At 47.8% G+C, this 143,326-nt stretch overlaps 2 protein-coding genes, 2 long non-coding RNA genes and 1 pseudogene across 11 annotated transcripts; 3 read left to right on the forward strand and 2 right to left on the reverse strand.

Annotated features, from left to right (window-relative positions):
* The first annotated feature begins 12,958 nt into the window (after positions 1-12,958).
* On the forward strand, positions 12,959-39,767 carry WNT4 (Wnt family member 4). Of its 2 annotated transcripts, none has more exons than XM_054455736.2 (5): positions 12,959-13,237; positions 27,329-27,564; positions 35,605-35,736; positions 35,828-35,970; positions 36,666-39,767. In XM_054455736.2, the coding sequence occupies exons 1-5, from the start codon at positions 13,161-13,163 to the stop codon at positions 37,131-37,133; spliced, it is 1,056 nt and encodes a 351-aa protein (XP_054311711.1). In that variant the 5' UTR covers positions 12,959-13,160; the 3' UTR covers positions 37,134-39,767. The 2 variants fall into 2 exon arrangements, with proteins under 2 accessions (XP_054311711.1, XP_063514799.1); XM_063658729.1 differs by having other exon boundaries at positions 36,765-39,767.
* A 23,708-nt stretch (positions 39,768-63,475) lies between these two features.
* On the reverse strand, positions 63,476-103,452 carry CDC42 (cell division cycle 42). 5 transcript variants are annotated; one of them, XM_054501928.2, is made up of 7 exons: positions 103,332-103,401; positions 82,017-82,142; positions 77,656-77,812; positions 74,492-74,564; positions 69,855-69,964; positions 69,537-69,734; positions 63,476-65,004 (listed from the first exon to the last, which is right to left on the reverse strand). In XM_054501928.2, the coding sequence occupies exons 3-7, from the start codon at positions 77,758-77,760 to the stop codon at positions 64,915-64,917; spliced, it is 576 nt and encodes a 191-aa protein (XP_054357903.1). In that variant the 5' UTR covers positions 77,761-77,812; positions 82,017-82,142; positions 103,332-103,401; the 3' UTR covers positions 63,476-64,914. The 5 variants fall into 5 exon arrangements, with proteins under 5 accessions (XP_054357903.1, XP_063514866.1, XP_054357893.1 ...); XM_063658796.1 differs by lacking the exon at positions 103,332-103,401 and adding an exon at positions 84,865-87,711; XM_054501936.2 differs by lacking the exon at positions 63,476-65,004 and adding an exon at positions 65,032-66,493 and having other exon boundaries at positions 103,332-103,377.
* Positions 87,328-87,859, forward strand: LOC129007260 (M-phase phosphoprotein 6-like; annotated as a pseudogene).
* A 21,276-nt stretch (positions 103,453-124,728) lies between the features above and the next one.
* LOC134738870 (uncharacterized) lies at positions 124,729-131,862 on the reverse strand. 3 transcript variants are annotated; one of them, XR_010125047.1, is made up of 2 exons: positions 128,531-131,862; positions 124,729-125,663 (listed from the first exon to the last, which is right to left on the reverse strand). It is a non-coding gene; the product is annotated as an uncharacterized LOC134738870 (long non-coding RNA). The 3 variants fall into 3 exon arrangements; XR_010125046.1 differs by having other exon boundaries at positions 128,457-131,862; XR_010125045.1 differs by having other exon boundaries at positions 128,420-131,862.
* Positions 131,863-131,912: 50 nt separating this feature from the next.
* Positions 131,913-133,960, forward strand: LOC129012365 (uncharacterized). The gene is made up of 3 exons (XR_008493604.1): positions 131,913-131,996; positions 132,988-133,148; positions 133,511-133,960. It is a non-coding gene; the product is annotated as an uncharacterized LOC129012365 (long non-coding RNA).
* Positions 133,961-143,326: the final 9,366 nt, after the last annotated feature.

Below are 143,326 nucleotides of genomic sequence, written 5' to 3' on the forward strand. Positions count from 1 at the left end.
ACAGGATAAAATGCCTGCACTTCTCCTGGCCAAAGTCTCACAGCTGAGCTTGACGGGGTCTTTAGGGGCAGCTGGGGGCCTTGGGGCCTCTCCCACTGCTACAGGGGCCCCTTCTCATCTGCAGGGGAAGGAGCACTGGATCTGAAGTCAGACAGTCCTGCGTTCATGTCGTGTCCTGACTGAGTGTCCTGGCCAAGACACCTCACTGGACCTCAATTTCCTGATCTGTAAAATAGGGACAATGAAACCTGCCCTGCCTAATTCACTGGACTCATGAGAAGCTATGGGAAGATTTCTCCCATTGCGACATATTCTACAAGTGTGTATAAGGCAATGTTTTCATCCCCTTCTGCCCAGCCAGCCTGACCAGCCCTGGGTCCCCAGAGGCTCGCACAAGTTCTGCACAGAGGTGTATTCAGGGACTGTTTTGATGAACTGAATATATTAATATATGTTCTTTTTTTTTTCTTTTTCTTTTTTTTTTTTTTGAGACAGAGTCTCTCTCTGTCACCCAGGCTGGAGTGCAGTGGCGTGATCTCAGCTCACTACAACCTCTGCCTCCCGGGTTCAAGCGATTCCCCTGCCTCAGCCTCCTGAGTAGCTGGGATTACAGGCGCCTACAACCACGCCCGGCTAATTTTTGTATTTTTAGTAGAGACGGGGTTTCACCATGTTGGCCAGGATGGTCTTGATCTCCTGACCTCGTGATCTGCCCACTTCAGCCTCCCAAAGTGCTGGTACGTTCTTAATTCATCTCATCAGGTAGCAGCCAACTTCAAGGCCAGTGCTGTGGATAACAAAGTCCCTCGGTCCTACGAGGAGCCCAAGCAAATCTGTCACAGATACGGGAGCCCGAGAGGTCACAGGCCATGCTAGGCGCTCGGCGCTCGGCGCTCGCTCGTCTCAGTATAATTTGGTTCATGGATTTATAGCCCATCTCCCCCACCAGCCCATGTACTCCATGGATGCAGGAAATGGGTCTGGCTGGTTTTCTGCTAAATCCCCAGCACCTGGCCTGGGGCCTGACAAGTGGTGGATCTTCAGTGAATATTTATTGTCCGAATGAAGGGTCTTGTGGATCTGGCTCTGATCCTTCCAGCAGTCCCACCTCTCTGCGCCTCGGATTCTTTATCTGTAAGAGGTGAGGAGGTGGGAAAATCAGCTGAGATAACGAAGAACTCAGATAACAGTTTACAAAGCCCTTGGGTCACCAAAAGGCTTGCAGTGGGCATGGCTGCTGTTATCACCATTATCATCACTACCATATTGCAGAGATGAGACAAATCCCTTAGGGGCTGCAGAGGGCTGGAGGAGGGCTCCAGCCGGGCCCCAAGTTTATCCTGAGATACCACACACATTGCAAGTCCAGTGCCAGACCCACAGTTCCATTTCAGCCTCCAGACCGTGGTTCTTCTCCCCATATTTTGGAAGGAGAAATGAAGAAATTGAAACTCAGGGCAACGAGAGAACTCGCCCAGGTCACACAGCGCCTAAGCACTTGATCATTTCCTGAGTGTCTCCAGGGTGCCTGTCCCTGTGCCAGCAGCGACACATGCCTTGCCTCATTTCATCATGCCTATCTTACAGGTGAAGAAACTGAGGCCCACGGGGGTCGCAGGGCTTGCCCGAGAACCACAGCCAGTTAATAGCAAAGAAGCATCTCCCGCCCCCGCTCTGGCCTCAGCCTCAGTTCCCGGTGCCCACTCCACCCCAGGAGGCTGGGATCTGAGCAGGGCCCTGGCCACCCTCTGCCACTCCGGAAGTGCCCTGTGTCTGTACCTTGATCTCCACACCCACGGTGCCAGGAAACCCCAGCAGGGGCGGCAAGCTGCGGGATATTTATAGCGAGCGTGCAGAAAGCTGCCACCCCCATCTGTTTACCCAACAACGCACTTCTCGCTGGCCACTTACAGCCCTGCCAGCCACAGACAGACCCTCTCGGTCGCCTCGTCTATTTTTTCCTCCCCACTTAATTTTGCATCATCCCAGCTTCCAAAATAAACTTCCCCAAACCAGCCAGGCTCATTGTGGCCCAGAATCCCTGCCCAAGAGCCCCCTTCAGCCCCTGCCCCCACATCAGCCCATGCAGCAGAACCACCAAACCCAACCCGGCCCCTTGGCTGCCTTTGGCCTTGATTTAGAAGCAGCTGCTCCTGCCCCGACGGGTTTCCGACAAGGCAGTGCCGGGGCGTCTGCCTCTGTGGGGATGCTGGCTGGGCTTCTGTGTTCATAGTTGCTGGTAGGAGGCTGAAGATACTGCCCCCTGTGCCCCATCCACCTCTCCAACACACATGCACACACACATGTATGCACACACACATATACGCAGAGCCCCACAAGCGTCAGCCTCCTCCAAGGCTTCTCTCCCCTCGTTCCCTGGCCCAAGCTGGCCTCTTCCAGCTTTGCATGTGGCCCAGCCACTCCTCACCTGTCCAGCCACCACTCTGACCTTTTCCTTCCTCAGTCCCACCCTGCCATCTCACCTCCAGACCTTTAGACATGCTCTTCCCTTAGCCTAGAACACTAGAACAGTTCCCCGTCACCACCTGCCAAGCTCACCTTACCAATCCCTCAGGCCTAAACTCTAGGTCACCTCTTCCAGGAAATTCCCTGTCCAGCGTAGGGGAGCAGGCGTGTCCTGGGCCATCCTACCTTCCACCAGCCCAAGAGACAGTTTTAAGTAACACCTAGGGTGGAATGGAGCCCCCACTCCAGTTCTCCATGAATTTCTCAGCCCAGTCCTGGCCCTGCACACATAAGCAAACCAGCTCTCTCATCCCCAGGAGAAAGTACTCCTTCACCCCAGGACCAGAGAGGATCATTCAGCCCAACCACCAGTTGCAGAAGCCAGGGATGCCTCAACCATTCCAGAATTACCATTCCAACTTCATGTTCAATCCCTTGAGTTGCAGGTTTTTCAGGCTACTAATTCACAAGCCCATTTATTTCTTCTAAGTTTTTTTTGCAAAGGTTGAGGATAGGAAAGGAATGAATGTTATGTCTATTCCCATTTAAAAGAAAGATACTCGTAGGCCCATTTTTGGATAAAGAAACTATAGCTTAGAGAATTCCGTTTCAATTATTCATTCAGCACTCATGCACTGAGCTCTCACCACATCCCAGGCACATCACAGCACCAGGGGCACAGCAGTGGGCAAAACAGCCACAGTCCCTGCCCTCCTGGAGGCCCCAAGCCGCGGGAAAAGACGCATTCAACAGATGATTGCGCCAATAACTATTGAATAACCATTTGTATTAGGTTGACAGTGTTGCAAAGCTCAGGACTAAGACAGAATATGTAATCAGAAGCCCACGGAAGCCTTCTCAGACCTGTTATGGAAGTTGAGACCTGCAGCAAATTAGTCCACTAAAGAGCAAGTTGAGACCAGGCACAGTGGCTTATACCTATAATCCCCGCACTTTGGGAGGCCGAGGTGGGGGGATCACTTGAGCTCAGGAGTTTGAGACCAGCCTGGCCAACATGGTGAAACTCCATCTCTACTAAAAATACAAAAATTAGCCGGGCGTGGTGGCATGGCCCTATAGTCGCAAGCTACTCAGGAGGCTGAGGCAGGAGAATCGCTTGAACCCAGAAGGCGGAGGTTGCAGTGGGCCAAGATGATGCCACTGTACTCCAGCCTGGGCAACAGAACAAGACCCTGTCTCAAAAAAAAAAAAAGAAAGAAAGTGGAGGGGCATTCCCAGCAGGAGAAACAGCACATGGAAAGGCCTGGAGAGACCTCTTGACCTCCCAAAGTGCTGGGATTACAGGCACACGCCACCACACCCAGGGGTGCACGCCTGTAGTCCCAGGTACTCAGAAGGCTGAGGATTGCTTGAGCCCAAGAATTCAAGGCTACAGCAAGCCATGATTGCATTACTGCACTCCAGTTAGTGACTGGACAGCAAGACCCTGTCTCTAAAAAAAAAAAAAAAAAAAAAAGAGGAAGAAAGAAGGAAGAAAGGAAGGCAGGAAGGCAGAAAGGAGGGAGGGAGGGAGGGAGGGAGGATGGATGGAAGGAAGGAAGGAAGGAAGGAAGGAAGGAAGGAAGGAAGGAAGGAAGGAGACATTCAAGCGCAATTTGGCACCTTGTGCAATAATCCTTAGCTATCAGTTACATTCCCTGTTACCTTAACCTTGACCAAATACCGCTTCTAATTCACCTTGAATTTTTCTTTATCAGTCAGACCTTTTTCTGAGACTTCAGAATTGCTGGTGTCCAGATTGTCTGCCTCCCTCTTAATGGTCACTGCCAGACTAGCTTTTCATTCCTCCAAGTTCCTCTGATTTCTTCCCTTGAAGGTGATGTGAATTACCTTTGAGAAAAGTCAAGTTCACACTGCCCACCCCCAAGCTTCCCCAGGGCAATGGGCTGCATTAGAAGTCTGCCATTGTGGAAGGGATGGGTCTAACAGGGCCTTACCACCCCTGAATAGTGTGTTTCCCAGGTTGGGTCTTGTTAAATGCAGCGTTCTCCTAACAGCAGCTTCAACACATGCTCAGATTCAACCTTCTGTTGAAGGTCCAGCACTAGCAAAGCCTCCACATCCCCCATGTGCCACTCTGCTTCCCAGAGGAATGGCATCCCTTCCAGGTCAAGCCATTTTCAAAATTCAAGCAGGTGCCGGGTGCAGTGGCTCAAGCCTGTAATCCCAACACTTTGAGAGGCTGAGGTGGGCAGACTGCTAGAGCCCAGGAGTTTGAGACCAGCCTGGGCAACAGAGTGAGGCCCTGTCTCTTAAAAAAACACAAAAATTAACCGGACATTGTGGTGCATGCCTAGCGTTCCAGCTACTCAGGAGGCTGAGGTGGGAGGATCTTTCTGGACCAGGAGGTCGAGATTGCAGTTTGAGCTGTGATTGTGCCAGTGCACTCCAGCCTGGGTGATGGAACAAGACCCTGTCTCAAAAAAAAAAAAAAAAAAAAAAAAAGATTCAGGCAGAACGCTCAGCTGCAACAAGTGTTTTCACCACAGTCCCCTGTTGCTAGAATGAAAGAGCAAGCTCCCAGCTGACTCGGTGAGGTGACAAGAGCATAAAGACAGAGAGGAGTCAGCATCCAGGATTCAATCCAGTCGGAAAGACCAAGCGAGGATAGGAGCCCTGTAAGGGAATCAGAATCACGACCTGAGGCTGGGCCAGTGGACAAGACCCCGGACCTGCTGGCCAGGCTGTGCAGGGGGATCCCAGGACCGCAGGTGAAGGTGAATGCCCTCCACCCTGATCAGTGAGAGCCCCATCCTTCAGGTGGGTGGAAAAGGGATACCTGCCTTCTACTGGGCAGGGAGGGGCTGGGGCATAACAAGGTCATACCCACTCCAGGGTGAAATGATGACTGCTGCAAGTATAGCACTTAGAATCCCAGAATCACAGGACATTGGGGATTTTTTCTTCTCAGCATTACAAGAGGCTTGAGAGAGAGGAGGTTAAAATATCCCAGGGCCGGGCACAGTGGCTCACGCCTGTAATCCCAGCACTTTGGGGGGCCAAGGCAGGTGGATCACCTAAGGTCAGGAGTTCAAGACCAGCCTGACCAACAGGGTGAAACCTTTTCTCTACTAAAAATAGAAAAACTAGCCAGGCATGGTGGCAGGTGCCTGTAATCCCAGCTACTCAGGAGGCTGAGGCAGGAGAATCGCTTGAACCCAGGGGACGAGGTTGCAGTGAGCCGAGATCGTGCCACTGCACTCCAGCCCAGGTGAAAGAGCAAGATTCCGTCTCAAAAAAAAAAAAAAAAAAGAAAAGAAAAGAAAAAAGACATCTCAGGGTTCCAGGTGGAGAAAATGGGCTTCATCTAAAGCAGGAAAGACTGCAGTTAGACATGAGGTAGGAATACTGATCATCCAAGTGGCAGCATGTGGAATGAACTCCCGAAGGCAGCTATAGATTCTGCATTCCCAGGACCGAATGCAAAAGGACCTGCCCTGACTGGTGAGGCCCAACAAGAAGGGCCAGCTTTCCTGAGTCGGACGACCCTTCCTTCATGGCAAAAGATTCCATCATGAGGGCACTTTTAGTATGTGTTAATAGCAAAATAACAAAAAGCCAACATAACCCATTCAGACTTTAGAGCACATACAGGAAGTCCAGGGACAGAGGAGCAGGTTAACCAACAGCACAAACAGGCACTGCCGAGTGGGGGACCCTCTACAAATCAACTTCATGTCTGCACCAGCCAAGGACATTTTATTTTATTTATTTATTTATTTATTTATTTATTTATTTTTGGGGATGGAGTTTCGCTCTTGTTCCCCAGGCTGGAGTGCAATGGCACGATCTCAGCTCACCACAACCTCCGCCTCTTGGGTTCAAGCGATTCTCCTGCCTCAGCCTCCCAAGTAGCTGGGATTACAGACATGCGCCACCATGCCCAGCTAATCTTGTATTTTTAGTAGAGACAGGGTTTCACCATGTTTGTCAGACTGGTCTCAAACTCCCAACCTCATGTGATCTTCCCGCCTCGCCCTCCCAAAGTGCTGGGATTACAGGTGTCAGCCACCATGCCCGGCAGCCAAGAGCATTTTAAAAAGCCACAACTGGGAGATAAAGGGGCATGGCTCTAGATTAATAACAATCAGGAGACCTAACAATCACATATCATGGGTGAACCTTGTTTAAGTCCTGATTTGAGAAGCCATCAGTAAACAGACTTTTTTTAAAATATTGGGGACATTTGATTCTGATGTTGGTGTTAATTTCATTAGGTAAGATAACAGCATGGTGGCCATGTAAGAAACTGTCCTTGTGTTCGAGACAGTGGTGTACTGGTAAATGTTTAACAACCAGCTCTCTGGGGTGGGGAGATGGAGGGGAGCCCTGGTTTGTGGTGTGTGCCAATTCCCATGGTGTAAATATTCCCACCGTGGCCGATTTCAAGCTACCAATATGATGTTTCTGAACACGGAATTAGGGAGAGATGCACCAGTCAGGTCTTAGCCACTAAAACCAGCAGCTCTGGCACACCCGTGGTCTTAGAGCTGCACACTGAAGTTTGTATGGGCGAAACAAAAAGGGATCTGGCATCTGTTTTGAAATAATTTAGTAAAGATTTTAAAAAGTAGATGAAACAGACCAGGCATGGTGGCTCACACCTGTAATCCCAGAACTCTGGGAGGCCGAGGCAGTTGGATCACCTGAGATCAGGAGTTCGAGACCAGCCTGGCCAACATGGTGAAATCCTGTCTCTACTAAAATTACAAAAACCAGTCAGGTGTGGTGGCACTCGCCTGTAATCCCAGCTACTCAAGAGGCTGAGGCAGGAGAATCACTTGAACCTGGGAGGCAGAGGTTGCAGTGAGCTGAGATCATATTACTGCGCTCCAGCCTGGGCGACAGAGCAAGACTCCATCTCAAAAAAAAAAAAAAAGTAGATGAGGAAAATGGGATGAAATATTGATAATTGTTGAATCTGGGTAATTCAGATATGGGTGTTTATTAACACTATTATTCTTTATTGTATATAGTTGAACATTTTCACAGTAAAACATTTAAAACTGCGATTATCTTCTATGTAGAAGGAAGGCTTTTAGTCCAAGAATTCTGGGTATTCACATTGATTTCTAGACCTCTACTCTAACTCCACAGCCTCCCAGTGTTCTGAAGGTAAAGAATGAGAATCACACACCTACATCCATCTTCCGATCATCAATGGGTCATAACCAAGGTTACTCTACAGACCCGGCACTAGGTGAAGGGTGGAAAGAAAGCCCTAAAAAGAAAAAGAAACCTATGTCCGGATTGGCAGTCCTGAGTGTACCACCTACTAACAGTGTGATCTTAGGCAACTTAACTGGACTCTCTGAGCCTCTATTTCCTCATTGGCAAAATAAGGGTACTAATAGCTTATGGTAAAGATTAAATGCAATATGTAGGCACAGCTCTTGAGGTGTTCTGTGACAAACAGTAGGATGCTCAGTAAATACTGGCTTCCTTCCTTCCCATAGGGATCTGACAGGGGTTACAGGGGCATGAGTGAGCTGTTAAAAGTACAGTCCCCATCTAAAGTCAAAGATCGCTCTTCACCGGAGAATGTGGGACCCATGTTGCCAAATCTCCCATTTCTCAAGAGAAGCTGGAGATCTAGCTTCTCATGTGAAATCTCCCAATCTTGAAATAGTATCAGTAAATTCATGTACTTGAAAACACACTAGGCAGGCCAAGCAAAACACCTCCACAGACCACAGGTGCGCAACTTCTGGTTTCAACCATAGAACAAGATGAAGCGCTAACAATCACTGAAGCCTTACTCAACATTCACTGAAGCTGGGCCCTGTGCTCAGAAGCCTTTACACACCTTATCTATTGATTCCTCATGACATGGCTATGATCCCCTTGAACAGATGAGGAAACTGAGGCTCAGAGAGGCAAAGAGATCTGTCAGGGCCAGGAACAAATGCGGGTATTCCCCAGAACATGCTGGTCCACTTCACTGCTTCTCTAGATCCCACAAGAGTCTTTAAGGAGCAAATACCAGTCCCAGAGAGGGGCAAGGACTTGCCCAGGGCCGTACATACATGGATGGCTGGCTGGGATTGACCAGGTTTCCCATTCCCTCCCTGGTCAGGGTGAACAGCCTTGGAGGAGACGCCTGTGCAGATCTGCCCAGACAAAGCCCAACACAACGTAGACCATAGTGGCACGGGAAGAAACTACCTTTTATTTCCTTGAAAAATGCACGGATAGGCATTAAGACTTTTCTAGACCATAATTAGCTGGGCGTAGTGGCAGGCACCTATAATCCCAGCTACTCCAGAGGCTGAGGCAGGAGAATCACTTGAGCCCTGGGAGGCAGAGGTTGCAGTGAGCTGAGATCGCACCATTGCACTCCAGCCTGGGTGACAAGAGCAAGACTCCATCTCAAAAAAAAAAAAAAAAGAATTTTCTAGACGCCGAGCCTAGTGCCCCCAGTTTCTTCACCTCACAAATCTGGGAAATTGGACTAGAAATCCCGGTCACCAGCTGACCTGACACTCTGTTACCAGGTGCTTTCAGGACTGAGCTGGAGAAACATCCAACCACGTTGCTTTAGGCCCACTCCCTAAGAGCTGGCGATAACTTAGACATGCTGAATGTGATTCTTTCTGATTAAAAACTTGGCTAGGTTTCCCTTCCTCGGTGAATTTTCATAGTTATTAAGGAAGGAGAACTAACTCCAAAAATGTGCCGCTCAGGAAGTTAAGGAATTGGTCCCTTCAAGAAAGATATATTCCCATTCCATTATGTGTGAGGTACTCATGGTGCTGGGCACAGAGAGGGATACGGTGTGGAGGGCTCTGCCTTGGATTTTGAGGGTTTAAAGTAACCCCCAGGAAGAGTCTACAGAAACCCCATGAGCTTCCCCTTCTGAACGCAGACATTAATTCTGACATGTGGAAGACTTTTGTCCATTGAACAGCTTTGTGCTGGCTCAGTGCCCAGACCACCTGCTTCCAAATCCTGGCTGTGCTGCTAACTGGGTGACTTTAGGCAATCCACTTGAACTCTCTGTGCCTCAGTTTCTCCATATGTAAAATGGGAATAACAATAATCTTAACCTATGTAATAGGGTTGTTACTATGTCTTATAGCAGTTTTAGAGCCACACATGGGCTTCCCCTCCTGTAAATGGAACTAAGAACAGTATCTACTTCCTAGAGCTGTGGCCAAGATTCCATGAGTTAATGCGAATGGGCAAAGCACTTGGAACAGTGGCTGGTATATATAGAAAGCACCAGATGCACTCTTCCTACTGATATTAAAGAGCTGTTGACAATTTGACTTTTTAGTTAATTTGCATTGATATCTTCACAGTTGGGCCATTCTTGAAAGTTAGAAGAGCATTTCCTCCAAGAGACTTTCTCATTAAGAATTTCCGGCCAGGCAAGGTGGCTCGTGCCTGTAATCCCAGCACTTTGGGAGGCCGAGGCGGGTGGATCACGAGGTCAAGAGATCGAGACCATCCTGGCCAACATGGTGAAACCCTGTCTGTACTAAAAAAATACAAAAATTAGCTGGGCGTGGTGGCACGCACCTGTAGTCCCAGCTACTCAGGAGGCTGAGGCAGGAGAATCAGTTGAACCCGGGAGGCGGAGCCTGCAGTGAGCTGAGATCACACCACTGCACTCCAGCCTGGGCGACAGAGCGAGACTCCGTCTCAAAAAAAAAAAAAAAAAAAAAAGAATTTCCACTGACTCAGAGCAAAGGGCTCCTCCTCTCCATTATCACAGCACAGCTCAGGGAGAGACTTTCTGGTGGCTCCAGTTCTCTCCCTCCTGGGCTGAGCTTCGTCCTGCTCATGGGGTTCACACACACCCACTCATATGCATCTCCCAGCACCCCAGGAGAAGGCGAGTCAGGTAACATTGTTCCCACCTGATGGATACAGAAACTGAAGGTCCTGCAGCTTCCCAAAGGTCAAGTGTCATGGGAACACTTGGTTCCCATGTGTTGGTTTGGGCTTAAGCCCAAACACCCAAGTCCCAAGCTCAGGATGGTATGGGAGCCGGGGACGTGGCTCTGGAGTCCCAGGTCCACCACTTTCCTTAAGCAAGTAACCCTGGTGTCTTCATCTGTAAAATGAGGGTGATCAGTACCTACTTCCTAGATTTGTTGCAACGATTGAATGAGTCAAAGCATGTAAAGCACTAAGCACAGTGACTGACATACCAGGGTACAACATTTGAGTGGCACGATGCATCCTAGGTGGCCTGGCACAGTCTTGGTCTATGCCTGGTAGCCTGGCAAATCTTCCAGTTAGAGCCCCCCATCACTCTTGAAAACATACTGGTTTGGAAGAAAATTATATGGCCATCCTAACATAATTGCCTGTTGCCATCTAAATTATTATTGTTGTTATTATTATTTTCCACCATACCACACTGAGTCTCCAGGAAGTGAATATGCTGGTTCAAAATAGGTCAGCACTTCAGTACCACCCTTAAACCCAGGTGAGAGTGGCCCCTGCCCTGGGGACCACCCCCAGTCTGGCCCTCCTCCAGCTAACCTCTCATCACAAGGAGGAAAGACCATGGGACAAGGGGACATGCCCACCTGGAGCTTGTGGCACCTCCACTAGAGCATACTCTGGGTGCCCAGGCCCCTGGGGTTCCCTGCACAGATGGCCCTTAGCCCACTGCCAGGACATACGTGGCTCTCTTCCCCAGATCCAGCCCGAGGACAGAGTACACCACTGGTGTGCCCAGCCCTAAGCCTGAGGGGCTACCAAGGGGCTGAGCTTGCATGTGCAGGCTGAGATGTTCATGAGTGTGCACAAGCCTCTTGAAGGACAGGACAGAGGCAGAGGTAGGAAAAGGTAGCGGGCAGGAGCACAGGCCAGGCACTAGAGGCCCACTCTCCCTGTGCCACCAGCTCCAGGGCAAGGTCTGAGGACTATGAGAATGCCACACTCAAAGCCAGCTTTCCGCCTTGTTAGGAAAGTGTATTTGTCAAGATAGAAGAATAGAACATAATTTATTTTGCATTTTGTTAGCTTGATTTATAGCCTGCAAATATTTGGACATATGGTATGTGAACCTCCACCTATACTCTTGCCCAGCCCCACAAATCCCTGCCACCTTCCACCCAGTCCCAATACCAAATGTTTACTGAGCCCCTCCTCTGTTCTGAGCCCAGGGGACCCCAGGGCACCATCCCAGCATCCAAACATGATGGCCTCTGTGGGAGCAAACTTCATACTCCAAAATCAGTGAAGAACTAAGGTCAGGGGTGAGGGCATAGACCTGGTCCTTGCCTCTGTTCCCAACCCCTAGGGAGGTGGGACAGGTGCCTCCCTTTCCGGGCCTTAGTTTTACTGTTTAGATAAGAGATCCCTCTACCTCTGAGCAGCTGGGGGATGCAGCCTGGAGGATGAGTAGCATACAGAATCAGATCAGTGACCTGAGAGGGTGTGGCCTGGACTTGGGCAGACAATTCTTAGGGGTTACAGTGATGTGGAATTGAGCTCTCTGGACTAGCCAAGCACAGGCTGTTGCAGCCCACTCCATTCCATTCATTTATTCCTTCCACAACCCTGGCAGCTACCGCCCTGTGCCCGAAACCAACAAGAGGCTGAACCTGCCTAGTATGGGAGGATAAATCGAACAAGCACATAGAAAACCAAATGCAAAGTAAGACTTGGTGAGTGGGCCAAGACAGCTTCCCTAAACTCCTCCTGTCCTCCCAATCACAGCGTCTTAAGCCCATTTCTCGGATAAGAAAACGGAGGCTCAGAGTCAAGACCTGGGGCGCGCCCAGATCTTGTGGCTAGCCAGAAGCGAGGTTTCGGATTCTCACAGTCTCGGGCCACTGTCCCAAGCTGCCCAAAGCTGGGGAGGCCCCGTCCAGCTCCCGGAATGCTGTAGGGAGGTGAGCGCCAGGGAGGGGCTGGGCCGCAGGACGCGGGGGCCAGGAGGCAGGGAGGGGCCGGGCAGGGGGCGGTCGGGAGACATCCAGCGCCGCGATGTGCAGCCCCAGGCACCCGGAGCGCCAGCGCCTGGGTGCGCGCGAGTGGTAGCCGCGCTCCGGTGGGTCCGCCGCGGTCGGACCGGGGTCTGGGCTCCAGGCGCCGGCGGGGGGCGGTGGGGGGGTGGGGGGGCAGCGAGGGCCGCGCTGCAGTGCCCGCAGCGGCGGGTTGGGGGAGCTGTGCCCGCCTGTCCCCGAGGCCCGGGCGGCGGCCGGGCAGCTGGGTCGCCGCGCCTCTAGCCGGGACGGGCTAGGCGGCGCGCAGCCAGGCGTGCTTGGAGCGGGCTCGGGCCCCAAGTCCTCCGGAGCGCCCAGCTGGGGAGGCCCCCGGAGCAGCCCAGTCCCGCGGGCTAGGGCGGCAGCCGCCGCCGCTCCGGCCCGCCCCCGGGGGGGGGGGGTGTCCCGGGCCGCTGGGCCCGCCCAGGTAACCCCATCCTCGGCCCGCCCCCGGCCCGCCCCCCCGGCCGCCCGCCCGCCCGCCCGCCTCCGCCGCCGCCGCCGCCGCCGCCGCCGCCGCCGCCGCATCCCGGCTCTGGGGCGGCGCTGACACTCTGGTCCGCGCCGGGCAGCGGGCGCAGCAGCAGGCAGGCTGCCGGCAGGCACAGGGAGGCAGAGCCCCGCCGCGCGCGCCCCGGCCCGCCCGCGGGCGCCCACCTGCAGCCCCGACGGGAGGCCCCCCGCGGCCGCAGCGGCTGCCCCGGGCCGGGCGCCCGCGGCGGCACCATGAGTCCCCGCTCCTGCCTGCGTTCGCTGCGCCTCCTCGTCTTTGCCGTCTTCTCAGCCGCCGCGAGCAACTGGCTGTAAGTCGGGCCGGGGCCGAGCAGGGAGGGGCGGGGCGGGGCAGGCCCCGGGGGCAGCGGCCGGTGCCAGGCGGCGCGGGGCAGCGGGCGCGGGGCAGCCCGGCAGGTGTCTCGGTCGCGGGACCGGAGGCTCGCTCGCTCCGCTGCCGCCGCCACGACCCGAACGTCCCTCTACACACCCGGGGTCCCCTCCTGCCCGGGTCCGGCTCCCTGCCCAGAGGCGTCAGGGGTGGCGGCGGCGGCGTCCGCACCGGTAGGCGGCTCGGGGCGCTCGAGGGCGCCAGGGGTGCGAGCGCGGGGCGGTGGCCCGGGAGGGGCGCCGGCCGCGGGGTGCAGTCCAGCCGGGCTGACAGGTCGCCGAGGAAGCCCATTGCAGGGAAGGGCTCTGGGACATAATAGCAGGTTAATCCCGAGAAGTCCGGAGCGATCACCCCGCGCCGAGCTGCGCCGCGCTGCGGGCTGGACTGGAGGCGTGCAGGGACCTGTTTCTGCTTGGGGGGCGGGAGCCGGAGACAGAAGGAAGGGACCAGGACGCCTGGTCTCTCAGGGCCCGGGCTGGCGCTGGCGCTGGCCGGGCCTTGGTTTTTCCCTGGGGCAGGAAGAAACTCCGTCCAGACCTTAAAGAAGACAACGGCCCCCCACCTCCCCGTGTCTAGCCTAAGGAGGAAGAGGTGGTAACCGCTGGTGACCTGTCTCTTTCTCCTTGACTGGGTCTGCGCTCAGGGCGCTCCCTGGGTAGGGGCGGAAGGTTTGCTGCAGGGAGGGAGACTAAAGGGATGAGCTCCAGTGAGTGGGTGGACAGGGAGCAAGAGGACCTGCACTCCTTTCACCCCCGCTCAGGGACGGTTCCCCATGCCCCGCGCTTAACCCTGGCCACAATTCCTCCTGCCCAGAGCTCTGCCACCATCCGCTGCGGGCAGCCAGTGGGGAGCCAAGCTCCAATATTGATCTGAAAAGCATGGGGTGGGAAGGGGGATCGCCAACAGTGTAGCTGGGGTTTCCATGGAGACAGGGAGAGAGGAAAAAATTCTCTCTGCATCAAGACCAAAGAACAAATATCTCCCATGAAATTGCCCCGAGTGTCCAATGGCTGTTGCTATGAGGTCATTGTGGCCAGCCAGAGCCCTCCAGGCTGGAAGCAGTGTGTTCGTTGGGGTCAGAGCCACCCAGGGCTTGGGGGACGGAGGTGATGTGGAATTCTCCCAGCTGTTCCGAGAGCAAACGACTCCAAGGCAGCCCGAAGTGGCTGCGGAGCTTTTGTTTTTCTTGGAGCCTTAATTTGATTAACACTTCAGGAGCAGTGGCAGAGTGTACAGAAAGCAAGGCACCACCACCTTCTCCCACTGCCCCCCTGCAGGCCACCCCCTGAATGGAGCCTGGGTCGCAGAGCTGGGGAGGGAGCTGATTTGGACTTGGAGGACCCTGGGTGTCCCTGGAGCTGGTTCTTGAATGCATGGGTTCAGAGCGGGGGTCTCCAAAACAGATCTGAGCATCAGGAAGAGCAAGAACTGGGTCTCACCTGCCCAGCACCGCCAAAGCCACAAAAAACAAAAAACAAACAAACAAAAAACAAACAAAAACAAAGAAAAAAAAGTGGCAGTCCAAGCATCTGGCCCAGGCCTGCATGGAAGACAGCAACATCTGCAGTGGGAAGTCCTTCAGGAGCATCTCATCTTTGACTCAGATGAGGAAACTGAGGCCTCGGGAGGGGAAGCTACTTGCCCAAACTCAGAGCTGAGAACTGAACCCAGGTGTTCTGACTCCCAGGCAGTGACCCTATACCCCCTTCCCTGAAGCTGTTCCAAAGTGGAGCCAGCATGGCCCAGTGGCATCAGCACTCACCTTCACCCATGTCCACCCCCAGAATCCCAGCCAGGAAGGCAGCCTCGGCTTTGGACCATGCAAACTGTGGGGAATTCCAACAACTCAGTTCTCCTGCCTGTGCTGTTGGAGGTGGGGTGAGGAGGGGCAGCCTAGGAGAAGAGAGGTTGGCAAACCTGTTCTCTGCAACGGTGATGGTTCAGGTTGCCACGAAGCAGGTCTCTGGATGACCCAGCTCACTCCTGCTCCACCCCCGGCTTCAAGCCAAGGGTCTCTCTGCTCCGCCCAAGGCAAGAGGAACAAGAGGCTTCCCAGGACCCTCCCAAACCAGAAAGGCTGTGAAGTAGAAGACACTGGGCACATACCAAGGTTGGGTCCAATATTTATCAACCTCTGTCGAACAATCAGCTGGCCAGGAACGGCAGCTCTGGGGGAAATGGATGTCACAGCCTGGCCTCCCACAAGCCTGGAGTCTAGGTAGAAAAACATGATAAAACCATGACTGAGTGGAACAGGACACATGCCCTATGGCTGTCAGAGGAAAGAGCTGAGTATGAGCCCGAGCAGGCACAGAGGGGGACTTGGTCTGAAGACTGTAGGATCATGACAATAATAATTATTATAATGACTCCCACAGCATGATCTAAATCCCAACAACGTTTCAATCCCGTTACAGATGAGAAGATTGGGGATCGCAGAGGTAACTGCTCAAGTCACCCAGCTGGTAAATGCCTAAGGTGTCCGACTGAAAAGCTGCCTCTAGAAGGAAAAGCTTCGGGCAGGCAGGTGTCCATGCAGGCATGATGGCTGGCACTGTGTCTTTTCAAGTGTAAGGTATGAGGAGGCCTGGCCCCGACAGGATAGTTGACAGCACCTGCCGAGGAGCAAGGTCTAGGTTCTGCTCGCCTCCCGGTACCCTGGAGTCAGGCTTCAGTCCAGGGTGGGTCTGCTGGCCAGTGGCAAGAGCCAGGGCTATCTGTTGTCTCAGAAGGTCGGGTGGCCTGGTGGGGAGGCCAGGTGTCCCGCCGCGTGCAGCTGTTGGGCAGGATGGAGCCTGGAGCTGGGAGGGCAGCCTGAGGCCTGGGCAGGCCCAGAGAAGCTGGGAGCTGTTGATTAGACCTCGTCTGGCACCCGGAGGAGCCCGCTGACAGCTTGTGACGGCTCCCACCACTAAGGGAGGGCCGGATGGATGAAGAGTCCCTGGGGGAAGGCTGGGACTCTGCCCTTAAGGAGGCTGCCCTGCCATGGATCTGAGCTCAGAAATGTTTCTGAATGTCCCCTCTTCCCTGCACTGAGGCTGTACTGGGAGTCAGGACACCTGGGTTCCATTCCCAGCTCTGGGCCACATATTGGGTGTCCCCTTCCTCCCTCGGGGCCACAGTCCTCAGCAGATCGTTCTGAACCCCAAATGGAAGTGCTGGGGAGGGTTAGGGAATAAATAAGCTAAGGTTTCAGGACTGTGGATTTCTGAGGAAGCTAGTGGGGTAGTGGGGCTCTAGCAGAATCCCACGGGTGAGGGGAGGGAGCCCATGCTGCACTCAGAGGCAGGCCGGCGGCATGGCCAAGAAGTGGGTCTTTGAGATCCAACCGAGCTCTGCCCTTCCCAGCTGAGTGACCTTGGACAGGTTACTTAACCTCTCCGAGCCTCGGGTTTCTCATCTGTAAAATGGAGCCCATTGATGCAAATGGTGCACAGTGGTGGTTGGGAAGAAAGAGTGAGCCCATGCGTGTGGCAAGCTGGCACTGGGCCAGGCACGCTGATGGAAACGGCAGCCATGGCAGCTGCCGGGAGCAAGGGCTGATGTCAGGAACCTGCAGGGCCGCATCCCTATTGATAGGGGTGGTGGAGAAAACGGGCCTTCAGGCTGCTGCTCCCAAGCCCTGTTTATCCCAGGCTGTCCCACCCAGATCCACTGATTTAACACAGGTAGGATCCTATGCTGCAACCCCCTTGCTCAACAAGGGCCCCTGCAGGAGCCTCCCAGAATCAGGAAGACCTAGCCTGGCTCACAAGCCAATCTTGCCAGGCAGAGGAGTTGCTGCTGGGAGCACCTTTCAGTGCCCTGGGGGCAGTGAAGGACGCATCATGCTTTCCATTGGCTTTGAGTCTCCACCAGTGTGCAACTTCGGGCCAAGCTCCCCTGAGCCTGCTTGCCTGGGGGCTGGGGGGCAGTTTATATCTCCCTTGGCCTTGGGTGGAGTGAAGCCCAACACTCTAGGCAGAGCTCCCTGGGGCAGGGATGGGGCACAGCCAGCCCAGATGTGCAGTGCCAGCCACACAGGTAAAGATGTGGCCCACCTCCTCCAGGAAGTGTCCCCCTGATTCCCACCTTTAAAAGATCCCTCTCTTCCCTCTAAATAGTCAAAAACCCATCTCCTTAGAGCTCCTCCGTGGCTCTGGGCAGTGAATTACAATCACAAACACCCCCACAGTACTTCACAGTTTACACCAGGATTTCTCAACCTCCATATCACTGGTATTTGGGACTGGATGCGTCTTCTTGTATGGGTCTTTTCTGTGCATAGTGCGATATTCAGCAGCATCCCTGACCTCTACCGGCTAGATAGCCAGTAACATCCCCCCAGGCGACAACACAAAATGTCTGCAGACTTTGCCAAATGTCTCCTTGGGGGTGCAAAATCATTCCCCCAAGAATCAATGGTTTACAAAGACCTTTCACAACCATTACCCTATTTCAACCACACACCCTCCCCTCCATGCCTCACCACAACCACTGTCAGAGGACAGGAGTGTAGATTACTTTCAGCCCCATTTCAGAGGCCCAGACGTGCAATGACTTCCCCAAGGTCATTCTGCAAATCAGAAGCAGGACTGGAACTGCTCTTCCATGTCCAGATTTTACAGCTTTCATCCCCTGCCTATAGAACCGTTTCGTATTATATATAACTCCAGTCTAATCGTGTGGTTTCTTTACTGCTTCTACAAAGTTATAAACATCTGGAGGCTGTGGCTGTGGCATAAACACCTCTGAATATCTCACAGTGCCTGCCAGGTAGTACTAGGTGCTCAGCCGATCTTTGATGGATGAATGAAAGGCGGGCTTGTTCAGAGGGTTCTCAGCTGTTGTCCAATGGTAGCCCATCTTCAAAGGCCTGCAGTAGGAGGAATGCTCTGCTCCACTGCCCTGAGGCTCAGGTGATACTAAAAGGCACAGAGGTGGGTGGCAGGAAGTGTGACTGTTGCCCCTGAGATCTGCTGCTCTGCCCCTCACTGCTGGGCTGGAACAGACCCTGAGAGCCAGGCTGAGTGTTTCTCCCCCAGCACTGCAGCGCCTCAGGACCAGGCTCTGCCCAAGGGGGTTGCTCAGGCAGCAGTCACGACCCAGCTGTCTGCTATGGTTTGACTTTCTTCCCTCAGCCCTGGATTAGCAATTGAGCAACGCAGCAAGCATCTGACAAGACAGTGCTCCCCAAACCTGTTGAAACTCGCCCAACTCAGGCCCTGTGGGTACACTGGGAAAGCTGAGCATTTGCACCAAGCCTCCTCCTCTTGTTCCTGCCTCTGGGAAGAGAGGCTTGGGCTGAGCCAGTGGGGCGCAGATTGGCCAGGGAGCCATGGGTGGGGTGACAGCTGCCTGCCATGGGCCCTCCAGTCACCCCTCCACTGCATGGAGCAGGCGCAGCTGCAGGCAGAGCTGCGACCCCAGGGTTGCTCTCCAGATTTCCACAGGAGTTGCCAGGTTTTATCTCTGAGTCCTGAACTGCATCTTCTGTGATTCAGCCAAACTCGGGACGGCTCGCTCCCTGCCGTGACCCCACCAGCTCCCCCTCCCCCATGTCCTGGCAAACTGAAACCAAACTGTGTTCTGAAAGTTCCCTGCCAAGTCAGACCCCGCAGAGGAGGGGACCTGGTCTGAGGAGAGAACGGGAGGGAGGTGGGAGGAGGAAGGGATGCGTCCTCCAGGGGAAAGGAGCCTCGGACAGCTCACATGTATCTTTAGGCCCATTAGAACAGCAGGAATGCTGAGGGGCCTGAGGGCCCTTCCCTGCAATGACTATGAATGGTCCCTTCAGACTCTGTTTCTCAATCTGTTCACACACAAGCCCTGAAATCCCAGGATTGGGCCCCAGAGACCCTTCCCAAAGGGCTGGAGACAGCAGAGTAGCCCCTCCTAAGTCGGGTGCCCAGCTGTTCTGGCAACCCAAGCTTCGAGGCATGAGGGTGAGGGCGTTCTTGGGGATTCTCAGCTCAACCCCCTTGGGGAGCCTTCCTGCCAGGGAAGGCCTGGGATGCCCCCATGCAAACACGTCGAGCACTTCCCCACGTCAGGCCCTGTGCTGGGCACTTAGGACCATACAGCATGGCGGTGGTAGAACCAGGACTCCATCCCAGGTCTCCCAGAGCTGTCCCCGCAGCCACTGGCAGCAGCCCTGCAGCCCCGTGCCCCCAGCCAGTTATTCTCTGCTGGGGGTATAAGCCCCACCCTGGTGGGGGCAGAAGTGGGGGTTCAGCCACAGGCTCTCCCAGGACTGGGCCTTTGGAAGGTATCCCCCAAGGCCGAGGAACTCACTAGAAACTGGGAGCCTCACTCCAGGAGGCCAGCACTGGCTCTGGACAGTTCGGCTGGGCTTTCACCTGTCCCTCCTCTTTCCCCAACCCCAGGTTCCCTCAGCCCAGCAGGGAGGACAGTTCAATGGGTCAGTGGATACAAGACATGAAAGGTTATGGGGACACAGGTCGGATGGGTCTAGCAAAGGAAGAGCTCTCTGCTGGCAAATCGGGGGACAAGGTGAGGTCTGGCCAGCCTTAAATTTGATACCCACTCCCCCCAACAACACACCTGCCTCAGGGAGAGAAGGCAAGTTCTCACCTGGCACAGCTCTGGGGCCATCCAGGCTCAGGTCCAAGGGGCTACTTTGTGGCCCTGAGGCAGCCACCAGCTCACTGGGAACACATACAGTGAGATGGGAAATGGGGTGGGGGGTTCCCAAACAGGAAGTGGGGGACACAGAGCCCTCAGGAGTGAAATGTAGGGGGCTGGGGTACCAGGATACTGGAAGTAATGAGAATTGGGAAACCAAGAGTCAGAAAATGAGGGCGCTGAGGCTTCCAAGGATGGGAGATGGGAGCGAGGGGTCCCAGGAGACAGGAAAGAGGGAAAGGGGCCCAAAGGTGCAGAGTGGTGTGCACTGGCGATGGAGTCCTGGGTTCCAGGGGAGGCCGTTCTCTCTCTCCACCTGAGGAAATGCACCTGAGGCCAAGAGGACTTGGCCTGGGCCTTGACAGACCTAGGACCATGCTAAGGCTGAGGGGTGAAGGCAGCACCCACTGCCCTGCAAACCACCATGAGTGTCTCCAAAGCCTGCCCCTCCAGGGGTGTTGGACCAATGGCAGCAACCCTTCCATGGTCCCAACAGCTGCAGAGACCACAGGCTTCCACACTGTCCAGGCAGACATCTGTCCCCAGCACCCCTTACTCCTGAACACAGCCCAGACACCTCGCTGTAATTCAGAAAAGACATGGGGCTCTAGAAAGACCCATCAAGGGAAGAATCAGGCCTCCTCCCTCAGGTCACTGTCTGTTGACTGCCAAACTTCATGCCTCAGTACCCTGGGTCATCTTTGGCTTAGGAGCCAGAATGACCTGTTTTCAAATCCTGACCTTCCACTGCAGGCTGCATGGCCTCAAACACATGCTTCTCTGAGCTTCAGTTCCCTCATCTGCAAAATAGAGGGGAAGACACCTGCCTAGCCAGCCCTGCACTGTTGCACTGAGGACATACTGAAGCACGTGACTATTGATTGCAGAGAGTATAAGTGAAGGTCCCATGCATCCACTCTGTTATGCCCACAAATGGTTTCCAAGTCCCCTTGACACTCCTGAGCTTGTCCTGCACACCACTGTCCCTGCCCTCACCCCAGTGTCCCAGCTCTTGGTGTCCTGGCAGCACCATCACCTCCACCCATCTCACACTCCCCAGCCTCACAGGGTCTGAATGACAGTCGCCAGGAAACACATTCTCAAACTCTGCAGACTTCATCTGGAGACTCTGTCAAAAGCCTGCCATTGGGATGGCTGCTGAGGTCATCCACTGTACCCCGGGGGAGCGTGTCCCACCTCTCAGGCATGATCAGCTGAAAAAAAGACCGGGAACCGAGGCCTAAGAGGGCCAAGAGACCCAAGCAAAAAAAACACACACACAAATGAGCAGAGGTCAGCATGGGTCTGGTCTGGGGTGCAGCAGAGGGGCAGCCAGAGGGACTGGGAGAGGCTGTGGGAGGGGTGGTGATGGCACCGATGACAGTGAGCATCTTGAAGGTGCTGCTAGGACAATGTTGCAGCAGGGATGAGCATCTCCTGCACACACATTTCATTCATTTAGGCCTCCTGCGTGCAGGAATCCCAGTCTCCCCACTTTACAGATGAACACGCTGAGGCTCAGAGGTGTTCACTAACTTGCTTCAAGCAACACAAGGATGACATTTGGACCCAGGAGTCCCTGGTCCATGTCCTTTCTGCACTGCCTGCCATGCCAAAAGACAAGGGTCTCCAAGGCTAGGGCACCATCAGGGGGAGCACAGCAGGATACCAAGACTGTGGTTACAGAAACATTCAAAGATGTAAAAGTGAGTGGGGGGTATGGTTAGGATCTTGGGAAACCAGGTACCATCCCCCTAAGAACACAGTCCTGGATGGGGGCTGTGGTCACTTTCGCCCCCACTGGCCCGCATCCCCCAAGGCAGCTCTGTTCAGCAGCCACTCCGTTTTCTTCCAGCTCCCCCTCCCGTCCACTTGGCCTCCTTCCTCCCTGGTATCGCAGGCACGACCGCTCCTGAGGAGGCTCTAAATGTGGCCCAGGCAGGCAGGGAGGCCAAAGGGAGGGGGCAGAGAGGCCTGCGCTGGCGTCCCAGCCCCCACCTGGACACCCGCAGGGCTGGGACCCACGACACTGATCTGCTTGGCCTCCCAAACGCTCCAGCTATTTCCCGTCCCCTCTCCTCTTGACTCACAGCGTAAGAGCCGGGAGGAGTCGCAGAGGTGCAGATTTTCCTCTAGGAATTTGTATATTTTTTTAAAAAAGCAAGCAAACCTGGAAAAGCTTGGGACAAGCCCAGCTAATTTTAGTTTCTAATGAAAACAGCAGGTGGCTGAGAGGATCTGATCTCCCTGGCAGGGCAAGGGCCCTCCAGCCTTGCAGGCTGTAGGCACGGGCCGGGCTCGGGGAGGGCCTCCTGGGAGGAGCCTGCAGGACCTGCAGCCCCCGTTGGAGAAGATCAGGGCATGAGCTGGCTGGTAGCAGCAGCAGGGGCGGTCTGGGCTGGTGGGGTAACCTGATCAACGGCATGGCCATGGCGAGAGTTCTGGGTGGCCAGGGCAGCAGGTGGCAAATTCTAAGCCTGTACTCCGTGGTGGCAGGAAGGAGCCTAAACTGGGGCAATGCAGCCAGGACAGGAGAAGCCTCAGGGATGGCCAAGGCCCTGCACAGCCTGGCCCGGCCCACCCATCACACCCTGGCTCTCTGTCACCCCTAGAAAGGGCTGGTGCACTCCATTTTTGAGCCTGGTCCAGCTCCAGGGTCAGCGGATGGCACACGTGTCTCTGGGGCTGAGCCACCCTAGGGCACTGGGAATCCTGAGGTGTCCAGTACTAATCAGGCCTCGCCCCGATGGGTCTCCAGGCTCTCAGCAGATCAAAAGACCACAGCAGCCCCCACGTTCCTCCCTCATCCTTATCTTCCCCATCCTGAGCACTCTGCCAGGAGGCAAGCAGAGGGAACCCCATCAGGACAGAGCCCTCCATCCCTGCTGCAGGCATTTATTAAACACCTTCTATGCGCTGTGCCCTGTGTGAGGCACCAAGGGCAGTGTTAGCCCCCTCAGCAGGTAAATGGGGCATATCCACAGCCAGGTACAGAGGAAAGAGAGTGAGAGTTAGGGCTGGGTTTGCACTGCAGCTCACCGCTGTAGCTGTGGGACTTTGAGCAAGTCACTTTATCTCTGTAGCCTCAGTTTGCTCATCTGTAAAATGGAGCCAGATGCTAGCTGGATACTGAAACGGGCAAGCAGAAACATTGTGGATGAGGGCCTGTAATGCCTGGGGTTCTCACTCTCTAGAGCTGGTGCCCGGTTCCATTTCCAGCCCTGGCACCCAGCCCTGCCCGGGCGAGACCCTGGGGTCTGGGGGAACAGGGGTGGGGATGGGGCTGGGCCTCATGTGTACGGAAGGGGACAGCTGTTGTGCCAGATGAAGGCAGGGGCTGGGGGTGGGCACTGGTGCCAACGGAAGAGGTTGCTCAGCTCCTTCCTGGAAGCTTGCCCAGTGACTCACGGCCACGGCAGCCCAGCAGCTCACCCTAAGCCCCTGCGACTGTCATTCAGCCAGTCTCCCCTTGCTGCGTTCTGAGCCTGGGTCAGGGGATGCAGGTGGCTCCCCTGGTCCATCTCACTACTTATTCAATGGCAGAGACACATCTATCAGCCTGGCATGGGGCCAGCAGGCCCCTGAGGCCCGGCCACTCCCCACCCTGCCAGTAGAAGGAGGCCCACCAACTCCGACAGTGGGAAAGGCCATACGGACCCACCGGTTTACTGTACCCATGAGGAGACAGGCTCCAAGTATGGCAGGGACTTGCCCAAGGTCACAGTGGGTCAGAGGCTGCCCCCCCTGCCCAGAGAACCCCTGCCCTTGGGTGCCTCCCTTGACCAGACGCCAGGGCCCAGCACAGCCAGATGCAGCCTTCTTGGCTGCACGCTGCAGGAGCAGAGACTGAGTTGGGGATGGGCCAGCTCTGTGCCCCCACATCATAGAGCAAACAGGGCCCCCACCCTTCTCCAAGAGGCCAAGCCTGGGTCTGAGCAGGAAAGGATCCAACGTCAGGCTCAATTCCTTATCCCCCCACCGAGGGACACCTGTGGCCTCCTGAACGTGGACCTGGCCCACCGCCAGTAGCCGGGCTCTTGGCGCCCCCTGCAGGCCAAGAGCAACAGGTGGGGCTAGCTCCACAGGCGACCCCTTGGCTGGGCACAGGCAGGAGAGCACCCAGGCAGGGCTGAGAAGCCGGGTGGGCCCCTCCCCTTGCAAATGCAGCCTCTGCTGCCTCTCAGCCCCCTTCCTGCCCTTGTGTTCCCTCCAAGGGGCTCCGAGCTCCTGCCTGGGCCTTGTCAGGACACCACCAGTCTGTGCATCCCCTGGGAACCACCTGGTACATAGGAAGGAGGGGCGGGGAGGCCCCTGGGAGACAGGAATGCAGGGGGTGGGGAGGGGAGGTTGGCCTTCTTCGACCTGAGGCCACCTACTTTGCACTTGCCCCACGCTGTGCACTTGCCCCCACAATTACCTGGCACCTAGGATGTGCCCTGCTGACAGCCAGGTGCATCACACAGCAAATCACGGGCATTCCTCTCGGCAGCCCTCTGGGTGAGAACCGTTATCTCCATTTACAGATAAGGAAAGCCAGGCTCAGGCTCCACAGCCATGGGGAAATGGAAACATCCTGGGGATCAATGCCACAGTGAGGAGGACAGTGGCATCCCTGAGTCAGAGAGCTCCCTATGGCTGAGAAGGAAACATCACCCATACTTATGCAGACTGCTCTCCAGGCCAGTGCCCACCTAGCCTCCCAGGTGTACCTAAGGCACATTAAATTAACCTCAGAGGCCCACCAACCCCCACTGGGACTGGGGCCCAGGCACCTCCACTTTCAATAAACCCTGCACACGTTTCGATTCACAGCCAGATTCAAGAACCGTCACTTGGTCCAACCCACATACCTGACAAATAAAATTTAGCTGCCGCCTGCAAACCTCCAGGGATGGGGAGACAGCCCCCCAGCTGCACCCTGGCTGGCAACTTTGGGTTGAACAAACCCAGCTCCCAGCAGCTTCTGGCCACAGTGTCAATTCTAGTCTTTGAGCCACACAGAGAACACTGTCTCTGCCCAAGGCTGTGAAGCCAGGCAAACGCCAGGTTCAAGTCCTGCTCAACCTCACTGGCTGTGTGGCCCTGCACATGAGGTAAATTACTTAAAATGTCTGTGCCTCAGTTTCCTCCTCTTTTAAATGGGAGTTGCTTGGCTTTCTGAGAGGATTAAATGCGATAATATAAAGTACTTAGCCGAGTCCCAAGTTCCATAGAAGTTAGCTCTTCTTATCATCAGAAAGAATTCCCATAAATAGGACTTTCCGTGTGCTTTTCTATTTGGTCACCATTCATTCATTCCCTCATTCAGCAAACAAATGGCAACTTCCTGCCTCATTGCCTCGGGCCAGTGTCAGGCCATCTCTCACACAGACCCTTCTTGCTCCAGGTAGCAGTTCCTCCACTCAGACAGAACCAGTGGTCCCTTCTCTTATTACAGATGAGGAAACTGAGGCCCAGAGAGCAGTGACCTTCCCTTTATCCTTCTTCAAACAAGAAATTTGTGCCGCTTCCTTTATAAGATGCAGCAGCTTCTTCACAGCCAACCCCTAGAAAATCCCCAACCCTTGGGAGACTCAGTGTGCTGAGCAAGCCCCTGGGGGAGGCCTGGCTCACTGCAGAGTCTAGGGCAGCAGGAAACTCTTTTTCCAGAGCCTCCAACCTGTGTGGCTGAGGCTGAAGGTAGAGCCAGGCCCGGAGCCTCCTTCTGGGAGGCATGGGAAGGCCCCCCTTTCCATCTCTGGGCCTTAGTGTACCCACCTGTAAAATGGGGGGTCTGGGCCAGATCCCCTGTTGGGGAACATTGCTTAGGTGTGATTCTATGCACTCTGTTGCTCCTCCAAGAACCTGGAAGGCAGCCCCGCCCTGGGAGGTGATCAGATGCATCTCCCACTCACCAGATGGGAAAGGGGGCCTTCCAGAGTCACCACTCAGCTCTCCTCTCCAGAGGCTGCCTCTTGTGCACCTACTATGTGCACTTGGCCCTGGCCAGAGACACTCGGGGGAATGGTAGGGCAGGCTGAGGGGCAATGGTTAGACCACAAGCCTCTGGGTTGTCCAGACCGAGCTCTAATTCAGGTCGGCTCTTAGAGCTGGGTGACCTTGAGCCAGTCACTCCACCTCTCTGAACATGACCTGACACTTAATAAGTGCTCAGTTAATGCGCGTTCCCCTTCCAAGAGGGGTTCAGCTTCTCCCTCACAGGGCCCCTCCCCAGCTCTGCTCCAATCCCAGTGAGCACTTTTATGTCTTGCTCCAGGTCCCTTTGCCTCCTGGCCCAGATCACAGAGTGTCTGTCCTTAGATGAGTTGGGGCCTCCCAGGCCCCTTGAATGCCACTAAGGAGGACACGCGGGAGAAAGACCTATGGGTGTGAAGGGACTTGAAGCTGAGCTCTGGCACTTACTATCTGTGTCACCTTGGGCCTGTCACCCTCTTAGCCTTCATTTTAGAATCCATAAAATGGGCATAATCATGATCACCTCATAGATTGGGGGCGAGGATGCAACAGGGCGAAGTGCAGCCATGGTGCACGGCACTTAGTAGGTGACCTGTAACTGTGGTGCTCTCTCGTCCTCCACTGAAACGGAAACATTCACAGGCCCCCCTCCCGCATGTGCCTGGTCCCCGAGCACCTTCACAGAACTTGTCTCATCAAGATCATGATCCTCACAATAACCCTCTGAGGAGTAGCCATCGTTGCTCCATCTCCATAGAAACTCAAGGGGCAGAGGGCAGAGCGTGCTGCACTTGGCTTTTGAACCGTCCACACAGCCCACTCTCGCCACCACCACCCATAACCTGACCATCCCTAGACCTCTAGCCCATCACTGCCCTCACTGTCCCACCTCCAAAGGGTGGCAGCAATGACACTGGTCTCCATCTGGTGGTCCTAGGATGCGGCTGGCAGTGAGGATCTTGGTCTTGTGGCCAGAAGGTGAGCCAAGGATCACTGGGGTTCCTGCCTAGGACAGGGAAAGAGACACCCTGGGCAGACAGCGGCTCCAGCCTCCTAGCTAGAAGACATCTCGGCAGGGAACAGTGGGACCCCATAGCCAGGTCTGGGGTGACGTCCTGGCACAGACAGTGGCACGGGGGCCGCCAGGGCAGGGAGGGATCCTGTAGGGGCTCGATCAGCTTCCCTCCCACTGCTGCTGCCTGCTTTGCCGAACTTGAGATAGAGGCCTTTTGCAGAAGACAGCATTTCCACTCCCTTGGTGCCCCTAGAGCCAGGCAAGAGGACCTGTAACTGGATCCAGAGAGAAGTCGGCAGCCAGGCCCAGTCACTGGGACGAGTCAGTTCCCAGAGACCCAGGCTGGAGCTCAGGCCTGGTCCTGGGCCGGGAAAGATGAGGAGGTGGGCTCTGCATCACGTGTCACCCTCTCCCCAGGTACCTGGCCAAGCTGTCGTCGGTGGGGAGCATCTCAGAGGAGGAGACGTGCGAGAAACTCAAGGGCCTGATCCAGAGGCAGGTGCAGATGTGCAAGCGGAACCTGGAAGTCATGGACTCGGTGCGCCGCGGTGCCCAACTGGCCATTGAAGAGTGCCAGTACCAGTTCCGGAACCGGCGCTGGAACTGCTCCACGCTCGACTCCCTGCCCGTCTTTGGCAAGGTGGTGACGCAAGGTGAGGGAAGGGCGTGCGGGGCTGCAGGGGAGCCTGCAGTGCCAGGGCATGGGCCCGGCAGGAAATGAGATGCTCGTGAGCAACGGGACTATTCCAGGTCATTTCTGAAGCAAAACCAGCACAGGGCCCAAGTGAGGGCATAAAGGATGAAGAGCGTTGGGGGCCCCAGGACAGGGGGATGATCCAGGTGGGATGCACGTGTGGGATGGGGGCCATCAGAAGAGGTGGCAGCTCTGTGTTGAGGCAGCACTCAAAAGAGCACCCTGTTTCCACTGCTGGCCTCCTGGAAGTGTAAGCAGGTAATTAAGGAAGAAACTGAGGCTCAGGCAGGGGACACCACTGACTTGCCCAAGGTTCCTCAGAGAGAGAGGAGCAGTCAGGGCTCAGACCCAAGGCTCTGGACCCCTGGCCCTCTGCTCTTCCCACCCCAGCACTTGGCCTCCAGTATCTGGGCCCATCCCATTCCTTGGTACACCTGACCAACCCTATTGTGCACCTCCAGCATAGCCAGCCCTGAGATACAGGGATGTGCAGAAACAGGCACATGGAGGTTAAGTAACTTGCCTAAGGTCACAGAACTAGAAAGTGGCAGAGCTGGCTGGGCGCGGCAGCTCACGCCTGTAATCCCAGCACTTTGGGAGGCGGGTGGATCACGAGGTCAGGAGATCGAGACCATCCTGGCTAACATGGTGAAACCCCGTCTCTACTAAAAATACAAAAAAAAATTAGCCGGGCATGGTGGCGGGCGCCTGTAGTCTCAGCTGCTGGGGAGGCTGAGGCAGGAGAATGGCGTGAACCCAGGAGGCGGAGCTTGCAGTGAGCCGAGATCGCGCCACTGCACTCCAGCCTGGGAGACAGAGCGAGACTCCGTCTCAAAAAAAAAAAGAAAAAAAAATAGAAAGTGGTAGAGCCAGGACTCAACCCCAGGCCGTCCCGCTCCCAGGTCTGTGGTCGTATCCTCGACGAGGAAACGCTGTGATCAATGGGCCAGGGGAGCCTGTGGGAGCACAGGGTGGACACCACCCCTGGCTGGGGCTGGGATGCTCAGGGAAGGCTTTTCCGAGGAGATTGGTCCTCAACTGAGACCAGAAATGTGAGATGGCATTAAGCCAAAGACCGGGGGGCCAGGGCATAGAGAACGGTCTATGGAACTGGAAGTCTCCTCCAGAGGTCGCCAGCCAAGCTCCTGCCCTCAAGGAAGTACTCTAAACCATGGGCCCCTTTTTCTACTTCCTGAGCATGAAACTGGCACTTCCAAGCCACTATCCGTCGACAGGGCCCTTTGACTTGTTCAGGCAGCAGGAAGGGGTTGCCTGGGCCAACCTTTCTCCTGGCACCTGTGGTCCTGGATGGCCGGGGCTGCTGGGCTTGTGGCAAACCATTTGGATGTTGCTAGAAACCAACTGTGATAGAAATTTGGAAGCCATTCTCCTAAGAGCTGGCAGGGGCCAAAAAGGCATGATCTCGCTTGGCATTGCTGAACATCGCTGCTCTGGAAAAGCAACAGAGACCCAGTGAGCAGCTTGGCAGTGGAGGATCTCCCAGGATGACAGGGCTGCCTGGTTGATGGAGCCCCAGAACCAGCCTCAAACAGCAGCCCATGAGCCTGGGAAGCCCTTGGACACAGTAGGTGTGTATTGGACAGATTGGTGGATAGATTGGCAGGGTTTCATATGGCAGGCTGTTACCCTCTCCCACTCCTCCCTTTGCACATGCAAAGTCCTCTACCCCAAACACCCAAGCCCCCTTCTTGAGGGCTCAGCAGTTCCCTCCTCCACCACACCTTCTCAGTTCTTCCCTCTGGGCTCCAAAGCTCTTTGTTCTTGCTGTGGGATTTTTTTTAAATCATAATTTCAAACTTACAGAAGACTTGCAAAAGTAGGACAAGTAATTCCTATATCCTTTTCACTTGATTCACCAACAGCTTACATTTTCACCCATTTGCTTTGTTATTCTCTATTTCTATATATAGACACACATTTTTGTCTAAGCCATTTGTGTTCACACTGCTTCTAGCACACCTTTTAGATTGAAATGCGTATCTCCTCACCCGACTCCACTCCTCCATCACTAGGTCTCGGGCCCTTCGAAGGCAAGGTTCATGGCTCATTGACCTGTTTCTTGGCACGTGGCAAAGCCTGGCATGGAGGAGACAGTGGATGTCATCTAATGACAGAAAGCAGGTCGGGGGCGAGGACTCAAAGGCGCAAGGAAGGAGGTAGCCTGGGGCAATGCTGGCCTGAAGCCATCGTGGGTACTCGGGACCCCGTGAGAAGCCCTCCTTACCTTTGGGGGAGGAACCAAGGGGGCACCCAGCACCGGCTCAGCGTCTGAGGGACGCTGAGATTCCTACTAGGCCTGGGTGGTACCTGCTCTGGACTGAAGTCTGACTGGTGGAGTCGAACGTCCAATCTCCTTTGGAGAGGGACATGTCAAGGTGCCGAGACTAGGCCAGTCACACTCAGCAGGTGCCAGTCGCACTTGGAGAAGGAGGCTGAGCTCTGCCCACTCATCAAACTCCTCCCTTTTGCGTTTTTGGTTTTCTTCCCTAGTAAAATTCCTCTTGGAAACTTCTTAATTTGTCTCCACCGACTAAGAGGAAAAGGGGATTGTCCCTCCTGAGGTCCGAGAGGGAAGCACTGCTCTCAGAAGGTCCAGGGATTGGCTGGTGAGGCAGATGGAGGAAGGGTGAGGCCGAGGATGACCTGGGACAAGTGCCTGCACTCCCCTGAGCATCTGTGTCCTTGCCTGGCAACAAGGCCACACATAGGCCCACCTCATGAGGCTGTCACAAAGATACAGTGACTTCATGCATGGGAAGCACTTCGTGTAGACACGCCTCCCGTCACCAGCTGCTGTCATCTGCAGTAGCCTGTGTAAGCGGGCCTCACTCACATGCTCTCAGGACTGGAGCCGTGGCTGGAGCCTGCATACATGAGCAGCCTGGCTGGGTTGTGGCGTCAGACATGGAAGACAAAGCTAGCAAGCCAGACCAGACCCACCCCGGGGTCTGAGATGAGAGGAGCCTCCATTTGTTGAGGGCCTGTGGTGTGCTATTGCATCAGGTCATCCTCGTGACACTGTGAGTTTACAGTGCTGTTCTCCCACATCACAGCTGAGAAAGTAGACTCGGCAAGCAGAGGGCAGTAACGTCCCCAGCCCTGGGCCTGCCAACTCTTGGCTGGGAGATTCTGGGGAAGGTCTGTGCCCTCTCTAAGTCCCAGTGTCCTCCTTGACCACTCCAGGACCAGCCTCCTAGGATTCCCGTGAGGATCAGAGATGATGCCTAGGAAGGGCTAACTGACCCCCACATGGCTCAGGGCTAGGGGGGCTCTCCCACTGCCAGCACTGCCCCAGGTCTCACAGCCTCCCCTGCTCCTGGCCTGGAGGCAAGATGGACAGTGAAATGATGATGAACGATGACGGACGTGTGTAATTTGGGGCAAAACTGTGTGTTCTAGGCTGAAAATCTACCAAAAATTTGGTAAAGATGGTATCTGGCATAGCCGGGAGGGCGGGGATCGGTGGTTCTTGGCTGAGCAGGTATTCAGGGCTAGATGGGGGATGGCCTCTGTATTTTAGTCACTACTTAATCCCAAGCCCTAGAACAGGACCTGCACATAATAGGTAACCAACAAATATTAAAATATTAAATGAGCAGGACCTGCACATAATAGGTAACTGATAAATATTGAATGAATTGTTAAATACTGAACTGATAAATATCAAATAAACCAATAAATATCGAATGAACCAAAGGGTGTGAGGGTGGGAGGGAGGCCATAGTGCCTGGCAAAGGTGTGCCTGGGCAGGTGGGAGAGGCAGGAAAGGCAATAAAAACTCCCCTTCTCCTGCTGTCCTCCATTTGTAGACAGCACCGGGCCTCCTCTGCCTCTACCATGTCTCGTTCTGCAACCTTGAGCAAGTCCCTGTCCTGAGATGAAGGACTTGATGAATTCTAAGGCCCCTTCAGGGTCTGACTGCTGTGGCTGGGAGGCCATGTGGTGCCCTGGCCATAGCAAAGTGAGGGTCCAAACCCAGCCTGTCTGTCCATTCCCCATGTCTAAACCATCTAGGACACCTTCCTGACCGTGGCACCACCTGGACCTAAGAAGTAAATGCTCTGTGGTCTTGGGTGTCCCTCACTAGAACCTTGCTCTCACCTTTATCCTCAATATTGGCATCACACTGGACCCAATGATGGGGAGAACGTTATTTTCTCCTGGGTTACCTCTGTGACCCAGCCTTTTGATGCTATAAGTTACAGAAGATCTGGGGAGGGGGTACCCCCGAGACATTCCCAGACTAGGAATGCCTTGAGGCTGCAGTGGCCAGACACACATAAGACAATTAGAAGATAAAGCTGGGGACATCCTGATTCTGACCGCATGGGGCAGGGAGGCAGAGAGGTGCGAGGTCTGGCCTGCCAGGGTGGCATTATTATCCCCATGTTAGAGTTGAGAACACTCAACTCAGGAAGGCTCAGAAAGAAAGGTCACACTGCTAGTGAGAATCCAATACAACTTTGGCTCTGAAACCTTTGTTCTTTCCCTGATCCTATATTGTCTCTTAAATCCAAAGGGGCATCCTGGAGGTGGTTTCAAGAAAAGGTGGGTTTTTGCACATCCAAGAGAGTAAAGGAATCTGGAAAGGCAGACTGGGCAGGGATAGAGGTTGGAGAATGGGAGATAAGGTTATCCTGGGAGACAGTGCCTGTCCTGCCCCACCTCCCCAAGACTCCAGCTGGCCTCACCTCCGCCAAGATACCTGCCCTGGCACCCAGGGGATCAGCAAGCCTATGGCTTCATTGCCAGTCCAACTCAGCCTCAGCCAGTTCTCCGAACACTCCTAACTGCTTGAATAGCCTTCCTTCTCCTGTATCTGGGAAAGACTTCACAAGTGATATGCTCTGAAGAGCACAGGCCTGGAGTCCGACAAGCCTTGGTTCCAATCCCCACTTGGCCATTTACTGCCTGAGGAACCCAGGACAAGCCACCAAGACTCACCTTTTCTTCTATAGAGCAGAGCTGTAGAGAGCTCATTGCTAAGGCTGTCATGAGCCTTAGACAGCACATAGCAAGCCCTCAGAAAGAGTGGCTGTTAGTGGATTTACAGGTTAACTGAATTCCCAGCCCCAGGCAGCCTTAGCACCTTCGAAAAGGTGGCATTGAGGCTGGACCCAGAGGACACACAGTATTTAGGCCTGTGACATCAGAGGCCAGGGGTGCTCTGGGAAGAAGAAACGGCAGGAAGAAAGGAACTGGGTGTGAGAAGGGGCAAATGGCTGTGTGAAAACGGAAGAAGGCACCATAGAGTTCTGCCTTACCCTGGCCCCTGACCCAGGAACGGACAAGGCGAGGATTGCCTTCCTCCCTTGGAAAGCCCCTGGCCAGGGAGCAGGATCTGCCACCTTGCTGGGGAACCCCCACGCTGCTACCCGCCCAGGTGGACTACAGTTCTTTCTCTATGTCTGAGCGGCCCCTGAGGAGAGTGCTCTGCCAGGTCCTCCTCGAGCAAGCAGGGCTCCAGCCTGGGCACCTGGGCAGAGGTGAGGAGCTGGGAAGGGCCACCACCCTGGAGTCCAAGGGCTGGACACCAGAACCAGGTAGAGAAGGCTGGAGGAGCCGCCGTCAGCTTTAGGGGCACAAATGCTTGCCCACATCTTCCAGGCTTTCTGGGGCCTCCTGTGCTGAGCCCAGAGGCCAACTGCTCACCGTCCCCCAGTAAAGAACCCACAGAGGGAATTGGGCTTGTCCTACAGCATGTGAAGTTTGGGGTGGACCTAAGGAAGCCCTTCTTGGCTCCATATGTGGGAGGTGGAATCAACTGCATGTGTTATTCCCAGGGGCTCAGGGCCTCTGGGAGGCAGAATAATGTCAGGTTTGAAAGCTCTGGAGTCTGGCTGCCTGGGCTCAAATTCTAGCTCCACCACTTCCTGGCTGGGTGTTGTTGGACAAGTTGCTTTACCACTCAGTGCCTCAGTTTCCTCATCTGTCAAAGAAGGATGAAAAGTATCTACTTCATAGGGCTGTTGGGACAAGTATATAACACATGTGAAGTGCTTAGACAGAGCCCAGCACATGGTAAGCTGTCTGTAAGCTTTAGCTCGTTATTATTATCTTCCTTCCAGAATCTCTTCCTTCAGGCCCGCTCCTGAGCTGAGAAAACTCCAGTGTTCTTGTTCCCAAAGCCAGGGCAAAAGGAACCTGGAGTCTCAGTGGATGAATGTTGGTTTGGGGAATGAGGCAGAGATCTCTCTGAGCAACCTCCCTGAGGGCCCTGCACCCCAGGGACCACCAGTACACAGGGGAGATCAGCCTGGGGCTTGGGTTGGGCCGGGGTGGCCTGGGAGCCAAGACCAGCAGAGGAAGGACCATGCGAGGCCAGGCTGAGGCGACCCGCCAGTCTCATCAGCCAGCCCCGTCTCCTGCTTTGACTTCCCTTCCCCCTTGGTCTTTGGGGCAAAGATTTGTGCTGGTTCAGGCCTGGAAATACCAGAAATACCAGAAACTGAAGTCGTCTCTCTTTGGGCGGCCACAGCATAAAACCAACCAACATGATCCTGCTATTAACCTCGATTAACTTGGAGAAGACTCTGTCTCAGGCTGTCGAGGCTCCATTGCTCCAGCCAAGCCCCCCAATGCTGGCCCAAAATGGCCAAGCCAGGGTGGAGAGTGGACACTGGAGAGTGGGTGGTGGGCACTATCGCCAGCTCAAGGGCCGAACCAAGAACAGGGCGTCCTGAGTGGTCGGGGACTGAGCTGCCTCCCACCCCAGTGCTCGGCCTCTACTGCCTCTGTCCACAGACAGGGGCACAGAGAAGGTGATTGTTTCCGTCTGACCACGGTGACTGCTCCCTGGGGCAGCTGAGAGCACAGGCCTGGGTGTCACAGAGGTAATTGCCAACCATGGGGCCAAAGCCTGCCCCCTCCACTCCTGCGGACACAGACACTCAGGCAAGAGACAGAAGGACAGTCACAGCGTACAGAGGCCCTCCTCACAGGGCCCAGGAGGGGAGCATGGTTTGCTGTCTGGTCACACACCCAGCCGGCCATGCATACTCCAGCTCACACACTGCCCCCCACCTCCAGAAAGAGAGTCCACAACAGCTACACCCCCGAGGCACAGTTCTTAGGAGGATAAAAACATCCATTCAGGCGAGGGACGAGGGCAGGCACCAAAATAGATCACTGAGAAGTCATGGGGCAGAGGCAGACAGACGTGTGCTTGAGTCTTGGTTCCGTGGCTCTCTGGCTGGGTGACTGGGACCAAATCCCTTCCCCGGCTGATCCTCCATTTCTCCATCTATAAAATGGGGGACAATGAAGCCCCCAGTGGTGACGGGCTTATGCGTAATAGGTATCTCCTAATTAGCCACAGTAGGGGTTAGGGGGTTACGTAGAAGCTGTTGTTATTACGGTTTACTCTAAGGAAGCAAGACATTTTCAGAAACAGGCCCAGTCTCAGAGGAAGGGGCAAGATCATACATAAGGTAGGGCGACTCCTCAGAGCCCAGTGGGGCCAGCTGGGGAACAGGCCAGAAAGGAAGCCAGACCTGAGTTTATAGTCCAGGCCTTCTTCCTACCTGCAGCTTTGGCAAGCCAGTTCACCTCTCCCAGCCTGTCTGGTCTTCCATAAACCTTCACGAACCTTCTGGGGAGGGAGTGAGAACAGCTTCCCACAGGAGCTGGGAACACAAGCTCTGAAGCCAGACTGTCTGCTGGCTCAGTGACCTCGGAAAAGCCTCCGAGCCTCTGTTTAAATGGAGATGGTAACAGTACTTGCCTCCTGGGGTGGCTGTGAGGATGACAACATCTGCACGTTTGAAGAGCCCTAAGCCATGCCTGATAAAGGAAGCAGATTCAGCTATCGGTGTAATAAGAACAAGCGCCATGGGGTGCCTAGCACATGATTTCTGCCTGTCTTGCTCCCTCCTGGCCTCCAGCAAGCAGGAGGCCCCATATGCCCCTCCCCCTCTACAAAAGAGGGTGCAGAGAGGAGCCCTGGGACCCAGCCCTGCCCTCCCTCTGCCTCCCACAGGGACTCGGGAGGCGGCCTTCGTGTACGCCATCTCTTCGGCAGGTGTGGCCTTTGCAGTGACGCGGGCGTGCAGCAGTGGGGAGCTGGAGAAGTGCGGCTGTGACAGGACGGTGCATGGGGTCAGCCCACAGGGTAGGTGCAGGAGGTGGTCAGAGTGGGAGGGCAGGGGGCTTGGCCTTGGCCCTCACTCACCGCAGCCCTTTCTGTGCCCACCACACCCCAGGCTTCCAGTGGTCAGGATGCTCTGACAACATCGCCTACGGTGTGGCCTTCTCACAGTCGTTTGTGGATGTGCGGGAGAGAAGCAAGGGGGCCTCGTCCAGCAGAGCCCTCATGAACCTCCACAACAATGAGGCCGGCAGGAAGGTAGTGTGGCACTACCCCCCACCAAGAGCGGGGTAGGGATAGCATGGGCAGGGCCCTACAGACTCTCCCACCCACACAGCCACTCAGAAAACATTTGTGCAGGCTCTCACCAGCACCTGGCACCTTCTGTAGGCCAGTGGGGTTCAGGACAGGCCAGGTGGGGGTACAGACAGGCGGGCAGGTGTTACAGAACAGGGTAAGTGGCCCCCTCCATACATATGGCACCCCCACACACATACATATATGTGTGTCCATCCCTGTCTCTCATACACACTCACTCCCCAAAAAGAGCAGCAAAGCTAGATGTGAACCTTTCCATCACCACGAAGATCATGTGCCTAACTGTAATGCCATCTGCCTTCTGGATGCCTACTACCCAAGGTTCCTGTGGAGGTTAAATGCAGCAGTGTTCTCCCCACCCCGCACCTGTCACTCACTGTTGATAGGACACCACCCTTAGTGCTTCTCTTTCTTCAACTCCCAGTGCCCCAAGTGCAGGGACAGTACCTCCTTCACCTGTCACAACACTGCTTAGCAGCCCAGTACCGCGTAATTCATAAGAGGAGGCACAACGGCAAATCTGACTGCAGCGTCAGCCCCAGGGACCCCGACGCTCCACTGTCAGCCTCCAGGGCCCCTCCCCTGCCTTCCCTTGCCATCTCCTGATGGCCCCTCTCCCCCACCCTCTCCCACAGGCCATCCTGACACACATGCGGGTGGAATGCAAGTGCCACGGGGTGTCAGGCTCCTGTGAGGTAAAGACGTGCTGGCGAGCCGTGCCGCCCTTCCGCCAGGTGGGTCACGCACTGAAGGAGAAGTTTGATGGTGCCACTGAGGTGGAGCCACGCCGCGTGGGCTCCTCCAGGGCACTGGTGCCACGCAACGCACAGTTCAAGCCGCACACAGATGAGGACCTGGTGTACTTGGAGCCTAGCCCTGACTTCTGCGAGCAGGACATGCGCAGTGGCGTGCTGGGCACAAGGGGCCGCACATGCAACAAGACGTCCAAGGCCATCGACGGCTGTGAGCTGCTGTGCTGTGGCCGCGGCTTCCACACTGCGCAGGTGGAGCTGGCTGAACGCTGCAGCTGCAAATTCCACTGGTGCTGCTTCGTCAAGTGCCGGCAGTGCCAGCGGCTTGTGGAGTTGCACACGTGCCGATGACCGCCTGCCTAGCCCTGCGCCGGCAACCACCTAGTGGCCCAGGGAAGGCCGATAATTTAAAGTCTCCCACCACCTACCCCAAGAGATACTGGTTGTATTTTTTGTTTTGGTTTGGTTTTTGGGTCCTCATGTTATTTATTGCCGAAACCAGGCAGGCAACCCCAAGGGCACCAACCAGGGCCTCCCCAAAGCCTGGGCCTTTGTGGCTGCCACTGACCAAAGGGACCTTGCTCGTGCCTCTGGCTGCCCGCATGTGGCTGCCACTGACCACTCAGTTGTTATCTGTGTCCGTTTTTCTACTTGCAGACTTAAGGTGGAATAACAAGGAGTATTACCACCACATGGCTACTGACCGTGTCATCAGGGAAGAGGGGGCCTTATGGCAGGGAAAATAGGTACCGACTTGATGGAAGTCACACCCTCTGGAAAAAAGAACTCTCAACTCTCCAGCACACATACACATGGACTCCTGGCAGCTTGAGCCTAGAAGCCATGTCTCTCAAATGCCCTGAGAAAGGGAACAAGCAGATACCAGGTCAAGGGCACCAGGTTCATTTCAGCCCTCAAATGGACAGCTAGAGGTTCAATCTCTGTGGGTCCTTCCAGGCAAGAAGAGGGAGATGAGAGCAAGAGAAGGCTGAAGTCCCACCCTAGAACCCAGCCTGCCCCAGCCTGCCCCTGGGAAGAGGAAACTTAACCACTCCCCAGACCCACCTAGGCAGGCATATAGGCTGCCATCCCGGACCAGGGATCCCGGCTGTGCCTTTGCAGTCATGCCCCTGAGTCACCTTTCACAGCGCTGTTCCTCCATGAAACTGAAAAAGGAAACCACACACACACACACACACACACACACACACACACACACACACACACACACACGTGCCAGAGAGGGAGGAAAGGGCTGTGCAATAAAGTCCTCTCCCATTATCTTACTCGACACAATTTATTGAGCAAATACTACGTGTTCTAAGCCCTGTACGGGCCATCTCACTTGATGGCCACAACAGTCCTGGGAAGCAGACAAAACAGGAATGCTAATGCCCATCTGACAGCAGAGAGGGCAGTGCTCCCCAGACGTCTCACAGCAAGCTGGATGGAGAGGCAGGGCCAGAAGAGTCCTCCAGCCAAGCCTCCTCCTTGGTTCTTGTACCTGAAGGCAGAGAAACTGCAGGTCTTCTTGGGTCTGAGCCTGGGGCAGGGGGTTCTGGCTGGAGGAAAAGGGGCACGGAAGCAGCAGGAGCCAGAGACCACAGCTGAGCTGGAGCCCACATGGTTCCTGAGGGCAGAACAAGCTCTAAGGAAAGATGTGAACAGCTGGAAAGCTGACAGTGAGGTCTCAGCAGTGTGGCGCACCCATCCCCAGCACATCCAAGTCCCTGGGGTCCCAGGTACCATAGGTACTGCAAGATTTCCCAAGAGACAGCACCAGCAATCTGGGCCTGACCCTGTGCAACCACCAACCATCAGGAGCCCCGCCCAGGCTTGTGAGCAGGACATGCACGGAGCAAGACCTTGCCCTTGACCCAACTGCTTCTCAGATGGGCTCCCAATCACCAGAGGAAGTTGCTGTCAGCCCAGTTTCCAGACTGCCCCCAAACTGGGGCTCTAAGTTTCAGGTCTGAGATCTTATGCTCTGTGATCCCCCATTTGGGGTTCCCAGACTCCGAGCTCCTGGCTCCTGTGTTCAGTGGCTGAATTCAACATCCGAGATTCGGAATATGGGCTCCAGCCTGCAGAAACTCTTCTCCAGGCATTGTGGTTTGTGCCTCCTAGTGTTGGCTCCCTCATGAAAAGAGGGTCAACACCCTTGGCCCCCAGCCAAGATCTCTGCTCAATGTCCATACAAGGAGGAAGCCAAAACCAAGTGAGGTGCTGGAGCCACATTCAAATGTGGTGATAATCTTGGGGCAGGGCAGCTCTGATGTGGATGAAAGCTGAGCCAACTGTTGCCACAGCTGCCCAGCTGGGTCCACTGCTCCTCTGGCTGGCTGTTCAGCTGTCTACTAAGCCCAGAAAAAATACTATCCCTCACTAGCAGAGGCCAGACCCAGAAAGAGGGAACGGTGAGGACCCCTCCCCCCGCCGAGACAAGAGCTGAGCCACTCTCCCCATCCAGGGAACAATGGGTCCAGGCTGGATGCTGGTATGATGGGAACTGCCCTTTTCACCTGCCAGGGAGTTCCTAAAGCTAATCTTCCTGGGGTTCTGAAGGTTGCGACCTAGGTTAATCAGACCAGATTCTAGGAACCACTGCCCAGGCCAACCACCGCCAGCGCTGCAGAGGTCAAAGAAATCCACAGCCACAGGAAAAGGAGCTTCTTCGGACATGCCCAGCTCCAAACTGTCCCAGGGGGAACTGGCACAGCCCTTACATAGCCCACCCCGTCTTGGCCTCACTGTGGCCTGGAAATTGGCCAGAGGGTCCACATCCTGCCCAAACCACTCTCCTCTCGTCCCAAGGCAAAGGTGATGCCCTAAGGCCTAGGGCTGGATAAACCCCAGCTCTGGATGCTGCTAACCCACTCTGCTGCCCCATCCCATCCTCCAATTTTTATACTAGGCTCTTTGCCATTGTGACGTCCCATGACATAGTCTAATGCACGATAAAACAATTATTTCTTTATCTTGCAATTGTGACAGTGACTTTTTTTATAGAATAGGGAGAAGAGACTTGGAGGTGGTCATGGGAATGGCAGATAAATAGTAGCCCCTATATATATAGGGGCTATATATATAGTAGGTTTTGAGGGTGGTTTGAGGGCCACAAGGACCCACCTGCATGCTTTCTGAAACTTCACTGTTAACACACAAAGGCTTCTTCGTGTGCGTTTCACTGGGTCATGACCAGCTACCTAAACCTTGGCCTAGTCAGATCTTTCAAGAGTAGTGATGAGGGCCTGGTAAACTGGGTACTGACATGGGAGGCAGGGGACGAGGGAAAAGGACTTAGTTTCTGTCCTGAGACATGGGAATCCAAGGACTATGGCTCACAGGTAAACTCCAGGATTAGAATCCAATTAGAATAAGGAGTCTGGGGGGAAAACTTCATGTAACTCAAGTCTAAAGACACAGCCAAGAGAAGTCGTTGCTGATGGGGAGATCCAGGGTGGCTTCTCAGGAACCTCCATTCTAACTAAGTGAAGTCCTTATTCTTACCAAAGTAGGCCACGGCCTATCCCCCACCCCCGCTGCAGCAAATTCACCGCAGCCGGGGAGTGGGTGGGCTGCACTGTGCTCAGCTTTCCAAAAGCTTAGCGGGGTAAAGGGCTAAAGGAAAGTGCTTTCAGAACAGCAGGGGTGCTTATGAATTTGTGAAGAATCGGGGGCAGGGGCATAATAGACAAAGGGAGGTCACGGGACACGGTCTAGAGTATGGGTGGACAAAAAAGGACACTTCATCCTCAAAAAGGCAGAGAGAGGGGATAGAGGGTACAAGAAGAGCAAATAAGTCAAGGTTAGCAACATGGTGAAACTCCACCTCTACAAAAAATTCAAAAATTAACCTAGCACAGTGGCACACACCTGTAGTTTCAGCTACTCAGAAGGCCGAGGAGTGGGGATAACTTGAGCCTGGGGGACAGAAGTTGCAGTGAACTGAAATTGCATCACCGTACTCCAGCCTAAGCAACAGGGCAAGACCCTGTCTCAAAACAAAACTAAACCAAGAAGTCAAGGTGACCATGCTGACTTCTGGACTTTCAAAGGTCCCAGGCTTTGAAATCAGATAGACCTGGTTTGGATCCCAGCACTGCCGCTTCTTCACTAGATAAAACCTTGGACAATTTGTTGTCCTCTCCCAGACTCATTCCTTCATCTGTAAAATGGGCCTGTCCCACCCCCTTACACACACACTTCAATGGGACTAGATAATAATAGAATCTATTTATTGGGGGTGTTAAATAAGAGAACATCAGTAAAGTTCAACAACTCTTCTAGGAAGCTGCTGGCTCCTTTGCCCAAATGCCCTCACCTCAGTTGCTGCCCTGAGCTCCCTCAGCATCTTCTCTAATTCTCCCTCTTCTCCTTGTGTCTACCCTCCCAGACAACTCTCACTGGAAATATTACTATTCCCTTTTCAGGAACCTAGGAGGCAGTTAAGGTCATGGCAGTTAAGGTCATTGTAAGATGAAGGGGGCAGGAGGGGGGATGAAACGAGGAGTGGCTCAATCCCTCTAATTCACATGGAACAGGCTGAGGGCTGAGGCAGGTGCCCCAAGACTTTGACCCTACCCAGAGCTCAGAAGCAGGCAGATCTCTACCCAAAGTAGAAAACCCCAGTAGGAGAGCAGAGAATCCCAGGGGCCATGATACCCAGGCAGCAGCCAACAAGGTTATAGCAAAGCTGTCCCTGGGCACCAGCTGGAGGGGCTGATTGAGATCCTAATGTCTGGGAAAAGCAGGGCAAGGCCAGAGAGCAGGGCCAAGTCTGAAGCGCAGACAGGAGTGCCAGAGCTGCAGGAAAAGGTGTAGTGGGCCCCTGTGGGGACGGAAGGAAGGCTTTCAGGCTCCCAGGCTGGGTCCGCTTGCAGAGAGCCTATGTCCAGGCTCCATCCTCATAGCTGCCCTCAGAGCTTGGGCCTGAAGTTCTCTGGGAGAGCTGTGAAAATGCACTGACAAAGTAGACCTTCTCAGCCTCTTCCTGAGAACAACCAGTCCATGGGAAGTCTGGGGAGCAGTAGAGGCCAAGCAAAGACCAGAGAACACAGGAAAACAGGACAGAAGGGAAGTCTAGGAACTAGACAACTGCAGGAGACTAAGAAAGGCTAGACACAGAGTGAGGAAAAGGCAGAGAGGGAGGACAGACATGAGGAAGACAGGGAGAAAGAGACAAGAAGAGAGAAGATGCTGCGGGAGCTCAGAGCAGCAACTGAGGTGAGGGTGTCTGGGCAAAGGAACCCAGCAGCTTCCTAGTAAGAGGAAAAAAGTGCTGAGCTTCAGGAGAAAGTATCTGATTCAGAAGGGGAGCTGGGGAGGCGCAGTCTAAGGCATGTGGGGGAGGGGTGTGTGGAACACAGCCTGGCCTGGCCCAGTCGATGACTTCATAAGCATCTCCCCCGATTCCTTCCTGAGCCGCCAGTCCTGGTGACCCCCTGCCCACATCTCAAGGGTCTAGGCCAAGCAGGCGCTGACAGGGGAAAGAAGGGGCCCTTCTGGGCCAGGCCCCCAAGCCTGGCACAGTGCCTGCTGCGGGAGGAGGGGACTGGAGGCCCAGCCCTTGTCAGCATCCCGGCCGGCACTTTGGAGGCAATTAGCAGCCCAGCTGAGCTAATCCCCCGCCTGGCGAGGCCAACACAAACAGGCCCAGACCGGGTGCACACTCGCCTCCCTGTTTGCTGAGGGGCTCGGTGGTCCGCCAAGAACAACACCAATAACCCAGGGCCTTCTCTAGGTTAAGAGGAGGACCGGGGCCTGCTGAAGAGCTGACAGTGCCCGACAGAGCACACTCTGGCCAGGTGCCCTGGCTGCCCCAGAAAGGCAGCCACTGTTCCCAAGCCTTGGGCCAGTCGGGAAGAGGAAGCTGGACACAAGGAGCCATGTATTCCAATTCAGCACACACCCCACCTCCTCGTGCCACCTGTGAGGAAGAAGGCCCCATGCAAGCTTGTGCCACCTTGGCCAGTCCAACAACTGAGACCAGCAAGGGCTGGGGCCTCTGGTCAGGGCCCAAGGATTACAGGCTCAATGCTGGACAGGGAAAGGCCAGAGGCAACTCACATCTGGCCCCTGCCCTCAAGGAGCTCAGTCAAGCCAGAGAACAGATTGTGTGTATGACCTTGGAGCAGTGCCAGTCTCTAGCCCCACCAGCACCCCAAGACTTGGGAAGGCTAAGGTAGAACCCTCAAAACAAAGAAGGGAAAGGGGGACCCAGGAGAAGGAACTGAGGCCCAGAGACTGATCACTGTGGAAGATGGTGCAAAAGCCAGTGGGAAGGACCCAGGACAGGCTTTGTCAGACTGGTCCTGGACCAGGCAGTGGCTCCCCTGGGCTTAATTAGCTCTATTCGGCAGCCACTGGGAGAACCCAGGCCCCAGGCATGGCCCTTCTCATGTAGCCCCGCTTCTTTTAATTTTTGAGGCAAAGTCTTGCTCTGTCACCCAGGCTGGAGTACAGTGGCACAATAATGGCTCACTGCAATCTCTGCCTCGTGGGTTCGGGCAATTCTCCTGCCTCAGCCTCCCAAGTGGCTGGGATTCCCGGCGCCTGCCACCACACCCAGCTAATTTTTGTATTTTTAGTAGAGACAGGGTTTCACCATGTTGGTCAGGCCGGTCTCGAACTCCTGACCTCAAGTAATCCACCCGCCTCAGCCTTCCAAAGTGCTGGGATTATAGGCATGAGCCACCGCACCCAGCCTAGCCCCCCTTCTTGATTCCAGACCAACTCCACCTTCATCAGCTCTGATCTCCCTTTTGAGCCAAAGCCTCCATCCTCAATTTGGTTCCTCGCCTACCCAAGGACTCCCTTTTTTTCTTAAGCCCTCACAGGCCTCCTGCCAGATATAAGGGTCAAAAATGGACTTTGTAGCAACATCAGAACAGTTGCCTCCTTGAAACTTCTACTTAGAAAGCAACAGACATGGCCTCCCTGAGAGCGATGCAGGACACTACTAATTATCAATACTCAACACCACACCATTTACTGAGCAACTCACTGACCGTGGGTCAGGCCCGCACTAAAGCACCATTTACTAGCATTATCCCATGTCACGTTCATAGGCAAGCAAGTGAACACAAACATTTCCTGTCAGATAAACCAGCCGAGAGGCAGGTGTAGGCTTCATCACTATTTTACAGGTGAGACTGAGGCCTACAGAAGGGAAGAGACTTGCCCAAGGCTGGAACCTAAGGCTTCAGCCTCCTGGTCAGGATGGAATATGTTACCAGAGCCCCCTCCTCAGTCCCACAGACCCTCCACTTCCCTCACTCCACTACTGGCGTAGACCCACCCGTGGTGCTTCCTGGACAGAGGGCTTCAGAGCCTTGAGCCTACCACTCCCCACACAGGAGCATGAAATCTGTCTCTGGCTGGGCTAAGCTGAATTCTGTCACTCTGCTGGAGAATTACACATCGCTCTACAGTTTTCTCTTTAAGGCAGGGGATGAGGAAGCCTGGAGTCACATTGCTAGAGCTGACAAAGCCATAGCTGGAAACAGCAGCCCTCCCCCCACCCCTTTCCCTGGCTGGCGTGGCAGAAGAACTTTAGGCCCAGCTCCAGGCCTGTCAGATTGGCTGTCAGGTGCCTGCCTGCAGCAGGAAGGGGCTGACAATCCAGTCCAAACCCCTTTTGGGCTGCTCCCACACCTGGCTCTAGAGCATCTCGCCTGAACCAAGGTATAGATGAGTTGACGAGTCCTTTTCCCTTCAGTTCAGCCAAACAGGGAGGTATTTTTCAAAAACATCTTTTACTAGGAAATTGAAGGAAAACAAACAGATCGTAAGTACACAACAACAAGCAGATTCCTAAGCAGGACTTTAACCAGCACCTAACCAGGGCCCTACAGATGCTTGCTTCTCCCTTCTCTCCTCATGAAGCCTCTTTCTAGGCATCAGAAGACCTGGGGTCTCATTCCTCATTGCTGGCAGCCTGAGGAATCTGAAGCAAGTTCATAAACCTCTCAACCTCATCTGTAAAGTAGAGATGAAGATACCGCAGGGCCAGGACTGGACCCAGTTCTAATTCTAAAGCCTCCATTCTACACAGGCTTCCTGACCTCACACTTCCACCACTATGGTTGCTGGAGGCCCAAGTGAAACACTGTATGGAGAAGTGCTGTATGGACTGGGAAGGGCTATCAGGGATGCTGACGGTAGTCACTGGCCAGAACACTGGCTCTTTCCTTAAGAGTGAGGGAAGTATGTACTGGGCATGTGGAGAACGGCATTCCAGGCTCCTGGTCTCATCAGGTTTAGATGACACTACAATTTGCTTGCTGGATCTCTCTTCTCCCATCTCTCCTCCTCCTTCCTTCCAGCACCTCCCGCAACCTGGGCCTCCTCCCCCATCCCCTTCTTGGACAGCGGCTAGAGCCACCTGGGAAGCTTCAAGAATGGCTGATGGTTATCGCAGCCAGGACAGGGCGAGCTGCTGCCCCTCTGATTCATCATAGAGCTGGAGTGGATCCAGAGAAGTGACCAAGAGGATCCAGGGCTGCTGCTATGAATTCAGACAGCTTCAACTGGGAAAGACGGAGGCTGAGAGGAGCGGCTCAATCCCTCAAATCAGAAGGGTGTGAGGAGAGGGGACTTGAGACTTGCTCTCCAAAACAACAGGCAATGGTGTGGTGGGAAAAGCCTGAGAGCTGAAGTTGCACAGCTTCCCCATCTGTCCCATCTCAAAGGACTCCTGTGAGAACTGAACCATAATGCAGGTCGGCATTCAATGAATAGTTCCTCCCCCATTCCCTTCACTTCTGACCTGGGACACACACACTCACCCTTCCCACCTGGGCAAATAAGCACAGCCAGATGCTGCGGGACAACCCTCTACACATCCTGACCCTCTCATCTCAGAATCTAGGATACACTCAATGTGGGTGTGATTCCTGCTCCCCAAGCTGCTCAGGTGCCCATTTTCAATCACAGCAGGCTTCAGTTTGATAAGGGGACCCCCAGTATGGCAAGGGGAAAGGCAAGTTACTCCCCTCCACTGCGCCCTCAAGGGTCACAGCTCTGTACAGCTCACCCAGTGAAGCAGCCACGTGCTGTCAAGCAAGAGATTCTCAACCTTTAACCTATGTCCCCCACCTTTGAGAGACAAACCCCTGCCTTGTTAAATCTGTCATTTCTTTTTTTTTTTTTTGAGACGGAGTCTCACTCTGTCGCCCATTTAAAATAAGCATTTCCTTTTTGTTGTTTTCTTTTCTATTATTCTCATCTGATAAAATAAGCATTCCAAATTCTACACATCATTTGTCCACCAGCTATTCTATTACTGCCCCCAAGGGGAGCTGGTAGTACAAGTTCTGGAGTCAAAAGTTCAAGGCTGGCTGGCTTGTTCAAGTTCAAGGCACGGTGGCTCATGCCTGTAGTCCCAGCACTTTGGGAGGCCGAGGCAGGCGGATCACGAGCTCAGGAGTTTGAGACCAACCTGGCCAACATGGTAAAACCCCGTCTCTACTAAAAATACAAAAAAATTAGCTAGGCGTGGTGACACAGGCCTATAATCCCAGCTATTCAGGAGGCTGAGGCAGGAGAATCGCTTGAACTGGAGAAACAGAGGTTGCAGTGAGCTGAGACCACGCCAATGCACTCCAGCCTAGGCAACAGGGCGAGACTCTGTCTCAAAAAAAAAAAAAAAGTTCAAGGCTACAGTGAGCTATGATTGCACCACTACACTTCAGCCTGGGTGACAGAGCGAGAATCTGTCTTTATAATTTTTTTTTTTTTAATTTTAATGTAGAGACAGGGTTTCACCATGTTGCCAGGATGGCCTAACAGGTGTTAGCCATCATGCCCAGCCACACCTTACCACTTTTCTATAGAAATAAATACTGAACACCACTTTTCTTTTAACTGCCAGTTGACTAATTTCAGCTTAAGTAAACTAATAATTTAGTTATTGACATGTAAGGGACTTAATGTCAACTCTATTCTAGACATTTTTACTTCTTCTGTAAGGAAGTTAGCCACAACAGCCCACCAATAGCACCAGCTGGATCTCAGTTACAAGAAAAAACAGCTCAGAACATTCTCAAAAATAATTTTTTTTTTTAAGTTGTGGAGTCAAATAACCCCAGCTCTACCACAGACTGGCTGTGAACCTTGGGCAAGTCATTAACTTGTTTCCTCAGTTATAAACTGGGAATGAAAAGAGTAGCCGTCTCACAGAGCTAGAAGATACAGCATGTAAAACCCTTAGCACATTGCTGGTCACATAGCCAGGGCTCAGTCATTAGCTATTACTGCTTTTAACATCAGAGAATGTTCCTGCCCCCACTTCCAATCCTGAGAATCCTGAGCCAGTAGATGTTTAAGAGTAGGCTCCCCAAGACTTCAGTTGGGCAGAGGACACACTTTACAGAAAAAAGGGGCTGATGCTCCTTTGACAGACCTGTGCTTCCCAAAGTACAGGCCACATGGTGTCATACATACTACTGCTTACACATTCATACCCCCACTAAACTGTGAGCACTCTCCGGGAGGGATCTGGAACTTCTGTTTCATATTGAGGGTGGGAAGGGTGCACTGAATATCAAATCAACTGAGACACGCATGTTAGGGGAGAAAACATAACCATCTACTGACCATCAGAGAGTTGCAAGATAGACCGACTCTCTGATGAATGGCCACACAGGAGTGGGCTCCAGCCCTTTTCTAAAATGCTACAGGTCTATGACTGTTACTCTGGACTCTTCCTTCTCCAGAATAAAGAAGTCAAGGGAACAATTAAACTATCTCTACCCACTACTATCCCTGGACTTCAAGGCCCCTTAGTGCCCCTTTCAGGGCCCCAGAGAAGAGCCTCAGCCGGGGTCCACAACCCATGGTCCCTGTGCAAGGCCTCCCTGGAGGGCCAGCCCACACGGCTTTGTTACAGATGACAGCCTGGACAGCTATCTCACCCACTGTCTTCTAGTCTCCTCATCTCCAAGTTCCTGAAGCCCCAGCCAAAGACAACAGTGTGGACTTGTTTTTTCGGGGCCCAAAGTAGAAGGCTTCTCAGCACCTGGGAGCAGCTGGAAGTTGGAACTCAGGACTCATCGCTGCTGGTCTCCCCATCCTGTGCCAAGTGCATCTGTAAACAAGCCTTCTCAGTGGTTCCCTGCAGCTGCTCCCCAAACGGGTCAAAAGGAAGAGAAACAGGCTAGAATTAGGGCAGCCCATGGCTTGCAAGTGAGAACTGAGCCAGGCAGGGCCTGGTCTGAAAGGTGGTCCCTGGATACAGCCAGGCCTGCACTGCTGGCCCTGTGCCCAAAGCCTTAGATGGGTTCAACATTGTCCACGACTGCTGCCCTATGCCAAGGTGTTGAGACCCCAAGAGCCATGGGGCCTGTGTCACACTGCTGTAGGTCCCACTGTTTTACAAGCTGGCGGGGAGAATGAGCTTGCTGGGGTGGAGATGCCTGGATGCTGGGCTGTTGTGCGTGATTCTGTTTGCTATAAAACAGCCAGACATTCCTAGGACCTGGAATCGCGCCGAGGCCACAGAGTTAGCCTTCCCAGCCATATATCTCCAGGCGGGGGACAGGCCTGAGACATCTGAGATAATAAAGACATGATTGTCTCAGCCCTGGGGCTTGTCTCCCCTTTGTCCCAGGGCCCAGCAGCCAGCAAAAAGTTTAAAGACATCCTCCCCCTTCTCCTGGGAAAATACAAATGCACCAGATTCTATAGCCCCTGGGGTAAACTTCCCAAAAACCAGGCCTCAGTCGGGATTCCTGCTCTCAGCACCCCAAAGCAGAAGGTAACTTGGAAGCACACAGTAGACACATGAACAGCTAGAACGTAAAGACACTCACTACATGCCGATCTCGTGCACACATCTCTAATTCTCACCAACCCTACAACATAGCAATGATTTAATTTTAGGGATAAAGAAACTAAAGCTTAGAGGTTAATAGATTTGTCCAAAGCCACAGCTATTAGATGGCACAAAGGGGTTTGAAACCTAGATTTGTTTTATCCCAAAACCTGTAACTTCTGTGGTAACCTGAAAACTGCTTTTGAAAAAAATGCTCCTTCTTGGCCGGGCATGGTGGCTCACGCCTGTAATCCCAGCACTTTGGGAGGCCAATGTGGGCGGATCACAAGGTCAGGAGTTCGAGACCAGTCTGGCCAACATAGTAAAACCCTGTCTCTACTAAAAATACAAAAATCACCCGGGTGTGGTGGTGTGCACCTGTAATCCCAGCTACTCAGGAGGCTGAGGCAGGAGAATCGCGTGAACTTGGGAGGCGAAGGTTGCAGTGAGCTGAAATCGTGCCACTGCACTCCAGCCCAGGTGACAGTGTAAGACTCCATCTCAAAAAGAAAAAAAAAAAAAAAGAAAGTTCCTTCTTCCCTAACTTCTAGTTTCTCAACCCCAAAAAGGGTAGGAGGACTCCCTTTAACACATGAAGGGAAAAATTCGTATGATGGAGGCAAAACCCAGATTCCTTAATCTGGAACCCAAAGCAGCCACTGCCAGGCCAGTTTCCATAGATCACTTCTACCTCAATCTGAGCAACAGCCTGTCTCAAGGGTATGTGGCTTCATGGAGGGAAAACAGGGACCTGAGAGGTGCTAAGGATGAAATCCCTACATACTGCAAGGATGACTCTTACCCACTTTATGAATGAGTGGAAGGCCAGTTCTAGCATTCCTAACCACAGAAAAGGGAGAAGAGGCACCACCCACAAAAGTAAGGTGTTTTAGTAGTGGTAACACTGGATTCAGAACCAAGACTCCAGTTCAATCTGTAAAATCTTGTAGAAGCTCAACTCTAAGCCAGTTTTCTCATTTGTAAAATAAACACCTGTTCTATTTGCCTCACAGGCTTTTATGAAGATGAACATGAAAGCATTTTCTCAGCAGCTTTATAAATAGAATGTATTACAACCCGTGCAAGCTTTTTCCCGGTTGCCTTCTTTTGCATTCCTGACTCCCCTCTTCTCCCTTTCTTCTGTTCATAGAACTGAACTATGTGCTCAACACCATGCTAGATAGGAGAGGCTCAAACACAAGTTAAGAGAGCAGAGACATTAAGAAAATCAGACAGTGTGAGACCAGAGCCACTTGGTTCCCAATGAACAAGAACCAGACCTGCTGAGGCCCAGGAACCGACCTCAGCCATGTATTTCTGTCTATGTTTCAGGCCTGCCCAAGACCCTCTCAGCTTGGCTGCAAGGCCTCAGGACTAGAGGTTTAGTGTCTTCCTAAGTCAGACATTCATTGCTGGACCACATGATCTTTTTCAAGGCTACTTCCAGCCCCAAGATCCTACCAATTTGCCCCTAACTCATCTGCTTTTTCTACCAATTCACTGGCCTCTACAAACCAGGCAGCCTCAACTCAATTAGAAACACAACTGCCCTCCCTGGCAGCAAAAGGGGGCTGAGAGAAACCAAGAGCAGGAAGTCCTCCTAAATGGCCCAGGGAAAAGGTGAACCTTCCACTGACTTACCCATTCTGGGCACCTAGACTCAGAACTCTGGAAGAAGGGGGAGGTCATCTGGTTTAACAGTCCCAATGGCTGCCCTCAAAAGTTCTCTGCTTGTACCTATTTCAAACAACTTAAACAGCCCTGAAATCGACCAATTTTCTCCAACAACCATCCCACACACAGACATTTCACTATTCCCTGACAGTCTGACTTTAATTCTGCTTGTAGGGATGGAATAGATTCTGTCTAAAACAGAGGATGTCTTGGTCTGCAAGTTCCCCAACGACAGAATCTACAAGGCTTGACTCATGACCCAATTAAAATAAAAAATAAAAATAAAAATAAATAAAACAAACAAGGAGAATGAAGACTGATAACTGGCTGAAGGTTAACTGAAAGGCAATTTCATGACAGTCAAGCAGACTGGGGTCTAGGGAATTGGCAGCAATTATTTTAAGAAATGAGAAGCAAGATTATCGGCTTTGGAGCGCAGTAGAGTTTCTATATCTGCACAGGCTGCAGGTATGGGGGGATGACATTCTGTGGGCGGTGGGCTCTTTTCCCAGCAATGTGGGAGCCTGTACTCTCCTCTCACGGACAATTAGAAAGAAGCTTAACAAACTTTGCTAAGTTCCAGGTGCACAACCAGCCAGTCTTTTCTTGCTATTTCTCTGCCATCTAGTGGCTGCTCTGGATCATTACAGGCCCACCTCATCGTCATTTTCCTTGGTCCTTCCAGTAACTCCCTAAATGATGATACCACTTACACAGCTAGATATACTGGTGGGTGCTTTACCTATATTATTGCCAGTCTTCACAACACTGCAAGGTACGTTATTAATTCCATATTTCAAATGAGAAAACCAAGGCGTATAGAAGTCACTTGTCCAGGGTTACAGAGGCTCAGTAGAAAATGTGATACCAAAGTCCATCCTCATGCCATTGTATCACTCCTTCTGAAGGAACAGAAGGCCCCGAAACTAAACATAATTTCAATTCTTCCAGAAATCCCTACATGCTCCAAGCTCCTCACGGCTAGCTACAATCTTGGTCAAGTAGATGGCACCACTGCCTCCTCCGGAGCCCCACAGTGCATTGGAACCACACTGGGAACTGGGCAAATCACCCCATCACATTTCCTTCACTTGAAAACTGAGAGATCACGTAAAAATGTGTACACAATGTTCATTGTAACCAAAAGGTAGAAATAACTCATGTGTCCATCATTTGATGGAATAAGCAAAATGTGTTATCTCCATACAATGGAATACTATTTAGCCATAAAAAGGAATGAAATAATGACACATGCTACCATGTGGATGAACCTTGAAAATATGTTAAGTGAACAAGTTGGTTAAAAAAGACTACATATTATAATTATATGAAGTATGTATCCACAATTGACAAATCTACAGTGACAGGAAGTGGTTCAGTGGTTGTTTAGGGCTGGGCAGATGAGGCAGAAAGTTTCAGGGGATGATAGCTAAAGGGTGTTTTTGAAGAAAAGAGTTTTTGAAGGAAAGAGTTCTAAAATTTATCAGGTGATAGTTGCACAATTTTGTGAATAAACTAAAAACCACTGACTTGTCCACTTTAAATAAGCGAAATGTATGGTACAGGAATTATATCTCAATAAAGCTGTTACATTCACCCCACCCCGCCAAAATTGAGAGGGCTAGTCTAAATAACCTCTAAAAGTCCTTCCCATTGTGTATTTAAAGCTGAGAGACTCACCTATCATTATCATTCCCATTACTGATAACTTGGCCTGAACCAAGTTCAACTAACTTGAACCAAGTAAGACTATAATATCCTCAAAGCAATGAAAATCAGAGAGGAAATAAACATAATCTGAATCTTCTAGCTCTTTAAAATACTTACAGTTCTATGATATATACAAAACCTAGATTTTGAGAAGCAGTTTTTCTTCCTTATAGCCTTTTAAGACTTTCAAGGATCTCCTTTTTTAAATCCCAGAAGTGTAAGTAATCAGACCTGATGGGACTATGAAGTCCCCTACTTTTTCTCTACAGCACTTAACACCATCTCTGACATATACATTTTAATCATGTCTGCCTCCCCCTACTAGAATGTAAGTCACACCAGTTTAAGAATTTTGTCTTGGTCATCCTACTGCATCATGAGAGGTACCGATATGGTTTGGCTGTGTCCCCAACCAAATCTCATCTTGAATTATAGTTCCCATAATCCCCATGTCCCCACGTCATGGGAGGGACTTGGAGGGAGTAACTGAATCATGAGGGCGGTTACCTCCATGCTGTTCTCGTGATAATGAGTTCTCACAAGTTCTGATGGTTTTATAAGGGGCTTCCCTCTACCCCCGACCACTTTGCTCTGCAGTTCTCTCTCCCGCCGCCATGTGAAGGACGTGTTTGCTTCCCCTTCTGCGATGACCGTAAGTTTCCTGAGGCCTCCCCAGTCATGCTGAACTGTGAGTCAATTAAACCTCTTTTCCTTTATAAATTACCCAGTCTTGGGTGTGTCTTTATTAGCAGCGTTGAGGACAGACGAATAAAGGTACTAAGCAGATGTTTGTTAAATAAATGAATTTATGAACAAAGGAATGAATCGCATTGTTAGTGTTATGTAGGCAAAGGAACTATACAGTACCTTTAGATCTATACCAGGTATACCACTAAGGCATACAAAGAAAAATGCAGCATGTTAAGAAACATGGCTGTAAATCACTGTAGGCAGTGACTGAATGTGGCAAAATAACAATCTACTGACAAACAATTAGATGTGTTCCCAAAGTCACGCCTAGTCACCCTCAATCAGGCAAATCACACTTTGTTTCTTCCTTTTATTATTACTATTATTCCCAGAGGTGCATCAGACCCACCACTGGCCCCATGGGGAAGCACCATTAGCTCCTCCAAGAGTTCTATGAGCTAAAAAGGCGCTGGTTACGACTCTCAACCCCACAGTCATGATCCATAGATCACTGGTTACTACAAGGTAACAATTCCTTAGAACCTCTTATCAGAAGAGAGCAGGACCAGCCTGGCATAAAAGAATACTGGCCTAAAAACAGAGGCCTGGAGTTTAGTCACCAAACAGCTGTACAACTCTAAGCAAATTGTTTTCCTTCCCAGAGACCATACCCTTATTTTAAAATGTAATGAATTACCACCCTTGGCCTATCCACCTCACAGACTGTGGGAATAAACTGAAAGAACGTGACACACTGTGCAAATGTAAAATCTTGGTCATTATTTTCAGGGAGGAAACACAGGCCTCGCCACACTTCAGCACTAGCTGGGGTCTTATCCAGAAGGACTTGAGGGTTCATCAGAAAATACTACTGGGATTGCTTGACAGGTTTTTTGAACTGCATTCCTACCCATCTGAACTAGTAAACACAGTCTACAGGAAATGCTTAATTCAAACATATCTGCCATTCGGGCTAGCTCTGTAAGTCTCAAGATCTCTAAGCAGCAAGCTTCCCTCAAGATAATCATATGACAGCTAACAATAATAACCAAACACTGTTGTAAGCACTTCATGCACATGAACTTGTCTAATCCTCATGAAACCCCATGAAGTGATATTGTTACTGTCCTCACAAGAAAAACATCCAAGTTAAATATCTTGCCCAAGATCACACAGCCAGTAAACAGTGAACCCAAGATTCAAAACCAGGCGGTCTGGCTCTAGAGTCTATGTTTTTAATACTACTCTATACTGCCTCCTACAAAACAGACAAGATATAGACAAGCATTCCTGAAATGAATAAATGCCTGAACAAAAGTAAATCACAGTGACAAATTACCATTTTGTAGCCACTAACATTATAAAATTGGCTGTTCTTCTATGATAATTCCCTATCAAAGCTTTGTCTATCCTTTTGTCTGAGTGCTTATTGGAGGAGAGTACCTTATCCTTAAATCCTAATGACAACTCTGCAGAATTGGCTCGATTTTACAGATGTGTAAATCAAGACTCAAAAACTAAAGCAGTTTGCCCAAACACAGCTAGTCATTAACAGAGCCAGATTCAAAGTTAGGTCCTTCTACTCCAAAATATATGTGCTTTTCCTACTATTTAATACAGTTTTTCTCTTTAAAATCAAAAAGTTCTACATAGAACTGGCACTAGAATGATTCCTGAAACATGAACAACAGGAAATACGCTATTTTACATAAATTGTAATGAAGAATGCCAGGATACTTACAAGACGGGAGACAGGTAAGTCTGTGTAAAGGGATCTAGTTTCACCACTGAATTATATTTATGCTTGGATCCTACTAGTATTCCCAAAAGGAAGTGATCCATAAGGTAGGAAAATATGCTGTCTGCCGCTGTTAAGAAGCCATATTTGGCCAGGCCCAGTGGCTCACACCTGTAATCCCAGCACTTTGCGAGGTCGAGGCGGGAGGATCACCTGAGGTTGGGAGTTTGAGACCAGCCTGACCAACATGGAGAAACCCCATCTCTACTAAAAATACCAAAAAATGAGCCGGGCATGGTGGCACGTGCCTGTAATCCCAGCTACTCAGGAGGCTGAGGCAGGAGAACTGCTTGAACCCGGGAGGTGGAGGTTGCAGTGAGCCGAGATCACACCATTGCACTCCAGCCTGGGCAACAAGAGCGGAACTTCGTCTCAAAAAAAAAAAAAAAAGCAGCAGCCGTATTTATCCTATAAACAAAAACCAACTCGGTCTTTACTGGTTACTGCTATATATATTTTTTAAAAACACTACAGACTGAACCAAACTTAGAATCTCTCAACTATATCAGTAAAAATCTAAAAAGATTCTCCATATATGGATAATAATCACAAAATTCTTAAAGACTCACTAGTCTATTTGTATATTTAGTATACAGGTTTTATAGATTTTTGTTAACTAACTGTCGATAGGTAGCAAAAAATCCTGAAACTTAAGAGGCTACAGAAACGATCCTGCACCAGTGGTGTTCAAATCCTTTGGCAACACCTTAGAGGTTACAGGGCTGCACAAAGTTTATCTCTGTTTGCGACAAGGAGGCAGTGGGAAGAGTAAAACTGCTGGGCCTGCATTAACTACAGCAACTCTGTTTCATACACCTTTTCTGTTTCTACAGTGGAGCTCTATATAAGCTTTTGTTTAGGAAAAAGAAGGCCTACTGAAAAAAAGACACAAACCAAAAAGGAACAGAAACTCATTTTATTGAGATAAGGAAACCGAGGCCCAAAAAGGTATGGCAACTTGCCCAAGGAAACTCTGGTGCCTCAACTAGAACCTGGATCTTCAACTTCCAACTGAGAGCTCTTTCCAACAGTGTAGGAGAAATAAAGATATAGTATCAAACACCATAACGCAAGTTAGGAGCAAAAACATGACTTGATTTATCACGCTGTATGTACCAGGGTTCACGAAGCTTTCTAGCAGCAGAGGAGATAATCACAAACGCAGCACCCTCCAATGTCATTCTTACAAGAAGCCAGTGAAGAATTCACAGGTGCCTGCCCACCCTTCACAAGCTGCCAAGAGATGGACCTAACTCCTTAACACCAATAATTCCAATACAATTGTGAAATCCTCAAGTTATGGAGAAAAAGAAGCATTTCTTTAAGAGCTTCAGAATCAAGACAAAAAAATCCCTCTCCCATCAGACTAGTGCAAACCTTACAAAGGAGGGCTAAGAAGCTGGCACTGGGGCCCCATGGTGGGTCTGGAACTCCATACACATTTCCAGCCCTGTCAGAGTTGGTTAGAGATGAAATTAAAAACCTTACCCTACTCCTGGCAGTGAGTATGAGGAGGAAACCCCTCACTGATACAGCAGGCTAAGACCCAGAAGTCAACAGGGTTTTCTGGTCCTGATTTGATGTGAGCCAACAATGATGACAGTGATGATGACAGCTGCTATCTACCCCATTCACAGATGAGTACTTTCTACTTGCCAGGCACTGTGCTAAGAGCCTCACATATAGCAATTCATGTAACTCTCACAACTCTTGGGCAAAGTACAGCTATTTCCACTTCACAGAGAATGCAACACTCAGAGCGTTTAAGTTACTTGCCTGAAGACACAGATCAAGTTAGTGGCGAAGCCAAACTCAAATCCAAAGCCTATGCATGTACTTTACACAACACCAACAATGCCAAGTTGTTTTGCCTCAGTTTTGCCATTTGACAAATGACATCAACCATCCCTGCCTCTTTTACAGAGTTGTACTGAGGTCAAGTGAAATCACTAATACAAACATGACTTGAAGTTTAGGAGTTTACTACTTAAACTCAAAAACTGCACGAGGATCCCTGACCGTTTGCGGAGAAGATGTAGGCAGAGCTCCAGTCATCTCCCCGTGCTTGGGTCAAGCTAATGAAAGAAGGAAGCAAGGTTGCAGAGCTGACTCCTAGCCTCCCTCAGACCTTGGGTATTCACTAAGGTGCAACTTTCTCACCAAACAAACCCTGCTCTTCCCAACTCACAGGCCTATTATACAAAAAAAAAAAAAAAAAAAAGAAGAAGAAAAAAAGGCCAGCTGAGCAGATTCTAGAGACAGACTAGTTAAATTCAAATCCCAGTTCCCTCACTTACTAGCTCTGAATTCTTGGACAAGTTTTGTATCATAACATGCCTCAGTTTCCACATATGAAAAAATGGGGGATTGCTGAGAAGACTGAGTTAATTCACACAAGAGCTTAAGAGTGCCATGTAGAGAATAAACACTCAAATTTTAAAAAGGACCAAATGACACAATGGGCAAAGGCACCCTACAATCCTCTAAAGCTACACCTTTAGATCCTCTAAAGGAAGGTGTCATATTCTCTTATGCTACAACTGATCCTAAAGTCACCTCCCCCAAAAAGTTCCTACACAACAAACCTACCCTTACAGATGAAGCCTTTTATGCTGCTTTGCTTGCCCTGTGCGCTATATGACGCTTCAACTACAATTTTCAGCACTGTAGTTAGTCACATACATTTTATTTCCACATAAGATATGTAACGATAAGCACACAGTTGCCAAAATCAGACAGATACGATTTCCAACTCTGGCTGCAGATACCAAGCAATTATGATGTCTCAGAGTCCTACTCCATAAAAAGAACATACCTGTACTATCAACCCCAGAGCTGCTGTGAGTAGCAAATGTGATAACACCATGTGCTTAACACAGTGCAAAGGCACACAGTAAGAGCTCAATTAACAAAGCTGTTATTTCGCCAGAATATGTCCCCACTTCTTTTATGATTCTCAGCAGTTAGGGCAGAGCCCTCCTGGATGCGATTAATATTCCTTCCTTAATGCACCAATTTACTTATGGGGGCCTTGAGGCTACCTTTCTTCCTACTGCACCCATCCCTATGCCGTGGTGAAGCAGGGCCCCCAGCCACTCTGCGAACATGCCTGGGCCCTCCTTTGTTCACATTCCCTCCACTCCGAAATCCATAACCAGCTGGGCACAGTGGCTCATGCCTGTAATCCCAGCACGTTGGCCGGCCGAGGTGGGTGGATCAGCTCAGGAGTTCAAGACCTGCCTGGGTAAAATGGCAAAACCCCATCTCTACAAAATATGCAAAAATGAGCCAGGCGTGATGTCACACACCTGTAGTACCTTCTACTCGGGAGGCTGAGGCGGGAGGATCGCTTCAGCTGGGGAGGTCAAGGATGCAGTGACCCAAGACCACAACACTGCACTCCAGCCTGGGTGACAGAATGAGACCCTGTCTCCAAAAAATAAGTAAAGCTGTAATGACCTATAGCCCAGAAATACTCTAAAATTCATGTCTGACATAAATAAAACCTTAAGAAATCATCTCATGTCATGGTTTTCAAACCAATGGCGCATTAATCTGATGGGCTTTAAAGAAGTGATGCCTCTAAAAACTAATTTTTTATAAAAATTTAAATGGTGCTCAGATCCTATTTCAAAACAATATGGCCCTAAGCACTGCTTTCCTTTTTTAAAAATAAGCTTCTTAGGTAACATTACACAGAACCCTTTTAACTTTTTGAAAGTTTCAAAAAGGTTCTATCACCAAGGTGTGCACTGGTCCCTAAATATAGCTCATCAAAGTTCTATCTGGGAATCTTTTAGAAATTAGATTGATTCTCAGGTCCCATCGCATACCTGCAGATTCAGAATCGCAGGAGTATTTTTTTAGCCTTCCCATCTAATTGTTGACCAACCAGGAACCTGAACTGCATTTGAGACCTCAATGATTAACTAAGTATGCAATTTTACAGATAACGAGGCCAGAAAAGTGGAAGCTACCTGCCAAAGGGCACGTTGTTAGGAGTAATAATGCAAACTTCATCAAAATAAAAAGATGCTTGTTCAAAATGCAGGCCCCTAGTCTCTACCCCTAAAGATTGAGAGTAAATCCTACAGGGTCCAGGAATCCTGATGACTGAGACAAGTGGTCCACAGTTCACACCGAGAAAAGCACTGCTCTGTGGGATGCATCAGAGCAAACAGAACGGTTATGATCCTGTGCTCTATTGTAATAGGGTTAAGAAAATGCTATACTTACCTTTGCCTTGAAAATCTGTCACTTCTACTTCAGAGATGGAATGCATGGTGAACCCAAAATCCATCGAGCATTTATTTGCTTTTGGGGAACTCACCTAAGAGACTATGACACTGCATTAAAATCAGGGCTCTCCTCCCATCTTGACCCCACTAATCAGCAATGTGCTTTTAACCTTCCACTGTACTCCTTTATTAGACATACTTCACATTTTTCTACAACATAGGGCTTTAATGACTCACTGGATATGCCTCTAAGAGGCAAGTGTCTAACTTCACAGAAGTTTACCCAACCTGTTCCAAGCTAGTTCTAATGCACAAATTACCTGATGGCAGCAAAACAAGAAGTACAGAGAGATTCTAGGAGAAACTAGGCAGAGTCCCAAGAATGCAGTACTCAACTTTGAGAGGCAGACTTAAGAATACACATTTCAGGCCGGGTGCAGTGGCTCACGCCTATAATCCCAGCACTTAGGGAGGCTACAGCGGGCAGATTACCTGAGGTCAGGAGCGGGCGGATCACCTGAGACCAGCCTGGGCAACATGGTGAAACCCCATCTCTACTAAAAATACAAAAATTAGCCAGGCATGGTGGCTCACGCCTGTAGTCCCAGCTACTTGGGAGGCTGAGGTATGAGAATTGCCTGAAACCAGGAGACAGAGATTGCAGTGAGCCAAGATCACGCCACTGCACTCCAGCCCGGGCGACAGAGTAAGATCCGGTCTCAAAAAAAGAAAAAAAAGAATACAGATTTAAGAGGTAAAACTGGACCTAACACAGCACTGTAAGAGTGTGGCCTCACCACAATAGGAGAGGCCAGGAATGCAGGTTTCACACCCAGCTCTGCTACCATACAGCTGTGTGGTGACAGGCAAAAGTCATCTAAATGTCCTCACCTTTCCTAACCATGTGCAAGATGCAGGGATTTAAACTAGCTTAGTCTCAATTCTGTGATTGTGACATATGAACTAAAAAGGATTACAAATTGTTCCCCACCCAGTTCTCCATCTTAGCCTATTTTCAATCCCACTATCTAAATGAATACAATGTAGAATAGCAATCATCTTAATACAACATTGTGTAGGAACCGTCCAACTTGTGCACTGCACAAGGGTACCACATCCAAGGCAGTACTATTTGCCTCACAAAATAGATCTGTGTATTTACTGTAACAGTTCTAGCAGGCAGCAACCAAATGTCTTGCTTTGGAAAATAAAATCACCAAATTATTACAAGTCGTTCATAAAGTGTCTTTAGAAGGGCCTTTTCTAATTTGCACAAAGGCTGCGTGTGGCCTGGGCAGTGGCCCAGATACCCATCAGGGGTTCCAACTGACCACCTGCACCGCAGCACAGGCACACAGAATACAGTAAGTGGATGGAGCACCCTGTAGGCTATTGAGACCAAAGTGCTTACCTCTGCCTGCTTACATCTCTGCACTGCTTGAGACTGTCATTCTCCAATGTCTCCAGTGCCAGGGAAGGGAACAGGTTTTTGATAAATAACGACACATGAATGTGTCATGGATATGCATGCACAGATAAAACTTTTACATTACTCTCGAGAGCAATGCAAAGTGGAAAGAGATGACATAGTTATTCAAGAGAAATCAGCTATCAAATTGTAAAGGAAAGAAAATTCCAAGTAGAAGTCAGGAGACATCTACTTTACTCTCTGTATATCCTCAGTGCCTTAATTGCTTTAAAAAACCTATTTGTTGAATTTACTAATTCGCTGTAAGAATGAACGAATAGGCCGGGCGCAGTGACTCATGCCTATAATCCCAGCACTTTGGGAGGCTGAGGAGGGCGGATCAAGAGGTCAGGAGTTTGAGATCTGTCTGGCCAACATAGTGACACCCAGTCTCCCTTAAAAATACAAAAAATTAGCCGGGCGCGGTGGCGGGCGCCTGTAATCCCAGCTACTTGGGAGGCTGAGGCAGGAGAATCACGTGAACCTGGGAGGTGGAGGTTGCAGTGAGCTGAGATAGAGCCACTGCACTCCAGCCCGGGCAACAGTGCAAGACCCTGTCTCAAAATAAATAAATAAATAAATAAATAAATAAATAAATAAATAAATAAATAAAATTTAAAAAAAAAACGAATGAATAGCACTGACTTGGGATCAGCTATATGCCGTCTCTGGGCAATGGAATACGAGAAGTGTAAATGCGCTTTCCCTTGCCCCTCTCTGGCCCACCATAAGCAAGTCCACACTCAAGCAGCCACTGCTCTCTGGGACTAGGCTCCAGAATGATGAACACAAAGCCCACCTGAGCCCAATCTGAAGGCTAGAGACAAGTTCAGCTGAACCATGAATGAGAAAAATAAATGCTGTTTTAATAAGCTACTGTTGGCATGGTTTAAACGCAACATTATTCTGGCAAGTGAATAAAATAAGGAATTTTTTTTTTAAGGTGGAGGCACTTTGAAAAAAGACTCATAGTAGTAATTAAAAGTATTCATTCTGGCCAGGCGCAGTGGCTCACACCTGTAATCGTAGCACTTTGGGAGGCCGAGGTGGGCGGATCACAAGGTCAGGAGATCAAGACCATCCTGGCTAACACGGTGACACCCTGTCTCTACTAAAAATACAAAACATTAGCCAGGCGTGGTGGCACATGCCTGTAGTCCTGGCTACTCGGGAGGCTGAGGCAGGAGAATGGCGTGAACCCAGGAGGTGGAGCTTGCAGTGAGCAGAGATTGCGCCACTGCACTCCAGCCTGGGTGACAGAGCGAGACTCCGTCTCCAAAAAAAAAAAAAAAAGCATTCAAGCATTCAAGCAGCCCTGGAAAGAAAACATGATTGGGCCATGTAATTAAATCACCATGATCTGAAGTCGGGTGGATACAGAGTAAGACTTACAGAAAACAAGTGTGACATAAAGCCACTTCCCTCCAATAATCATTCAGAGATGCCCTAACCATCAACCGTTCCTGAAAGATGATGGAGTTGCTACTTCCTGGTGAAATGTTGTCCCTTCCCCCGCAGTTATATAACAAATTTCTAAATTTGTACCCAGCAGGGACTAAGTTTCAATCCTTCTTGAGCAGGGGCGAGTTTCTTAGCACCCAGCACCAAAATAACCACTAATTTACCTCACAAATGGAAGAAGAAAGGAAAATAGTCCAAACCTAACAAGTAAAAGAAGTACCACTATTTAAGCATTCTATGAAGGTAACAATTATGATAGCACACATTTAGTGACAACTTGCAGGGCAAAAGGAGAAAAAGTACTACTACATTAAATGTACACCAACGTTAAGAGATATCTTAATTACAATATGAAAATGTGAGAAAAATACACCTCAGAATGAAGGAAATATTACAATTGTTCTTTTAAACCACAATCCTTTTCTTCCCCCTTAGAATACACTCCCCTTGTCGCATAAAGTCCAGCTTGAAGAACATCGCTTTAACTATAGAATCTATTTCTAAGATGTTCAGTAAAACACTTATAAATAGCAATAATATATTAACATCTTATTAAATACTATAAATTCTGACACAAACTAAGCCCGTAAGGACTATTTTCAATAACCCTTTCCAGCCTCTAAATCATACTCCCTGGAGAGTATCACTCACCTCCTAAGCCACGACTATAAGCAAGTTTGTTAAGTCAAAAAGAAAACAATATTTAAATGGAAAACCTAAGCTGCATCCATTTTGCTACCCAAGTTCTTCTGACATGCAGAAATCAATTTGAAAATATTTAAGAAAACATTAGCTTCAATCAATCCCCGTCATCCTTGTTCTTCTGATACATGGATAATTCGTTACCGCAACTGTATGACCTGCTTTATTTCACTTACTCATTTATAAAATAATATATCCATCCAATGACTACTTCTAGAGCCATATCATGTCAAGCATTGCTTTAGGACAAAGATATAGCAATAGTCAAGGACCTATACGCCCCTGACTACACTAAGGATACATATGTCCCTGCTTTCCAGGGTATCACATGATCCAGGTATCTCTCCCTAATATAGTCAACAAGGAATAAATAAGACGCATTTCTTGGTTAGAACTGTTAAAGCTTACATCTGCCTCTTCCTAACCCCTTCTCAACCAACCCAGCTTAATTCTAGCACAGTATGCAAGTCATGCCAAACATGACTCCATGCAGAGAACTATCAAAATGAGGCCACAGTGTTATCAACCTTAACTGATTTTAAGGGTTCTTAGTTTCTAAGATTCTCATGCAGATCAGTATAATGTCCTAAAGGTAAATAAACCTTTCTTGCTACCTAAAGAAAATGTATCCCATATTCAGATTCACAGCACAGAATCTGTATTCTGATAGTAGTAGTTTGAGATAACCACCTAGGTGCAGTGATTCCCAAACTTGGCTACATTTTAGAGATGCCTGGAAAACTTAAAAATCACATTGTTCAAGCTGCACTCCAGTTTGAGAACCACTGATGCAGAAAACTTGGGGGAAAATGAGCTGCTTTCCAATGATCTATGGATTAAAGGTACACTGACATTTCCTTCCACCATGAGCAGTGAGCTTCCTGAACACTGCTTCACTAAGAATTATTATGGACCTAACTTGGTATTTAAGGGAAGTGTCAAACTTAGAGGAGAAAGCACAAACCTGAACATATAGAGGGCTAAATATTATCTCAAACTGAATGCCAGAAAATAAAAATAATAAAGCTTTAAAATTTTATCCCAAAGTTTGTCAGAAATTGATGTTATCAAGAGTCAAATTCCCACTCCTCAATATCTGAAAAGAGACGGAGGGAAAATAACAACCCTCAGGCTGGCTTGTGAAGGGTTTTTGTTTGTTTAATACATCTGAAAAGAATGCATATACAAAGAATTGAGACATGAGAAAGCATTGGTTCAACACTAATGAATCTACAAGAATTAGGATTGGGAAGGTGGGAAAGATTACCTCAATATTTTTAAAAATTGGAAACTGCAACCAAAATAAGCTGATAAAATCCCTATTAACACTTAAGAAGAGTCTGCATAAGACTCTTTCCATGATTTTTATTAAACTAGAGAGCCTCACCTGGCTGCTCTAGGGTTCCTCATATGCAAAACAGAAATAAGGGGATTCCCCTGACTGGTCCCCATGTTGTTAAGTGTTCTCCCCACCCCCACCCTACCCCCAGCTTCTTAATGAAGCAGGCCTCCATCCTCCTAACTTGAGAGGATGTGAATCATTCCACAGATGTCTGTCTTCTAGCACCACCCCTCGTATTTCCTCTACATACCAGGTCTTCAGCTGCATTCTAGGAACACCATATACTACTGAGCTGCAAATCTATGCTAAGCATATAAGACAATGACTGAAAGGGAAAAAAATTTTTTTAATTACAAACTCAATTCATTTGGTGCATTTCAAAGGTGCAATACTTTTCTTCATTTATCAGTGAAAGAAGTTAGAAATTAACTTCCCAAAAAAATCAGCGAATGGCAAACAAATGTCCTTGAAAGTCACAGTCACATATAGTGCGTCCTAGAAAAGAGGAGGGGCAAGACAGGCTCCACCCACTTTCATGAGTTTCATCAAATACTGGATCTACTCAAGGGTGGAGAGAAAAGGCAACTTTCAAAAAGGAGTATGTTATTAAATGAGGCATTTACTATACTCCTTCCTAAGAGCACCAGATGGGGAACATGTTTTCTAAACTAGATCTAGGAAGTGGAATGTGGAATCAATCCGTCCTCCTCCCCTTAAGGGCTATCCACTGGTTAATGAATTAAAAAAACAAGACTAAAAAACAAACCCCACACACATTCCCCCCAAAAAAAGAGGAGGGAAAAAAAAAAAAAAAAACACTAAGATGTCCCAGATTACTCTCCAGAGTGGAACCAGGGAGCAGCTTCAACAATTCCAATTAGTCTGTTACAGAGTCATCCACAAGCATGCCTTGCTTTTAAACAAACCAACAAAAAAAAAAAAAAAAAAAAAAAAAAACAACAACAACAACAAAAATTTTTTTTTGAAACAACAAAAAAAAACTAGTACTAATCACTTTTCTGACAATACAATTACTCAAAATTAACTAGTACTGGGAGGGGGAAGAGGGGGCCATACCTATGGGCCTTGTCTCACACGAGTGCATGTGGGTAGGTGCAGGGCATTTGTCATTATTGCAAAAACGAATTTTAATTTTTAATCTTTAGTTTGATTTAAACATTGCTTTTAGTATGATGCCGACACCAGCTGTGCAGAAAGGGCTCTGGAGAGATGTTCATAGCAGCACACACCTGCGGCTCTTCTTCGGTTCTGGAGGCTCCAGGGCAGCCAATATTGCTTCGTCAAATACATTCTTTAGGCCTTTCTGAAAATGGGGAGAAAGAAAAAATGGGCGGTCTGATTTTCAGTATAATAAAGTTGGAGTTCAAATTCAAAACATTCAAACCCCCAAGAGTTGGCAAAGAAAGAAACATTAAAAACAACAACCCTGAATCTCAACACAATAATCTCACTTCACCAAGATTTGTCCAGGGCACTGGAAGGATTCAGCAATTCAGGAGCAGAGGAGCAGATATTCATGAGTGAGACAGTGGTCCTTTGAGAAAGCTTTGCGCAGACCAATGTATGTCACAAGAAGCAAACAAAAACGTGTCATTTGCTCATTCAATATGAGTTTTGTAATGTGCTGCTGAAACATTTTACATAAAAACAAGGGAAGCAGCTCTGCATTCAAATGAAACAGCTGGATATGAAACAGGACTGAGAGGACGGGCACGGGTCAGTGGCATCCTTATTCTATGGAAGGCACAGGCAAAGAGAGAGAGAGGGTGATTATGGTAGCTGCAAAGACAGTCACTTTGAACTCCCTTTATCCCACCAGTTAGACAGAGTCAAGGAGATTCAAGGGAGCAAAAATGTGGGTACCTGATACATATGTAAAATTAGAGCCAGTCAGTGCAACAGGAATAAGGCTTCATCAGGCATTTATACAAACGGTTGTATGTTTTTAATTTCAAAATTTGAAGGTAACCACAATTGTATATTTCCCTCACAATAAAATCAGAAGCAGGAAAATATAAAGGTGGCAGCTTTACATCTCAACATTAACAAACTGTAAGTCAACTGTTTAAATGGATGCTATTCTTAAAAGATAATGTAACAAATGAACTCATAAAGCAGTAGCAGATACATCAATATCTTCCCCACCCCAGACTGACAAATACTCCACTACAGCACAGACAGCCAAAGCAACAGCAACACAAAGTTTCACTGCACAAAGGAAAACCAGAAAAGAATCCTCCCTTCCCCATTACACTCTACTAGAAGGTCACCCCTTTTCCATAAGGTTTGTCATGCAATTACAATTAACAATTGATCATAAGAGTAAAATGATGTTTGTGTTACTTTCTCCATCTAGAACTAAGATCTAGAAGTGTTAAAACTCTTGTTATTTTCTCCAAGAGGACATTCTTAATGCCAGACCAAGTTCCCTTTTGCAATAGTAATCCAAACCAAAAAGCTCTGAGCATCAGGCTACTCAAGCAGCAGAAAGTTAAAACAAGTCCAACTTGACTACTGATCACAAAAGATTTCTATAAGATATTGCATTCTTGATCAAAAACTAATACAGAGGTTGCTCTAAGGTGGTGAGTAAAAAGACGCAGAGGCTTTCAAACAGGATGGTTTTATTCCTTTGTTTTTAAACGATCTTTCTACAGTAGTGGGACAGGAAGCAGCAGCAAAGAAGGGAAGGAGAAAACAGTTTAGAATATACAGCACTTCCTTTTGGGTTGAGTTTCCGGAGGCTCGAGGGCAGCTAGGATAGCCTCATCAAACACATTCTTCAGACCTCTCTACAAGACAGAGGGGAGGAGAGAGAATAGCAGCCAGGTTAGAGGATTAGAAAGACTAGCAGGTACAACAGCAGTCCGGATTAAATGAGCTGAATTCACAGAAGCAATGTGCCTTAAGAAAAATGCTAGAATGCTAGATCTTAAGCCCATTATTGGCAGAGTAGATAACTGACCAAAAACTTCACCTCAAGCAAGGTTAACTGAGCAGGAAAGCAATTTTTATTAAAATGCAATATGTTGACTTCTAACACATTTTGGAAATAAATCTATTACAATTTCAGGCTTATGTGAATTCAGCCCCTGAATAACTGAAGGACACAAATAGCAGACTAACAGGCATGCTATGTGTTTCTAGGTTCAATGACACATCTGAATGTGATTAATCAAGATTTCAGAGTAAACTGGTTTCCCAGAACAGAAAGGTTCAGACATTTAAAAAGTGTTAATTGTGCAACAGTACCAACTAGAAGGAGTTTAAAGAACAGACTCTAGAAACAGCATACACTTCAGTTATTCAGCAATGTTATTAGAGCAAGTAACCACCACCCAAGTCATAAGAAAACAAAGAATGGGGTCCTAGAATGAGTTTTAGCAAGCAGTCCAGTGCTTTAAGATGTCTGCATGGGTATCAGAGCATAAAGCATGGAGTGAAAACAAAGAATATTCTCAGATTTTACGAGGATTAAGATACAGAAATACACTTACACCTCAGCCACAAACTCCAACATGACAGTGTGACTCAGCAGTGGTGGTACTTAGGACCCAGGTCTACAGACTCACCTAAACTCACCTAAATCTGAAGCCACAAGTTTACCACCCAAGGTTGTTTCACATGTTCTTTAGTTTGATCAGTTTGATCCCAAGTAAATATGTCCTAAAAGTCCCAGAACACAGCTCCAATTTAAGTGCCAACTCCAGACCACCCCAAGTGTTCCCACCTCCACCCTGCCCCCATCCATGACATCCCACAGGACTGGTACCCACACGTCACATTAGATACAAAATAAATCAGAAAACAGCAGTAAATTCTTTAAAAGCAGCAAAAGTTAAAAAGTTTTCCTCTTTCTACATCATTTACAAAGTAGAAATGCCACATAAAAGTTAAAATTCCATTGCAATTCTTTCTACACATCTATGAACCAACTCTGGCAGTAAAATATAAAAGGAAGGAAGGAGTACAGAAAGGGAAATATACTTTATAAGGAAAAAAAAGAGGAGGAGGACCATTAGAAACTGGAGTGTATCCCTTAACAGAAGGAATTCCTTTCTTGCTTACCGTGGACGAAGATCAACAAATGCTCTATGAAACAAAACTAATCTTTGCTTGACCACCATCTGTTTATATTAAGACTTTGGTTTTAGAGGAATCAACAAACAGAACCTGTAAGCCTCAAAGTTCTAGCTCCCAAACACAACCACAGACCCCATTTTCTAACTTCCCCTCTTTTGACTTCTCCATACTTCAAACTCTGGTAAGAAAAATGTACCTGCTAAGACCTTTTAAACTTCATGCCCTCTACAAACGGATTTACTATATACACCTGTTGATAAAGTAAAAATCTTACCTTAAAAGCATCCAATTATCTAAAGCATCACTAGTAACCTAAAAGTGAATCCACAGGGCCTATGTGTCTTCCCTCAAAGCAACCCATATCTAGAGAACAGAGGTATGCATAGAAGCACACAGAATTAGTGTCTAACATGGACATGAGTGTTTCACACATGACCTTCCCGTCTCCCCCAATATACACATACAGGCACACTTTTCTGGGAATGTTACTAAAACAGAGAGAAGCACCAGCATTTTTTAAAACTCTCAAAACAGTGCTGTGCATGAAAAGATATAAAATCTTCTAAACTTTTAAGTAACTGCTTTTATAATAGCATTAAACTGCCCAAAAAAACTAGGATTAGAAGATTATGTTTAAATCATCTGATACTAGGCCTCAAAGTTATTCTGAGGGATATCCCAGTTAAGCATAAAAGTTTTATCTTTAAATATCCAACCAAGTACTAAACTGATTATTAAATTATGTACTAGGCCCTACAAACTAAATACCTAGTGCATATGTAATAAGTAATCATATATGCCATTTACCCTAGTATACATGTAGTTAAGAATCCAAGTGTTTTTAGAAACACAATAAAAATGAATTACCTGAAAACATAAGCATAAATATAATGAGTTTAATATAATTATTAGAAACCTCCACCCTTCAATCTTGCCCTATTAGGCATGTCTGCTCACTGTTTAAACTTCAAAGCACCAGTACCAGCAGAACATAAGACTTTTGTGCTAATTATTTCCACAACTTTTTCCTTTGCCCCCAGAACAGTACTCAAAGGACGGAATCAGCGATACCATGAAGGTGAAAAAGTTTAAACCATACACATCAGTTACAAGTCCCATCTTTTGCTCCCTATCTTCAAAATCTGAGTTTCCCATCAAACTACAAAAGGAGTTCCAATTAAATCACCCAAAAATGGCCAGAATACATGAGGAAGGAATACTTCCAAAAACATAGGAATAGAGACACTATATAAAGCATGCTTGAGAACTGTGGCAGAAATAGCCATGGCTGCCTTCTCTGACATTAAAGTCTCAATTATTATGACTAATTCCCTATCCTGGTTGAATTGCCCAAGAAACAGCATAGTATCAATTGTCAGAACTGGCAAGAAAAGATCAGACATATTTAGATGAAAATTTAAGTTAAGAAAAAAAAAAATCATTCACATCCTCTCTTGCAAGTGTGTGCTTATCTGAACCTTTCCTGTAAGGTTTTTGTTTTAACACAACCCTGACCACTATGAATCATTCAGTACAATACGAGAGCTTACCAACACAAGGGGTTTAGGAACTAATAATATTCTCCAAAAAACACAGAGGCCTCTAACAAAAGAACATACAATATGAAGCTGTTCATATTCTTGCTGGGCATCTTTGAGCACTGCTGATCACTGTTAGAAATAACTCCTGTATCCTAATGCTCTAATAAATGACTCGACCATAAATACACATGGGGTTTCATGCCATCCTTACCTGTGTAAGTGCAGAACACTCCACATACTTGACAGCCTTCAGGTCACGGGCCAGCTTTTCAGCAGTCTCTGGAGTGATAGGCTTCTGTTTGTTCTTGGCAAGTTTCTCAATAGTAGAGGGGTCATCTCTGAGATCAATTTGAGTCCCAACAAGCAAGAAAGGAGTCTTTGGACAGTGGTGAGTTATCTCAGGCACCCACTAAAAAAAGGTATTTTAAAATACACTCTTGTTAATCAACAAGCCTCTAATGCTATTTATAACAGGTCAGTAGAAATTCTGAGATGACTTTCTTAGGGCAAGAATATCTGATCAGCTTACCTTTTCTTTCACATTTTCAAATGAAGATGGAGAGACCACTGAAAAACAGACTAGAAATACATCTGTTTGTGGATAACTCAGCGGTCGTAATCTGTCATAATCCTCTTGCCCTAGAAAAAAGAAAAATATTGGAGAGAATTCAGCAACTGAATCTTGGTGTCCTCAAAGTGTTAAAAGCATGCTGGTCATTACTCAAAAAAGCAACTTACTTATCTAACAAAATGTATGGCTTTGTAATGTAATATGTGGGCAATATTCTCAATCAGCTAATTCTACAAACTTCAAGCACTCAGAACAGCAATGAATTTACTATTATGTTATTTGCTTTTATTACTAGTTTGTGGTGTTCAATCTTTGTGTCCCTTAGAAACCCAATAATAAATGTAATAATAAACTCTTGCTACAGAAATGGTTAAAAATCAATCCTTGTAATCCCAGCACTTTGGGAGGCCGAGACAGGCGGATAACCTGAGGTCAGGAGTTCGAGACCAGCCTGGCCAACATGATGAAGCCTCATCTCTACTAAAAATATAAAAATTAGCCGGGTGTGGTGGTGTATGTCTGTAATCCCAGCTACTTGGGAGGCTGAGGCAGAAGAATCGCATGAACCCAGAAGGCGGAGGTTGCAGTGACCCGAGATGGCATCACTGTACTCCAGTCTGGGTGACAGAGTGAGACTCCATCTCAGATATGGTAAAGGAACAATCACAGTGAAATCATCTAAGGAAAGAAAAACCTCACTGAAACCCAGATGACAAAATCCACTGCCCATCATGACTACAAACAGGTTCACATATTTAGTTAATGCGTGTATATAAGACCGGTATCTGAAAATGATAAAGCCTAGAAAACAAAGTTAGCAAGAATTAATGGATACTCAAAAGAATAAAAATACTTAGAATTAACTTAATCAGAGGCAAAAGACTTGGACAACAAAAATTTTGAAACTGCTGAAAGAAATTAAAGAAGACATAAATAAATGTAAACACATCCCACATTCATGAATTGGAAGACAATATTGTTGACATGTCAACATCATCCAAAGCAACCTACAGATTCAATGCAATCCCTATCAAAATCCCAACAAGGGATAATAATCTTGCAAGGGATAATAGCAAAAATAATCTTGAAAAAGAATAAAGCTGAAGGACTCCCACTTCCTGATTTCAAAACTTACTACAAGGCTACAATAATCAAAACAGTGTGGTATTGGCATAGGGAGATATATAAGACAATGGAATGACTAGAGAACCCAGAAATAAACCCTTACATATATGGGCAAATAATTTTTCTTTTCTTTTTTTTTTTTTTTTTTAAGGCAGAGTCCCACTCTATCACTCAGGCTGGAGTGCAGTGGCACAATCTCGGCTCACTTGCAACCTCTGCCTCCCTGGTTCGAGAGACTCTCCTGCCTCCACCTCCTGAGTAGCTGGGACTATAGGCACACACCACCACGCCAGGCTAATTTTTGTATTTTTAGTAGAGACAGGGTTTCACCATGTTGGCCAGGCTGGTCTGAAACTTCTGACCTCAGGTGATCTGCCCACCTCAGCCTTCCAAAGTGCTAGGATTACAGGTGTGAGCCACCGTGCCTAGCCTAGGTCAAATAATTTTTGATAAGGGTGCCAAGACCTTCATTCAGTGGTAAAAGGACTCTTCAATAAATGGTGCTGAGAAAATGACACATTCACATGCAAAAGACAAAGATGAAACCTTACCTAATACTATATACTAAAATTAACTCAAAATGGATAAAAGGTCCAAATGTTAGACCTAAAATTTTAAAACTCCCAGAAAACACAGGGCAAAAGATTCAGGTGGACTTGGCAATAATTTGTTTGGATATCACACCAAACCAACCAAAAAACAGACAACAGAATCTACAGAGAACTCCTAATACTTACCCCAAAACAAAAAATCCCAATTCAAAAATGGGTAAAGAACTTGATTAAACAGACCTTTCTCCAAAGATATATAAATGGCCGTAAGATGCTCAACATCACTAACCATTAAGGAAATGCAAATCAAAACCACAATTAGATACCACCTCACACTAATTAGGATGGCTACAATTAAAAAAAAGAAAAAAAAAAACAGAAAATAAGTGTCAAAGAGAAGAATGTGACTATATCAAGCCCCCCACGTACTGTTGGTAGGAATATAAAATGGGACAGCCACTGTGGAAAACAATATGGAGGTTCCTCAAAAAAATTAAAAACATGATCCAACAATTCCACTTCTGGGTATATACCCCAAAAGAACTGAAAGCAGGGTCTCAACAAGGTATTTGTATACTCATGTTGATAGCAACATTATTCAAAATAGCTAAAACGTGGAAGCAATTCATAGCACCAGTATTAAAACTGGAACCCAAACATCCATCAACCTGTTAATGGATAAACAAATTGTGATATATTCATAGAACAGAATACCACTCGGCAATCAAAAGAAACAACTACCAATACACACAACATGGACAACTCTCACAAGCATTATGCTATGTAAAAATAGTCACACACAAAAGACTACATATTGTATGGTTCCATTTATATGAAACCCTAGAAAAGCAAAACAGTAGAAACAAAGAAAGCAGATCAGTGGTTGCCTGGAACCAGGTCAAGGGACAGGGCTGACTGCAAAAGGGAACCCAGAAATAAACGCTCATATATATGGTCAAAAAATTTTTGATAAGGGTGCCAACACCATTCAGTGGTAAAAGGACTCACCACAGAAAATTTGAGGGGTGATAAAAATGTTACACATTTTATTATGGTGGAGGGTCAGCAAAATGCATCACACTAAACACTTAAAATGATTTTTTTTTTGAAGACGAAGTCTCACTCTGTCACCCAGGCTGTAAGGCAGTGGTGGAATCTCGGCTCACTGCAACCTCCGCCCCCTGGGTTCAAGCAATTCTCCTGTCTCAGCCTCCCGAGTAGCTGGGACTTACAAGCATACACCACTACACTCGGCTAATTTTTGTATTTTTAGTAGAGATGGGGTTTCATCATATTGGCCAGGCTGGTCTCAAACTCCTGACCCTCAGGTGAACTGGCTGTCTCAGCCTCCCAAAGTGCTGCGATCACAGGCCTGAGCCACCGCGCCTGGCCTTAAAATGATTTTTATTGCACAACGCATCAATAAAGCTTTAAAAAGTACTCGCCAGAAAATGTAAAGGCTTATAAAAAATAAACTTTGAAATCTGAAAATATTAATTTTCAACCACAAGTAGCCATACATTATCTTTTCTCGCCAGGCGCGGTGGTTCACGCCTGTAATCCCAGCACTTTGGGAGGCCGAGGCGGGCAGATCACCTGAGGTCAAAAGTTCGAGACCAGCCTGACCAACATGGAGAAACCCTATCTCTACTAAAATACAAAAAAATTAGCCGAGTATGGTGGCGCATGCCTGTAATCCCAGCTACCTGGGAGGCTGAGGGAGAAGAATCGCTTGAACCTGGGAGGTGCAGGTTGCGGTGAGCCAAGATTGCACCATTGCAGTCCAGCCTGGGCAACAACAGCGAAACGCCGTCTCAACAACAACAACAACAACAACAACAACAAAACTTCTCTGTGCCTTTGGACACAAATGAACGCGGAAGAAAATCCCTCATTTATCATGAGATTATGGGTCATTGTTTTCTCTATATTCCAAATTTAATATACCATTACTTTTATGATTTTTAATTTTTAAAAATTTCTCTAATCTTTATTGTCTCTCCATTTCACGTTCTCAATTAAATCCAAACAGTTGCTTGTGGTACACAGTATAACAACACATTCCATGAGAGCAACATGTTAACTTGCAAACAGTAACACTAACTCAAAGCAGAAAGTTTAGAATTCCTACATTCTAAAGATACTCTAAAGGATATCTTTCTGAGATCTTCCTCTGGCTAACTGAGCTGATAATAAGACGGCACATAGAGAAAAGTCAGAAATTAAGATGTGCAGCCACTCTTGAAAACAAGAAATAGCAGAGGAATTAGGTACATTTAAGGAAGAAAGTAATTTGTTCTTACAATTTGGATAGCTGACAAATGTCAATACTGTGAGCAGGTAATAGTTCACAAAATATTTTCAGATACAGTTTAAAATAAGCTATCTATCGTAAGAAACTAAACATGTTATTAGACATATAAATTGAACACGCCTTCAAATATCAGAGAGTAATAATAATAAATACTGTAATGGCTTACGACCCTACAACCTTAGGCATATTTAGGAAACTCTAGGCTTTAAAAAGGAGCAGGTAGGGGTGAAGGGAGAGAATCAGTGGGCATGATTCCTATGAATTCACTCCCTTAGTCCCTCCCCAACCACTAATGCAGTCCCCAATTCTCTGCAAGGTGCACACATCAGGATTTTAGATCAATTTGGAGCGTGTATAATGCACTCTAGTCTCACTCTACTTCATCTACTACACTGTTCACCCAGGGTACTCCAAACTCCTATTTGCCAATCCGGGTCTGGGACTGCTCCTTGATCAAGCATCGACGATCATTATACTCAATCCTGCTAACTAATAACAAAAGGCAAATACTTTGCTCATGTGCTAGTTTCTCAAAATGTCCACAAGAGACAGACAACTAGCAACTGTTAAAGATCAAAACAGTATAAAAGACATTAAGTTTTCACCTGCAGTATCAAAAAGTCCAAGAGTATATGGTTCTCCACCAATCATAACTGTGACTGCATAGTTGTCAAAAACCTAAAAACAAAAAAATACAACACTGTTAGTGTGCAAGGAGAGAGTTAAAATGGGACAGGATAACTCTTAAGCTAAGGCAATGTTTCCTTGCTAAGACTTAATCGTCCCTTAGTCCATCCATCATCCTTATATAACCAATCTTGCCAACCAAGTCCTTGCATGAGCTAAATGATTCCTGGAAAAAGACAAAGGATGTGTTCTGAGATTTCTGCTCTACCCCAGCAGCCTGGATAAAGAGCCAGAGAAGGTTTAGAGGTGTCACAGGAGCAGAGTCCTCTAGCTACACAAAATGAACCTGTTCAAGTTTGAAACTTCTGAGACAGTGGTCTACCTCAACATTCAATCTGCTTCCTAAGAAATTAATTCTTCATAGACCATTTCCTTTTCATCTAGAAATAAAATCTCCTAGATCCATGATCTTTCTTCCTTTCAGAGTCCTAGAAAAGATAAGCCTTGTTACAAACAAGCCCATTTGAGAGAAATAACGGTTCCCTCAAAGTACTCAAAGTGTCCAAGAAAAAGCTGGCAGATTATTTGCTGGGAATATTTTTTTTTTTTTTTGAGAGAGAGTCTCACTGCATCACCCAGGCTGGAGCACAATGGCATGGTCTCGGCTCACTGCAACCTCTGCCCCCTGGGATCAAGCAATTCTCCCACCTCAGCCTCCTGAGTAGCTGGGACTACAGGTACATGCCACCACACCCAGCTAATTTTTGTATTTTTAGTACAGACAGAGTTTCACTATGTTGGCCAGGCTGGTCTCAAACTCCTGACCTCATGATCCACCTGCCTCGGCCTCCCAAAGTCCTGGAATTACAGGTGTGAGCCACTGCGCCCGGCCAGCTAGGAATTTTGAGTAAAATTCATGTTACTGGGCACAAACTGCATGACCTAAGACATCTTCTTTAACAAGATGCTTAATATGTAAATAGACCAAAAAACCCTTATCAAATTCAGTACAGCATATGCTAATATTGGTTGTACTAAGTTATTTGTGAAAATGGGAGGTTTAACAATGCTAAATGGAAAAGACCCAACACAAATTCTGGAGTCTTTAGAATTAATTTACAATTGAAAAGCAATGCTTTCATATACAACTATAATCTGTCAATTTACAATAAACATTTAAAAATTAAATGATATATATAAAAAGAAAAGAAAAGCTTTCCAACTAGGAGAAGAATGCCACATTTTAAGACCAGCCCTACTTAACTTTTAGGTACCTACTCTGATTTTCTGACTTATGTTTTAACAGACTGTTCAAGAGCTTATTTAAATGTAAAGAAGAGAAGCAAGGGCATGAGGGAGATGATGGTTAAAGGAAAGTCGGTTCTTAAAAACAGGAACAAAGAAATTGAATGAATGTGGTTAAGTTCTCAAACCAAACAGATTATTTTCTTAAATCACACTTAAGAGACTCAAAAACAACCCTCCTTTACTAGATTGTTCATATCCAAAACTAGACTAAGAATCAGAAAAGCTAGCTTCCATTCCAAAGTCTAGTTACGCTAGTGTAATTACACTAAGTAATTAGACTTCTAAGTCTCATCCCTAAATTGGGCCTGAGTACCCTCATCCATTAAGACATGGGTAAGACAATATATATTGTCCCATCCAGCTCTGAATTTCTATTAATCTCTAGAAATGGCAAGCCCCAATTTATAGATGGGAACTAAAATGCATTTTACACCAAATCCATTTCCATATTAACTTCAACAGGTACCATGAGAACACTATTCGTGCCTCACGGTGCATTCATTTACCTAAATCGGCTCATTTAAAATTTTATTCTACTACTCCTCTTCCTTCCCCCCCATCACTTTTCCAGAGATGTACACACAAACATACATATAAAACACCCACAAGCCCACTTAAAATACAACACCAGAAGATGAAAGTCATAAAAGACTCAGAAATTATGTTGACAAGTAAATAACTTCAATGGAGACTGAAACAGAAAAATTCTGATTCATGTACCTCTAAACGTCCCCTGTAAGTCCACTGAACCTCAAAATGTCTTCCACTTATCTTGTCTCCAAATGGGCCAATTCAAAATATCAATGTGATTTTAGTGTTTAATAATACCTTCAAATTCTCCCCCCTTCAAAAAAAAAAACTTTACTTATTTTTGAGACAGGGTCTCACTACCTTTCACAAATGAGTGTTACTTTAACTCTTGTCTCTCTCTCATTTCGGTATTTTTGTTATTCCCATCTTCCTTCTACCATTCCAAAGAGTTGATTTAAAAAACAGTTGTGGGGCCAGGCATGGTGGCTCACGCCTGTAATCCCAGCACTTTGGGAGGCCGAGGCGGGTGATCATTTGAGGTCAGGAGTTCAAGACCAGCCTGACCAACATGGTGAAACCCCGTTTCTACTAAAAATACAAAAATCAGCCAGGTGTGGTGGCGGGCGCCTGTAATCCCAGCTACTCAGGAGGCTGAGGCAGGAGAATTGCTTGAACCTGGGAGGTAGAGGGTGCAGCAAGCCGAGATCGCGCTACCGCACTCCAGATACAACGGGTGATAGAGACTCCATCTCAAAAAAAGAAAAGAACAGTTGTGGGGGTGACCCCCAAAGGTTTCTGTTGGTGTTCTCATAACATAACAGGTCTTCTCTTCTCTGCCCCTAAGAACCAGTTTGGAGCTCCATTACTGCTAAGACAACAGCTCCACAAGAAAAGTGGAGACACATACTACTTTCTCTCAAGTTACAGGACCCCAAATGGTATCCCAGGAGACCTCCAAGTACTGATCAATAATTGGCCAAAATATCCAAAAAAAAAAAAGTCACCTCATTCCAAGATGTAGGGCATACTTCACCAAACTGAGACTACCACTCGTTAGAATCTTGTCTACTGGAGTTTTGCCTCCCAGCACTTCTTGCAAACCCTTGTGTCACCCCTTCTGACTTTCCACTGATTTTTCAGCTGTTTAAAGTGTATAAAATTTACCCATGAGAAGTCAAGATCTTTAAAAACAGGAAACAAAGGCAGACAACAGAAAAAAATTCAGTACACATAGAGAAAGCGTTTTCAAAAGGATATCAAATTCTACAACATTTTACTAACAGAAGGAAGCCTTTATACTTACAGTCGGTACATATTCCGATGGAAATTTGTTTGTTGTGTAGGATATCAGGAGACATGTTTTACCAACAGCACCATCACCCACAACAACACACTTAATTGTCTGCATTGCTGAAATAGTTTTGTATTCACTTTAAATATTTCAGATCTGATGTTGAGACCTGCAAAAAGATTAAAGACATTTGTTTATTTATACTTACATATGTATTTTTTTTCCTCACTTAGCAACAGGTGCAGGCACTCGGAGCAAGAGAAGAACTAGCACAATTATTATGGCTAAAAGAACCCAATAAGAGAAACAATGACTTGCTATAAGTTACAATAACAAATAAGGTCCATTTCTAAGTTTCTGATCCCTGGCTGTTTCAAATTCTTAAGTGTTATTTTTAAAAGGTCCAAAGTGGTGTGATAATCAGCAAATTTATTTTTATAATGAAAGAGAAGAGGCTGTATCAGAGAAAATTCCACATAGTGTGCTAAATATTATTTTGTGAAAGCTGTTCTTCGGTTACATGTGCACACACACCTGTATGTATGCATGTATGTGAACTAGACTGCAATACAAAGGCCACTGCCTTAAAGAATGGTTCATTATCCAGCCTTATTCAGCCTTACTCAGGCTCTGACCAACAAGCAGCAGGACACCACAAGATCACACGGTAATTATGAGTAACGTGAGAAACCGAACAAAGAACAGGGTGATCGCTGGCCTCAGCAGCTGTTTTAGCACCAGGATGCCTAGTCCAAAACCTACATTTTTACAATGAAAAAGTCAGATTGCTCTAAAGCATACTGACTTATAAACAGATACCATAGCTTCTCTTACTAGAGTCTGCCTCCATTTTAAGAAGCTATCAATTACAAGTATCAAACAGTCATTAATTTGACATGCTTTTTTTCATTTAAACATCTCTAAAGTCAGAATGTATCTTTGAGTCTCTTACAATCATTATCAGCCATTTTTCCCCCACATGTTGACTTCTATGAAATTGGAATCTTAGATTCAATGAAATACTTTTAACAGTTTTCTGAAAGAATAAAAAGAAACACCACCCAATATATACCTAAATTTTAAGATTTATATTTAAATTAATTTAAATTATAATCCTAAAGGGGTTATAATTAAACATAAAAATACAGAACCACCTAACTCTTGGTCAGATGCCACCATGCTCCTATAGCACCATTCACAACAATTAATCATAACAATTTATAAATGCCTATTAACATCCCTGTAAATGAACCTACACTACCTCATGCACCACTATACTTCTAGCACTGAGCACTTCTAGACTGACATACTGTGAGTTGTTGAATGGATACAAAAATCACGAAATAAAAGAACATGAAACTACATTAGTGTGAGTAACCTACAGGAAATACACACTCTCCCGCTCCTCATCAAAATTATCTGCAGTATATTTTTCTTTTTTTTAGACAGGGTTTTACTCCCATCACCCAGGCTGGAGTGCAGTGGCACAACCTCAGCTCATTGCAACTCCACCTCCCAGACTCAAGCAATCCTCTCACCTTGGCCTCCCAAGTAGCTGGAACCACAGACACATGCCACCACGCCCGGCTAGGTTTTTGTTTTGTTTTTTTAAGAGATGGGGTCTCACTGTTACCCAGGCTGGTCTTGAATTCCTGGGCTCAAGCAATCCACTCACCTCGGCCTCCCAAAGTCCCAAAGTGCTGGGATCACATGCATGAGCCACCGCAGCCAACCATATTTATCTTTCTTTATTCAACTTTCTTTTATATCTCCTTTTTCCTTCTCCTTTCCCTTTTATGCACTAAGAAGCACCCATACTAATAATACAACATTAAAGGTTAACAACCCTCATCCCTAAGATCAATCAATTACTGGTTAAATCTAAAAGCACTCAAATAATAATAGTAAGCAGCAAACACTTACACAGCATTTACTAAGTGCCATGTACTGCTCAAAACATATTACACATATTCACACATTTCATCCTCCCAAAAAGCCTATGAAGTATGTGCTATATAATCCCTATTTTACAGGTAAGAAGAGTGAGGCTCAGCAAGTAACTAAGCCAAGGCTATTCAGCCAGTAACTAGGAGAACTGTAATTTAAACCCAAGCAGTCTGACTCTCAAGCCCCTGCTTGTTGTGTGTGTGTGTGTATGTCAGTGCAGTGGCATGATCTCTGCTCACTACAACCTCTGCCTCCCGGATTCAAGCGATTCTCCTGCCTCAGCCTCCAGAGCAACTGGGATTAGAGGTACATGCCACCATGCCTGGATAATGTTTGTATTTAATAGAGACAGGGTTTCACCATGTTGGCCAGGCTGGTCTTGAACTCCTGACCTCAAGTAATCCAACTGCCTGGGCCTCTCAAAGTGCTAGGATTACAGGTGTGAGCCACCGTGCCCAACCTCAAGTCCCTGCTCTTAATAAACATTACATTACACTATACTGTCTGAGAAGTGACATTAATAAAAAAATATATAATCAGTGCTAGTGGAATGACAAGTATATATCCAGCAATGCAAAGAGGAGAGCAAATATAAAGAAGAGGAAGCAAAAAATAGGGGCTAAGCTCATTTCCTGTTTTTCACCCTGCATATAACTACTGAATTTTATTGGGAGAAGGGAGTAAGATAAGAGTTTGCTCTTCCCCTTTCTATTTACCCACAAATCTTCCACTTCTTAGACTTCCCGACCTGACTGCTCAGCAATTTGTTACAAACTGGTTGGTTGTGAGTCCCCTGTTAAGCCTGGGTTCTGGAGTCAGAGTGGCTCTACCACACTCTAGCTATTCAACCTCTGTGTTATTCAACCTCTGGGTAGCTTGGTTTCCCCTTCTCTAAAAATGAAAACAGTACTACCTTTCTCATAAGGTAAACTAAGACAACACATGTAAAGAACTTGCAACAGTGCTTGGCACATAGTACATGCTTAGTAAATGTTAATTATTAGTCTTCAACAAGTAACAGTACCTTTAAGTCAATATAAGGAATTTTAAAACAGCAATTCCAAACTTCTTAGAAAGAAACTCATAACACTTTTTATCTCCAAGATAATTACAGTACAGTCAGCCCTCCACGTACACAGATGCAGAACCCACAGATACATACGGATAACTGTACTATGTAATTTTACATAAGAAACTTGAGCATTCCAGGATTGTTGTATCCTTGGAGAGTTCTGGAATCAATCCCCTGCAATATCAAGGGACGATTATACTAATTGTTCTCAGTACAAATGTAGTCAAATGTAGAGTTACCATTACAAAGATGGTCATTTCAGAGTCAAGTTCTAATTAAGACTATTCTGCAAAGCATTTGACATGTATTAATAATTGTTTCATGTTTTAAACAAAAACTATAGGAGGCTACCGTTGTGGACTAATCTCCTGCACTAGGCCCCAAGTGACCAGACTAAAAATCAAAATGGAGTTACTCATGCTAAAGTTTCACATCACTAAACTTAAATTTAGTTGTTATCTGACCTTCTGAGAAACAGGAGAGATGACAGCCAGTTTACCAAACAGGCCACTTTCAATCTTCAATTGGAATGATAATGAAGTTCCCTCTGCTTTAATCCTTACACAAAAAAAGCAGCCTGAAGTAACCTGATAGTAACTAATCAGTTATTTTTCTATTGTTCTGTCTTCTCCCTGTCCCTGCCTTACAAGAAAGGTAGCTCTGAAACAACTAATAGGCCCTTTGTTCTTTGCTTCCCCTTTCCTCAGCTCTTCTGTCTATTAAGCCAACCTCTTCTGCTCAGCTCCTTTGAACATTTAACTGTTTTGTGGAATGAAGCACTGCCCAACTCTAAAATCACAATAAAGCCAAGTGAGATTTAAATCTGTTGTAGTTTTGCCCTTTAACACATGTATTAAAGAGCACAGTGGCTCACCTGTAATCCTTGCACTTTGGGAGGCCAAAGTGGGAAGATCACTTGAGCTCAAGAGTTCAAGACCAGCCTGGGCAACAAACATAGTAAGACCTGACCTCTATTTCTTTTTTTTTTTTTTTTTTCTTAATGTCACCAGATACTCCACAGATTGGGGTGGGTAAAGGGAGCAATCAGGGGAGAGACTTTGGGTTTTGCAATATATATAAGCCAGACATGTTCATATACTCTATGTTAATTTCCTATTGAAATAATGTCAAATCACTATGGCAGCAAAGAGGCCACATAGAAACAATTACCATTCTGCTAACCAGAAAAGTTATCCCGTGCTGGGCACGGTGCCTCACGCCTGTAATCCCAGCACTCTGGGAGGCCAAGGCAGGCAGATCACAAGGTCAGGAGATGGAGACCATTCTGACTAACACGGTGAAACCCCGTCTCTACTAAAAATACAAAAAATTAGCTGGACGTGGTGGCACGCACCTGTAGTCCCAGCTACTCAGGAGCCTGAGGCAGGAGAATCGCTTGAACTCGGGAGGCGGAGGCGCATTGCAGTGAGCCAAGATGGCGCCACTGCACTCCAGCCTGGGCAACACGGCGAGACTCCGTCTCAAAAAAAGAAGAAAGAAAAGCGAAGTTATTTTGCACCAATAACTGAATCCTACCTCTTTTCAACAGTGAAGTTCATTTGTACCACAAGTTAGAATTGGGGTTGGGCAACTTACAGCATAAAAAATGATTCTGCAGGGTCAGGCATGGTGGCTCACGCCTGTAATCCCAGCACTTTGGGGGGACAAGGTGGGGAGATTGCTTGAACCCAGGAGTTTGGGACCAGCCTGGGAAACAGAGTGAGACCCCATCTCTACAAAAAAATAAAAAATTAGCTGGGTGAAGTGGCACACACCTGTAGTCCCAGTTACCAGGGAGGCTGAGGTGGGAGGATTGCTTGAGTCCAAGGCTGCAGTTGGCTATGATTGTGCCACTGCCCTCCAGCCTGGATGACAGAGCAAGACCATGTCTCAAATTTTTTTTTTAAATGATTCTGCCAATCATAAGGAAATAAAATTGTGAAATAAGGTATATCTTCCTTCTTTCCTTCCTGGCATCTACCCCTCCAATACCCATATCTTCTAGTTTTTTATTTTTCTTTTTTTTTTTTGACAGAGTCTTGCTCTGTCACCCAGGCTGGAGTGCAATGGTGCGATCTCGGCTCATTGCAACCTCCGCCTCCTGGGTTCAAGCGATTCTCCCACCTCAGCCTCCCAAGTAGCTGGGATTACAGGCACGCGCCACCATGCCTGGCTAATTTTTGTATTTTTTTAGTAAAGACGGGGTTTCGCCACGTCGGCCAGGCTGGTCTCAAAATCCTGACCTCGGGTGATCCACCCACCTTGGCCTCCCTGAGTGCTGGGATTACAGGCGCGAGCCACTGCACCTGGACTCTTCTAGGTTCTTAAAACTATGGGAATCCAAATATCCTTTGAGAATCTCAGAGCTACAGCACCTGAAATTTTAAGTCCACGCGCTACAGATTTTAAAAGGCTATGGAACCCTCTCTATGGTATCATTATGATTGGCTGGCTGCCATCTAAACTCCACCAGACAATCCCTGAGCAAACGATCTGTATGGAGGAAGGGGATACTCCCAGCTACAAATGCCCTATTTTCCCGTGCCCCATGGTTCATTCTAGGCACAAACATACAGCAATCTTAAGATTTGAGATTAAATATTTGCTAATAAGTTTCACAAAAAATTTATACTCTCAATCAGATTACACCTCTTATAAAACTATGTCAAGTATTAATAGTAACGGTGAATAAAAGGCAAGTCAAATTTTTAGTAAGACACTGTGGCAATATTTGGTCTCTGTCCCCACTTCCTAGCAGAGAGCTCCTAAAAACCCTAGGAATTTCCTGAGTGATGAGTGTCTCTTGTTTTTCATAACAAATTCACACCTGAATTTATGTTAATAAAGTGACAGGGGGGTGGTGGAAGGGATGCTAGGAAGCCTCAGGATGGGGCTGGTCACCAGAAAGACAAGGTGACTAGAGGGATGTAACTTTCAGCCCCATGCACCAACCTCCAGAGAGGGGAGGAGGGCTGGAAACTGAGCTCTATGAAAACTCCAGAACAGGAGATTTGGAGAGCTTCCAGGTCTGTGAACATTTCAAGGTGAGGGGAAAGCAAGTCCTGGGAGGGCAATACTTGAAGCCCTCCCCACCCACAACCATGCCCTATATATCTCTTCCATTTGGCAGTTCATGAGTTGTACCCTTTATGACAAAGGCATAAAGGTAAGTGAAACGGCTGGGCACGGTGGTTCACGCCTGTAATTCCAGCACTTTGGGAGGCCAAGGCAGGCAGATCACGAGGTCAAGAGATCGAGACCATCCTGGCTAACATGGCGAAACCCCACCTCTACTAAAAATACAAAAAATTAGCCAGGCATGGTGGCAGGCGCCTGTAGTTCCAGCTACTCGGGAGGCTGAGGCAGGAGAATGGCATGAACCCGGGAGGCGGAGCTTGCAGTGAGCCAAGATCGCGCCACTGCACTCCAGCCTGGGCAACAGAGCGAGACTCCGTCTCAAAAAAAAAGGTAAGTAAAACGTTTTCCTGAGTTCTGTGAGTTCTTCTAGCTAATAATCAAACCTAATAAGGGCCATGGGAATCCCAAAATTTGTAGTCTACTGGGCAGAGGTGTAGGTAGCCTAGGCACTGCATTTGTAGCTGCTGCCTGAAGTGAGAGCAGTCTTGCAAGACTGAGCCCTTAAGCTGTGGCGTGGGAGTATCAGAATTAAACTGTTAGTATCAGAACTGAATTTTCTTTTTCTGACACCACATTCACTCTAATCCAAAACACACTAAAAGTAAAGTTGTCTTCATGTGAAATACATTTGCCCCTGAAGTAACCCATTTTCATACTTAGGATACAAGAAAGAAGAGGCACTACAGAGAATCAAGAGAATCAAGAGAATGACCCAATTTCACAATCTTCCTTATCAGTTCAACAGAAGGACTAGTCTGGTTGTGGGATTAAACAGAATAAAATCAGAACTACTTGTCTCTCCTGTCAAATCCAGCCACTTTGGAAAATGCAGCTTATATAACCTTCTGCTGTAAGTTATAGTAGCAGTATCTAACGTACAATTTTTTAAACATCTACCCATGCATGTGATTTTTAGGCAACCCAAAGTACTCAAACCACAGCAATGTATTCCATGCATTCACACATGTATGCAAGTGTGCTAACAAACTGTCTTGTTTGCAAAACTTCTTGTTTGCTTCTATATCACAGAAGACATGTAACAAAAAGCATACAGCCGGCCTTACATGTTTGTTAGAAATGCTTGTTCCGACCGGGCGCAGTGGCTCACGCCTGTATCCCAGCACTTTGGGAGGCCGAGGCGGGTGGATCACAAGGTCAGGAGATTAAGACCATCCTGGCTAACACGGTGAAACCCCGTCTCTACTGAAAATACAAAAAATTAGCCGGGTGTGGTGGTGGGTGCCTGTAGTCCCAGCTACTCGGGAGGCTGAGGCAGGAGAATGGCGTGAACCCAGGAGGTGGAGCCAAGATCATGCCACTGCACTCCAGCCTGGGCAACAGAGCGAGACTCCATCTTAAAAAAAAGAAAAAAAAAGAAATGCTTGTTCCTCAGTGCCGTAAAGAAATAGCACTTGAACATAAATTTAATTTTCTCAGCAAGGCCATTTATACCTTCTGCAGAAAGGATACACTTGCCAGCAGTTTTGCCATGAAAGTACACCAAGCAAAGGAGACAGGGTCATTTATAACCTGACGCGTCTATCCTACTGCTGTGTCCGGTTTTTATTGGCTGGAACGGGACCTCACATTTTGTATTTGTCCTGATAGGCTAGCAACTTACAACTTTCAAAAAGAGGCAAAGAAGGCCAGGCGTGGTGGCTCACGCCTGTAATCCCAGCATTTCGGGAGGCCGAGGAAGGCAGATCACGAGGTCAGGAGATCAAGACCAGCCTGGCTAACACAGTGAAACCCTGTCTCTACTAAAAATACAAAAAAATTAGCTGGGCGTAGTGGCAGGCGCCTGTAGTTCCAGCTACTCGGGAGGCTGAGGCAGGAGAATGGCGTGAACCTAGGAGGCGGAGCTTGTAGTGAGCCGAGATCATGCCACTGCACTCCAGCCTGGGCGACAGAGCGAGACTCCATCTCAAAAAAAAAAAAAAAAAAAAAAAAAAAAGGCAAAGGCAGAGGAGAACAAAGGAAGGAGTAAACTTGTGGAATGCTGAGAAAGGTAAAAACACCTTTGAACAGGCTATGTCCTAATGCTTGCTTGGACCAGTATAAGCATGCCAGGGCAAATATTTAGGCTACATTGTGGGAGCTAAGAACATAAAGTACACTGATTTATTTATTACAGCTAGCAGGTATTTAGGATTGTTAGCACAGATCTTTGAATAAATTTTGCTTTTAAGAGAAGTTACTATTTATTTCTAATTAGATGGGGGGGAAGTCTTTGAAGAGGAATCTCTACTTTACTTTTTACATGTTCAATTAAGAATACAACATTGATTGCTTAGAAAATCCTACCCAGAGGCTGGGCACAGTGGCTCACATCTATAATCCCAGCACTTTGAGAAGCCAAGGCAGGTGGATTGTTTGAGGCCAGGAGTTCGAGAACAACCTAGGCAACATGGCAAAACTGCGTCTCTACCAAAAATATAAAAATTAGCTGGGCACGGTGGCATGCGCCTGTAGTCCCAGCTACTTGGGAGGCTGAAGATCACCTAAACCCAGGAGATGGAGGTTGCAAGTAAGCCAAGATTATGCTACTGCACTCCAGCCTGGGCAACACAGGGAGACGCTACCTCAAAACAACAACAAACAAATAAACCTCTACCAAGGCTGGGTGTGGTGGCTCATGCCTATAATCCCAACACTTTGGGAGGCCAAGGCAGGAGGATCACTTGAGCCCAGCAGGTCAAGACCAGCTTGGGCAACACGGCAAAACCCCATCTCTACAAAAAATTAAAAAAAAAAAAAAATAGTGGTGGCATGTGCCTGCAGCCCCAGCTACTGGGGAGGCTGAGGTGAGAGACCACCTGAGCCGGGAAGGTCAAGGCTACAGTGAGCTGTAGTCACACCACTGCACTCCAGCCTGGGTAAGAGAACAAGACTCTGTTTCAGCCAGGCGTTGTGGCTCAGGCCTGTAATCCCAGCACTTTGGGAGGCTGAGGTGGGCGGATCACTTGAGGTCAGGAGTTCGAGACCAACCTGGCCAACATGATGAAACCTGGTCTCTACCAAAAATACAAAAATTCGCCAGGTGTGATGGCGCTCACCTGTAGTCCCAGCTATTTGGGAAGGTGAGGCAGGAGAACTGCTTGAACCCAGGAGGCAGAGGTTGCAGTGAGCTGTGATTGTGCCACTGTACTCCAGCCTGGGGACAGAGTGAGATTCTGTCTCCGAAAAAAAAAAAAAAAGGAATAAAATGGAGATTACAGTAAGATTTTTCCTCAAAATATTTAAGACTTGTAAATTTACTCATTCATTCAACAAGCCTTTACTAAGCACCTACCATGTGCCAAGCTTTGTCCTATACGTAGGCACACCCCACAATTCACATAACAAAGTTCACGCCCTCTTGGAGCAACAATTCCAGTGGGGTATACAGACAATAAATAAGCATCACCCCCTACATATTCTTCCTTCAATAATACTACCAACTGACATCCTTATATGTAACTTTCTCATTCTAGTCTCTTAACTAAGAAACAGCAGGTGGCCAGAATACAGCACAAGCTGAAGCCAGCATGGCACCTGAGCACAAGACCAAGTTCTCCAAGAACCTGCTGCACATGAAGTTCATGCAAAGAGGACTGGACTCAGAAACTAAGAAATGACTAGAAGAGGAAGAAAATAAAATTAGTTAAGAGCAGTGGTACTCAGATTTGCCAGAACTTAATAAAAGTAAAGAATTTCATAACAGAAGAGCAGCATCTCTTGTTGTGTGAAGATCATTTCTATGGAAGGAATTTCATTCATCAGATTTACTCCTGAGGTTGAGAAATTAATGCTTCAGATGAATACTAAGAACAAAGCAGAAATTGAAGATGAAACAGTGGAATTTTACGTGTCAGATGAAGAAGAAACGGCTAAAAGAAATGTCTAGAGTATGAGACCTTGGTGGGGACAACAGGAAAAAAGCCTGCCAAAAAGGGAGATCAAGCCAATTATGAAGACAATGAAAATGGAGACTTACAACTAATTAAAGCAAAGAAAATGTTCTTAAAGCTCCACGATCAAAATGCACATCTTAAGAGATGGCTCAGAGGTGCCTTGTGAAAGTTAGAAGCATGTTTTGTAAATAGCTCCGATGGTGCCTCTATAGTTATTAACACTATAATGTTTATTTGTAAAGAGATGTATAGTTCTGGAAACATGCTGTTTTTGAAACAGATGTGTAATGGATGTTATACATCCTCTGCTAAATGGTACTGAGTGGATTTTTAGCCCTTGATCTTCAAATATACAGGTTTCCTAAAGATTTTTGTTTGTTTGAGACAGGGTCTCACTCTGTCACCTAGGCCAGAGTGGAGTGGCTCAATCACGGCTCACTGCAGCTTCAACCTTCCTGGGCTCAAGGGATCCTCCCATCTCAGCCAAATCTTGGGTGTCTGGCCTTACAACTCACCCTATTTTCAAGCTACCCTTCCACTACAAAACCTCTCCTTCTCTGAGACCTTTCCTAACTAGTCTAGGTATTGAAACTGCCCCAACTGCCTGACCTCCTGCTATGATTAGAATGTTTGTGTCCCAAAAGTCATAAGCTGACACCTGATCACCAGTGTGATGTTGTTAGAAGGTGAGACTGTTGGGAGGTGATTAGGTCCAGAGGGCAGAGTCCCCTCATCCCCAAATGGGATTAATGGCCTTATAAGATACCCCAGAGAGCTCCCCTACCCCTTGCACCATGCAAGAGGACACAGCAAAAAGGAACAAACTGGTCTGGACGCAGTGGCTCAGGCCTGTAATCCCAGCACATTGAGAGGCCGAGGCAGGCAGATCATCTGAGGTCAGGCGTTCGAGACCAGCCTGGCCAACATGGTGAAACCCTGTCTCTACTAAAAATACAAAAATTAGCCGGTGGCGCATGCCTGTAACCCCAGCTACTCAGGAGGATCGCTTGCTTGGGAGGTGGAGGTTGCAGTGAGCTGAGAGCACCAAAGCGAACCTGGGAGGCGGAGGTTGCAGTGAGCTAAGAGCACCACTGCACTCCAGCCTGGGAAACAGAGTGAGACTGTCAAAAAAGAAAAAGAAAAAAAGAAAAAACCACCATCTATGAACCACAAAGCAGGCCCTCACCAAACATCAAATATGCCAGCACCCCAATATTGTCCTTCCCAGGATCCAGAACTGTGATAAGTTTCTGGAATTTACAAGCTACCCAGTCTATGGTATTGTTAAAGAAGCCTAAATGGACTAAACAGAACCCATGGCAAGGCCCTTCTTAGCTCTCAGACCTTCTCATGCTCCATTCTCCTGTACTCTCCATGCTCTAGCTACACAAGTCTCTTACCTCCCCAAACGTGCCAGGCTCTGTCCTGCCTTCAGGTCTTTTCTGGCCCAATCTCTGCTCACCACAACCTCCGCCTCCCAGGTTCAAGCGATTTTCCAGCCTCAACCTCCCGAGTAGCTGGAATTACAGGCATGTGCCACCACACCCGGCTAATTTTGTATTTTTAGTAGAGACGGCGTTTCTCCATGTTGGTCAAGCTGGTCTCAAACTCCCAACCTCAGGTGATCCACCCACCTCGGCCTCCCAAAGTGCAGGAATTACAGGTGTGAGCCACTGCACCCAGCCATGCCTTCAAGTCTTTACCAACAGTACTCCTGCCCCTGCTCTTAAAGCTTTTGGCTTCTCACTCTCCAGATCTCAGCTCAAACCATCATCTCCTCCCAAAGTCCTCCCCTGACCACATTATCCAGGGCAATAGTGCCCTCTCTCCTTACACTCCTTCCATATTACCTTATTTCCTTTATTGTAAGATCATAATCTACAATTATCTTGTTTATCTGTCATATGGCAGTAGAAACAGACTTTTAAAAATAAGGAAATCTCTATGAAGGCAATAACTGCTGTATGCCCACAAAATAGCTCAATACCAGTCACACAGGACACACTCACCGAATAAATGAATCACAAGAGTAATTAACCATGTTATTTTTAGTCACATATGCTTATGTTTATTCTAACAGTTTTTGTTGTTGTTGTTGTTTGGAGACAGGGTCTCACTCTGTCACCTAAGCTGCAGCACAGTGGCGCAGTTTCAGCTTACTGCAACCTCTGCCCCTCACGCTCAAGCCATTCTCCTGCCTCGGCCTCCCAAGTAGCTGAGACTACAAGCATGCACCACTTCACCTCACCCAGCCCCTCTAATAGATTTTAAGCTCTCTGAGGGAACAACTAGGCTTATACTTCTTTATTCCCCACCCCCCCAATGCAGCCAATACAATATTGAACCATATATTAAGGGCAGGAAAAAATAAAATTCTTAATTAAATGTCTTTTAAAACTTTGTTGACTAAAGTAGTAATATGAAAAAAATGCCCAGGCACAGTGACTGTAATCCCAGCACTTTGGGAGGCCAAGGTGGGTCAATTATTTGAGGTCGGCAGTTCAAGACAAGCCTGGACAGCATGGTGAAATCCTGTCTCTGCTAAAACTACAAAAAATTAGCCAGGCATGGTGGTGCATGCCTGTAATTCCAGCTACTCGGGAGGCTGAGGCTTGAGAATCGCTTGAACCCGGGAGGAGGTTGCAGTGAGCTGAGATCATGCCACTGTACTCCAGCCTGGTTGACAGAGACTCTGACCCAAAAAAAAAAAAAGGTGAGATTTTTAAAGACAAGCAAATATGGGTTCCAATCTTAGCTCCACCTCAATGTGTATGATCCTGGCAAGTTACTTCACTTCTATGCCTTAACTTTCTCGTCTACAAATTGACACCTAATTCACCAGACCACTACAGAGAAATGAGGTAATGTATATAAAGCAACTGGTACACCACCTAGCAGAGAGTAAATACCTAATATGGCATCTTATTCTTATGCAAAATTAAAATCTGCAGAAACAGCCCTAAAAAGATCACAACAGTTGTTAAGTAAAAGCATCTAAATACCAAAAATGAGAGGGAACTCAGAAAAATCCTTGCTTCTACTAGACAGGGTTATTTGCTAATTTGATCAATCCTTTCAGAAATCCCTTCACTCCAATCTCAAAGAGCAAGTTAATTTAATAAGTGTCACACTGGTAGCCAAGAGATTCAAAATATTACAGAAAGGGCTGTAACCCACCTCGCCCTATTTTAAGAGACAAAATAACCTAATCACACAGCAAGTATTTCTCAAGTCTCTAACATGCCCAAGGAAGACCACACAGTTGCAGTAAAGAGCATATGCTTTCAATCAAGTAGCCCTAAAGCTCATATTCTCATTCTTGTGTGATTTTGGGCAAGCTACTTAAAACTCTTTTAAGCCTCGCTTCTTTTGTAAAACAGTGACAACAGTATCACCATAACAGGTTGTCAGTCACTCTGCAAAGAGCACTTAACACTCAACTATGAACTCTTACTATCAACGTGAAATAATCCAAATATGCAGGCAACTTAGCGGTGGCTCACGCCTGTAATCCCAGAGTGCCGAGGTGGGTGGATCACCTGAGGTCAAGTTCGAGACCAGCCTGACCAACATGGTGAAACCCTGTCTCTACTAAAAATACAAAAATTAGCCAAGCATGGTGGCAAGTGCCTGTAATCCCAGCTACTCAGGAGGCTGAAGCCAGAGAATTGCTTGAACCCAGGAGGCGGAGGTTGCAGTGAGATTGCGCCACTGCACTCCAGCCTGGGCAACAGAGCGAGACTCTCAAAAAAAAAAAAAAGAATCTTCTCCAGGCAATCTTCTATAGCAGGCTGTGTTCTAAACTCCATCAAAGTGAAAGTCAATTATACACCCCTGAAAACAAAATAAGAGCACTCACAAGGCCAGGCGCAGTGGCTCACACCTGTGATCCCAGCACTCTGGGAGGCCGAGGTGGGCAGATCACCTGAGGTCAGGAGTTCCACACCAACCTGGCCAACGTGGCAAAACCCGTCTCGACTAAAAATACAAAAATTAGCAGGCACGATGACGCACACCTGTACTCCCAGCTACACAGGAGGCTGAGACAGGAGAACTCTTTGAACCCAGGAGGCAGAGGCTGTGGTGAGCCAAGATCACGTCATTATACTCCAGCTTGAGTGACAGAGCAAGATTCCATCTCAAAAAATTTTTAAAAAAGAGCATTCACAAGAGTATTTGATTAGAAGGGAAGAAAGATTACAGTAAGATTTTCCCTCAAAATATTAGGAAAACACAAGTTTTTTTTTTTGTTTTTTTTTTTTTTAATGCCCTACACATATATTTCCACTTCAGGTAATTTATCCAAAAAGAAGAAAATACTTTATCAAGAAACAATGAGATGCTATATCATCAAAACAGTTAATGTAACAAAAACAAACAAGTAATAATACATCACAGGATGAAATGTTATACATATTAAAGATGATAGTGAAGGCCTGGCACAGTGGCTCACGCCTGTAATCCCAGCACTTTAGGAGGCCAAGGCGGGAAGATCATAAGAGGTCAGGAGTTCCAGACCAGCCTGGTCAACATGGCAAAACCCCATCTCTACTAAAAATACAAAAATTAGCCGGTGTGGTGGCTCACACCTGTAATCCCAGCTACTCGGGAGGCTGAGGCACGAGAATCACTTGAACTCGGGAGGCGAAGGTTCCAGTGAGCCATGATGGCATCACTGCATTCCAGCCTGGATGACAAGAGCAAGACTGTCTCAAAAAAAAAAAAAGTTGTGAAGGCCACCAACAAGGTAATACAATGTTATTAAAAGCACATAACTGTTAAATCCTTTTTTGTTCTAAAGGGGGAAAAAGCGCAAAAGAAATTTCACAGTAGTTGTGCCTGGTATATGTGCAGTTGAAGAACAAGATCCCAAGCACCTAACAGACCCTCTCTAATTAGGACACAAGTTAGGACCTAAAACATCTGTTAAAATAGGATTTCGTTCTTCCAAGAACCAACTCTATTAACTTACTACAAAAGTTATCTAAGTAAGATATCTAAATGCCTACTATAGCATTACACTAGGTAACAGAAATCTTGCCTTCAAAGGCCTTTAAAACATTTCAATAATTTACTAAATGCCTACTCTGTGCCAAATTCTATGCTAGAAAGTTCATCATACATCATCTAGTATACTTTACTGGTTATAAGAAGAGGCTAACAACTGTAGTAGTCTCAGATTGCTACAATTTTATACTATGAAATACAAGTGCCACAGATTTTCAGAGCAAACATGGGAGAGTAATCTAAAATAATGTAAGAATAAATCTCTAGTTAGATAGAAGTATCAGGAGAAAAGGCACAAGCAAGCATGCAAAGTGGAAAAAAGAAACAAAAAAAACTATGAGTCTAAGTCATATAGACTCTAAAAGCTAACCAGAACAGTCACTTCTTCCATATGCATGAACAGTGTTTTAGGAGTATCAATATTGTACCTGTATTCCAAGGTGGACTGCCAAAGACAACCAGATAGTTAAGGAACTCAGCTAAGAAACTAGGGTAATAATCTAAGATTGAAATGGAGACTCTGCCCTACGGTAGTAGCATAGAAATAGAGAATAGGTCATCAGATTGGAGGCGGAGGGTTTAAGGAGAAAGTTATAAAGAAGCTTTTTGGTTTGAAAAATTAGAGGATAGGTTTGTACCACAGACAAATGGATAAGTTCAGAAAAAATCTTTTTTTTTTTTTTTTTTTTTTTTTTAAATAGAGCCACGGTCTCACTGTGTTGACCAGGCTACCAGGCTAGTCTCAAACTGCTGACCTCAAGCAATCCTCCCACCTCAGCCTCCCAAACTGCTGGGGATTATAGGGATGAGCCACCACACCCAACCAGAAAAAACCTCTTAAGATCAGGCAACTTATGTTCTTATACATGCATCAAAAAGACAAATCTTTTCAGAATCAGTACAGAGTAATTTGGCCATAAGTCTACAAGAATGAAATCATGCCAGCCTATATCAGAAATCCTAAACAAGCATATTATTTGCAGCATAAAATAAGTCACTACATTACCCAGGCAGCAAACGTGACAAATTGAGAACCTTTCTTTTAAAAGTTATGAGGTAAGATGCCAACTACAAAACAAACTATGATTATTTAGACTTTCTTTGTTCTAGCTGATGAGGTAGAAGTACCTACATTCAGATTCTCAGACAATTTGTCTTATAAACCACAAGCCATTTTTTAAATGGGTCAAACAGCCAGGCATGGAGGCTCATGCCCGTAATCCCAGCACTTTGGGAGGCCAAGGCAGGCATATCATTTGAGGCCAGGAGTTTGAGACCAGCCTGGCCAACGTGGTGAAACCCCCGTCTCTACTAAAAATACAAAAATTAGCTGGGTATGGTGGCACATGCCTGTAGTCCCAGCTACTCGGGAGGCTGAGGCAGAATTGCTTGAACCCAGCAGGCAGATGTTGCAGTGAACCGAGATCACGCCACTGCACTCCAGCCTGGGAGATAGAGGAAGAATCCGTTCTCCAAAAAAAAATAAATAAACAAAATAAAAAAGAGTGTAGTGTTCCATAGGGGTGATGGGGAGGATGAAATGCCATCAAACAAGTTTAAGAAACATCGAGTTAGGCCGGGCGCAGTGGCTCACGCCTGTAATCCCAGCACTTTGGGAGGCCGAAGGGGGCGGATCACTTGAGGTCAGGATTTCGAGACCAGCCTGGCCAACACGGTAAAATCCCATCTCCACTAAAAATACAAAAATTAGCCGGGCATGGTGGCGGGCACCTGTAATCCCAGCTACTCGGGAGGGTGAGGCAGGAGAATTGCTTGAACCCAGGAGGCAGAGGTTGCAGTGAGCCAAGATCACGGCACTGCACTACAACCTGGGCGATAGAGCAAGACTCCGTCTCAAAAAAAAAAAAAAAAAAAAAACATCAAGTTAAACTGATTGACTGTCTAACTTCTCTAACCCTTTAAAATAAACTTATATACATGATGATTTCCAGGATGAAGACATAATAAAGGGTTTCTTTTTTTTTTTTTTTTCCTGAGACACAGTTTTGCTCTTGTTGCCCAGACTGAAGTGCAGTGGTGCAATCTCGGCTCACTGCAACCTCCACCTCCCGGGTTCAAGCGATTCTCCTGCCTCAGCCTCCCAAGTAGCTGGGATTACAGGCACCTGCCACCACGCCCCGCTAATTTTTTGTATTTTTAGTAGAGATGTGGTTTCACCATGTTGGCCAGGCTGGTCTCAAACTCCTGACCTCAGGTGATCCGCCCGCCACGGCCTCCCAAAGTGCTGGGATTACAGGTGCAAGCCACTCTGCCCGGCTGGGTTTCTAATTTATCTGACACCCAAGCCCATGGAAACGTCTTTCAGATATTCTGAAACACACTAAGCCACACAAGCCTTACTCTAAAATTATCCCCTACCCTCATCTTTAGTAGCTTATCAACTATTAGGATGATCTAACATTTCCTTTGCCCCTATGATGAGCAGAGCAAATAGCACGAATAAAATAGCAAAATAAAAAAACACTGATATCCATAGAACTATCCTTTCAAGTTATCTGATAAACCAAACTTTACACATTTTAAAATCTAATCACTTATTTTAAAAACTTGTTAATCTTAAACCCTGTAATAAAAATGTTTTTTAGGCAAGCAAGTGATATGAATGTATTAATTCCATTTCAGAATTTATCTAAAACTGAGTTCTTCTCCAATAGTATTCAGCTAATGAAACAAATACTAGTAAAGTTGTAATGAAAATCCCTGAAACCAGAGATAAGTGTTATTCAAGTAACATTATTCTTTCACTTCCCACTCCTCTTCATCTGCTTTTATATAGATTAAAAACAAACTAAAAATATTACAAATACTCCTAAACTGTCTTCCAGTAAAGCAAATGAACCATAACTGAAATCTTGTTTATGCTTTCTTCTACTAAATTTATCCTTTTTTCTCATACCCCTTAACACTAATTAACATAATATTCTTTTATTCCACCTCCATCTCTCTCTGGTTTCATCATCTGTTCCTCATTTGGTTCTCAGACACCTCTCCTTCCACCAGGAGTAACGAATTGCAATAATCTTTTTTTTTTTTTTTTTTCAATTTTTTGAGACGGAGTCTCAGCTGTCGCCCAGGCTGGAGAACAGTGGTGCATCCCCACTCACTGCAGCCTCTGCATCCTGGGTTTAAGCGATTCTCGTGCCTCAGCCTCCCGAGTAGCTGGGATTACAGGCGCATGCCACCACAGCTAATTTTTGTATTTTTAGTAAAGACGGGGTTTCACCATGTTGGCCAGGTTGGTCTTGAACTCCAGACCTCAGGTTATCTGCCTGCCTCAGCCTCCCAAAGTGCTGGGATTACAAGCATGAGCCACCGCACCCAGCCTACTAATAATCTTTTAATTGAAAAGGATATAGATGGCTTCAAATGGCCACTTAAGACACAGAGAATGGACACAGGTAATAAACACAGGTGTTCCTGAGACGCTGATCCCCCAGCTCTCAGAGATAGTCCTGGTGAATTTCTCCTACACCAAATAGTTAAAGAAGGAAAAAGGAAACATTAGAGAAATAAATTCAATCTGGCCCTTGAAAAATAACAGGCCGGGAGCCATGGCTCACACCTGTAATCCCAGCACTTTGGGAGGCCAAGGCAGGCGGATCACCTGAGGTCAGAAGTTCAAGACAATCCTGTCCAACATAGTGAAACCCCGTCTCTACTAAAAATATAAAAATTAGCCAGGCATGATAGTGTGCACCTGTAATCCCAGCTACTTGGGAGGCTGAAGCAAGAGAATCGCTTGAACCTGGGAGGTGAAGTTGCGGTGAGCCAAGATCACACCACTGCACTCCAGCCTGGGCGACAGAGCAAGACTCTGTCTCAAAAAAAAAAAAAAAAAAAAATAGCAATAATTTTTTCAAGCAGGTAGCTGAAAAAGATGATTTTGCTTCTTAACTTTTTCCCTTGAAATTGGAAATACGATTTTAGCAAAGAAAGCAGAAAACATGTTTACATTCAACAAGCTAAATGCCAAGTCTGTATTTCACCTAAGTTTTCATAATGAATATGAATTATCCTAATCACATGCTTAGACCATTCCTCTTCACAACAATTAGTTTTCAATAAAATGTCACTTAAGTTCAAATGTATGATTAAGGCCCCGTGCTGTGGTGGCACATGCCTGTAATCCCAGCTACTAGGGAGGCTGAGGCAGAAGAATCACTTGAACCTGGGAGGCGGAGGTTGCAGTGAGCCAAGATTGCGCCACTGCACTCCAGCCTGGGCAACAAGAGCAAAACTCCACCTCAAAAAAAAAAAAATTAAGGCCTGGTGCAGAGACTCACAACCGTAAACTCACAGCTCTGGGAGGCCAAGGTGGGAGGTCACTTGAGGCCAGGAGTTCAAGAACAACCTGGGCAACATAAGAAGGCCCCATCTCTACAAAAAATATATATATATTTACAATTAGCCAAGTGTGGTGGTGGTGCGTGCCTGCAATCCCAGCTACTTGGGAGGCTAAGGTTGGAGGATCTTTTAAGCCCAGGAGTTCAAGGTTACAGTGAGCTATAATCACACGACGCACTGCAGCCTGGGTGACATAGCAAGACTCCATCTCCAAAAAATAAAAATAAAATTAAAAAATATGTAATTCAGGGTGCGGTGGTTCACACCTGTAATCCCAGCACTATGGGAGGCCGAGGTGGGTGGATCACCTGAGGTCGGGAGTTTGAGGCCAGCCTGACCAGCATGGAGAAACCACCAACATGGAGAAACCCCATCTCTACTAAAAATACAAGATCAGCCAGGCGTGCTGGCACATGCCTGTAATCCCAGCTACTTGGAAGGTTGAGGCAAGAGAATCACTTGAACCCGGGAGGCGGAGGTTGCAGTGAGCGGAGATCGCGCCATTGCACTCCAGCCTGGGCAACAAGGGCAAAACTCCATCTCAAAAAAAAAACACTTTAAACAACACATTAGTTCCTGATAATGAGCAGACATGAGGCAATTCTACATAATAGGCAGGAAACTACAATTCCTTTAAAAACTAAATATGCTTCAGATCCATTTTCAGATTATGATCCTTGCAATAAATTCTGGTACACTGCCTAAAATAAACCAGGTTATGCTTCCGTAGGAAAATAAAATGAAATAAAGCATTCATATTGCTTCTGAAATTTGAGACATCACTCTAGCAGTCCTGAAGACGGTGCTTCAAGCCTTAATACACATAAAAATCATGTGGGGATCTTATTAAAATAAGACTGAGTCAGTAAGACTGGGATGAATCCTGATAGTTCTAATGAGCTCCCAGGTGATGCTTATGCTGCTGGGTCCACGGACTATACTGCATACCTGAGGCCTGACACCCTTGCTTCTATGACAGTGGTAAAGATAACGGACAAAAATGTAAAGGAGGCCGGATGCAGCGGCTCACGCCTGTAATTCCAGCACTTTGGGAGGAGGAGGCAGGCAGATCACGTGAGGTCAGGAGTTCCAGACCAGCCTGACCAACATGGTGAAACCCCCACCTCTACTAAAAATACGAAAATTACCCGGGCATGGTGGCGGACACCTGTAATCCCAGCTACTCAGGAGGCCGAGGCAGGAGAATCCTTGAACCCGGGAGGTAGAGGCTGCAGTGAGCCAAGATCGCGCCACTGCACTCCAGCCTGGGTGACAGGGTGAGACTCCGTCTCAAAAAAAAAAAGAAAGAAAAAAAGAAAAGAAAAGAAAAAAAAAAGTAAAGCAATCCCCACTTCATTTAGAAATGTTTTTGGGCCAGACGTGGTGGCTTACGCCTGTAATCCCAGCACTTTGGGAGGCCGAGGCAGGCGGATCACCTGAAGTCAGGAGTTCGAGACCAGCCTGACCAACATGGAGAAACCCCATCTCTACTAAAAATACAAAATTAGCCGGGTGTGCTGACACATGCCTGCAATCCCAGCTACTCAAGAGGCTGAGGCAGGAAAATCGCTTGAACCCAGGAGGCGGAGGTTGCAGTGAGCCGAGATCGCGCCATTGCACTCCAGCCTGGGCAACAAGAGCAAAACTCCGTCTCAAAAAGGAAAAAAGAAATGTTTCTGGATTCATCAGATTAGTCCAGGAGAAGGATGGTTATTAAAATGTTTATGTTTGAGAGAAACACAGCTTCTCAAAGATGGCGGGGAAGGGTCCTCAGAGTTGTGCCAAGAGCAAAAATCTATACAGCACTCACTATGTGCCAGTGAATAGTCCTAAACACTTCACATATATTAATTCAATCTTCCTAACACTGCAACACTGTGAGGTAAGCACTATTGCTACCCCTATTTTAGAGGAAGTAAACCTGAGTCACAAAGACGTTACTTAGACTGCACATAGCTGATAAGTGGCAGAACCCGGATCTGAACCCAGGCATTCTGGTTCCAGAGCCTATGCTTTTAATCACTATAGTAGCAATATACCAATCAAGAACACACAGCAGAATTGAAATGGCAAATGGCAATGGCTTAATTTTACAGAAAAGGACGCAAGGTTAAAGTGTAAAGCGTTACAGAACAACGGTAAGTAACAGAGCCTAAATCAGAATTTCTCTTAAGGTGATAGAGCACCAATGCTTAGTGAATACCGTGACTTAACAATATAGTTTTCTGCTCTATTAGAAATTGTTCTGGACTTTAGTATAATGGCTAATGCCAAATCTTTGATTTAAAAAATATTTTTCTAAAATTGCAAGGAGGGATGCCATACTGGTGGCAGAAAGCCTGGTTTCACTTCACGGAATAATCAGTTTGAGATCAATGTCCCAGAAGAGTTTTGACATTCAGGACTTAAAATAGCTGCAGCAGCAGAGGTAGCTGAAATGGCAAGTAATGAAAATTGCTTTAGTAAAAATATTTTGGACTGAAGGTATGAGAAACTAAAAGTAGAAACTAGTAAGACACAAAGCATAACATGACCAGGAATCTGATACAGTAGTGAACAAGTGGCAAAAGCTATTTGCAAACAAAGAAATAAAGGAAGATAAGGAAACAAACATTAAGTGAATAATTTTTAGGAGAGTAAGAGAACTAGTAGTCATCACAGATTTTCTAAGTGATGGTAAATTGTCCAGACAGTGCAGCTGCAGAAGATACTGAACTAAACAGATGGAAAAAGTCAAGCAAGAGTAGATTAGTAATCACTACTTCAATAAGCCCAAATAAAGATATGGCTGACCAAGCACAAAAGTTGTCTCAGGAAACACAGCACAAAGACCCATGGAATATTAGGGAAAACGTTAACCAACCCTCAGACATCATCAAATTCATTCACTTGAAAAATATTTCTTAAAAACTACTGCATGTATGGCAGTATTCTAGACATTAGCAATGGGTTGACCATGCCAGGCCAAAGCCCTGCCCTCACAGAACTTACAATCTAATGAGGAAATGTATGTGGAAGAGAACACTGAATAAGGCATTACCATAAAATTCCCGAATGAAGCCTTTTAATACAGAGAGATATTTTCATGGAAGATATGTTAACACAATATTTAACCCTCTCTCCCCTTCAAAGGAAGCCCTGTAACCTAAGGTGCTCATTGTTTCTCATCCTCTCAAAAAAAAAAAAAAAAAAAAAAACTCTAAAACAATAGAGAAGTGCATTTAAAATACATCTATAAATAAAAGCACAACTTGTCTTTTACTTCCAAGAAAGCCTGTCAGCGGCACAGCAGCTCATGCCTATATCCCAGCACTTTCAGAGGCCAACAGGAGCAGATAGCTTGAGTTCAGGCATTCCAGATCAGCCTGGACAATATGATGAAACCCGATCTCTACGAAAGATACCAAAATTAGCCGGGTCTGGTTGCATGCACCGTAGTCCCAGCTACTGCAGAGGCTGAGGTGGAAGGATCAGTTGAGCCTGGGAAGCTGAGGCTGCAGTGAGCTGTGATCACACCAATCACATCACTGCACTCTAGCCTGGGCGACACAGTAAGACCCTGTCTCCAAAAAAAAACACCAATTTTTTATTTAAGTCCCTATACTACTCTAGGCTGTAACATCTGCCTTAGATTCCCAAAAAATTAAGTTTAATAAGAACAGGTATTGGTTGTAACATGAAAACATCTTAAGAGTATAAACAGAGAATGTGATACCTTTCTGGTCTTTAAGAAATTACTGAAAACGAGCTCATTTAATACTTAGTTGATTACCAATCTCTTATCTCCATCTCAGTATAAAAACTATAAATTCAGGCCAGTCGCGGTGGCTCAGGCCTGTAATCCCAGCACTTTGGGAGGCCGAGGCATGTGGATCACGAGGTCAGAAGATTGAGACCATCCTGGCTAACACGGTGAAACCCCGTCTCTACTAAAAATACAAAAAATTAGCCGGGCGTGGTGGCGGGCGCCTGTAGTCCCAGCTACTCAGGAGACTGAGGCAGGAGAATGGCATGAACCTGGGAGGTGAAGCTTGCAGTGAGCCGAGATCGCGCCACTGCACTCCAGACTGGGCGACAGAGCGAGACTCCTCCTCAAAAAAAACTATAAATTCAAACTACCGTTATTTTCTAAAAGGAAAGATACAAATTGATATTACTTAAAATTATTAAATATAGAAAGCTCAAGAAAATAAGGCAGAGGTGTTCCAATTTTATATGCCTAAAATATTACATCAAGGCTAACAAATGTATTTCAGAAGATTCAAGTTCCACACCTATCCAATGGTCTGTAATGCCTACACACCCCAGAAAGCTGCCTTGAACCTACACACTCCTTTTGAGTGTTTACCAATCTATTCTCTATAGAAATGAGAAACAGTGGGAAAGCACTTGTTTCGACATGAATTATCTTTACAACAATGCATTACACAATTGGATCTCATTTGCTTTACAGTGTCAACATTTTTCTGTGATACTATTGCAGTCGCGGAACGATATAAAAATTTAGAATGTAAACACCCTAGGGAACAAAAATTGTGATCTCTGCTTGACCCCGGGAGTCCGAGACCAGCCTGGGAAACACGGCTAAACCCTGTCTGTACAAAAAATACAAAAATTAGCGGGGCATGGTGGTACATGCCTGCAGTACCAGCTACTCGGGAGGCTGAGGTGGGAGGATCACTTGACCTGGGAGGCGGAGGGCCAAGATCGCGCCACTGCACTGCAGCCTGGGAGTGCAATATCCATTATATTTAGTAACATCTTTGAGATCCAGTCTCAAAAAAAATAAAAATTGTGATCTCAAAATTATGAAAATATTAAGTTTTTTGCTCAAAGATCCAAGTCTCGTTTTTAATTACAAAACTAAAATGTCTAGCATAGATCAGGCATAAACTGATCCTCTTTTCAACACAACTTCACCACAAAAAGGGCACTTGAATCAACCTAGGGAGATTCCCAGCATGCAGTAAGTCATAAAGGAGAAGAAACAGTCTGGGAAAGTCATTTTGGACCGAAAAGTGTTCCCACAAATAAAACCACTTCATTCTAGTATAGTCAAAGGGTCCTCTATTTAAAGTTAATGCACGCAAGGGGCCGTGGACGGTGTTGTCTTACACTTTATTCCCTGACACAAACTAATCCTGGGATTTTAAACCTTCCTGGCTTTTAGGTGCACTGAAGGCGGTCATGAACACAAGTAACAAGCTTTCAAAACATCATCTGTGAATACGACGTGTTGGGAAGCAGGCAGGATAAGCCACTGGGTGACCGACTAAGGCTGCAAAATGCTGTTTGAATTTAAGTCCCTGACTTGTAGGAGTTAAGTCTCACTCCTTATACCGCGATGACGTAATCTTCCACACTGCATTTATCTTGGACTTAAAGGGGAGGAAAAACAAACGAACAAAGAAAATTTCCCCCCGATAAGAGGAATTAACCAAGCAGCAGAACGACGGCTTCGAGAGGTGGTTAGGTAACTCCCCGAAAGGGAAGCTTCAGCTGAATCGGCAGAGAGCGGGCTGGAGGAGCGGATGGAAATGCCAGGAACTCGACCTCCAGCAGGAAGAGCAGCCTGGAGCCCGGGGCCCGGGGCTCGGGGCCACCCCGCCCAGAGGACGCGGCCGGCGCGGAGAGGAGCGCGCACAGGCACCGCCGCGGGCAGCCCGCGAGCCGCCCTCCTGCCACCGCCCCGCCGCGGCCGCAACGCCACTCCCCTCCCCCGCCCCCCCACCCCCCGCCGCAAAATGTCCGCTGCGGCGCCCGGCGAAGCAGGAAGTCCAGGCCGGAGCGCAGGGCACGGAACGCAGCCTGCGAGCCCCGACGACCGGCGCTCGGCCAGGCCCAGGCGCCCGCGAGTCGCTCTGAGGTCCCCGGCACCCGGGCCCCGGCCGCCCTTAGGAGCCCACGGGGCCGGGCTGGGGGGAGGGGAGCCTAGGCGCCCAGAATGGGTGTGACCCCCTTCCTTCCGCCGCTGCCGGTGACAGCCCGGTCCCGCTCGCGCCCCAAGCCCCGGCCGCGCGCCCCTCCGCAGACGGGCGCCCCCTGCCTCCCCGGCCGCGACCCCCGCCCCGGCTCCCCCACAGAACGCGGACCCACGCCCGCCCGGAGGACGCAGCGCGAGCCGGTCACTCCCCCACAACCCGTGCTCCCGGGCCCCCCTCGATCCCGCTGACAGGGTGTCCCCGAGGATTGGGAGAGGACGGAGACGGCGGGAACGGGACGGTGGGGTGGCCGCTCCCGCGGGGAACCTCGGGCCCCGCACTCACCTCAGCTTCTCCACCGGGGCGTTGGCAGCACTGCGCGGGGTCTCCTCGGCTGCCGGACAGGGGCACGCACCTGACGTCAGCGCGCAGGAGACGCACAGTTGGGTGCCCGCGGAAGTGGGAGGAACAGGGAAGGGGAAGAGGCTGGGGCGGGTCAAGGCGGTGCCTGGACTGCCCTGGCTCCGCCCGCCTGTCGCGCAGGCGTGGGCCGGCGCAGCTCGTGAGTTCGGGGCTATGCTCCGCATCTTTTCCCAATGGTTGTATTTGTAATAATACTGTGAACGGTAGTATGCAAAGCGCTTCCTCTACCAGTTCTTTTTTGTTTGTTTTTCTGAGACAGAGTCTTGCTCTGTTGCCCAGACTGGAGTGCAGCGCGCGATCTCAGCTCACTGCAACCTCCACCCCTTGGGTTCAAGCGATCCTCCTGCTTCTGCCTCCCTAGTAGCTGGGATCACTGCCACCACGCCAGGCTAATGTTTGTATTTTTAGCAGACACGGAGTTTTCGCCATTTTGCCCAGGCTGGTCTCGAACCCCTGACCTCAAGTAAGTGATCCACCTGCCTCGACCTCCCAAAGTGCTGGGATTACGGGCGTGAACCACCGCGCCCGGCCCACTACCAGTTCTTTTGATCCTTGCAACCTTGTGAAGCAAGGTATTATCGTCCCATTTTGCAGAGAAGACGGAAGCTTCTCTGAAAGGGCTGGTGACTTGCCCCAGATCACAGGGGTGGATGGTCTCTCACTCCCCCGGGCCTGTATTCAGTCCGCCGTGATGTGAGAACTGAGTATCACTCTTCTTATCTCTACCTACAGCTAGTGTCCCTCGCTATAGCCACATGGGTCTTTTTTAGAGTTACAACCTTCCCCCAACCACAGGCCTTGTTTTTTTGTGGTTTTTTTTGTGTGTGTGTGTTGTTGTGGTGGTGGTTGTTTTTTCTTTGAGACGTTCTTGCTCTGTCACCCAGGCTGGAGTGCAGTGGCACGATCTGAGCTCACTGCAATCTCGACGTCTCGGCGATTCTCCCACCTCAGCCTCCGAAGTAGCTGGGACCACAGGCGCATGCCACCATGCCTGGCTAATTTTTGTATTTTTTTCTAGACACAGGGTTTTGCTGGATTGCCCAGGCTGGTCTCGAACTCCTGGACACAAGCTATCAGCCTGCCTCAGCCTCCCAAACTGCTGGGATTACAAGGTGTGAGCCATTACGTCTGGCCAAGGCCTTGAACTTTCTTTGCTCTGCCTCCCTCCTCTTCCCCCAAATTTATATCACTGCATTCTTCTATCATCCTATCTTCACAGTATCTATTATTTGTCTTCTCTGCTAGTATGAAAGCTTCAGGAAAATAGAGAACTTCCCTCTCTTATTCTTAGATGTTTCCCCATGTTAGAGAAAAATCACTTAAATTGCTTATCCTAGGCCGGGCATGGTGGCTCACGCCTGTAATCCCAGCACTTTGGGAGGCCAAGGCAGGCAGATTACGAGGTCAGGAGATTGAGACCATCCTGGCTAACACAGTGAAACCCCATCTCTACTAAAAATACAAAAAAATTAGCCGGGTGTGGTGGCGAGCACCTGTAGTCACAGCTACTCGAGAGGCTGAGGCAGGAGAATGGCGTGAACCCGGGAGGCGGAGCTTGCAGTGAGCCGAGATCGCGCTACTGCACTCCAGCCTGGGCAACAGAGCGAGACTCCGTCTCAAAAAGAAAAAAAAATTGCTTATCTTAATAACAGCTCATTTATTGTCTACTGCCACAGCTATCTGGCCAACCAAGACACTTAATTCCAGTATATTGACTTATAGACATATTTTCTTTTGTATTTTTTTTTTTTGAGACGGAGTCTTGCTCTGTCACCCAGGCTGGAATGCAGTGGTTCGATCTCGGCTCACTGCAACCTCCGCCTCCCGGATTCAAGCGATTCTCCTGCCTCAGCCTCCCAAGTGGCTGGGACTACAGGTGCCCACCACCATGCCCGGCTAATTTTTGTATTTTTAGTAGAGACGGGATTTCACCATATTGGCCAAGCTGGTCTTGAACTCGTGACTTTGTGATCCACCCGCCTCGGCCTCCCAAAGGGCTGTGATTACAGGTGTAAGCCACCGCACCCAGCCCTCTTTTGGATTTTTTAATTACCCAAAAATAAGAACTACATTTTTTAGCATTTACTGCAGGTATGGCTAATAGCTTTGCAGGTAGTAGTAGCTAATTTAATAGTCACAGCCACCCTATGAGTTAAGAACTGTTACCCCCACTTTATGGTTACATGAACTGAAGCTCAGAAGTGTTAAGAGACTTGCCCATAGCCGCCATGCCAAGCAGTGGCAGAGCTGAGACTTCCACTCAAGAGGCTGGCTCTAGTAGACTATGACACTACCACACTATCAAGCAGGCTTATTATAGAGAAATTAGAAGATAAGCTTCAGGCCAGGCACAGTGGCTCACACCTGTAATCCCAGCACTTTGGGAGGCTGAGGCTGGTGGATCACCTGAGGTCAGGAGTTAAAGACCAGCCTGACCAACATGGTAAAACCCCATCTCTACTAAAAAATAAACACACAAAAATTTGCTGGGTGTGGTGGCAGGTGCCTGTAATCCCAGCTACTTGGGAGGCTGAGGCAGGAGAATCATTTGAATCCAGGAGGCAGAGGTTGCAGTGACCCCGAGATCATGCCATTGCACTCCAGCCTGGGCGACAAAAAAGTGAAACTCTGTCTCAAAACAAAAAAAAAAGCCAGGCGTGGTGGCTCACGCCTGTAATTCCAGCACTCTGGGAGGCCGAGGTGGGCGGATCAGTTGAGGTCAGGAGTTCAAGACCAGCCTGACCAACATGGTGAAACCCTGTCTCTACTAAAAATACAAAAATTAGCTGGCTGTGGCATGCACCTGTATTTGCAGCTACTCGGGAGGCTGAGACAGGAGAATCGCTGGAACCTGGGAGGCAGAGGTTGCAGTGAGCCAAGATTGTGCCATTGTACTCTAGCCTGGGCAACAAGAACAAAACCCCATCTAAAAAAAAAAAAAAAACAAGAAGATAAGCTTCAGCTGTAGTCCTACTTCTAATGCAGCTCACACCTATCATCCCAACACTTTGGGAGGCTGGGGCGGGTGGATCACTTGAGCCCAGGAGTTCAAGACCAGTCTGGGCAACGTAGCAAGACCTGCCCCCACCCATCTCTACAAAAAATATAAAAACAAAACAAAACAAAAAAACTACATTGTGAACATCTTTCCATGTCAAATAAAGCATCATTTGTAAAAGCTGCATTTTACTCTCCAGGCATTACAATATTTACCCAGACTCCTACTGTTGGAATTTGGGTTGTTTTGGGCTATTGTGAATTTATTACTATTGTAAAAACGCATAAGCTTCATTTTTTAAACTTGAGGGGAAAATGGTCATTTCTTCCCTTCACAAGTCCAGCTGGCAGTGCCCTTTCCTTCATCCTGTCTCACAATCCCATGAATGTCCCCAGACAACGTCTGCCCTTTCCAGTAGCAGCACTATCTTGATGGGGTGTCACCCAACTGTTCAGCTTTTCCTGCCTTTATTCTGAGGACAAGGACTTACTTAGCACTGTCTTTTATGTTGTCAGGTTTTTTGTCCGAAGAACCCTCCTAGACCTTTTCAAAGCCCCAAACAGCAGTGGCAATGGTGTTACTATTACTCGACCCAATCTACCATGTCCCTCACTGCCGGCCCAGCCCCCAGCCTCCTAGTGCCTCCCCGCAACTGCCCCACTGCTATAGCTGCCTCATGTTAACAGGAGGGACGGCCTGTGGGGCTCCAGCTCCCTTCCCGGTGGCTACCATTCCTGTGTCCATTCTTCCTTCTGGTAACAGCACTTCTATTTCTCCTAGAGCAGCCCCTGTCCCCACTCTCAATCCATGTGGCTCTAGAGATGACACTATCTCTAGTTGCGGGAATGGACACGTGACCCAGGCTTGGCCATTCACAGCATTATAGAGAGCCCTGTTGCCACACCATTTCAGCAACAGGCATGTGACCCAATGAGATTTAATCCTGGAACTTTGGTCAGAACTATTCAGTTCAGTGAATCTCTATTTGCTGAGGGTAGGATGTAATCGTGGCACTGCTGGCAGCCAGCTTCCCACTGCAAGCAGAGATGCTGCCTGAGAATGAGACCAAGACAGAGGGGGAAACAGAACTGAGAGATGGAGACATGAAACCAAGTCCCAGTGGCATTGCATGAGCCATCAGATCCAGTCGTGCTTCAATCTTCAGTCACATTAGCAATAAATTCCCTCTACTGCCTGAACCAGGTTGAATAGCTTTCTGTTGCTTATGACTGCCAAACTCGATGAATCACTGCCACCCCTGCCCTGCTTGTCTGCCCATGAGGTACTTGTCCCTAACCCTCTAGGTAATAACTCCCAAATCTATACCTCTTCCAACCCCTATTCCCACTCCCAATTTTTTTTTTTTTTTTTTTTTTTTTTTTTTTTTTTGAGACAGAGTCTCTCTCTGTCACCCAGGCTGGAGTGCAACGGCGCCATCTCAGCTCACTGCAACCTCCGCCTCCCAGGTTCAAGTGATTCTCCTGCCTCAGCCTTCCGAGTAGCTGGGATTGCAGGCAACTGCTACCATGCCCAGCTAATTTTTGTATTTTTTAGTAGAGATGGGGTTTCACCATGTTGGCCAGGCTGGTCTCAAACTCCTGACTACAGATGATCCACCCGGCTCAGCTTCCCAAAGTGCTGGGATTACAGGTGTGAGCCACCGTGCCCGGCATCCTACCCCCATTTTCAAATTTCCAGCTACTCAGCACCATCAAAATCATCTTCCAGCTCCCACCGACTCCAGGGTCTAAGCACCTATGTCTGCTCTTGGCCCCTACAGCCTTGTAAATCCAGGAGTTCTCAACCTTTTCTGCATCACAGATCCTATACCCACAAAATTCATATCTAATTTCTAGAGGCTCCCTTCAAGCTCTCTGCTTTAGCCAGGCATGGTGGCTCACGCCTATAATCCCAACACTTTGGGAGGCTGAAGCGGGAGGATCACTTGAACCCGGGAGTTTGAGACCCGCCTGGGCAACATACTGAGACCTCGTCTCTACAAGAAATATAAAAATTAACCGTGTGGTGGCAAGCACCTGTAGTCCCAGCTACTTGGGGAGGCTGAGATGTGAGGGTCGCTTGAGCCTGCAACATTGAGGCTGCAGTGAGCCATGATCATGCCACTACACTACACTGCACTCCAGCCTGGGTGACAAAGCAAGACCCTGTCTCAAAAAAATAAATAAAAAGAATCTCGGCTGGGTGCGGTGGCTCATGCCTGTACTCCCAGCACTTTGGGAGGCCAAGTCGGGAGGATCACGAGGTCAGGAGATCAAGACCATTGTGGCTAACATGGTGAAACCCTGTCTCTACTAAAATACAAAAAATTAGCTGAGTATAGTGGCGCGTGCCTGTAGTCCTAGCTACTCGGGAGGCTGAGGCAGGGGAATCGCTTGAACCCGGAAGGCAGAGGTTTCAGTGAGCAGAGATCGCACCACTGCACTCCAGCCTGGCCACAGAGCAAGACTCCGTCTCAGAAAAAAAAAAAAAAAAGAATCTCTGCTTTAACTCATTTGACAAAGCACAGCATTTATCTTCCTAGATCATTGCTCTGATTAGGTCACTCCCTTACTCAGAAACCTTCAGTGTTTTCTCCTTTGTCTTCAGAATAAAATTCAAGATCTTTGGTTGGGTACAGTGACTCAGACCTGTAATCCCAGCACTTTGGGAGGCCGAGGTGGGCAGATCACGAGGTCAGGAGTTTGAAACCAGCTTCACCAACATGGTGAAATCCTATCTCTACTAAAAATACGAAAATTAGCTGGGCGTGTTGGTGCATGACTGTAATCCCAGCTACTCAGGAGGCTGAGGCAGGAGAATCACTTCAATCTAGGAGGCGGAGGTTGCAGTGCCTGGGCAACAAAGAGAGACTCCGTCTCAGAAAAAAAAAAAAAAAAAATTTAAGACCTTTACCCAGACATTCCATGTCTTCTATGATCTTTGCCTTTCCAAAGTGATTTCCCTTTCTTTTTGTATTAGTCATAGTTCTCCAGAGAAACAGAACCAATGGAACGGTAATGTATATTATTTATGTATTACATATAAAACCATTCTGACCATGTGCGGTGCCTCACACCTGTAATCCCAGCACTTTGGGAGGCCAAGGCAGGTGGAACACTTGAGGTCAGGAGTTCGAGACCAGCCTGGCCAACATGGTGAAACCTCCTATCTACTAAAAATACAAAATTAGCTGTGTGTAGTGATGCGTGCTTGTAATCTCAGCTACTTGGGAGGCTGAGGCAGGAGAATCATTTGAACCCAGGAGGTGGAGGTTGCAGTGAGCCAAGATTGAACCACTGCACTCCAGCCTGGGCGACAGAGGGAGACTCCATCTCGAAATAATAATAAAAATAAAACCATTCTCTATATAGAGAGTGGTTATATATACATATAGAATGGTCTATATATAATATATATATTAATCATATATAATATATAAATTATATATTAATCATATATAATATATAAATTATATATTAATCATATATAATATATATATTATATATTAATCATATATAATATATAAATTATATATTAATCATATATAATATATAAATTATATATAATAATCTCTCTATATAAAATATACATATAGAGAGAGAAAGATTTATTATAAGAGATTTATTATAATTGGCTCACTCACACGACTATGGAGGACAAGTCCCAAGATACACAGGGTGAGTCACTGAGCTAGAGACCCAGGAGAGCCAATGGTGTAGCTCCAGTCCAAGCCTGAAGGCCTGAGAACCAAGAGAACTGATGTTTCAGTTCCAGTCCAAAGGCCAGCAGGCTCAAGACTGAGGAAGAGCCAGTGTTTCTCTATGAGGTCTGAAGGCAAGAAAAATTCTCCCTCAGTCAAGGGAGGGTCAGCCTTTTTGTTTTATGTTGGCCTTCAACTGATTGGATGAGAGGGCAATTTGTTTTGCTCAGTCTCCTGATTCAGATCTTAATCTCATCCAGAAACAAGTTTGCAGACACACTGAAAATAATGTTTGACCAAATATCTGGGCACCCCATGGCCCAGTCAAGTTGACATATAAAATTAATCATCACACCTTCCACTACACACCTATGCTACAGCTAGACTGTATACTACTTAGTATCATACAGGCAGGAACCATGACTTCTCACCTCTCTGCCACTGCTCATGCTGATCCTCTTCCCTAAAACAGCTTTCCTGCTTATCCATCCTACCTGTCAAGTCCACTCTCCTTCCCACCATGAACTGTACATTTTGCCAACATCCACCTTGTGTCCTTTCCCACCTCTGTGCCTCTGTGGATTCAGTGGCTCCCTTCTCTGTCTGCCAAACTCCACTCTTCTCTCCTTCAAGGACTAGCCTAGGTCTCAGTTTTGAAATCTCCCAACAACCCCAGGCAACCAATCAGTCTTATATCACTTTGTATTTAAAGCATCTCATATTGGAATTATTTGTATCTATTTATGCTAAACTATTAGGCCATAAGCAGGCAGAGATCTTATTCATTTTTTTGTATTATTTTACCTAATTTCCTGGCACACTGCCATCCCTCAAAAATGTTTGATAAATGATGCATGAATGAATACAACAGCACCTCTTACACAAAGCCAGCTCTGCTTCCCACTGCCAAAAGGGATTGCTGGCTCTTCTAAACCCCCAGAGCACTTATCAGAGTCCCTCTCCAGGCCCTCTGTCTGGGCTGTCATGTTTACCCACACTTTTTCCACCCTACTGCAAGCTCCTAGGGGCAAGCTTGGTTTTGGATGCATTGCTGTGCCCCTCACAGTCCTCTTCAGATCCCTAGAACACTTTGGCTGAATGAGAGAAGCCTCATACTGCATTCTTTGCCAAATGCAAGACTGCAAATCCACCACCATCTCCCCAAGGGCCTGCCAAGATTTACTAAAGAAGAAGATCTACATTAAAGAGGCTCTCCTCCAAGGTCTTCAGGCTTGGGATTTGTGTGAGAAAATTCTAATTTAATTAGAATTTTAATTTGTGTGATTAAATTAATCACACAATCACCTGTGTGATTCATAGGTGAAAACTACGAAGAAAACCAAGGAAATGATTACCATACAAATTCAGCTAGTGGCCGCCTCTAAAGGGGGTTAGAATCTGGAAGGGATGGGGGTACTGGGGGGGCAGTGTTGGCAGTGTTCTATTTCATGACCTGGGTGATGATTACATGGATGTTTGCGTTATCATTATTTATTCTATAGTACATGTTTTATTTGCTTTTCTTATGTGTAATAGTTCATTAAAAAATAAAAGGCCAGGTGCAGTGGTTCATGCCTGTAATCCTAGCACTCTGGGCGGCTGAGGCAGGTAGATCACGTGAGGTCAGGAGTTCAAGACCAGCCTGGCCAACAGGGCCCGTCTCTACTAAAAATACAAAAATTAGCCAGGCATGCTGATGCATGCCTGTAGTCCCAGCTACTTGAAAGGCTGAGGCAGGAGAATGGCTTGAACCCAGAAGGCGGAGGTCGCAGTGAGCCAAGATGGTGCCATTGCACTCCAGCCTGGATGACAGAGCAAGACTCTGTCTCAAAATAAATAAATAAATAAATAAATAATAAAAGTTAGGGCCAGACACAGTGGCTCAAGGCTGTAATCCTAGCACTTTGGGAGGCTGAGACGGGCAGATCACTTGAGGTCAGGAGTTCAAGACCAGCCTGGCCAACATGGTGAAATCCCATTTCTACTAAAAATACAAAAACTAGCAGGTGTGGTGGTGGGTGCCTGTAATCCCAGCTACTTGGGAGGCTGAGGCAGGAGAATCACCTGAACCCAGGAGATGGAGGTTGCAGTGAGAGGAGATCATGCCACTGCACTCCAGCCTGGGCAACAGAGTGAGACTCTGTCTCAAAAAAAAAAAAAAAAAAAAGTTAAAGCCTAGACAACATAGCAAGACCCTCATCTCTACAAAAAAATACAAAAATTAGCCGGGAATGGTGGTGTGCGTCTGTAGTGCTAATTAACCAGGAGGCTGAGCTGGGAGGATCATTTGAGCCAGCAGGTCAAGGCTGCAGTGAGCCAAGATCACACCACTGCACTCAAGCCTGGGCAACAGAGTGAGACCACCATCTCAAAAAAATAAATAAAAATTAATTAAAGCTAAAAATAATTATATTAAAGTATCTCTGCTGTTGCCAAAAGGTTGATGTGTTGTATAATTCATATCACTGAGACTGCAGCCCACTCCTCTTTCCTGATTCCCCTGGCTGGTCATGGCCCAGACCTCTCCAGGAGCCCCCCAACCCTACTGCCAGGACTCCAGCCATGTTCCTGGTTTACCTGCTGCACCACAAGGGGTTACAGCTGCTGGGGCTGCCTCCACTAAGGGATCTGCTCCCTCTGCAGCCCCTCCAGCTGTTCAGCCTCCCTCCTCCACTTATGCCCATATCATTATGCTTGTCTAGGGACCTGGACCCTTCCTGGAGGCAGAGAAAGGGGAGGAACTCACCAAACCTGTTTCCTTCTTGCCTTTTCTCTAACTGGCCCAGGCTTGCCTCCTTCATCTTGCTTACACATCTCTGGCGAAGATAATCTGGGTCACTGAACAAGGGTGGATGAGAAAGGATAGGGGAAAGAGTAAAGTCTAGAAATAACTGAGCAATTCTGTCCCCATCCTGTAGGCCCTTGTCCCTCTCTCCAATCTCATCAGTACTACGTACTCACTCACTGGGCTCCAGCTATGCCGCCCTGGTTGCTGTTCCTCAGATACACTGAATTTATTCCGCCTAGCTCAGACGCTTTGCTCTTGCTGTTCCCCCTGGTTATCTGTACACACCTGCTCCTTTCCACCCCACAAGAATTTGCTCCAATACCACCTCTTCAAGAAGACCTCCTCCTTCTCAGCTTAACTAGCACCCCCTACCTGCTATCACACACAGCTTTGCTTCCCTCAAAGTGCTTATCTCTATCTGAAATGGTCTCAATTCTTTATTTTTCTTACTGTCTCCTCCCATTAAAGCCAAGTAAAACCCAGTAAATCCAAGGGCTTGCTTCATCACTGTACCCTCAGTGCTAGAATATAGTGCATACTCAATAGAAATCTGTTAAAGAAATACAATAGGCCGGGCTCGGTGGCTCACTCCTGTAATTCTAGCACTTTGTGAGGCCGAGGCTGGCGAATCACAAGGTCAGGAGATTGAGACCATCCTGGCTAACACAGTGAAACCCCGTCTCTACTAAAAATACAAAAAATTAGCCAGGTGTGGCAGCGTGCACCCGTAGTCCCAGCTACTCGGGAGGCTGAGGCAGGAGAATGGCGTGAACCCAGAAGGCGGAGCTTGCAGTGAGCCGAGATCACACCACTGCACTCCAGCTTGGGCGACAGACCGAGACTCCGTCTCAAAAAAAAAAAAAAAAAAAGAAATACAATAAGACCATAAGACCAATCCCTACTCAAGGAATTAAGGACTCCCAGTGGGACAAACAATAATTAAAACAAGGCTGGGTGGGTGCGCTGGCTCACACCTGTGATCTCAGCACTTTGGGAGGCTGAGGCAGGCAGATCACCTGAGGTAAGGCGTTCGAGACCACCCTAGCCAACATAGTGAAACACCGTCCCTCCTAAAAATACAAAAAAATTTAGCCAGGTGTGGTGGCACGCGCCTGTAGTCCCAGCTACTCAGGAGGCTGAGGCAGGAGAAACACTTGAACCTGGGAGGCGGAGGTTGCAGTGGGCCAAGATTGCGCCACTGCACTACAGCCTGGGTGACAGAGTGAGACTCCATCTCAAAATAATAATAATAATAGTAATTAAAACAAGCACTAAGACAGGGTATGTATAAGGTGTAGAGGAATTGGAAAAGCAGAGTATTCACAATAGTTCCAGCTAACATTTGTTAAGCACTTCCTACACTCCAGGCACTGCTCTAAGTATTTAGTATGTTATTATCTCACTTGAAATTCACAACAGCTCTGAAATATATAAATTATCAGTAAAAGTCAGGCATGGAGAGGTTAGTAATGTTTGCACAAATTCATGCAGCTGGTAGATGGAAGCGCTGGGATTCAAACTCAGAGCTGATCACGGAAGTTTTCCCAAAGGAGCAAGGTCTGATCTGCGTCTGGAGGAGCTGCCCAGACTGGCTGGGCCAGGATAGAACATGCTGTGTCCTGGCAGAAAGAACAGGCGTGTTCAGGTACACAGGCATGGAAAAGCAGGATGCTCAGGGGATGGATGATCTCACAGACAAAGTATTCAACATAAGAAGACAGACACTAATGACTCCCTTTGGTTCAGAAACAGACAACACTAGGGCAATAATATTTCGGAGGTTAATAATTGGGAGAGGGCCTGAGGAAGGCTTCTGAGGTGCGTGTAATATTCTGTATTTTGATCTGGAAGGTGGTAATAAGGGTATGCCCACTTTGTACAAATTCATTAAGCCATACAATTAAGATTTGTACACTTTATAGGATGCATGTTATATAGATATGCGAAATTTATTATATATTCTGGTTTTTTTTTTTTTTTTTTTTGATATGGAGTCTCGCTCTATAGCCCAGGCTGGAGAGCACTGGCGTGATCTCAGTTCGCTGCAACCTCCACTTCCTGAGTCCTGGTCAAGCAATTCTCCTGCCTTAGCCTCCCAAGTAGCTGGGATTACAGGCACGCGCCACCATGCCCAGCTATTTTTTGTATTTTTAGTAGAGATGGGGCTTCATCATGTTGGCCAGGCTGGTCTTGAACTCCTGACCTTGTGATCCGCCCATCTCAGCCTCCCAAAGTGCTGGGATTACAGGCGTGAGCCACTGCACCCGGCCTATTTTTTATTTTTTTGGAGACAGAGTCTCATTCTGTCACCCATGCTGGAGTGCAGTGGCACAATCTCGACTCACTGCAACCTCTGCCTCCCAGCTTCAAGCAGTTCTCCTGTCTCAGCCTCCCAAGTGAGCGATCTGGGCTCACTGCAATCTCTGCTTCCCAGGTTCAAGGGAAGCTGGGATTACAGGCACGCGCCACCATGTCCGGCTAATTTTTTTTATTTTTAATAAAGGCAGGGGTTCATCATGTTGGCCAGGCTGGTCTCGAACTCCTTACCTCAGGTGATCCACCCCCCTCGGCCTCCCAAAGTGCTGGGATTAGAAGCGTGAGCCACTGAGCCCGGCCTTTATTTATATATTTATTTTCTTTTGACTCAGGATCTCACTCTGTCACTGAGGCTGGAATGCAGTGGCATGATCTCAGCTCACTGAAGCCTTGACCTCCTGGGCTGAAGGAATCCTCCCACCTCACCCTGCTGAGTAGCTGGGACTACAGGTGTGCACCACCATACCTGGCTAATTTTATTATTTTTTTGTAGAAATGGAATCTCACTATGTTGCCCAAGCTATCCTCGAACTCCTGGGCTCAAGTGATCCTCTTGTCTCAGCCTCCCAAATTGTTGGGATTACAGGCGTGAGTCACCATGCCTGGCCAAGAACAGGATTTGATGTATAGAAATTTGACATAAGATGGAGCTGCCTGCAGAGAGAGGGTCAAAAGAACAAGATCCAAGGGACAGCTGAGAAAAGGTCACTCACTGAATCTTCCCCTAATTAAGCAGATTCAGATTCAGATACAGTAGCATTTACTGAGTATTTGTGGACCTGGGGTGCTATGCTAGGGTAACCCTGCCTGAGAATAAGCCAGGACTAAGACAAGTATAGGAGCTGAAGCTCAGAAAGGTGGCATGACTTGTCTGACATCACACATCTAAGTGGTAGAAGTTATTGTTGCTAGAAACGTTCCATTTGTGTTTCTAAGACAGGGCTAAAAACAATAAGTATTGGCCCCAATTGGAGGCGGAGTTTTGGCTCAGAGGAAGTGAAGGGGAGGCCCAGGCTGCTCTGGCGGTGTTGGTGGCTTCCTGCCCAGGAGACCACACCCAGCTTCAAAATCACCATTCTGGGTAGTCAAGTTGTTGCTAGGCACCTAAAGAGGCCCCTGAACTTTGCAGAGCCAACTAAGGGCAGTTAACCTCATCTCACTGCAAGGTCAGATGCAGAACAGAGAAGTGAAGCCTTCCCCTTGTAGTTTTTGTTTTTCTTTTGTTTTGTTCTTATCTCCATCCCTACTTCTTCTACAGGAATTAGTAGTCTCACTCCTTGTTCCCTCCATAACATAGCACCTAGTTGTCACTGATGAACTGTAGATACTTGCGTTTGCTAAAAGGAAATATCTGAAGAAGTAGCAACTGTGACCGGGCACGGTGGCTCACACTGGTAATCCCAGCACTTTGGGAGGCCGAGGTGGACGGATCACGGGCTCAAGAGATCGAGACCACCCTGGCTAACACGGTGAAACCCCATCTCTACTAAAAATACAAAAATTAGCTGGGCGTGGTGGCACGTACCTGTAGTCCCAGCTACTTGGGAGGCTGAGGCAGGCGAATCGCTTGAACCCGGGAAGCGGAGGTTGCAGTGAGCCGAGATCGCGCCATTGCACTCCAGCCTCGCAACAGAGAGAGACTCTGTCTCAAAAAAAAAAGCCAGGCGTGTTGGCTCACACCTGTAATCCCACCGCTTTGGGAGGCCAAGGCGGGCAGATCACGAGGTCAGGAGATCGAAACCATCCTGGCTAACACGGTGAAACTCCGTCTCTACTAATAACACAAAAAATTAGCCAGGCGTGGTGGCGAGCACCTGTAGTCCCAGCTACTTGGGAGGCTGAGGCAAGAGAATGGCATGAACCCGGGAGGTGGAGCTTGCAGTGAGCCGAGATCATGCCACTGCACTCCAGCCTGGGTGACAGAGTGAGATTCTGTCTCAAGGAAAAAAAAAAAAAAAAAAAAAAAAAGAAGGAACAACCATGTCTCCCACAAAAGTCAAAGTGCTCCTTGAGGATCCCCCAGGTGCAGGCCCTGTGTTCAATGCAAAGAACATAGAGAGTCTCCCTCTTCATGGAGCTCACAATCTGCCTGGGACACAAACAAGATGCTGCACTGCAGTGTGATGCTTAGAACGGGGCATGGCACATAACATCTATTTGCTGCATGAGCAAGTACCAAGAACTAAAGCTAAAGTGTTGTAGGAGCTCACAGGGGAGCTTCAAGTGCTAGCTCAAGGCAGAAATCAAAGAAGGCTTCATGAAGGTGACCGTGTCTATCTGCAACATAAAGAATGAACAGTTTGGGAGGGCAAGGTAGGCAGGTCACTTGAGCCTAGGAGTCTAAGACCAGCCTGGGCAACATGGTAAAACTCTTTCTCTACTAAAAATACAAAAAATTAGCCGGGCATGATGGCACACATCTGTACTCCCAGCTACTCGGGAGGCTGAGGTGGGAGGATCACCTGAGCCTGGGAAGTCGAGACCACTGCACTCGAGCTTGGGTGACAGGAATGAGATCTTGTCTCAAAATAAATAAATAAAGAACGAACAAACAGGAGTAGGCTGGCAAAGATTCAGGGAGGGGCATTCCAGGCCAAGGGAAAATGTCCAATTGTCTAATACATGCGTAGCAGTGGGTGGAAAGAGAATGCTTAGCAAAAGAGTCAAGTCATTGTCAAGCGCATTGTACAGAGCTGTCTAGGGAAACTGACCACACGTGATGCTCTGGGAGGACCAGCTGCACTTGAATTCTGCAGCCACCACCACCACTACCACAGTCGACTCCTCATGGCCCCCACACCCGCTGGAGCTGGCCTCCTCTCTGGCAGCTAGGGCCTGGCACCCACTCACTGCTCAGGGAGTAGCTGCCCAACAGATGACATGTTTTTCCATGGCACAAGCCAGTTGCTAGGGATCTCATATTACCTTGTGGTCCTAACACTGGTTTTTCCCAGCAACCATCTCGCAGGAGCACTTTTCAATAACTAGATGAAATTATTATCTTGTGGAACTTGCAGTCAAAATAATCACAAAGGGGAAATAGACAGAAATACAATATGGAAGTATTTCTACGTTGACTTCCTCCTTCCCCCAAGACTCATGGACAGAGTTTTTAGGGTTCTTTAGAAGTGAGGTCTAGACTGATTCAAGAAACAATGACAGACACAGGCACCATCTCAGAGGTGCGGCAATAGAAATGGGGAATTCCTCTATTCCCAAATCCTCACAGAGCCCTTGAAACAGTGGAGCTGCTCTATTCTTTGACATTCAGGTAGTATGACCTTGTGGCAAGGGCATGAGGCTAGGGCCAGATGAAACGAGAGATGAACTGTAGCTTCTCCACTTACTAGGTTTCTTTGGGACAATCTAATCTGTAAATTCACTTCCATAACAAAGAACTGGTACCAAGGGGTTGTTGGGAAACAAAGCTGGTTTCAGAACACGAAAGTTGAGCCCTGGCTCTATCACTTACCTCTCTAAACCTCACTTGTGCCTCAGTGGTTTGAGTCCGTAACTAAATCCTCTACCTTACACTTCTTGCTGGAAAGTAAAAGGCCAAGTACAGCCATACAGCTGCCAAAAAAATTTTTTTTACTTTTTTTTTTTTTTTTTGAGACAGTCTTGCACTGTTGCCCAGGCTGGAGTGTGGTGGTGTGATCTCGGCTCACTGCAACCTCTGCTTCCGAGGTTCAAGGAATTCTTGGGCCTCAGCCACCCGAGTAGCTGGGATTACAGGCATCCAGAACCACACCCAGCTTATCTTTGTATTTTCAGGAGATGGGATTTCACCACGTTGGCCACGCTGGTCTCAAACTCCTGGCCTCAAGTGATCCACATGCTTTGGCCTCCCAAAGTGCTGAGATTACAGGCGTGAGTCACCACACCCAATCAATTTTTTAAATAAAGTAAATCTCTGTATGTTGATAGCAAAAGGCCTCTAAGACTTATTGAGTAATGAAAAAATATGCACTAAACATGCATATTTTTATGTAAATTCTAAAGGAATATATATGTGTATCTGCTCACATAAATATAACTTGTATTTTCTGCTCACATATATATATAATTTGTATTTTCTGGAAGGATACATAAGAAACTGTTAATAATGAGAAGAGGGCCTTTAAGTTTTCTTTTTATATCCTTCTATTCTCCTAGACTTTTCTATCCATATGCAAATATATATTTTTATATATATTACATATAAATATATACATTTATATAAAATATATAAACATTGAAATGTATATATAAATATGTAAATCTATATATGTATATTCTTTTTTTGAGACAGGGTCTCACTCAGCCACCTGAGTTGGAGTGCAATGGCACAATCACAGCTCACTGCAGCCTTGACCTCATGGGCTCAAAGGATCCTCCCGCCTCAGCCTCCTGAGAAGCTGGCAACTACAGGCATACACCACCACACCCGGCTAATTTTTAAATTTTTTGTAGAGACAGGTCTTGCTATGTTGCCCAGGCTGGTCTTGTACTCCTGGCCTCAAGTGATCCTCCCATTCTGGCCTCCCAAACTGCTGGGATTACAGGCATGGCCTCTACTGACATTTTGTTTTGTTTTGAGACGGAGTCTCGCTCTATCGCCCAGGCTGGAGTGCAGTGGCACGATCTCCGCTCACTGCAAGCTCCACCTCCTGGGTTCATGCCATTCTCCTGCCTCAGTTTCCTGAGTAGCTGGGACTACAGGTGTCCGCCACCACACCGAGCTAATTTTTTTTGTATTTTTAGTAGAGACGGGGTTTCACAGTGTTAGCCAGGATGGTCTCGATCTCCTGACCTCGTGATGCGCCTGCCTTGGCCTCCCAAAGTGCTGGGATTACAGGCGTGAGCCCCTGCGCCTGGCCTCTACTGACATTTTTTAAAGGTAAAAGAAATACTTGCAGAACAGGTGTGGTGGCTCACACTTGTAGTCCCAGCTAAGAATGAGACCCAGGCTCTTAAAAAAAAAAGTCAATAGGAATTACCTGGGCAGTGAGATTATGAACCATTTTTTTTCATACGTTTTCTGTATCAAATGAATCTAAGAAATGTTATTTTAAACTGTAAAACAGAGATTTTTAAAAAGCAAAAGAAGGGCCAAGCACAGTGGTTCATGCCTGTAATCCCAGCACTTTGGGAGGCCGAGGTGGGCGGATCACAAGGTCAGGAGTTCGAGACCAACCTGGCCAATATGGTGAAACCCCGCCTCTACTAAAAATACAAAAATTAGCCAGGCATGGTGGCAGGTGCCCATAGTCCCAGCTACTCAGGAGGCTGAGGCAGGAGAATCGCTTAAACCCAGGAGGCGGAGGTTGTATTGAGCCGAGATCACACCACTATACCCCAGCCTGGGAGACACAGCAAGACTGTCTCCAAAATAAATAAATAAATAGCAAAAGAAGAAACACTGTGCATACAGGACATTCTCAAGAAATGTTAAACAAACATTTCCATACATGAGGGATGAAGGTCCATGCCTTGGACAGACATCTAAGGCTCAGATCCTAGCTCCACACTTATTAGCCATATTGCTTAACTGCTGGACCTCAGACTTCTCCTCTGTAAAATAGGTAGATTTACTATTTACCTCACATGATTGTTAGGATTCAATGAATCATAGATGCATCAGTAGAGACTTTGGCACACAGTAAACCATCCCAACTAAATGTTCTACAGGTTGACGATTGGGAGGTGTAGTATTTAGTCTTCACACCAAAGAGCTTCTTTTTTTTTTTTTTCTTGAGATGGAGTCGCGCTCTTGTTGCCCAGGCTGGAGTGCAATGGTGCAATCAAAGCTCACTGCAACCTCCGCCTCCCGAGTTCAAGCAATTCTCTTGCCTCAGCCTCCCGAGTAGCTGGCATTACAGGCATGTGCCACCATGCCCGGCTAATGTTGTATTTTTAGTAGAGACAAGGTTTCTCCATGTTGGTCAGGCTGGCCTCGAAATCCCAACCTCTGGTGATCCGCCCGCCTCGGCCTCCAAAAGTACTGGGATTACAGGCATGAGCCACTGCGCCCAGCCAAGAGCTTTTTAAGATTTGCCAAAGTAGGTGGTATGTACTCAAGCACATAATAGGAATTTTTTGGTTTTTTTTGAGATGTAGTCTCGCTGTCACTTAAGCAGGAGTGCAGTGGCGTGATCTCTGCTCACTGCAACCTCCACCTCCCAGGTTCAAGCGATTCTCGTGCCTTAGCCTCCCAAGTAGCTGAGACTACAGGAATGCGCCACAATGCCTAGCTAATTTTTTTACTTTTAGTAGAGACGGGGTTTCACCATGTTGGCCAGGCTGGTCTGGAACTCCTGACCTGAAGTGATCCACCCACCTTGGCCTCCCAAAGTGCTGGGATGACAAGCATGAGCCACCACGCCCAGCCATATAATGGGGATTTCAAGACTAATTTATTATATATCCCACTCTTCCTACAGCATTCTCAGTTCAACGTTAAGCCTGAGGCCAGGGATTGGAGGGCTGAGCTCCATGATCCCCGCAAATGGCCATGATGAACTCTCCTACATAATCAGTGGTTCTCGACCAGGGGCAATTTTGCACACACCCTCACCCCCACCCCCAGGACATTTGACAGTGTCTGGAATCATTTTTGGTTGTCACATCCAGACAGATGCTACTGGCATCTGGCAGGTAGAGGTCAGGGATGCTGCTAAACATCCTCCAATGCACAGGGCACGCCCCACAACAGTTATCTGGCCCAAAATGTCAACAGTGCCAAGGCTGAGGAATTCTGTACTAGGGTCACTCAATTCAAGAAACCTCAGCTGACCAGGCGTGGTGGCTCATGCCTATAATCCCAGCACTTTGGGAGGCTGAGGTAGGAGGATCATTTGAGCACAGGAGTTCGAAAACAGTCTGGGCAACATAGCAAGGCCCTGTCTCTACAAAAAAAATTAAAAATTAGCTGGGTGTGGTAGCACATACCTGTAGTCCTAGCTACTTGTGAGGCTGAGGTAGGAAGATCGCCTGAGCCCAGGAGGTCAAGGCTGCAGTGAGCCGTGATCCTACCACTCAACTCCAGCTTCAGTGACTGAGAGAGACCCAGTCTCAAAAAAAAAAAAAAAAAAAAAAGGCCGGCCTCAGTGGCTCATGCCTGTAATCCCAGTACTTTGGGAGGCCAACGCAGGTGGATCACCTGAGGTCAGGAGTTCAAGACCATCCTGGCCAATATGGTGAAATCTTGTCTCTACTAAAAATACAAATTCACTGGGCGTGGTGGCACGCCTGTAATCCCAGCTGCTTCGGAAGCTGAGGCAGGAGAATCGCTTGAACCAGGAGGCAGAGGTTGCAGTGAGTTGAGATCGTGCCATTGCACTCCAGCCTGGGTGACAAAAGCAAAACTCCATCTCAAAAAAAAAGAAAAGAGGCCAGGCGTGGTGGCTCACGCCTGTAATCCTAGCACTTTGGGAGGCCGAGGTGGGATGATCACTTGAGGTCAGGAGTTCGAGACCAGCCTGGCCAACATGGGGAAATCCTGTCTCTACTAAAAATACAAAAATTAGCCAGGCGTAGTGGCGTGTGCCTGTAATCCCAGCTACTCAGGAGGCTGAGGCAGGAGAATCGCTTGAACCTGGGAGGCAGAGGTTGCAGTGAGCCAAGATGGTGCCACTGCACTACAGCCTGGGCAACAGAGCAAGACTCTGTCTCAAAAAAAAAAAAGGAAAAGAAAGAAAGAAACTTCAGCTGTTGTGTCATAAAATCTGTGAGTCCACCTGTAAAGCCAGGTCCTTTACTTGCAGACCAAATCTTAGATCACTGAAGCAGCTGAGAAACTGATGGAGGCCAGGAAATTCCTGAACGCCAGGAGTTCCGGATCCCTGCAGACTAAAGGAAATACCTTCAGAATGTTTCAAAATACTATAATCCTATCAGTGATACTAACTCCTTTGCCAATGTTACATTTTACTATTCAAATTAAGGATAGAAAACCTTACCTTACAGTGGCCGGGCACGGTGGTTCACACGTATAAGCTTTGGGAGGCCAAAGCAGGCAGATCATGAGGTCAGAGTTTGAGACCAGTCTTGCCAACATCCCGTCTCTACTAAAAATACAAAAAATTAGCCAGGTGTGGTGGTGGATGCCTGTAATCCCAGCTACTTGGGAGGCTGAGGCAGGAGAATCACGTGAACCTTGGAGGCAGAGGTTGCAGTGAGCCGAGATCATGCCTTTGCACTCCAGCCCAGGTGACAGTATGAAACTTCGTCTCAAAAAAAGAAAAGAAAAGCTTACCTTACAGTTACTAGAAAGCATAATTAACTCATCTTATGGTTACTGTTCCCGGAACACTATATACCATTGCATTCCCATGCTTTTGCCTTCTGTCCAATGATCTACTTCTCTTCCAAAATTCCATTAAAATGTCACTTCTCCACCTTGACTGTCCTCTCTCCTCTGCTTATAATTTTTTTTTTTTTTTTTTTTTTTTAAAGACGGAGTCTTGCTCTGTCACCCAGGCTGGAGTGCTGTGGTGCGATCTCGGCTGACTGCAAGCTCTGCCTCCCAGGTTCACACCATTCTCCTGGCTCAGCCTCCTGAGTAGCTGAGACTACAGGCGCCCGACTAATTTTTTTGTATTTTTAGTAGAGACGGGGTTTCACCGTGTTAGCCAGGATGGTCTCGATCTCCTCACATCGTGATCCGCCCGCCTCGGCCTCCCAAAGTGCTGGGATTACAGGCGTAAGCCACTGCACCCGGCCTGTAATTTTTTAAAAAATAAAAAATATTTTATCTTGGTGCTATTTCAAAACAAGATACCAAAAGCAAGGCTGGTTTTACTCCGACATTTCTAACAATGTATTTTTAATGCTTTTTCCTCTCTTCAAAAATGACACACTTCCTTAAAAGTGAGTTTTACATTTCCATTCTAGAACAGTCACAGAGGCACAGGAAGTACTCAACAAACCCCAGCAGAATCGAGAGTTCCAGCATGCAGCTGACCACTCCCTATACCAAAAGCTGTTTCTGAAGTAGCACCAAGTTTGTTAGAGAAGGAGCAGAGCTACAAGTCCCAGAGCCAGGCCACAGAGGCAGACAGGTTCCTCCGAACTGGGTTGTGCTGGGAAGGCTGCTGCTGTTTACCCTGCCTGTCACAGACACAGCTACTGCTCTATGTCAGCTGTCAGAAACAGAACAGGTCTCCACACACAGAAAAACAAGGATGACCTCTGTTGCGGAAAAAGCAAAACACAGTAGCGTTGGGGAGCTTTACAGTAAGTTCTCTTGCAGAAAGGCAAGCTATAGAACAAAGGTGACAGACATGGTGAAACAGCCAATCAAACAGCTCTGTGGACAGGTTACTTACCTCTTATGACAGTTTGACCCCTTTCTCAGTTCTGTCCAATCTAAATCTTGACTTTGAATATAAAGGCCAGGACTGTTCCTATTTCCCAGCACAACAAACACCACAGCCATAGTTCTTATCGCTAGCTCTCATCTACACCTGATAATTATCTCACCTGTCTCCAATTGCTGACTACTAAGCGCTAACCTGATTAATCACCACAGGACATATTTATTGAGGACCAAACTTTAATATTTCAAGGGCACCCCAAATGAGTTACTAGTGGGGTTACATAAGCTTTCATTCATGCCACCAAACCAAGATTCATGAATTCTGAAAGTTAAAGTTGATTACCTCTTTGGATACATAAAAACAATATATTAAAGCATGTCACAAAGTGCAAAAAAAAAAAAAAAAAAAGAGGCATCCAGCAGACGAAAAATAGGCTCTTGGAAAAGCCCAAAGCAGCAGGCTGATTGTCCTAACAGGAGGACAGAGAAACTCTTTCTGTAGGAAATAAAGCTGCCTCAGCCAGAGAGAGATCCAGACATGGGTTTTGATGGATTCTTATTACAACCAAAGACAAGCTCAAAGAAAGTGGAAGTTCAGATTTCCCACGGGTGCAGCTGGATCTTGCATCCAAGAGAACGCTTGGTTGACTTCTCATATGTAGGCTGAGCAAGAAGCAAGCAGCAACACTTAGCCAGTGATTCTGATTCCAGGCTCACATCTGTGTGGTTGAGCTCTGAGCTCCTCGGGCAGGACAGCCTGGAATCGCTCCTGCACCAGCATTTCCACAGTCTGCTCCTTTGTGTGGATATCAGGTCTCAGCCACCGTCCAGCAAGGTCCTAGAGATGCCTGAGGACATCCCTGGGGCCAGCTGCATCCTCATAGCAGAACTTCCTGAATCTCTGCCAGGAGGCTTTCTAGCATGGTCTTAAAATCTTCAACAGAGTGTTCACTGAGGCTCTCTGGTGGGAGCCCAGAAGGCTCTCGTGGAACCTGGACCTGGAAAGCAGGTAGTAGGACAACTTCTGGCTCCTCAGTCCATCATTTCATTGGGTAGTGATATCATTTGATCATTCTGGACTTCTGTATTTCTTTGTGTCTCTGGGTACACTTCAGTCTCAATTCTGGAACTCTAAGAAAAAACGTTTCAGACTTCTAGGCACAAAGAGAAAAGTAAGAATCAGCAAAAACAGACCATAAAAGCTGTTAAACCACTCTGATCTCATGGATCTGGTCCAGACCCAGGTTCCATCAGCCTTCCAATCTTAACAGGGTTTCTTAATAAAGCTACTAGAAACTCTATTTTTGTCTTCTTCTTGGTAGATCAATTAACACAATTGAGAAAACATGACAGTGGTTTACCAAAATAAGAAATGTAGGTTCTCAAAGCCGATTGAAGAATACTGGCCTTGCTAGAGAATCGTGCATTCATTTTGTCTCTCACTATGAAGTATTTTACCTTACGTTGAAACAAGAATTGCATATGCACATGATTTGCTTGGAAGAGGGCTTTAAAATCATGGGTGTTTGCTTCCTCCAACCATTTTTTTTTTCTTTTTTGGAGACAGTGTCTTGCCCTGTTGTTCAGGCTGGAGTGCAATGGCATGATTTCGGCTCACCGCAACCTCCGCCTCCCAGGTTCAAGCAATTCTCCTGCCTCAGCCTCCTGAGTGGCTGGGATTACAGACACGTGCCACCACCTCCAGCTATATTTTGTATTTTTAGTAGAGATAGGCTTTCACCAGGTTGATCAGGCTGGTCTCGAACTCCTGACCTCGTAATCTGCCGCCATCGGCCTCCCAAAGTGCTGGGATTACAGGCATGAGCCACCAGGCCTGGCCCCTCCAACCATTTTTATATAACATTTGCTGTGTCTACAAAGCAATTTATGAAGAAGAGCTAAAAGAGGAGAATAAGGTCAGTTCATTTATATCTAATCTACTGACTTTCTACCTCCCTCCATCTCTTTCATCATGATTAAAGAATAGCAAACATTAACAAGTACTTCAAAGGAGCAGTGCACTATGATTGCACCTGTGAATAGCCACTGCACTCCAGCCTGAGCAACACAGCAAGAGCTCTTAAAAAAAAGAAAAAGAAAGCCAGGCAAGGTAGCTCATGCCTGTAATCCCAGCACTTTGGGAGGCCAAGGTGGGCGGATCAACTGAGGTCAGGAGTTCAAGACCAGCCTGGCCAATATAGTGAAACCCCATCTCTACTAAAAATACAAAAATTATGGCCGGGCTCTGTGGCTCACGCCTGTAATCCCAGCACTTTGGGAGGCCAAGGTGGGTGGATCACCTGAGGTCAGGAGTTCGAGACCAGCCTGACCAACATGGAGAAACCCCGTCTCTACTAAAATTACAAAAATTAGCTGAGGATGGTGGCACATGCCTGTAATCCCAGCTACTCGGGAGGCTGAGGCAGGAGAATGGCTTGAACCCAGGAGGCAGAGGTTGCTGTGAGCTGAGATCGTGCCACTGTACTCCAGCCTGGACAACAAGAACAAAACTCCATCTCAAAAAAAAAAAAAAAAAAAAAAAGGTGGATCACTTGAGCCCAGGAATTTGAGACCGGCCTCGAAGGGGGTAACATGGCAAAACCCTATCTCTACAAAAAATACAAAAAAAAAAAAAATTATCTGGGTGTGGTGGCACATGCCTGTAGTCCCAGCTACTAGGGAGGCTGAGGTAGGAGAACCACCTGAGCCTGGGAGGTAGAGGCTGCAGTGAGCCGTGATCATGCCACTGCACTCCAGCCTGGGCAACAGAGTCCTCGCCTCCAAAAAAAAAAAGAACCCAGATTAAGATCAAGAATGAAGCACCTCTGATCAGTATGTGAGACTTGTCAAAATCCTAACAGAGTACACTTCCAACCCTTTGGATATTTGAGAGCTCCAGGATTATCAAACCAGCTATAGTCGTTGGGGGGGGGGGGGGCAAATTAAATACCTGTAAAATGCCAGAAAAAAAGTGTTTGCTTCATTTGGGCTAGGGCCCCAGTTCAGAGTTATTTATAGGAAAACACATCCTATGTTAATTAACTTTAAAACAAGAGACAGAGAGTTCAAATAACAGAAATGACTAAATTAATTCTCACATTAGGGTACAGCCCCATGACGCAGTCACTTTTCAAGGATCATCATTTTCTTTTATTTATTTATTTATTTATTTACCCAAATGTGTTTTTAATTATAGCATTAACAAAGATAAAGCAAAATCAGGGAAGTACAAAATAATTACATGCGAGTCTAACAAAATAAACATCATTTGTTCTTAGATTCTACGTACTTCCTCTAAACCTGCTGTTTTTCCAAATATTGGACCTTTTCCTCTTTACTAGTTTTCTTTTTTTTTTTTTTATGAAGTATTTATTGATGATTCTTGGGTGTTTCTCGAGAGGGGGATATGGCAGGGTCATAGGATGATAGTGGAGAGAAGGTCAGGAGATAAACACATGAACAAAGGTCTCTGGTTTTCCTAGGCAGAGGTCCCTGCGGCCTTCTGCAGTGTTTGTGTCCCTGGGTACTTGAGATTAGGGAGTGGTGATGACTCTTAAAGAGCATGCTGCCTTCAAGCATCTGTTTAACAAAGCAATCTTGCACCGCCCTTAATCCATTTAACCCTGAGTTGACACAGCACGTTTCAGAGAGCAAGGGGCTGGGGGAAAGGCCATAGATCAACAGCATCCCAAGGCAGAAGAATTTCTCCTAGTCAGAACAAACTGGAGTCTCCTACGCCCACCTCTTTCTACACAGACACAGCAACAATCTGATCTCTCCTTTCTTTTTCCCACACATCCCCCCCTTCTTTTCAACAAAACCGCCATGGCCCACTCCCGATGGTCGCTGTCTCTTCGGAGCTGTTGGGTACACCTCCCAGACAGGGCGGCCGGGCAGAGGCGCTCCTCACCTCCCAGACAGGGCGGCCGGGCAGAGGCGCTCCTCACCTCCCAGACGGGGCGGCTGGGCAGAGGCGCTCCTCACCTCCCAGACGGGGCGGCCGGGCAGAGACGCTCCTCACCTCCCAGACGAGGCGGCTGGGCAGAGGCGCTCCTCACTTCCTCCCAGACAGGGTGGCAGCCAGGCAGAGGCACTCCTCACCTCCCAGAAAGGGCGGCCGGGCAGAGGCGCTCCTCACTTCCCAGACAGGGCGGCCGGGCAGAGGCACTCCTCACTTCCTCCCAGACGGGGTGGCGGCCGGGCAGAGGCGCTCCTCACTTCCCAGACGGGGCGGCCGCACAGAGGCGTTCCTCACCTCCCAGACGGGGTGGCCGGGCAGAGGCGCTCCTCACATCCTAGACGGGGCGGCCGGGCAGAGGTCCTCCTCATCTCCCAGACGGGGCGGCCGGGCAGAGGCGCTCCTCACCCCCCAGACGGGGCGGCCGGGCAGAGGCACTCCTCACTTCCTCCCAGATGGGGTGGCGGCCGGGCAGAGGCGCTCCTCACATCCCAGACGGGGCGGCTGGGCAGAGGCGCTCCTCACCTCCCAGACGGGGCGGCCGGGCAGAGACGCTCCTCACCTCCCAGACGGGGCGGCTGGGCAGAGGCGCTCCTCACATCCCAGACGGGGCGGCCGGGCAGAGGTCCCCCTCACCTCCCTGACGGGGCGGCCGGGCAGAGGCGCTCCTCACTTCCCAGACGGGGCGGCCGGACAGAGGCGCTCCTCACTTCCTCCCAGACAGGGTGGCGGCCGGGCAGAGGCGCTCCTCACTTCCTCCCAGACGGGGTGGCGGCTGGGCAGAGGCGCTCCTCACCTCCCAGACGGGGCGGCTGGGCAGAGGCGCTCCTCACCTCCCAGACGATGGGCGGCCGGGCAGAGGCGCTCCTCACCTCCCAGACGGGGCGGCCAGGCAGAGGCGCTCCTCGCTTCCCAGACGGGGTGGCGGCCGGGCAGAGGCGCTCCTCACTTCCCAGATGGGGCCGCCAGGCAGAGGCGCTCCTCACTTCCTCCCAGACGGGGTGGCGGCCAGGCAGAGGCGCTCCTCAACTCCCAGACAGGGCGGCCGGGCAGAGGTGCTCCTCATCTCCCAGACGGGGTGGCCGGGCAGAGGTGCTCCTCACTTCCTCCCAGACGGGGTGGCGGCCGGGCAGAGGCACTCCTCACCTCCCAGACGGGGAGGCCGGGCAGAGGCGCTCATTTTCTTTTTTTTTTTTGAGATGGAGTCTTGCTCTGTTGCCCAGGCTGGAGTGCAGTGGCTCACTGCAACCTCTGCCTCCCAGGTTCAAGCAATTCTCCTGCCTCAGCCTCCTAAGTAGCTGGGACTACGGTGCGTGCCACCAGGCCCAGCTAATTTTTTTTGTATTTTTAGTAGAAATGAGGTTTCACCATGTTAGCCAGGATGGTCTCGATCTCCTGATCTCATGATCCGCCCGCCTTGCCTCGGCCTCCCAAAGTGCTGGGATTACAGGTGTGAGCCACCGTGCCCGGCCCATTGTTTTCTTTAATACTTTCTTCCCTCAAAGAACTAATCCCTTCCAGACATATAATACATAGCAGGAGAGTTGACATTTAAAATCCCTCCTACCTCAGAGAATCTCTCAAATCCGTTTCCTGGGCAACAATTGACAGAAGCCAACAATCACTAATGCTGACTAGCTGCTGCCGTGCACCCAGCACCTAGTCATCCCTTCTCTAAAGGTTCCCTGACCCATTTCTTAGGAGACTTTAATTGATTCTAGACCCAGCAGCTTGGATATTCTTAGGAGTACACCAGTTCTTCTCATATTATCTTGGTTTTTGCTCAGTTAATAAGGTGTGCTCATCCCCCAAAGTAAGCTGTTACTAACCTAGGGTGGTGAGTAGGGAAAAGCAGAATCACTTAGGGGTGACTTGGACTAAAATATTTCATCCAAGAAAGGTTGGATGAAACATTGTGGGAAAGCAAAATCTTGGGAACGACCTAAGTGACCATCAACATGGAAATGATTGCAGTACAGTCAACCACTCAGTGGTGCCGCCATGTAAAAAACGAAGCAGGCTTATGAGTACTGGTAAGAAAGCTGTCCATATCACAACATGACTAAGGTCCCGACCGATGTATAGTATGACCCCCCCATCTTAGGAAATTAAAAATACATACATACAGGCAAATAAAACCTGATATATCCAAATAATAGAAAGTTATCAAAGAAATTAATTGTATTTACTTCTGAAGGGCAGAAACAGTAGAAGGGGGAAACACTTTTCATTTTACATCTTTCTGCATTGTTTTCTAACTACACGTGTATTACTTTTATAACAACTCATGAGGAAGAAAACTTCTCAGGCTTTCCCCTCCTGCCCAAAAACCTTTCTGAGTGAAAACCCCTAACCCATTTAGGAAAACACCCTTTTATTACTTCTTCTAGCTCCCAGCACCCAACGTCTTTACAACCCAGGTTTCTAGGAACAGACTGTCAGTGGGCCTTTTTCTTTTTTTTTTTTTTTTTTTGAGACAGTCTCACTCTGTCGCCCAGGCTGGAGCGCAGTAGTGTGATCTTGGTTCACTGCAACCTTTCCGCCTTCTGGGTTCAAGCAATTCTCTGCCTCAGCCTCCCGAGTAGCTGGGATTACAGGCACCCACCACCACACCTGGCTAATTTTTATGTTTTTAGTAGAGACGGGGTTTCACCATGTTGACCAGGCTGGTCTCGAACTCCCGACTTCGGGTGATCCACCCGCCTCGGCCTCCCAAAGTGCTGGGATTACAGACGTGAGCCACCACGCCCGGCAGTCAGTGGGCCAATTCTTAAGGCTGGCTCTCAAAGATGAACCAGCACCACAATTTACCCGGCTTATAAATCCTATCAGCTTCAGAAGACGACTTACCAAACACAAACTTATCCTCACCAGTTAATAACTCCTTTTCTTTGCTCAAAAACCCAGTGACAAAAAAATAACTCCAGGCCAGGCACAGTGGCTCATGCTTGTAATTCCAGCACTTTGGAAGGCCGAGGCGGGTGGATCACTTGAGATCAGGAGTTCAACACCAGGCTGGCCGACATGGTGAAACCGTCTCTACTAAAAATGGAAAACATTAGCCAGGCGTGGTGACATGCGACTGTAATCCCAGTTACTCGAGGGGCTGAGGCAGGAGAATCACTTGAACCCATGTGGCGGAGAAGGTTGCAGTGAGGCAACATCGCGGCACTGCAACTCCGGCCTGGGCATCAGAGCGAGACTCCGTCTCAAAAAAAGAAAAAATAACTCCAGTGCACTGCGCCCTTACTTCCTATCTAACATTGTGCCGAACGTTATACATAGATCCTCCTCCGTATGATCCTTAGTTCAGGATCATAAACTCTTGATAAATTACTGCCCCAAGAACCTCCAGTGACATCAACCGCTGCTACTATTTTTGGAATTCTGCCGCCCAGACACCCCACACTGCATTCCCTCACAACTGATCCTCCCGATAGCCCATGGGGTAGACACTGTTATTTCCATTCACAGATAACGAAGTGAGGCTCGGAGGGAGGGGACTTGCCCAAAGCCACAAGGATGAAAGGTAGTGCGATGACTCAACCGATAAAAATAATCCCGGTTGTGGTGGGGGGAGCTGAGCCCGACTCCTCCCACTATGCTGCCGCGGCTCCGAAGGCCTAGCCCGAGTGCGGAAATGGGCTTCTAGGGTTCCAGGACGAGGTCCACCTCCAGAGCTGCAGTGAGGTCCAAGTCAGCCCGAGAAGCCAGCAGGTCCCACATTTCAATCATTTCCCTACCCCAAAGGCAGGGACTCCCCACTCCTGGGGCAGGCAGCCACTGTGGCCGCGAGCAAGCGTACGCGGGGTAGGAAGAAGGAAGGGGACGGGGGAACGTTCACCTACGCAGCTGCCACCTCGGAGGACAGGGGAGCGGGTGACGAGGGAAGATCAGGATAATACCCTAACTCCCACAAATGACTCCTGGAAAGGGAGACCACCACTACCCGAGCTTTGGAGCGCCGCGCGGGAACCGGAAGTCATTCCCCGCCCGGAAGTTAAAAGGAGGGGCGTAGGTTGGAAGGAGGGGCGCCGGGTCTCTCTAGCCTCCGCGGTACTCCGCAGCTTCATGGTTTTAACTCTTGGTGGTCTTTTGACCGTCCTCAGTCCTTACCGTGCGGAGTTTTGGATACATTCTAAGCAGCTTTTTCGCTCCGGAGAAGTTATTTGTCTTTCTGAGCCGCAGTTTGCCCAACTGCAAAATGGAAAGAAATGAAGCAGGAATTAAGATACTCTACGAGCTCGCCCACAGCTGAGTCAGGGCCCCATTCTGAGGTTACACCCTTAAGCCTTTGCACCACTCAAAGGAAGGAAACCAAGAGAGAGGGGTGGGTGGCTGCTGTTTGGAGACAGTGGTCCTTGTATTGGCGCCCAGCGGAATCACTCCAGATGAGTCGGTGGATAGTCTATAGGTCCCGCCTCATTGGACGCAAACAGCAGGGGGCATATGGCCGTGGGGAGTTGATACAGCCTGTCCGGGGTGGGACTCTGTGTGTATGGGAGGCTAAATCTCAGCAGGACTTTTCCAGTTGCTACCAGACTACGCGCTGTCGCCTGATGGTTAAGAACTGAAGCTTTAGCCGTGCGCGGTGGCTCACGCCTGTAATCCCAGCACTTTAGGAGGCAGAGGCGGGTGGATCACCTGAGGTCAGGAGTTCGAGACCAGCTTGACCAACAAGGTGAAACCCAGTCTTTACTAAAAATACAAAAATTAGCCGGGCGTGCTGGCAGGCGCCTGTGGTCCCAGCTGCTCGGGAGACTGAGACAAGAGAATTGCTTGAACCCGGGAGGCGGAGGTTGCAGTGATCCGAGATTGCACCACTGCACTCCAGCCCGGACGAGGGAGCAAGACTCCATCTCAAAAATGAAGCTTTGAAGTCATACTGATCTGGTTTGCGTCTGATCACACAGGTTCAATGACACAGCCGGCTAGAGGAAGCAGAGATGCTAACCACTGCATCCGCGATCTTAACCCTGAAGGGGAGGGATTGAGCTGTTAGAGAGAGGTACTCAGTTGACTTATCCCTCCCTCTCTTTCCAGCTGGCGTATCCGAATGGGCTGAGCTACCGGATTAAGAGGGACACCCCAAAGCCCCCATTGCTGGGTTATTGCTCCAGAGCCAATGTCCTTGGGCAAAGGAAGATATGCCCTTTGTCTACACTGCACTGCTGGTCTGTAAACTCCTAGACGGCCAGCTGGTGGTTCACAAACCAGGACTCCTTGCTCTGGCCCTACTCCTACCTACCAGAATGACCGTGAACCCTTCCCCACTCACTCCTACAACCAGGTTTCCATCTCCTCTCTCAGCTTAGGTTTCCCTAACTGTAAAATAAAAGGGTTGGACTAGGTTAAGGACTTCCAGCTGTTTCTCTCTCCCACACTCTAAGTTTCCTTAGGAATGCTTCAGAAAACAGCAGGGGTTTGGGCAAGGATGCCGTTTGAGCCCAGAGCAACTCCAATTTCATAGGTACATAAATTTATGTGAAAGTATATACGTTTAGGCTTGTGTAAGATTATTTTATCATCCCAGGTAAAATTCAGCCTTTGTACTTCATCTTTCCCCACCCTCCTGCTCACTCAGTTTGCTCCAAGAACACTGACCTTCTGGTTATTTTGCAAATCTGACAAACTCATCTTCACCTCTTTTTCTTTTTTTTTTTTTTTTTTTTTTTGAGACGGAGTTTCGCTCTTGTTGTCTAATCTAGAGTGCAATGGTGTGATCTCGACTCACTACAACCTCTGCCTCCCGGATTCAAGCGATTGTCCTGCCTCAGCCTCCCGAATAACTGGGATTACAGGCACGAGCCACCACACCCGGCTAATTTTTTGTACTTTTAGTAGAGACGGGGTTTTGCCATATTGGCCAGGCTGGTCTCCAACTCCTGACCTCAGGTGATCCCCCCACCTCAGCCTCCCAAAGTGCCGGGATTACAGGTGTGAGCCACCATGCCTGGCCTTTTTTTGAGACAGAGTCTCATTCTGTCACCCAGGCTGGAATGCAGTGGCATGATCTCGGCTCACTGCAACTTCCACCTCCTGGGTTGAAGTGATTCTCTTGCCTCAGCCTCCCAAGTAGTTGAGATTACAGATTTACACAACCGTGTCCAGCTAATTTTTGTATTTTTAGTAGAGACAGGGTTTTGCCATGTTCCCCAGGCTGGTCTTGAACTCCTGACCTCAAGTGATCCACCCACCTCGGCTTCCCAAAGTGCTGGGATTACAGGCGTGAGCCATCGCACCCAGCCTCATCTTCACTTCTTTTGCTGATCTCTGCTTGCAGTGCTCTTTCCTGAGATCTGTTCACCCAGGTTCCAGTTCAACTGTAGCATCTCCTTTTCTGCCCACCTCCTCTATCCCCCGACCCTGGGCACCCTTCCAATTCCTTTATAACCTGTTACTTTGCTTTTGTGATTACCTAGTTATTTTCTATCTCGTCCACTAGAGGCAGGGTCCACAAAGCTAAGGACCTTGTCTGCCCTGTCACCACCATGACCCCAGTACTTAAAACTGAGCATAGGCCGGGCGCGGTGGCTCACGCCTGTAATCCCAGCACTTTGGGAGGCCGAGATGGGCAGACCACAAGGTCAGGAGACTGAGACCATCCTGACTAACACGGTGAAACCTCGTCTCTACCAAAAATACAAAAAAATTAGACGGGCGTGGTGGCAAGTGTCTGTAGTCCCAGCTACTCGGGAGGCTGAGACAGGAGAATGGCATGAACCCGGGAGGCGGAGCTTGCAGTGAGCCAAGGTCACACCACTGCACTCCAGCCTGGGCGACAGAGCAAGACTCCATCTCAAAAAAAAAAACTGAGCATAGGAGCCAGGCACAGTGGCTCACGCCTATAATCCCAGCACTTTGGGAGGCCGAGGCAGGCGGATCACCTGAGGTCAGGAATTTGAGACCAGCCTGGCTAACATGGTGAAACCCCATCTCTACTAAAAATACAAAACTTAGCTGGGCATGGTGGCAGGCGCCTGTAATCCCAGCTACTAGGGAGGCTGAGGCAGGAGAATTGCTTGAACCTGGGAGGCGGAGGTTGCAGTGAGCTGAGATTACGCCATTGCACTCCAGCCTGGGTGAGAAGAGTGAAACTCCATCTCAAAAAAAAACAAATAACAACAACAACAACAACAAACTAAGCATACGCTGGACAAACACTGAATGAATGAATCAATGAGTGAGTAAAGGAACACAGCAGCTGGGCATGGTGGCTCACACCTGTAATCCCGACACTTTTGGAGGCTGAAGCAGGAGGATCCCTTGAGCCCAAGAGTTTGAGACCAACCAAGGCAACATAGTGAGACCCATCTCTACAGAAATTTTTTAAAAATCAGTCTGGTGTGGTGGTGCACGTCTGTCATCCCAGCTACTTGGGAGGCTGAAGTGGGAGGATCACTTTAGCCTGGGAGATTGAGGCTGCAGTGAACTGTGATTGAGCCACTGCACTCCAGCCTGGGCGGATAGAACAAAACTCAGTCTCAAAAAAAAAAAAAAAAAAAAAATGGTCTGGGCATGGTGGCTCACGCCTGTAATCCCAGTACTTTGGAAAGCTGAGGCGGGTGGATCACCTGAGGTCAGGAGTTCGAGACCAGCCTAAGCAACATGGTAAAAACCCATCTCTACTAAGAATACAAAATTAGCTGGGTGTGGTGGTGCATGCCTGTGACCCCAGCCACTTGGGAGGCTGAAGCAGAAGAATTGCTTGAACCCGGGAGGCAGAGGTTGCAGTGAGCCAAGATTGTACCACTGCACTCCAGCTTGGGCAACAGAGTGAGACTCCATCTCAAAAGGAAAAAAAAAAAGAGAAAGCCTGAATTTTGTGACAAATCCAATCTGATAAAGACCACTGGGGATATAGCTGTAGTTTAACAAAATTAGGCTTATTAACTTGTTGTAGCAAGAGAGACAACACACCAGAGAAACTGCGGAGGGTCTCACCAAACAAAGGAAGAAATGGGATTATCATAGGATTTGGGGGAGGTTGGAGTTTAGGTGAAATTGAAATGAAGCCGTGTTGATAGGTGCAAAGCAAAGCTGGCAATGTGTAAAGGGGTTAACATCTGGCGTGGGCTGAGAATCAGACTCAGAGTCTTGTTTCCTTGGGCGCCACAAAGGTAAGACAAATATGGACTAATGTGTCCAAAAACCCTTTATCTGAAGCTCTGCATCTGGGTAGATACAGGCTATGTCTCTGTATCAAACCTGGCTCTTCTGACCCACTAGAGAAGCCTGGGATGTTCTGCTCTCACTGATGTGATTTCAAACAGCAAAGTTTCTGGCAGTCTCTGATTTTAGAGAATGAGATTTCTTTTCTTTTTTCTTTCTTTTTTTTTTTTTTTTTTTAGGTGGAATTTCACTCTTGTCACCCAGGCTGGAGTGCAATGGTGCGATCTCGGCTCATTGCAACCTCTGTCTCCTGGGTTCAAGCAATTATCCTGCCTCAGCCTCCCGAGTAGCTGGGATTACAGGTGTCTGCCACCACGCCCAGCAAATTTTTGTATTTTAGTAGAGATGAGGTTTCACCATGTTGGCCAGGCAGAGAACGAGATTTCTCAGCACTGTCTTTTTTTTTTTTTTTTCTTTGAGACAATCTCGCTCTGTGGCCCAGGCTGGAGTGCAGTGGCGTGATTTTGACTCACTGCAACCTCTACCTTCCTGGTTCAAGCAATTCTCCTGCCCCAGCCTCCACAGTAGCAGGGATTACAGGCATCCACCACCACGCCCAGCTAATTCAGCCTCCCAAAGTGCTGGGATAGCACTACATCTTTGATGTTAATTGAGAAAAGAAAGTTTGACAGATTCACCTTTTTTTTTTTTTTTTTGAGACGGAGTTTTGCTCTTGTTGCCCAGGCTGGAGTGCAATGGTGTGATCTCGGCTCACTGCAACCTCCACCTCCCAGGTTCAAGCAATTCTCCTGCCTCAGCCTCCCCAGTAGCTGGGATTAAAGGCATTTGTCACCACGCCCAGCTAATTTTGTATTTTTAGTAGAGATGGGGTTTCTCCATGTTGGTCAGGCTGGTCTCGAACTCCCGACCTCAGGTGACCCGCCCACCTCGGCCTCCCAAAGTGCTGGGATTACAGGCACAAGCCACTGCGCCCGGCCTCACCTTTTTTTTTTTTTTGAACACAGAGTCTTGCTCTGTGTCCCAGGCTGGAGTGCAGTAGCATGATCCTGGCTCACTGCAACCTCCACCTCTCAGGTTCAAGCGATTCTCCTGCCTCAACCTCCTGAGTAACTGAGACTACAGGTAAGTGCCACTACACCCAGCTAATTTTTAAATTTTTAGTAGAGACAGGGTTTCACCCTGTTGGTCAGGCTGGTCTTGAACTCCTGACCTCAAGTGATCCACTTGCCTCGGCCTCCCAAAGTGCTGGGATTACAGATGAAAGCCATTGCGCCCAGCCCAGATTCACATTTGATCTCAATCATCTGACCTATGTCCAGAATATATAAAGAATTCTACAAACCAGCCAGGCGCGGTGGCTCATGCCTGTAATCTCAGCACTTTGGGAGGCTGAGGCAGGCGGATCACGAGGTCAGGCATTCAAGACCAGCCTGGCCAACACGGTGAAACCCCGTCTCTACTAAAAATACAAAAATTAGCCAGGCGTGGTGGTGGGCACCTGTAATCCCAGCTACCCAGGAAGCTGAGGCAGGAGAATCGCTTGAACCCGGGAGGTGGAGGTTGCAGTGAGCCAAGATTGCAGCACTGCACTCCAGCCTGGGTGATAGAGTGAGACTCCGTCTCAAAAAAAAAAAAAAAAAAAAAGGAATTGAAGTACTGACATTGTGCCTTCTTGAAAAATGCATTGTTGGCTTTTCACGATTTAGAAATCAAAAGTAAAAAATTATTGGCCTTGACATTCTAATCATTATTCAAAGAATTAAGTTATTGACTATATGGGTTTTAAAAGACTTGAATTGTTAAGACTTGGAGATTTGAACAAAGGAAAATTGAATTGTTGGCAGTTTTAGGCAAGATTCCCTGACTCTCTGCTGCCCATGTGTGGAGAGAACTGGGTCATCACAGCTCCCAGCCTCCCTCTGAGGATGAGTAGATGTCCCTTGGGGGCCCGCTGGCCAGCCACATTATGAAATTACATATATCCCACTGCCTTTTACTCTGAAACTATTTTGGAGAATTATCCAAGGGTTCCTCCTGACTCATTGGGAGGAAGTGGACACTCAGCCTTTGCAACCCTACTGTGCCTTGGCAACGCCTGACAGTTACATGTCACCAGGCACTGTCTGTCTGACTCAATAACAATGATTAATGTGTGTGGTTTCAGAACTTCCTCCCCACCTCCCAGCACCCTCATGATGCGGAAGTCTCTGCTCAGCTTGACTCTGTTTCTTCCCTGCTCTCACTCTGCCCTTGCCATACCAGTTCTCAGGCTTTGCAAGACCTGGAGCGTGCAGGCAGATCACCTGAGGTCAGGAGTTCAAGACTAGCCTGGCTAACATGGTGAAAGCCCGTCTCTACTAAAAATACAAAAAAATTAGCCAGGCACAGTGGCGCGCGCCTGTAATCTCAGCTACCTGGGAGGCTGAGGCAGGAGAATCACTTGAACCCAGGAGGTGGAGGTGGCAGTGAGCCGTGATTACACCACTGCACTCCAGCCTAGGAGACAGAGTGAGACTCCATCTCAAAAAAAAAAAGAGCTGGAGTGAGAGTAAGGACTGGAAGAGAGTTGTAGGGGAGGGCTGAGATGCCAGAAGTGGTTTGGGAGAAAAATGGGGCTAGTTTGTAATGTGTGGGGGCAGCGGATGGGAAAAGAAAAAAAAGAGAATTTGAAGGAGTATTGTTGATAGAATCACTTTGGAGAGCAATTTGGCAATTGGTAAAGTTGAAAATGAGCATGTCCTCCCAGTTAGCACGTCTATTTCTTGGAATATACCCTAGAGAAACTCTCCCACATGTGCACCAGGAGACATGTCCAAGGCCATCCACTGAAGCACCGTTTGCAATCACAAAAAATTAGCTCTGCTTTAAATATCCATGAGGAAGGAATAAAGAATAATAAAAATTTAGGCCATGGGATATGCTACAAACAGCAGCAATGAACTAGAGATATATAAAACAGCATGGATAGACCTCAAAAACACAACATTAAGGCCGGATGGGGTGGCTCACACCTATAATCCCAGCACTTTCGGAGGCTGAAGCAGGCAGATCACTTGAGGTCAGGAGTTCGAGACCACCCTGGCCAACATGGTGAAACCCCATCTCTACTAAATATACATATATATATATATATATATATATATATATATATATATAAAATATATAAATTAGCCGGGCATGGTGGTGGGCACCTGTAGTACCAGCTACTCAGGAGGCTGAGCCAGGAGAATCACTGGAACCTGGGAGATGGAGGTTGCAGTGAGCCGAGATGGCACCACTGCATTCTGTCCTGGGTGACAGAATGAGACTCCATCTCAAAAAAAAAAAAAAAACGCACAACATTGAGTGAAAGAAGCAATTTGCAGGACAGTCCATACAGCATGAAGCTGTGCATGTATTTTTAAAAACCAAAATAATGCAATATATTGGTTTTGGATATTTATATATATGATAAAAATATAACAGGACAGAATAGAAGAACAAACACCAAACTCATATTATCAGTCAGGATAGGTTAGGTCCATGCCTCTGTGATAAATAACACCCAGTCTTAGTGGCTTATAACAGAGTTTATTTCATGGTTGGGCTACATGTCCATCAGGGGTTAACAGAGTCTCCAGTTCATATCTCACTCTGGGACCAGGCTGACCAGCAACAACCAGATGTCATGGCAGAGAGAATGAGAGCCTGACAAATTGCTTTGTCTCTCAATATTTCACCTTGGCAAGCCTAATGGCCAGACCCAACTTTTTTCTTTTTTTTCCCAGGTAGACAGGGTCTCACTCTGTCACCCAGGTTGGAGTACAGTGTGTAAGCACCACTCACTGAAGCCTCAACCTCCCAGGCTGAAACAATTCTCCCACTGTAGCCTCCTGAGTAGCTGGAACTACAGTTAGATGCCACCATGCCTAGCTAATTTTTTTATTTTATTTTTAGTGGAGACGAAGTCTCATTATGCTGTCCAAGCTGGCATCAAACTTCTGGGCTCAAGCAATCCTCCTGCATTGGCCTTCCAAAGTGTTGGCATTACAGGCATGAGCCATCCCATCCAGCCAAGGTGATAGATGTATTATTATTTTCTTTAAGACAGAATCTCCCTCTGTCACTCAGGCTGGAGTGCAGTGGCATTATCACAGCTCACTCAATCCTCAATGTCCTTGGCTCAAGCGATCCTCCTACCCTCAGCCTCACAAGTAGCTGGGACTACAGGCATGTGCCACCATGCCTGGCTAATTTTTTACTTTTTGTAGAGACGGTGTCTCACTATGTTGCCCAGGCTGGCCTTGAACTCCCAGGCTGGTCTTGAACGCCGAGGCTCAAGTGATCCTCCCACCTTGGCCTCCCAAAGTGCTGGGATTATAGGTATGAGCCACTGTGCCTGGCCCAAACCTAACTTTCAGGGGGCAAGAAAGAAGTATCCTATTATGTGCCCAAAAGCAAAAGCAATAATTGATGGATAAAAACCCTGTGTCCATCATGGTGATGACTTTTGGGGAGAACACAAAGGTGCTTCCACCTTAACTGTGAAAACTGAAAATAAAATCCTAAGCCCTCAACCACTGAATGGGCCTCCTCTTGGCCAAGAGGACCCCAAAGAAACCTTAAAATTTGAGTTCCCAGCCATGACAGGATGGGAGGTCAGACACACCTCATTAGACTTCCTTTTGGTGGTGTAGACACAACTGACCAGCATTAATGTTAAAAATTAGGCCGGGCACTGTGGCTTATGCCTGTAATTCCAGCACTTTGGGAGGCCAAGGTGGGCGGATCACCTGAGGTCAGCAGTTTGAGACCAACCTGGACAATATGGCAAAACCCAATCTCTGCTAAAAATACAAAAAATTAGCCGGGCGTGGTGGCCCATGCCTGTAATCCCAGCTACATAGGAAGCTGAGGCAGGGGAATCACTTGAACCCAGGAGGCAGAGGTTGCAGTGAGCCTAGATCGCGGCATTGCACTCCAGCCTGGGTGACAGAGTGAGACTCCATCCCCCACCCCCCCTAAAAAAAATTAATGTTAAAATAGAGATCATACAACTGACAGAACAGATTCTCAGTGGCAGTAAGATACCAAATTATAACAAGAGCTAAGGTCATGCCAGATAAGGGTTAAGACATCTACATTTAGAAAATAAACTATGTTCTAACTGCCACAAGATTTTTCTTTTTTTTTTTTTTTTTTGGAGACAAGGTCTCAATCTGTCACCCAGGCTGGAGTGGTACAGTGGCGCAATCACAGTTCACTGCAGCCTCAACCTCTCGGGCTCAAGTGATCTTCTCACCTCTGCCTCCCAAGTAGCTGGGACTACAGGCATATGCCACCCCACCCAGCTAAGATGGGGTTTTGCCATGTTGCCCAAGCTGGTCTCAAACCCCTGGGTTCAAGCAGTCCTCCAGTCCTCCTACCCTAGCCTCCCAAAGTGCTGGGATTATAGTCATGAGCCACCGTTCCCAGCTGCCTGAGATTTTTCCTTTTCTCTAGCAGCTCAACAAGCACTGGCCTTGAGATTAATATTAAAACAACTGCAGCTCATCCAGCACCAGACCCTAACAGACCCCCTGCTCCTGCTCCAAAGCCATAACTACAGCTTTGATTGGTCAGGACACAGATTTCAGTAACTTTCTCCTGATAAAAAGACCACGGACCATGGACTGGTTCTGTCTGGTTTACAGAAGCTGCACTTGAGTGCCTTCATGTTCCTGCTTCACCTTTTGATGTACAGGGTCTTGTTTTCATGCTTAAAAAAAAGAGGTGGGGTCTCACTATGTTGTCCAGGCTGGAGTGCAGTGGCTATTCACAGGTGCAATCATAGTGCACTGCAGCCTTGAACTCCTAGCTTCAAGCTATCCTCCTGTCTCCACCTCCTGAGTAGTGGGGACTACAGGCACATGCCACCATGCCCAGCAGTAATGCATTTAAATGTCAAATCTCCACCCCACAGTGAACATGGGACACATGTAACATATGTTTGTTCAGTACACATGTGTCAGGACCCCGTTTGTTAATATTTACAGCTCCTTCTTTTTTTTTGAAACAGAGTTTTGCTCTTGTCACCCAGGCTGGAGTGCAATGGCACCATCTCAGCTCATTGGAACATCTACCTCCCAGGTTCAAGCAATTCTCCTGCCTCAGCCTCCTGAGTAGCTGGGATTACAGGCGCCCACCACCACACCTGCCAATTTTTGTATTTTTTAGTAGAGATGGGGTTTCACCATGTTGGCCAGGCTGGTCACGAACTCCTGACCTCAAGTGATCCACCTGCCTCAGCCTCCCAAAGTGCTGGGATGACAGGCATGAGCCACTAGGCCCAGCCCACAGCTCCTTCTATAACCTATTGAATATGTATGTTTAGCCAACTCTTTCAGCTTCAAGCTTCAACTCCAATCCCTCCTCCTTTGGAGTGCCTGTTTCTGGTCTCTGCAGGAGGCTACACTTCCCAGCCTGTCAGCATGGCCACCATGCAGGCTGTAACCCTTTATAAGATATAAAATCTCCTTTCCAAATTTATAGATCCTGGCCAGGCACAATGGCTCACGCCTGTAATCCCAGCACCTTGGGAGGCCAAGGTGGGTGATCACTTGAGGCCAGGAGTTCGAGACCAGCCTGGGCAACATGGTGAAACCTCGTCTCTACTAAAAATACAAAAATTAGCTGAGTGTGGTGGTGTGCACCTGCAGTCCCAGCTGCTTGGGAGGCTGAGGCAGGAGAATTGCTTGAACCCGAGAG

The sequence above is a fragment of the Pongo pygmaeus genome, chromosome 1 (genome assembly GCF_028885625.2).
Source record: "Pongo pygmaeus isolate AG05252 chromosome 1, NHGRI_mPonPyg2-v2.0_pri, whole genome shotgun sequence".
Taxonomy (NCBI): Eukaryota; Metazoa; Chordata; class Mammalia; order Primates; family Hominidae; genus Pongo; species Pongo pygmaeus.

Excerpts from the sequence above, each read along its gene's own strand:
- WNT4 (XM_054455736.2), top strand. The coding sequence starts at position 13,161 with ATGAGTCCCCGCTCCTGCCTGCGTTCGCTGCGCCTCCTCGTCTTTGCC. Across the intron at positions 27,565-35,604 it reads TGGCAAGGTGGTGACGCAAG|GGACTCGGGAGGCGGCCTTC; the intron begins GTGAGGGAAGGG and ends TGCCTCCCACAG. Across the intron at positions 35,737-35,827 it reads GCATGGGGTCAGCCCACAGG|GCTTCCAGTGGTCAGGATGC; the intron begins GTAGGTGCAGGA and ends ACCACACCCCAG.
- CDC42 (XM_054501918.2), bottom strand. The coding sequence starts at position 77,760 with ATGCAGACAATTAAGTGTGTTGTTGTGGGTGATGGTGCTGTTGGTAAA. Across the intron at positions 74,565-77,655 it reads CATCGGAATATGTACCGACT|GTTTTTGACAACTATGCAGT; the intron begins GTAAGTATAAAG and ends TTTTGTTTTTAG. Across the intron at positions 69,735-69,854 it reads TTGAAAATGTGAAAGAAAAG|TGGGTGCCTGAGATAACTCA; the intron begins GTAAGCTGATCA and ends ACCTTTTTTTAG.